At 43.3% G+C, this 144,179-nt stretch overlaps 5 protein-coding genes, 1 long non-coding RNA gene and 1 other non-coding gene across 16 annotated transcripts in view; 1 reads left to right on the forward strand and 6 right to left on the reverse strand.

Moving 5' to 3' along the window:
- ahnak (AHNAK nucleoprotein) overlaps positions 1-26,634 on the reverse strand; it is a 57,433-nt gene extending 30,799 nt beyond the window's left edge. Inside the window, exons 1-2 of the mRNA XM_029772041.1 lie at positions 26,304-26,634; positions 7,874-7,927 (exon numbers count right to left, since the gene is read on the reverse strand). The gene's annotated coding sequence lies outside the window, so the exon portion shown is untranslated. The remainder of the gene's footprint in view (positions 1-7,873; positions 7,928-26,303) is intronic.
- Positions 26,635-59,184: 32,550 nt separating this feature from the next.
- Positions 59,185-78,186, reverse strand: eef1g (eukaryotic translation elongation factor 1 gamma). Of its 3 annotated transcripts, none has more exons than XM_029772062.1 (11): positions 78,160-78,186; positions 76,872-76,949; positions 76,492-76,572; positions 75,693-75,756; positions 70,400-70,542; positions 69,129-69,272; positions 65,283-65,412; positions 64,578-64,791; positions 60,943-61,115; positions 60,450-60,574; positions 59,185-59,944 (listed from the first exon to the last, which is right to left on the reverse strand). In XM_029772062.1, exons 1-11 carry the CDS (start codon positions 78,169-78,171, stop codon positions 59,786-59,788), a joined length of 1,323 nt encoding a protein of 440 aa, XP_029627922.1. In that variant the 5' UTR covers positions 78,172-78,186; the 3' UTR covers positions 59,185-59,785. The 3 variants fall into 3 exon arrangements, with proteins under 3 accessions (XP_029627922.1, XP_029627921.1, XP_029627923.1); XM_029772061.1 differs by lacking the exon at positions 78,160-78,186 and adding an exon at positions 77,847-77,909; XM_029772063.1 differs by lacking the exon at positions 78,160-78,186 and adding an exon at positions 77,308-77,328.
- On the reverse strand, positions 76,046-76,118 carry LOC115206886 (small nucleolar RNA SNORD36). The gene has a single exon (XR_003880865.1). It is a non-coding gene; the product is annotated as a small nucleolar RNA SNORD36 (small nucleolar RNA).
- A 309-nt stretch (positions 78,187-78,495) lies between the features above and the next one.
- Positions 78,496-81,591, reverse strand: LOC115205758 (DNA-directed RNA polymerase II subunit RPB7). Its single transcript, XM_029772066.1, has 8 exons — positions 81,432-81,591; positions 80,980-81,089; positions 80,490-80,649; positions 79,441-79,491; positions 79,289-79,354; positions 79,093-79,164; positions 78,926-78,959; positions 78,496-78,839 (listed from the first exon to the last, which is right to left on the reverse strand). The coding sequence occupies exons 1-8, from the start codon at positions 81,441-81,443 to the stop codon at positions 78,826-78,828; spliced, it is 519 nt and encodes a 172-aa protein (XP_029627926.1). The 5' UTR covers positions 81,444-81,591; the 3' UTR covers positions 78,496-78,825.
- Positions 81,592-81,726: 135 nt separating this feature from the next.
- pld7 (phospholipase D family, member 7) lies at positions 81,727-97,298 on the reverse strand. Of its 2 annotated transcripts, none has more exons than XM_029772047.1 (12): positions 96,893-97,298; positions 95,350-95,472; positions 93,850-94,842; positions 93,251-93,438; positions 86,421-86,604; positions 85,758-85,872; positions 84,255-84,382; positions 83,727-83,930; positions 83,393-83,532; positions 82,999-83,164; positions 82,725-82,824; positions 81,727-82,518 (listed from the first exon to the last, which is right to left on the reverse strand). In XM_029772047.1, exons 1-12 carry the CDS (start codon positions 96,989-96,991, stop codon positions 82,325-82,327), a joined length of 2,634 nt encoding a protein of 877 aa, XP_029627907.1. In that variant the 5' UTR covers positions 96,992-97,298; the 3' UTR covers positions 81,727-82,324. The 2 variants fall into 2 exon arrangements, with proteins under 2 accessions (XP_029627907.1, XP_029627909.1); XM_029772049.1 differs by lacking the exon at positions 96,893-97,298 and adding an exon at positions 96,717-96,843.
- Positions 97,299-97,396: 98 nt separating this feature from the next.
- On the forward strand, positions 97,397-112,717 carry LOC115205754 (dynactin subunit 4). 7 transcript variants are annotated; one of them, XM_029772053.1, is made up of 15 exons: positions 97,397-97,595; positions 98,391-98,461; positions 98,615-98,650; positions 99,639-99,817; positions 100,236-100,279; positions 100,951-101,058; positions 102,577-102,597; positions 103,088-103,161; positions 103,847-103,959; positions 107,479-107,588; positions 107,720-107,793; positions 107,909-107,963; positions 110,779-110,886; positions 111,651-111,748; positions 112,465-112,717. In XM_029772053.1, exons 1-15 carry the CDS (start codon positions 97,461-97,463, stop codon positions 112,679-112,681), a joined length of 1,443 nt encoding a protein of 480 aa, XP_029627913.1. In that variant the 5' UTR covers positions 97,397-97,460; the 3' UTR covers positions 112,682-112,717. The 7 variants fall into 7 exon arrangements, with proteins under 7 accessions (XP_029627913.1, XP_029627914.1, XP_029627915.1 ...); XM_029772056.1 differs by lacking the exon at positions 97,397-97,595 and adding an exon at positions 97,629-97,816; XM_029772060.1 differs by lacking the exon at positions 97,397-97,595 and adding an exon at positions 97,854-98,079.
- Positions 112,718-128,938: 16,221 nt separating this feature from the next.
- On the reverse strand, positions 128,939-137,321 carry LOC115205762 (uncharacterized). The gene is made up of 2 exons (XR_003880673.1): positions 137,198-137,321; positions 128,939-129,973 (listed from the first exon to the last, which is right to left on the reverse strand). It is a non-coding gene; the product is annotated as an uncharacterized LOC115205762 (long non-coding RNA).
- Positions 137,322-144,179: the final 6,858 nt, after the last annotated feature.

The raw sequence follows: 144,179 nt of genomic DNA on the forward strand, positions 1-144,179 counted from the left end.
CACACTCCTTCGCTCCAAGCCCACACCCACTGTCAGATTCCTGTGGTGCTCAGATTAGACACACTAATTAAAATGTCTGTCGTCTGTCTAAGTTTCTCTAAGAAAGGAGAGGGATGGAATCCAGAACATCTCTCTGAGACTGTGTCATTGTTAACTTATTGCCGTGGGCATCATGCTTGTTGTTACCGGTCACATCTGATCTACATCTAGATATAGATAGAGTATGCTGCATTTAGTATGCTGTATTTATTATGCTGCATTTAGTATGCTGTATTTATTATGCTGCATTTAGTAGTGTGCATATAGCCTAACAGCTAGGCTATATGCACCATGAATGGTGCATAAATAGGCTAAATCCAGAATGGCACCCTATTCATTATATAGTGCACTACATTTAGCCCTATGGGCCCTGGTCAAAAGTAGTGCACTATATAGGAAATAGGGTGCTATTTGGGATGCACACACAGTCTCTTATTAAGTACCCTCCAGCTTGTTTTCTCTTCCTTTCCTATGTGTCAGAATGGTGTAGGTAACAATCTGTAATTTTAAATACTAGCTGCTGTAGTGGCTACAGGTAACAACCTGTTATTTTAAATACTAGCTGCTGTAGTGGCTACAGGTAACAACCTGTTATTTTAAATACTAGCTGCTGTAGTGGCTACAGGTAACAATCTGTTATTTTAAATACTAGCTGCTGTAGTGGCTACAGGTAACAATCTGTTATTTTAAATACTAGCTGCTGTAGTGGCTACAGGTTACAATCTGTTATTTTAAATACTAGCTGCTGTAGTGGCTACAGGTAACAATCTGTTATTTTAAATACTAGCTGCTGTAGTGGCTACAGGTAACAATCTGTTATTTTAAATACTAGCTGCTGTAGTGGCTACAGGTAACAATCTGTTATTTTAAATACTAGCTGCTGTAGTGGCTACAGGTTACAATCTGTTATTTTAAATACTAGCTGCTGTAGTGGCTACAGGTAACAATCTGTTATTTTTAAATACTAGCTGCTGTAGTGGCTACAGGTAACAATCTGTTATTTTAAATACTAGCTGCTGTAGTGGCTACAGGTAACAATCTGTTATTTTAAATACTAGCTGCTGTAGTGGCTACAGGTTACAATCTGTTATTTTAATACTAGCTGCTGTAGTGGCTACAGGTTACAATCTGTTATTTTAAATACTAGCTGCTGTAGTGGCTACAGGTAACAATCTGTTATTTTAAATACTAGCTGCTGTAGTGGCTACAGGTAACAATCTGTTATTTTAAATACTAGCTGCTGTAGTGGCTACAGGTAACAATCTGTTATTTTAAATACTAGCTGCTGTAGTGGCTACAGGTAACAATCTGTTATTTTAAATACTAGCTGCTGTAGTGGCTACAGGTAACAATCTGTTATTTTAAATACTAGCTGCTGTAGTGGCTACAGGTAACAATCTGTTATTTTAAATACTAGCTGCTGTAGTGGCTACAGGTTACAATCTGTTATTTTAAATACTAGCTGCTGTAGTGGCTACAGGTAACAATCTGTTATTTTAAATACTAGCTGCTGTAGTGGCTACAGGTAACAATCTGTTATTTTAAATACTAGCTGCTGTAGTGGCTACAGGTAACAATCTGTTATTTTAAATACTAGCTGCTGTAGTGGCTACAGGTTACAATCTGTTATTTTAAATACTAGCTGCTGTAGTGGCTACAGGTAACAATCTGTTATTTTAAATACTAGCTGCTGTAGTGGCTACAGGTAACAATCTGTTATTTTAAATACTAGCTGCTGTAGTGGCTACAGGTAACAATCTGTTAATACTATCTGCTGTAGTGGCTTCATTTGCTATATGGCTCCATAGATCTATGAAATAAACATGCATATGTTCTCCTGTCCATAAACTTTCGTGCCTAATTCCATATTTGCATAATAGTTTCAAACTAAAAATAAATGTTTCCATACCATACTCCTTTTTTGCACCACTATAAATACAACAATTGCAAGTTAAACTGGTAAATCCATCAGTAGCATGAGCAGAGAGTGACTGAAGCCAAGATGATATATATTACTGTATACTGTACATAGTTATAATGGTACTAGACCACACTGCTCTGCAAGATAACGGCCTGCTGAGAGAAAGAACCGAGGAAGAGATAAAGAAAAAGCTGTTTGAGGATGTGTTCCAAATGATCCACTTCTCCCTATTTAATGAATAACTTTCCCTACAGGCCCCCTCGTCAAAAGTAGTGCACTATAAAGGGAATAGGGTGCCATTTGGGACACACAACACACAGAGAGTTTGAATCTGCGACATGTACCACTCTCCCTCACCACCACACTCATTCCGTTCCATCTTTTCAACTTATTTTACAGTACTGGTATCTGTACTGGTAAAGTATCTGGCTAACAACGGCAGGTCATGTCTGGTGTAGTAGGTGATAAATCACTAAACATGACAGCCAATACAACAATATATATATATATATATATATATATATATATATATATATATATATATATATATACACGTTAGAAGATAAAGAAGATCACGTTCTTCATTTCACCTGTCACATTATTTTACATTATGAAGCCAACCGGTAATACCCAGTCACATGGTGTTTGTTTACAAGCACACAACTACAGAGAGACAAGGAGCCTCGTGAGTCATGCACTATTGTGCAGCACACGCCAGGCGATCTATATATTTTTATTTGTGGAGCTAGATAGTCCTAGATTTATCTCGATCTTGTCAGCCTTTATCTCTGAAACATCAAATTCCTTATACAAAAGAGCAGAAAATGTGCAATTGATTTTCCCCTCAGTATTGTCATTCTATGGTCTAATTGAAGGTCAAGGTTTGGTTTCCTTTCCCTCTCAGTCTTTTTTTGTTTTTAACTAGGCAAGTCAGTTATGAACAAATTGTTATTTACAATGAGGGCCTAGCCAGGCCAATTGTGCACCGCCCTATGGGACTCCCAATCACAGCTGGATGTAATAAAGCCTGGATTCGAACCAGGGACTGTAGTGATGCCACTTCCACAGAGATACAGTGCCTTAGACCGCTGCACCACTCAGGAGCTACAGTACAGAATTCACAACTAAATGTTTGCCAGCTAGATATTATAACTATTAAGTTAACTGTCTAAAATACGCTAAATGCTCTGCAGTTGTGCATTTGGTTTACTAACTCAGTAGTTATCTAGTTGGTTAGCTTCTTGAAAAATTAAGCTTCTCTTTGTAACAGCAGAGAATCCCCTCCTGGATAAAGAACCTCGCTGTCTAATATTTGTTGTGTGCAGCAAACTGTGAGATGCATTTTTTATTTACTTGTATAACTTTATGGGCTGAGATGTTTGTCCTGCAAAACAGTTTAATGTCAGAGACTGTATAAAATGTCCGCAATGCACACGTTAGCATTTAGCTAGCATTTCCTATAGGTTTTGACATGTATACTTGTTAGCGTTGCTAACCTTAGGATTACAGAGACTCAGTGGGGTTTGAAAATAGTGCCCCTTGTGTTCAGTGCCAGTATTACTGAATATTCCGGTATGACAATCTGGATACCACCCAAGCCTAAATCACATCAACTACACATCTGTGCCTCCCTTTGGATATGACACAGGCTGTGTCTGAAATGGTATCCTATTGCCTATATAGTGCACTAATTTTGAAAAGATCCCTATATGTTGCCATTTCAGACACAGCCACAGAACAGGCCACAGAGCAGGCCACAGAGCGGGCCACAGAACGGGCCATAGAGCAGGCCACAGAGCAGGCCACAGAGCAGGCCACAGAGCAGGCCACAGAACAGGCCACAGAGTAGGCCACAGAATAGGCCACTCTCTTGAACAAGAATGATATTAAAATAATCTCAAATAAGATGCTTAATCTCGACGATAAAAGCAATGAATTCCATCTTAAAAATACTTCAGCTAAGTGAACAGAGGATACAAGCCCATGGTTTAAACAGACTCAACAGAATGCAGACAACTTTAAAGAGATCAACGATTCAACAATAAGCAGATAGACATGCTGGAATGGAATGTAAATATATTATTCTCCCCAGCTTCGGCCAATATCTCACTGTCGTCCAATTAAAACCGGTCAATAAATAGACCTTGGAATAGGGGGTCGTTTGGGACACAACCCTTGATCTCTTGTGATTGGAGATATTGCAGAATGCATGAAATCCGTTAAGGTCATTTGAAGACTGCTTTTTTTAAACAGCTGTTTGGTCACTTTCAAGAAAAAGGGGGGAACCTGGAATGATTATTCATATTTTTTTATATATTTCTAGAAATATTTTTTAAATATATTTTTTATATGATTTCTCTTTATTTCTCTTTTCTCTCTGCATTGTTGGGAAGGGTCGTACGTAAGAATTTCACTGTTAGTCCACACCTGTTGTTTACCACCTGTTCTTTATGATAGCCACATTTGTAGTTCTTTATGATAGCCACATTAGCAGCTAATTAGCATTTAATTTTTGAGGGGTAAATACAGGCTAATATATTGATTAAAGTCACCTTGTCCTAGAGAGATTTACACAGTTATCAAAACGTCACGCCAGAGTAAGCCAATATGAAACACAGCCCTTATTTAAATGTTTTTAAAATCCCCTATGGGAAAAAGGAATGGTGGAATGCGTTCTTACTACCCGCTATTCAAAGTGCTCTGAACAAATTAAAGGAATCGTTCACAAACATTGGCACATTCTGAAATACGATGATAGTCTTGGTAATGTGTTTTCTGATCTTCCCCTGGTCGTATTCTCGCGGGGCAGAAATCTCAGAGACCAATTGGTACACTCTGATTTACCAGCCCAAGATATTCCTGAACAACGCCTATTTGCGCCCATACTGGATGGAAATTACAAGTGTAATGGCTGTGCTCAATGCAATGGCACTTACAAATGTAGATCCTTCAAACACCCCCAAACAGGGAAATCTATCCCAATTAAAGGTGTTATTACGTGTTCCACTAAGTCAGTTATTTACCTTATAACTTGTCCCTGTGGTAAAAATTATGTGGGTAAAACAAAGCGTGAATTAAAAGTACGTATCTCAGAGCACCGTAGCACCATTAGGTGCAAAAACCTGACTTACCCAGTTGCGGCCCACTTTTTGGAGGCAGGCCATTCGATTTCGTCTCTGCGTTATATTGGCATCGAACATGTCACCCTCCCGAGGAGAGGGGGTGACCTTGATAATTTATTGTTAAAACGAGAGGCTGCCTGGATCTTTAATTTAAAGACACTTGCTCCCTTCGGTCTCAACATAGACTTTGATCTGAAGCCATTCTTGTGATTATTGTGATTTTGCCATTGTAATTGTTTGTTAGATACTTTTTAGACTACAAATGCTATGATCATATGTTATCCATTTGTTTGTCTTTTTGTATGTTCCTTGTATACCATTTTTTTAATATTTCAGTTAACCAATGATATTAGGCCATACTTGGCCATGATTACAAACACCTGTGTGTCTCTTGACACTATATAAATGACTCATCTCTCAGTGTTTGTGATGATACCCTGATGAAGACAGCTTAGCTGTCGAAACGTTGGTTATTAAAATTTTTGCATCTGAGCTCTTAGAGTGTGCGGCTTTCCTTTATTTTCTACGAAAAACTATTGGAACCATTTCCCTGTTTAACCGCTAGGTTTTTTGGGGCATTATGACTCGAACTATGGTGCCCTATGACATATAAGTCTCCTAAAAGCTTTCAACTCCTCCAGTAACACAACAACACAGCCAGTCCAGCTAAAGGGAGTTACTTTAACAAGGCAACGATGCAGACCTACTGAATCTGCAATGTCAAAGGGATGCATCCCAAATGACACCCTATTCTTGACATAGTGCAATACTTTTGACCAGGACCCATCAAAAGTAGTACACTACATAGGGAATAGGGTGTTATTCAACAAAGACACGTGATCTAATTAACTCATGAAGATCAAATTGCACTCAGGTCAACTGACACTGCATGCTAGCTAATAACACAATCTAAAACGGATCCTAGCTAGTAACAGGGCCCTTAGTATCGCGACCAAAATACATTCTAAGTAAATAAGAAAAACAGAGTGTGTGTGCGCGTGTGTGTGTGTCTGTGTGTGTGTGAGTTTCTCAAAGTCAACGCGCCATGTGAGAGCCCGAACACTCCGCGCCATGTGAGAGCCCGAACACCCCGCGCCATGTGAGAGCCCAACAACCCCCGCGCCATGTGAGAGCCCGACAACCCCCGTGCAATGTGAGAGCCCGAACACCCCGCACCATGTGAGAGCCTGAACACCCAAACACCAACATATGCATTGCATTCATCCGATGAATTAGAAATCATCAATAGAGCCACACAAAAACACCCTGCATCATGTCCCATTTCATGCTTTTGCTCTGACTGTTTCCCATGCGTTTCAGAGCTTTTCTCTGTCTGCATAGAGACATTCAAGATATGAGAGACCCATGAAAACTATGCTGCCCTAACTCTCAAACAAGCCCCATTACTATTGTTGGCACTCAAGAGTTATTTACAAAAGCAGATGGAGGGAGAAACCAACAGCTCCCGGCTCGGATTATACAGCTCTCGTTATTCTTCTCTACGTCCCGCCCTCATCTCATCTCTCACATTAAAAAGTAACCTACGGCCACACCACACCCGACTCTCACTTCTATTACTCTCTATTGCTAAAATAGTCCTTGAGATTTCATAACATCAAATGTGTATTTTACTGCCCTTTCCCCTCCCCCTTTTGGAACAATGCTTTATGATCTAGAGAAGTATTTTCCTTTGACATATTCCTGGCAGGGAGTACTGGGAGGGGCAGAGAGAGAGAGAGAGAGAGAGAGAGAGAGAGAGAGAGAGAGACAGACAGAGACACACAGAGAGAGAGATAGAGAGAGACAGAGAGAGACAGAGAGAGAGACAGAGAGACAGAAAGAGAGACAGACAGGCAGAGACACAGAGAGAGAGACAGAGAGAGAGAGAGAGAGAGAGACAGAGACACAGAGAGAGAGAGAGACAGAGAGAGACAGAGAGAGACACAGAGAGAGAGACAGAGAGAGAGACAGAGAGACAGACAGAGACACAGAGAGAGAGACAGAGAGAGAGACAGAGAGAGACAAATGGAGTTCAGGAGGGAAACTATCATTTGAATAATTGCTGTAATGTAAAGTCAAAGGACCAGCTGGTTGAGGGGTAAAGCAAACTGTGAACAAGACTTGTTGTGTTCATGGAATCATTTGACAGACAAGCAGTGATAGAAAGCAAAAAAAACAACAGTCAAACAACTTTCTTCCATTTCTGTCTCTCTGTGCCTTGACTGCAAAACATCTTCTAATCAAATTATGAGCTCATCAAAATGTGCTCAATGGAGACATGAAAGTAAAAATGTGGCCACAAAAGGATCAAAGAAGAAAATTGGGGCAGAATTGGAGGGAAGGAATGGGAAGGGGATGAGCGTTATACATCATTGTAGTTTGCTATGTAACTGTGCTATGAGAGAAAGCCTGCAGGGATCACGAGGATAGACCACCCGACCAGACCATCTGACAATGGCAGTTCCTAAACAGTTAGCTAACCCGCCTTTTTCTGACCACAGAACATTTCTGTGTACGCCTCTTTCCTATCTCCCTTGTTGGCTACATTGTCTGCGTACGGTTTGGCGGTTTGTTATTCCTTAGACTTACGACACTGACTCCCCAGTTTAAAAAATGATCCTGCAACAGCTGCTACTACCAACAGCTAAACAGTGTGATCTGGCAGGGCTTGCCTGGCCATTTCATATTAACGGGGTTTACAGTAACTGATGTGTTTCGTGTTGTGTTTAGCCTGTGTCTTGTCGTCAACATCTTGGAGGACTATATCTTTGAATGAAGGACACTTACGTACTTTGGATTGCTCAAGCAAGGCCAAGGGCTGTGTCTTTTTTTGCTTCCTGTTTGTCTGTTAACAGAGGGGACACACGAAGAGAGAAGAGGAATAGGAGTTAATCACATTGATTGATCGACTAGTTAAGTTCATTCTCACGTCCACACATCTCTTTTGTATATGTTACTCACACAAGAGAGCAACCAACGTCAACACACATTCATTCATGTCTTTCAGACAGACGTAGAAACAAATTCATAAACTATGCCCGTACTAATATTCTACTGCTCCAGGGATATCTACCTGACTAGGTCACACATCTTCAGTGTGTTCTGATTGTGTCTTCATAACAATGCAATGGACCTTTGCCTCAGAGATAATGGACTTTCGCCTCAGAGGGAATGGACCTTCACCTCAGAGGGAATGGACCTTCACCTCAGAGGGAATGGACCTTCACCTCAGAGGGAATGGACCTTCACCTCAGACAGAATGGACCTTCACCTCAGACAGAATGGACCTTCACCTCAGAGATAATGGACCTTCACCTCAGAGTTAATGGACTTTCACCCCAGACAGAATGGACCTTCACCTCAGAGATAATGGACCTTCACCTCAGAGATAATGGACCTTCACCTCAGAGATAATGGACCTTTACCTCAGAGATAGTGGACCTTCACCTCAGAGATAATGAACCTTCACCTCAGAGTTAATGGACCTTCACCCCAGACAGAATGGACCTTCACCTTAGAGATAATGGATCTTCACCTCAGAGATAATGGATATTCACCTCGGAGATAATGGACCTTCACCTGAGAGATAATGGACCTTCACCTCAGAGATAATGGGCTGTGTGTTCGATTTTATACACCTGTCAGCAACGGGTGTGGCTGAAATAGACAAATTCTCTCATTTGAAGGGGTGTCCACAAACTGCTGTATATATACTGTATTAGCTCATCTGTAAAGAGTCAAGTGTGTTTTCAACACATGTAAATACTGAAAGTGGTACTGGTGGAGCACTGGGCAAAAACTGGTTGAATCAACATTATTAATTTTCTCAGTGCCGAAAGAAATTAGAGGGAACATTGGTGATGACGTTGAATCAATGTCGAAAACTGATTGGATTTGCAAAAAGTCATCAAAGTAAGGGCATTTCATCTTTTTTTCACCTAACTTTTAACCTAAATCCAAAGACATGGTGAAATGTTTTGTTGATTTCACATTAAATTCACGTTGGTGGACAACTCAACAAAATATAAATCAAAACTAGACATTGAACTGACGTCTTGGTGTGGCTGCCTGCTATGGTATGGTCTGCCACATAATGTGAATTATGTGGCAGACCATACCATAGCAGGCAGCCACACCATTTTAAATATGTACCACAGATCACTCAAAACAACAAGAAAGACGCAATGCATGACAGCTGGGTCATTTCAGTTTCCCAACGCAACACTAGTATGTTCAAACCACAACTTGAACACATCGCTGGACTATCAAATGTCACCAAAACAGTCTCAAACAAAAACAGTCACGAGGTATTGGCCCTTCACTTAAGACTGTTCCACCTGAGGAGTCAACACCTTGGCTTGTACACAGACCTCACATACCCAGCTGCTGTCTGCCGTAGGCCTAGTTCTGATGTCTGCATGTGGCTGCTAATACGTTTAGCCAAGATTCACTTTCAGTTCAGGTCTATTAACATGTTAGAAACAACTAACGACTAGCCTTAGGCTAAACGTAACAGTTAGCGTCTCGCTTGAGGTTATAGTGTCTTCAGAAAGTATTCACACTCCTTGAATTTTTCCACATTTTGTTGTGTTACAACCTCAATTTAAAATGGATTTAATAGAGATTTTTTTTCGGGGGGGGGGGGTCACTGGCCTACACACAATACCCCGTAATGTCAAAGTGGAGTTATCTTTTTTCGAAATATATAAAAATTCATTCCAAATGAAAAGCTGAAATGTCTTGAGTTAATAAGTATTCCACCCCTTTGTTATGGGTATTCAACCCCAAGCTTAAATGAGTTCAGGAGTAAAGATTTGCTTAACAAGTCACATAATAAGTTACATAGATCCTGTTAAAATAATAGTGTTTAACATGATTTTTGAATGACTACCGCATCTCTGTACCCCACACATACTAACCTCCCGGTATTGTATTGGTGAGAGGTTAGCATTTTTTGGGGGGGGTCTGATATTTGTGTCTCATTCATCATTATTCACAAGTCATTCAGGATTATCCGTAACCATCCACATTAATTTAGAAGTGTTTAGAAACATTAATCAGAACAACAGTTTTCAGCTGTGCTAATATCATTGCAAAAAGGTTTTCTAATAATCAATTAGCCTTTTAAAATGATAAACTTGGATTAGCTAACACAACGTGCCATTGGAACACAGGAGTGATGGTTGCTTATAATGGGCCTCTGTACGCCTATGTAGATATTCCATTAAATATCAGCCATTTCCAGCTACAATAGTCATTTACAACATTAACAATGTCTACACTGTATTTCTGATCAATTTGATGTTATTTTAATGGACAAAAAACAAGGGAATTGTCACGCAGCATAGAAAGATTTTTTGGGGGAGGTGTTTTTTTTGGGGGGGGGGGCACGAGGGGTGGTCGGCCGAGACAAGGAGAGAGCCAGAGCCCGCCTCGGAGTCGATGGAACAGTGTGAGGAGGGATATCGGAGAATGACTTTGGCGAGGAGTATGCTGCAGTGCAGGTGTGCTGAAGAGCGTGACACCAGTCCGGTGCTATCTGTGCCAACTCCCCGCACTCGCCCTGAAGAGCCAGAGACCATCAGAGAGGCGATGGAGAAGTTGGGAGAGAGAGAGAGAGGAGAGAAATGTTATGTAGGTGTGTTCTGCACGGCATTCGACCTGAAGAGCCTGTCAGAAGTCGGGTACGTCCTGTGCCAGCTCCCCGCATCCTTCCTGAAGTGTGTGTCAACAGTCCGGTGCCACCTGTGCCGGCTCCACGCATCAGGCCTTCAGTGCGCCTCCCCAGTCCGGTACGTCCTGTGCCAGCTCCCCGCACTCGCCCTGAAGTGCGTCTGACTAGGGGGTGTTCTAGTCTTTTCATTTCCATGTTGGTGCTCTTGGTATGGTTCCCAATTAGAGGCAGCTGATGTTTGTTGTCTCTAATTGGGGATCATACTTAAGGTGTCAATGTTCCCACCTGCTTTGTGGGATATTGTTTTGTGTATGAAGCACCACTACTTTCACATTTTGTTGTTGGTTTATTGTTTTGTAGAAGTTTCTTTATTAAAAGATGTGGAACTCTAATCATGCTGCGCCTTGGTCCGTCTCTCATCACGTTCGTGACAGAAATTTGTAAGTGACCCCAAACTTTTGAACGGTAGTGTATATATTTGCGTATAAAAGCGTTTCCACCAACATTTCTTGCATAATTTATTTTACCAACACAAAAAGATCCCACCTTGTCTAGCATATTTAGTTTCGTCGACATTTTGAAAGTTTACTGAAAAAATGTTTTGTTTCCATCAGGCCTGTCATGACATTTTTCATCCGACATGTACTTTATATACATAAAAAGGTTGGATGGAAAACTTTGCCATTTGTCTCGACAGTAAAAGCTGAACCTTGGTACGTTGCATGACAAATGCTTTCCATCCGGCTTAGTTCACAATTCCTATCTACGTTTGAAGGTCTCCGCTTTGACTGGCAAAGGGTACTGTGAAACAAAGAAGAGTCTTTCCTCTTGAGCAGAAACACCAACTGGTAGATTGGATTCCTCAGACAGGCATGGACTAGTGACAAGCTGCCCCCCACACAGACAAATTCTTTAAAGACAAGTTGTGTTTTTTGAACAACTGTCATTAGTCTGCTGCCTCCTCCCCTTGTTGTGGTATACAGCTGAAATGTTCTTTACGTCCAAGAAAATTACAGCAAATAACTGTTTACAGACTCTTTCAGTGGCAGTTGAAAAACAGAACTCAAAGTAAAAGTTTTAGTAAAGGGTGAAAAGAGGAAAATCTTAACAGGATTTTGATTTATTACTTAAAACAGGATGAACTAGTTTGAGGATGAACTCCAAACACAAACCTTTGACGCATAAAACAGTTATATTTGCATTGTGTTAACAAACTGCATCTTCACTAGATTTATAGTTATGTATGACTCCGGTGTTCCCTTTTGAAGTTGCAGAAGAGCAGAAACCAATCGCGTCATAGCTACATGTTGTCTATAGCAAATAGCCACCGGTGAGTAAACAAGTAAACAACAAGGAGTAAACAAGGGTCTGGTAACGGATCCAACAAGTGTTTCTCTCTTTTCAAACCTTCATTAAAAAGGTCTTTCATCACACCACCACCAAGCTAAAAACCTCTTCCTTTCCTTGCTGCTTTATTGTTGGCGTAGCTAGCTAGTTGGTTATTTCTGCCGGGTACTGAAATAGATAGGCCAGTGGTGATAAACGCCAAACGATACGAGGTTGGATTGTCACTGTGTTTCATTAGAGAGACTCAGGGTATGACAGCTGTCTACACTAGCAGACACCAGAGGCGTTGTATTCATTTGCCTCCTGTCACAAGGGGGAGAACAACAGCGTACGTAGGTAAGACGGTCTCAAGGAATTCCATAAACGTGCACTCTGTCTGTAATCCATTCAATTAAGCATATTCAGGTAAGATTTGTTTGATCTGATTTGCATTTGGTTGTTTTTATGTCTGTTTGAAACATTTTCTGACAACATAATTGGCTCTTGCCACTGGTGCTATTAACATAGGAACATGTCAACCTTGACTTGGCATTGACTTGTTACATGGGCATCACAAATCCAAAACACTGTGTACTATTGGTCACACCCATGTGGTAAAGCTAACACCATTGGTCAAAGCGAGGCGACTGGAATAACAGTTACAGAGATACTCTGAGAAACACCAAAGTCACCGCTTCAGGTAGGTTTAAAGGAAACAGTGTAGCCCCACACTACTGTTTTAATGATCACAATCACAGCAGTGCACACAGAGGAGTGGCGCTAGCTAGCTTGCTAAAGGGAGTGTGGGGCCGGGCCGGGAATTAGCCTGACTAGAATATTGATTGTACCCATGGGTGTACTGTCAAATTTTCCTCATCTTATGGGCTTTTCCCCGTTCTAGTCAGTCAAACAAATAGATTGATTTCTATGTGCCTCCAGTCTTACCACCATCTCAGTGCTAGCTTACTTGCTAAGGGATCGGAGAAACGGGCTAGGCTACGAGTCCCACCTCAGGCAGTGCTAGCTTGCTTGCTAAGGGATCGGAGAAACGGGCTAGGCTACGGGTCCCACCTCAGGCAGTGCTAGCTTACTTGCTAAGGGAATGGAGAAATGGGCTAGGCTACGAGTCCCACCTCAGGCAGTGCTAGCTTGCTTGCTAAGGGAATGGAGAAATGGGCTAGGCTACGAGTCCCACCTCAGGCAGTGCTAGCTTACTTGCTAAGGGATCGGAGAAACGGGCTAGGCTACGGGTCCCACCTCAGGCAGTGCTAGCTTACTTGCTAAGGGATCGGAGAAACGGGCTAGGCTACGAGTCCCACCTCAGGCAGTGCTAGCTTACTTGCTAAGGAATCGGCGCAACGGGCTAGGCTACGAGTCCCACCTCAGGCAGTGCTAGCTTGCTTGCTAAGGGATCGGCGCAACGGGCTAGGCTACGAGTCCCATCTCAGGCAGTGCTAGCTTACTTGCTAAGGGATCGGAGAAACGGGCTAGGCTACGAGTCCCACCTCAGGCAGTGCTAGCTTACTTGCTAAGGGATCGGAGAAACGGGCTAGGCTACAAGTCCCACCTCAGGCAGTGCTAGATTTTTTACATTTACATCATTTATCAGACTCTCTTGTCCAGAGAGACTTACAGTAGTGAGTCATTTATCAGACGCTCTTATCCAGAGAGACTTACAGTAGAGTCATTTATCAGACTCTCTGATCCAGACAGACTTACAGTAGTGGGGGCAACAGGCTAAACGGCTGGGTGCTGGGCGGTGCAGTACTGTGCTACGAGGCTGGGCCCCACCTTGCCTCAAGTCCGGTCTCAGTGAAGGTTGTTTGCTTGCTAAGAGCTTGTAGCAACAGGCTACAGGGCTAGACACCCTAGCCTCTCAGCGCTGGCTAGGTTGCTAAGAGAGCAACCAATGGGCTAGGCAACAGGTCTGGGTGTTGTGTTGTGCTCTACAGGGCTGAGCAGGCCCCACTCTAGGGTGGGTGCTGTGCTCTACAGGGCTGAACAGGCCCCACTGAGGGCTGGGTGCTGTGCTCTACAGGGCTGAGCAGGCCCACTCTAGGGTGGGTGCTGTGCTCTACAGGGCTGAGCAGGCCCCACTCTGGGCTGGGTGTTGTGCTCTACAGGGCTGAGCAGGCCCCACTCTAGGGTGGGTGCTGTGCTCTACAGGGCTGAACAGGCCCCACTCTGGGCTGGGTGCTGTGCTCTACAGGGCTGAGCAGGCCCCACTCTGGGCTGGGTGCTGTGCTCTACAGGGCTGAACAGGCCCTACTCTGGGGTGGGTGTTGTGCTGTACAGGGCTGAGCAGGCCCCACTCTGGGCTGGGTGCTGTGCTCTACAGGGCTGAGCAGGCCCCACTCTGGGCTGGGTGCTGTACTCTACAGGGCTGAGCAGGCCCCACTCTGGGCTGGGTGCTGTGCTCTACAGGGCTGAGCAGGCCCCACTCTGGGCTGGGTGCTGTACTCTACAGGGCTGAGCAGGCCCCACTCTGGGCTGGGTGCTGTGCTCTACAGGGCTGAGCAGGCCCCACTCTGGGCTGGGTGCTGTGCTCTACAGGGCTGAGCAGGCCCCACTCTGGGCTGGGTGCTGTACTCTACAGGGCTGAGCAGGCCCCACTCTGGGCTGGGTGCTGTGCTCTACAGGGCTGAGCAGGCCCCACTCTGGGCTGGGTGCTGTGCTCTACAGGGCTGAGCAGGCCCCACTCTGGGCTGGGTGCTGTGTTCTACAGGGCTGAGCAGGCCCCACTCTGGGCTGGCTGCTGTGCTCTACAGGGCTGAGCAGGCCCCACTCTGGGCTGGGTGTTGTGCTCTACAGGGCTGAGCAGGCCCCACTCTGGGCTGGGTGCTGTGCTCTACAGGGCTGAGCAGGCCCCACTCTGGGCTGGGTGCTGTACTCTACAGGGCTGAACAGGCCCCACCCTGGGCTCCAGTCTCACACATTACTTGATAGCGCTGTCAGGCCAGCTGGAATGGAGCCCAGTCTCTCCTCTGTATCTCTCCCACAGCGACTAACTCCAAAGAAATGACCTCCACTCACTCTACCAAGCCTCTCTCTGTGTGCTGCCTGCAAACCCAGAGTATGTCAGCACAGGGTCCAGCCACAAAACAAAATCACTTTTCTTTCTTTCTTCATTTGGTTGCGTCATGTTAGGCAACTACAATCATCATCACTGAATGGATCTCTGTACCTGATTGTGCCAAGGAGCCGTATAGACTCTCCAGTTTGGTAAACACCTAGAGAGTTAGTCTTGTATCTGATAAATACCTAGAGAGTTAGTCTTGTATCTGGTAAATACCTAGAGAGTTAGTCTTGTATCTGGTAAACACCTAGAGAGTTAGTTTTGTATCTGGTAAATACCTAGAGAGTTAGTCTTGTATCTGGTAAATACCTAGAGAGTTAGTCTTGTATCTGGTAAATACCTAGAGAGTTAGTCTTGTATCTGGTAAACACCTAGAGAGTTAGTCTTGTATCTGGTAAATACCTAGAGAGTTAGTCTTGTATCTGGTAAATACCTAGAGAGTTAGTCTTGTATCTGGTAAACACCTAGAGAGTTAGTCTTGTATCTGGTAAATACCTAGAGAGTTAGTCTTGTATCTGGTAAATACCTAGAGAGTTAGTCTTGTATCTGGTAAACACCTAGAGAGTTAGTCTTGTATCTGGTAAACACCTAGAGAGTTAGTCTTGTATCTGGTAAACACCTAGAGAGTTAGTCTTGTATCTGAAAGGATCTGTCAGTGAATTAAGTTGATTGATTGAAGACAACGATCAAGAATAGATAGCAAAGTGATCGTGATAAAGAACACTAATCATCAAACAATGAAATACTGGTGAGTGGCAAGATTTGGTTAAGGATCAATGGGCTCTGGTCTAAAGTAGTGCACTATGAAGGGCATAGGGTGCCATTTGGGATGCACTCCTAAGCTAAGGAGAATAGACATACTGAATTATCCCAATGCTATAAAACAGAATTGTCTCAATGTTTTGCTCCTCCCTTTGTTGTGGGGAGTAGTTGTCAGCAATGGGGTGAGAAAGGGGTGAGAAAGGGGTGAGAAAGCAGCATTTGTTACCACTAACTGGCCTGACTGGTTTACAGACCAGAGAGAGAGAGAGAGTGCGAGATAGAGAGAGTGCGAGAGAGAGTGCGAAAGTGCGAGAGAGAGAGAGTGCGAGAGAGAGTGCGAGAGAGAGAGAGTGCGAGAGAGAGTGCGAGAGAGAGAGAGTGCGAGAGAGAGTGCGAGAGAGAGAGAGTGCGAGAGAGAGAGTGCGATAGAGATTGAGAGAGTGCGAGAGAGAGTGCGAGAGATAGAGAGAGTGAGAGAGAGAGAGAGTGCGAGAGAGAGTGCGAGAGAGAGAGAGTGCGAGAGATAGAGAGAGTGCGAGAGATAGAGAGAGTGCGAGAGAGAGTGCGAGAGAGTGCGAGAGAGAGAGAGTGCGAGAGAGAGAGAGAGTGCGAGAGAGAGAGAGAGTGCGAGAGAGAGAGAGTGAGAGAGAGAGAGTGCGAGAGATAGAGAGAGTGCGAGAGATAGAGAGAGTGCGAGAGAGTGCGAGAGAGAGTGCGAGAGAGAGTGCGAGAGAGAGAGAGTGAGAGAGAGAGTGCGAGAGAGAGTGCGAGAGAGAGAGAGTGCGAGAGAGAGTGCGAGAGAGAGAGAGTGAGAGAGAGAGAGTGCGAGAGATAGAGAGAGTGCGAGAGATAGAGAGAGTGCGAGAGATAGAGAGAGTGCGAGAGAGCAAGAGAGAGAGTGCGCGAGAGTGCGAGAGAGAGAGAGTGCGAGAGAGAGAGCGAGAGAGAGAGAGAGAGAGAGAGAGGTTTTGCGTAAGCAAACATGAAAATGTTGTAGATTGACAGAGGCAAATGTGATTCTTCTACAGCGCATGGTGTGTAAAACCTCAAATCATAGAGCATAACATTGATGAATAACTGAACTAGAAATTATTGTTTCATTGATTTGGAATAAATCCTTTTATTGAAATGATTTACATTTTGTTTCCAACGCTCATCAAAATATATCAACAGATAAGGACTGCATACAAGTATTGTGTTATTTACTAAGTAGGCTGTTGTTGTCTGTCCCAAAGTGACAGGAACACTGTTTATTGTTTGTGTGAATGTCACCAGTGGCTAATGGTAATTACACACTCCATTTAAATCTTAATGGTAATTACACACTCCATTTAAATCTTAATGGTAATTACACACTCCATTTAAATCTTAATGGTAATTACACACTTCTATTTAAATCTTAATGGTAATTACACACTTCCATTTAAATCTTAATGGTAATTACACACTTCCATTTAAATCTTAATGGTAATTACACACTTCTATTTAAATCTTAATGGTAATTACACACCTCCATTTAAATCTTAATGGTAATTACACACTTCTATTTAAATCTTAATGGTAATTACACACCCCCATTTAAATCTTAATGGTAATTGCAGGCTAATATCGCACCTCCATATAAATCTTAAAGGAGTGGTTTCCCCTGGAGCTTTGGAAATCAACATTTAAAACCTGAAACTATGAGATTCTATAGTTATTGTTGACATGAATCTTTATAATGTTTTCCAGTGACATGACATATTGATAGATAGTGTGTAACTCACCTGTAACCTTTTGACTGTTTGCAACTTTAAAACTTTCTGCACATTCCATAGGCTACTGGTTTTATTTCAGCATTGAAGAACAGCTGTGGTTGGAAAAAAATGGCTTTTAACAAGTAAAGACAAGTGCTGAGACGGAGGTAGAGAAATTACAGTTTAAAAAACACATGTGAGCCTGTATATGTTGCCAGCCAGAAAACATGGTGACAGTGCATTATGCGCACTGCCACCCGGACATTTAGGCACTCCACTCCGAGTGCATCTCAGTGCTGGAGGCGTCACTACCGACCCTGGTATACCCGGACCAATTTTGAAAACTCAATGCCCCCTTTGCTAAAAATATTTTCAGAATACTCTAAAATCTCAGGACATAAAATGGAACGTGGAGGGAAAAAAAAGAAATAATGACAATAGGAAAAAGATGAACTCATGATCTAAATCAATGCTTTAAGTGGACCACTAAAAATATCAAATACTTAGGAGGCTTATATAAATATAACTTTATGCCATTACTCAACAAAATGAAAGAAGATTTAATTAAATGGAATAATCTACCCATAAATCTTACAGGTACAATTAAACCTCTTGAGAACGGCATGGCTCCAAAAGTTTTTAGATTTATTCTCGGTAATACCAATTACCCCATCCGAAGACATTATGATAAAAAGTATACTCGGTCATAACAAACTTTATATGGGCAAATAAAACTCATGGAATAAAAAGGAAATTTTTACATCTTCCTAAGTCTGAGGTGGTTTAAACCTTCCAGACTTGAAATTGTATCTGCTCACCACCCAAGGCTTTAACTTGCGAAATATAGTTAGTTAAATGCACTAAAGAGGAAAAATGGGTACACTTGTCTATTTTTAAATGATAAAGCTAAGAACATTACCAACTTCAAATGAAACATATTCTACAATAACCAATATCACTCCCTAAAAACACAAGCGTATGGAACAATCCTTGGATAGCTTTTGTGAATTCGCCGATAAATTGGCATATAAATGGGAAATACATAGATTTCCATGACAGAATAAAATAAAACTATTTTGGACTGACCAAAATACGGAGTGTAGAAAACATTAGGAACATGACATTAGGAGGGGTATAATGGCAACGGAGGAGATGGAGGATAAAAAAAAAATGGATTTACTTCAGATACCGAACAAGGCCCAAATCCCCGTCATTCGCATGAAGGAGAGACAGAGATATAGGGGTCGTAGGTCGGGGTGCCTTGTAAGAATCCGACAGCGAGTGGGTGACCCGCCTCTACCATCCGTCCTATTAGCCAACGTGCAATCATTGGATAATAAACTGGATGATCTCTGCTCGATACTATCCTACCAACGGGACATTAAAAACAGTAATATCTTATTTTTCACAGAGTCATGGCTGAACGAGGAGGCAGCGCTCCTAGTGGCCAGGGACTTTTATGCAGAGAAACTTAAATAAGTTTTACCCTATTTCTACCAGCACGTTACATGTGCAACCAGAGGAGAAAAAAACGCTAGACCACCTTTACTCCACACACAGAGACACGTACAAAGCTCTCCCTCAACCCTCCATTTGGCAAATCTGACCATAACTCTATACTCCTGATTCCTGCTTACAAGCAAAAACTAAAGCAGGAAGTAACAGTGGCTCGCTTAATACAGAAGTGGTCAGATGACGCAGATGCTAAGCTACAGGACTGTTTGCTAGCACAGACTGGAATATTCCGGGATTCTTCCAGACGACATTGAGGAGTACACCACATCAGTCACTGGCTTCATCAATAAGCACATTGATGACGTTGCCCCCACAGTGACCATACGTACATAGCCCAACCAGAAGCCATGGATTACAGGCAAAATTCGCACTGAGCTAAAGGGTAGTGCTGCCGCTTTCAAGAAGCGGGACTCTAACCCGGATGCTTATAAGAAATCCTGCAATGCCCTCCGAAGATCCATCAAACAGGCAAAGCATCAATACAGGACTAAGATTGAATCTTACTACATCGGCTCCAACGCTCGTCGGATGTGGCAGGGCTTGGAAACTATTACGGACTACAAAGGGAAGCACAACTGCGAGCTGCCCAGTGACACAAGCCTACCAGACCAGCTAAATTACTTCTATGCACACTTCGAGGCAAGCAACACTGAAGAGTGCATGAGAGCACCAGCTGTTCCGGACAACTGTGTGATCACAGTCTCCATAGCCGAAGTGAGTAAGACATTTAAACAGGTCAACATTCACAAGGCCGCAGGGCCAGACAGATTACCAGGACGTGTACTCCGAGCACGCGCTGACAAAGCATCTTCACTGACATTTTCAACCTGTCCCTGACCTAGTCTGTAATACCAACATGTTTCATGCAGACCACCATAGTCCCTGTGACCAAGAACAACAAGGTAACCTGCCTAAATGAGCACTCACGTCTGTAGCCATGAAGTGCATTGAAAGGCTGTTCATGGCTCACATCAACACCATTATCTAAAAAAAACCTAGACCCACTCCAATTTGCATACCGCCTCAACAGATCCACAGATGATGCACTCCACACTGCCCTTTCCCACTTGGACAGGAACACAGCTCAGCATTCAACACCACCAAAACTGCCCTAAAAACCCCCCTCTGCAACTGGATGATGGGCTTCCTGATGAGCCACACCCAGGTGGTAAGGGTAGGTAACAACACATCTGCCAAGCTGATCCTCAACACGTTGGCCCCTCAGAGGTGCGTGCTCAAAGTCCCCTCCTGTACTCCCTGTTCAACCATGTCCACATGGCCAATCACAACTCCAACACCATCATTAAGTTTGCCGATGACACAACAGTGGTAGGCCTGATCACTGACAACAATGAGACAGCCTACAGGGAGGAGGTCAGAGACCTGGCAGTGTGGTGCCAGGATAACAACCTCTCCCTCAATGTGATCAAAACAAAGGAGATGATCGTGGGCCACAGGAAAAGGAAGGCCGAGCACGCCCCCAGTCTCATTGACGGGGCTGTAGTGGAGCAGGTTGAGAGCTTCAAGTTCCTTGGTGTCCACATCACCAACAAACTGTCATGGTCCAAACACACCAAGACAGTCGTGAAGAGGGCACGACAATGCCTATTCCCTCTCAGGAGACTGAGGGGAGGTAAGTGGGAAGGGGCAGGAGGGATGGGTAGGAGGGAGGGCTAGGCAGGTAGGGCTGAGGAGGGAGTGGCTCTCTGGAAATCTGTGTACAATCACTCAGTCTGAAAGAGGTATTTTTAAAGAATTATTGTCATGAACATTGCTACAGTTCATTATGGAAAAATACACTACATGACCAAAAGTATGTGTACACCTGCTCGACAAACATCTCATTCCAAAATCATGTGCATTAATATGGAGTTGGTCCCCCCTTTGCTGCTATAACAACCTCCACTCTTCTGGGAAGGCTTTCCACTAGATGTTGGAACATTGGCGCAGGGACTTGCTTCCATTCAGCCACAAGCATTAGTGAGGTCAGGCACTGATGTTGGGCGACTAGGCCTGGCTCATAGTCGGCATTCCAATTCATCCCAAAGGTGTTTGATGGGGCTGAGGTAAGGGCTCTGTGCAGGCCAGTCAAGTTGTTCCACACCGAACTTGACAAACCATTTTTTATGGACCTTGCTTTGTGCAAGGCAGCACTGTCATGCTGAAACAGGAAAAGGCCATCCCCAAACTGTTGCCACAAAGTTGGAAGTGCAGAATCATCTAGAATGTCATTGTATGCTGTACCGTTAAGATTTCCCTTCACTGGAACTAAGGGACCTAGCCTGAATCAAGAAAAACAGCCTCATACCATTATTCCTCTTCCACCAACCTTTACAGTTGGCACTATGCATTCTGGCAGGTAGCGTTCTCCTGCCATCCGTCAAAACCAGACTCATTTGTTTGACTGCCAGATGGTAAAGCGTGATTCATCGCTCCCGAGAATGTGTTTCCACTGCTCCAGAGTCCACTCCATTCTGGCCAACACTTGTGCATAGTAATCTTAGGCTTGTGTGCGGCTGCTCAGCCATGGAAACCCATTTCATGAAGCTCCAGACGAACAGTTATTGTGCTGACGTTACTTCCAGAGGCAGTTTGGAACTCGGTAGTGAGTGTTCCATCCGAGGATAGGTGATTTCTTCGCGCTGCGCGCTTCAGTACTTGCCGGTCCCGTTCTGTGAGCTTGTGTGGCCTACCACTTTGCGGCTGAGCCGTTGTTGCTCCTAGACGTTTCCACTTCACAATAACCACACTAACATTTGACCAGGGCAGCTTTAGCAGGGCATACATTTGCCGAACTGACTTGTTGGAAAGGTGGCATCCTATGACGGTGCCACATTGAAAGTCACTGAACTCTTCAGTAAGGCCATTCTACTGCCAATGTTTGTCAATGAAGATTCAGAGAAATAAGCTTTTTTGTGCATATGGAAAATTTTCTGGGATCGTTTATTTCAGCTCATGAAACATGGGACCAACACTTTACATGTTGTGTTTATATTTTTGTTCAGTGTACTCTTGTATATACAGTGTAAGTCCAAGAGATATTTTTTTAAGATGGGTTTACAGTTACACAGAGGGGGAGGAAAACCCCCACAATATTGGAGCATTAGTCAACAATTTCCCAAGTTGGGATCAATAACGTATTACTGTACTACTTCTAGTCCTTATTTCACCAATTCTGATTTATTTTATTACAGACTGCTTCAGGGCACCAGGTGTGAAATCTATGTGATAAATAAAATAAATGACTTAAATGTCTGAAATGATCTACAATTAAAACACCCAGGGAACAATCAGACACAGAGATGAATACAAGTGTCAAAATAAAATCTCTCTCTCTCACACAATTCAATTTCAATTTAAAGGGCTTTATTGGCATGGGAAACATATGTTTACATTGCCAAAGCAAGTGAAGTAGATAATAAACAAAAGTGAAATAAACAATAAAAAGTAACAGTAAACATTACACTCACAAAATAATAAAGACCTTTCAAATGTCATATCATGTCTATATACAGTGTTGTAATGGTGTGCAAATAGTTAAAGTACAAAAGAGAAAATAAATAAACATTAACATAGGTTGCATTTACAATGGCGTTGGTTATTCACTGGTTTCCCTTTTCTTGTGGCAACAGGTCACAAATCTTGCTGCTGTGATGGCACACTGCGGTATTTCACCCAGTAGATATAGGAGTTTATCAAAATTGGGTTTGTTTTCGAATTCTTTGTGGGTCTGTGTAATCTGAGGGAAATATGTGTCTCTAATGCGGTCATACATTTGGAAGGAGGTTAGGAAGTGCAGCTCAGTTTCCACCTCATTTTGTGGGCAGTGTGCACATAGCCTGTCTTCTCTTGAGATCCAGGTCTACCTACGGCGGCCTTTCTCAATAGCAAAGCTGTGCTCACTGAGTCTGTACATAGTCAAAGCTTTCCTTAAGTGTAGGTCAGTCACAGTGGTCAGGTATTCTGCAACTTTGTACTCTCTGTTTAGGGCCAAATAGCATTCTAGTTTGCTCTGTTTTTTTGTTAATTCTTTCCAATGTGTGAAGTAATTATCTTTTTGTTTTCTCTCTCTCCCTCTCCCTCTTTCCCCCCTCTCTCCCGTCTCTCTCTCTCTCTCCCTCTCTCCCCCTCTCTCGCCCTCTCTCTCCCTCTCTCTCTCTCCCTCTCCTCTCTCTCGCCCTCTCTCTGCCTCTCTCGCCCTCTCTCCCCCCTCTCCACTCTCCCTCTCTCTCTCCCCCTCTCGCCCTCTCCCCCCCTCTCTCCCCTCTCTCTCCCTCTCTCTCCCTCTCTCCCCCTCTCTCGAATGGGCCCGTGATGAGGAAATGAAAAAAAGGAAGTGTGTGAGAGTCTGGGCTTTTTCCATCTCACACTGGCACAGTGAGAATGCCACTCCTCTCCACTGCTATCAACAGTTGGCAGGGGAAAGCTGTGGTGGCAGGTTTGGTGGAATACAATGATGAGTGTTCTATGAATTCCATGTCCACTGGATTGATAGATCACATGATCACAATAACAATGTCAGGGGGTTGTCAAGAAAGGCTCTGTTCTGAATCTTACTTTATTCCAGTCCATATTTGACACTTACTATATTCTCTGTTTTGAACAAGCACTAACAAGTCAAATGAACTGTTCAAAACTCTGAATACAGACATAGGCTATACTTTTACATACCATCAAAATAATAACAAAGTTTACATTTAAAGGTCTAGTACAGTCAAAAACGTGATTTGCCTGTGTTGCCATACTATGAGGTTGGAATAATATTGTGAATTTGTGAAAATGGTGAAACAGCCCTTTTAGTGTTAGAGCTGTTTGAAAAGATTGCCTGAAATTACAGCCTATTTTGTTGGGATGGCGTTTTGGCCTGCCAGGTGACATCACCAGGCTGTAAATCAGTTAAGAGAGTTCCACATTTCTCTTGTCAATAACCGCTAGTTTTCAGTTTCCCCCTCCCCACTCAGACCACTCCCAGACAGACCTTGCAAAAGTCTTGCTTGAGAAATTGCTTGTGCTATCTAAAATCACAGTGAAATATATTTTCCATAACAAAAAATATAGTATTTTCAGCTGTTTTAAGCTCGTGTACAAAACCTAAAGACACAAAAACAAAACTTAAGAACTGGAAGCATAGAAATAGCACACATAGAACAGATCTACAGTTGTTAGACTTGCTTCCAAGTTGAATTATAAAAATTAAACAATGTTTTATTTAAGTCAGTTAAGAACAAATTATATTTTACAATGACAGCCTACCAGGGAAGAGTCTGGTTCAGTGGCAGAACAACAGATTTTTACCTTGTCAGCTGAGGGATTCGACCCAGCAACCTTTCCAGTTACTGGCACAACGCTCTAACCACTAGGCTACCTGCCGCCCCAATGACAGATCTACAGCACACATTTCTATGTGAATTTGGTAGGGTTGCCCAAAAAGTTACATATTGCCACTTTAATTAAGCATGACTTGACCGATCATTCAGCCCATTGCTAATAGCAGCTCCCACTAGCCATCACTTCGACAGGAACAATTGGAGAAGGCTAGACTTTTACAGCTTTAAGACATTCAGTGTGAGCTCGCTGGTTCTAGTGGCCGCCTAAAGCCAGTGTTCTCTGGGAGAGCGGAATTATTTTCCTTGCTGTTTCACAGAAGAACGTCGGCCAGGGTGTGGCAGAAGGGGGAAGGGAGAGCTTTAAAAATATGAATTTCCACACAACTCTACAAAGCATAATGTTAGAGGGATCAATTTCGCTATGTCTCTATCTATTTGTCTATTGTGATGAAGAAATAAACAGAATGTGTGTTTTGTTTGATCATAACTCTTCAAGGTTAATACACGCCTGAAGTTACAACAGCGTAGCTGTTCTGTTATTCAAACACATTCTGTATCTTCGTTTCTGAGCTCGATAAAAAAATAATAATAAACGATTTCTCTATGTGCTGCAGAAGTCTTGATTATTTTCCCCTCTTTTCCTCAGACCTGGTTTCAATTAGTAAGTATTTCCTAACCACTACATTCCATTACCATACCCCACCCACCCTCCTAAATTCTCTCTCTCCACCCTGACTAGAATCCCAGGATAAAACGAATTGAGTTAAAACTGCGAGCGAGGAGAATGTCCGTAAAAGTCCACCCATGTCAACACGTTAAACAGATAAAACATTTTTTTTTGCTAAATTCGAAATGTACCGTTTTTTTAATACTATATTAAACCCGTTACTATATTATACTCTGAAAACCGTTGGTTTCGTTAAGATGGGTTATAAGATGTTGTTCTAAGACTTCTGTACATGATTGTTTTCTCTCTCTCTTCCCTGGGTTCGCCTCCCTGAACCAGAAGCAGGAGGGAGGTGAAGGACTTGTAAGAGAGTAGAATCCACCCAAGTCTGTAGGCTATCTTAAAACGCTTTATGGGGACCTGCCTCTACTGATAGCCATTTCTTAGCAAATAATTACTCATACTCACACAAACACTCGACTTGATAGATTAGAGGCAAATAGAACAAATATAATTTAACTTGACAGGTTTTTCATCAATGATGATGTTTGGGCGGTTTCTTTAAACAACTTTCTTTTTTTCTATAATGCGTGCAGGGCAGGGTTGGAATAGGAGGATCAATATCCACGTTGCTGAGATGAAATCACAACCGGACTAGGCTATACATCTGCATGGGTTTTTAAAACGTGTTTATGTTATAACACATCCCCGGGAAACTTACGTTAGTCTGGCATGTAAGTCTTTCATGTGAGTGGCGTCGCTTTATATACCCCAGGCAGCTTTATTTTGTGCACCGTAACAGAGAGTGAATAAAGAAGTGAGACCCATGTCCCCGTTCATGTGGGTGGGGACACACACCCACTTCATCTCGTGTTCTAAATTACAGAACTTTGAACGAGAAAGCAAAGTAACACCATGGGCACCACCCTTCCTCTCAGTTACTGTGATGAAAGAACGTGTCATTCTTATTTTCAAAAATGTTAATGTAAATTAACCTTAAACAGCACGAGTGCCACGTCATTTAAACATATGCATTAGAACTTTTGGGAGTTTACCAGATATGATACCATCACCATTATAAACTCTTAAAATAATCAAAATTAAAATTGTGATGACAAAAGTAAATTGTTGTTTTTACCTGAGCAGTCTGAGCTGCAACAACTTCAACACAGCAACTTGAGCATCTTTGGCAGTGTTCTCTTCCCCTCCTGCTGTCCCAGCAGTCGATAAAAGCACGTCTTCTTCTTCCCAATCAAAAGTTCTTTCTCACTTCTAGAATACTTGTCTGTCTCTATCAACCCGAGTCTCCCTCCGTTTCCAGGGCGTTTTTCTCTCTCCCCTCCCTTCTCACTCTCTCCCCTTAGAGAGTGCGTGTTGCCTTTTTTTTCTAGTCTGCGTGGCTGTTACTCCGGGCGATGCAGAATGGTTGGACATGCGAAAGGGTAGGTCTACTGGTCTTGGATAAAGGGAGGAATAGAAGGCGGGAGGTAACGGGAGGTGTTGAAGGGAGTGGCCGTAGTCTCCCTTTCTGTCTCTGCCCATCCAATGCAACTTGACTCAGGGGGACATAACATAGTAAACAAAATCCGGGAAATTCAAATTATACTGAACAAAAATACAAACGCAACAATTTCACGATTTTATTGAGTTACAGTTCACATATGGAAATAAATCAATTGAAATTAATTAATTGGGTCCTAATCTATGGATTTCTTATGACTAGGCAGGGGTGAAACCATTGGTGGGCCTTGGAGGGCATAGGCCCACCCACTTGGTGTAACCGATGTGAAATGGATAGTTAGTTAGCAGTGGTGCGCGCTAATAGCAGTTCAATCGGGTGACGTCACTCGCTCTGCGACCTTAAATTGTTCCCCTTGCTCTGCAAGGGCCGTGGCTTTTGTGGCGCGATGGGTAACGATGCTTCGTGGGTGTCAGTTGTTGATGTGTGCAGAGGGTCCCTGGTTCAAGCCCAGGTTGGGGTGAGGAGAGGGACCGAAGCTATACTGTTACATTGGGAGCCAGGCCCAGCCAATCAAAATGAGTTTTTCACCACAAAAGGGCTTTATCATCAACTGTCCAGGTGGCTGGTCTCAGATGATCCCGCAGGTGAATAAGCCGGATGTGGAGGTCCCGGGCTGGCATGGTTACACGTGCTCTTTGTTTGTGAGGAAGTTTGGACATACTTCCATATTCTTGAAAACAACGTTGGAGACGGTTTATGGTGGAGAAATTAACATTCAATTCTCTGGCAACAGCTCTTGTGGACATTGCTGCAGTCGGCATGCCAATTGTGTGCTCCCTCAAAACTTGAGACATCTGTGGCATTGTGTTTTGTGACAAAACTGTACATTTTGGAGTGGCCTTTTATTGTCCTCAGCACAAGTTGGCACCTGTATAATGATCATAGTGTTTAATCAGTTTCTTGATATGCCACACCTGTCAGGTGGATGGATTATCTTGGCAAATGAGAAATGCTCACTAACAGGGATGTAAAGAATCTTGTGCACAAAATTTCAGAGAAATACGCTTTTTGTGCATATGAAACATTTCTGGGATATTTTATTTCAGCTCATGAAACATAGGAGCAACATTTTACAGTTTATATTTTGTTCAGTATAGTATGACATGTAACATTTTGTATGGAATGTATTCATTTGTGGATGTCCATAATCCTATTTGTATGATATGTTACAATTTACAATTTGTATGAAATGGTACGAATTACAATTTGTATAATATGTTCCAAATTTGCAATACGTATGATATGTTACAAATTCAAATTTGTTATTGCTAACTAGGTGACTAGATCTTTAACGCTAACGTTATCTAGGTGGCTAACATTAGTTAGGCTTGGGGTTAGGTTTACGGGTTAAGGGTGGAGTTAGGTTAAAGGATTAAGGTTAGGTTTAGCTAACACACTGTGGCTCAGTTGGTAGCGCATGGTGTTTGCAATGCCAGCATGGTGTGTGCAATGCCAGGGTTGTGGGTTCGATTCCCACGGAGGGCCAGTACAAAAAATAAATAAATAATGAAATGTATGCATTCACTACTGTAAGTCGCTCTGGATAAGAGCATCTGCTAAATGACTAAAATGTAAGTAGTTACAAAGTATCTAGAAAGTAGTAAATTGTTGCTGAAGTTGTCCATGATGAGATTTGAACACACAAGCTTTGGGTTGCAAGACATTCAATTTCTACGTCCACCCCGACCAAAAGTAATCTTCTGTCTTATGTAACCATACAAAACGTAACGTATCATAATGATTTGATTTTAGATATGTTTTTGTTTAATATGTTACGTCTAGTGTATGAGACCAGCCTGCCAAATGCAACAGTCAACTGCTTCAATAAATTGTAATAGAAAACTTTTCTACAACCAGAATATGTGGTTAAAGGGGCAGTCCTTCATGGTCCAGTTCCACAACATAATACATTTATAACAGAGTTTTAGAGAGTAAAGAAACTCAAATACATGTGTTTCAAATATACATTTTTGTCTCTTTTTCTTTGAAGAAATGCTCTCTCTTGTTTCTCTATAAACTTTTGCAATACTTTTTTGTTTGAAGCAATAGGAATTGAACAATAGTCTTTTGTGAAGGAGCTTTGGTTGAAACTGAGCAGTTACAATTGTATTGCTTTGAATAACTGTCCAACTTTGCTCTCTCAGATTCAAGAGATCCATTCAAAACTTGAAACAAACCTTTGTTATGATATATTATAACCGTCCCAAATGGGACCCTATTCATAACTGGTACCAGAGTCCTGATCAAAAGTAGAGCACTATAAAGGGAATAGGGGACAGCTCACAATAACAAGGTGGCAGGTAGCCTAGTAGTTAGAGTGTTGGACCAGTAGCCGAAAGGTTGCTGGTTCGAATACTTGAGCTGACAAAGTAAAACATCTGCTGATGTGCCCTTGAGCAAGGTACTTAACCTGAATTTGTTCCAGGTGTGCTGTACTACTATAGCTGACCATGTAAAACAGCACCTATCCAGTGTATATATAGAGGGGGCACACAGTTTCTTCATTGTAATTGGCATCAGCTCCATCATTCCAGCAGTGCTGTGTCACCCAGTACTGTTCTTCATACCATAGAAAATACTGTCCTTCATACCATAACAAATACTGTTCTTCATACCATAGCAAATACTGTTCTTCATACCATAGAAAATACTGTTCTTCATACCATAGCAAATACTGTTCTTCATACCATAGCAAATACTGTTCTTCATACCATAGCAAATACTGTTCTTCATACCATAGCAAATACTGTTCTTCATACCATAGCAAATACTGTTCTTCATACCATAGCAAATACTGTTCTTCATACCATAGCAAATACTGTTCTTCATACCATAGCAAATACTGTTCTTCATACCATAGAAAATACTGTTCTTCATACCATAGCAAATACTGTTCTTCATACCATAGCAAATACTGTTCTTCATACCATAGCAAATACTGTTCTTCATACCATAGCAAATACTGTTCTTCATACCATAGCAAATACTGTTTTTTATACCATAGCAAATACTGTTCTTCATACCATAGCAAATACTGTTTTTTATACCATAGCAAATACTGTTCTTCATACCATAGCAAATGCTGTTCTTCATACCATAGCAAATACTGTTCTTCATAGCATAGCAAATGCTGTTCTTCATAGCATAGCAAATACTGTTCTTCATAGCATAGCCGATGCTTCACTGTATAATTTCACCCTCATTGCGGTTGGCTCATTTTCAATGCTAGTCTCACGGCAGCAACTTCAATGCTAGTCTCACTGGCCGCTCTTTCAACTGCCTCCAGCCTGACTTTGTCTACACACGTCCTAAAATAGCATTATACATCTCATCTTTGTTACTAGCATTTATGTCAAATACATCCCAAATGGCACCCTATTCCCTATATAGTGCACTACTTTTGACCAGAGGCCCCAGTACATAGGGAATATGGTGACATTTGTGACGTAGACATGCAGGGCGTTGTCTAACTTGGTTCAAGGTAGGCTACTCTTTCAAAAGTTATTGTCCTGACCTGAATACACAGGATCAGTAGGCATGGACTGAAAGTTGTTTTAGCAAAAATGTTATGTTTTATTTTTTCATGTGAAGCTGAATATGTACAGTGAATAAATAGCACAGTTAGAACAACATGACGATCCAACTTGAAATAACATCTGAGAGTTGATTAAGTTCCTGTAGAGTTTTAGAGATTATGATTTCAGATGAGATATATATGTGCATTTTCCTCATTATGCCAACTCAGATATTGGCCTTTTTTTTGGTCCCTTGAACCGCCGCTAGTCACACTGAATTAAACCAGATGTCTTTCTAGTCTTTACCTTAAATGTCAATCAGCAGTGCAATTGATCACTGATGAAGCAGACAATTGATCAATTGATGAACTGTTCCCAGAAATGTTCCGCTAAAATCCATAGATTCTTTAAAAAAATTGTGTTTTCTGTGTGTGTGTGTGTGTGTGTGTGTGTGTGTGTGTGTGTGTGTGTGTGTGTGTGTGTGTGTGTGTGTGTGTGTGTGTGTGTGTGTGTATAGACATGTTTAACTATTCTTGTGACAAACCAAAAATTTGACCAACTGGGGACGTTTTGTTAATCCCCACAAGGTCAAATGCTATTTCTGGGGGGTTAAGTTTAGAATTAGTGTTAGGGTTAGAATTAGGGTTAGGGTTAGAATTAGGGTTAGGGTTAGGAGCTAAGGTTAGTTCTTAAGTTAGGAGCTAGGGTGAGGTTTAGGTTTAAGGTTAGGTTTTTGGGTTAAGGTTAAGGTTAGGTTAAGGGTACGAGTTAGGGTTAGGGGAAACAGTATTTTGAGTGGGACTGAATTGTGTGTCCCCACAAGGTTAGCTTTACAAAGCTGTGTGTGTGCATAGCATGGGTACTTGCACTTAGGTGTGTCTATGCGGGCGTGCACTTGTCGGTACGTGTGCTTGCCAATCCTCTCATATACCAGGCCATGTCAAACCCATATTGACTGAGGTCAAACAGCAAACAGTCAGATGAATAGAGAGAGAGAGGCTACTTCCCAAATGGCCTCCTATTCCCTATATAGTTCACTACTGTTGACCAGGGCCCATGGGGCTAAGTTTAAAAGTAATTAACTGTGTAGGGATTAGGGTGCCATTTGGGAAGCAGCCAAAGAGCAAACAAAGAGGAAGTGGAGACTGATCCTGTGTGTCTGTTTAAGGAACAACAGGAAGTGGAGACTGGTCCTGTGTGTCTGTTTAAGGAAGAACAGGAAGTGGAGACTGGTCCTGTGTGTCGGTTTAAGGAAGAACAGGAAGTGGAGACTGGCCCTGTGTGTCGGTTTAAAGAAGAACAGGAAGTGGAGACTGGTCCTGTGTGTCTGTTTAAGGAAGAACAGGGAGTGGCAGCACGCTACTATGAGTCAAGAATACGAACTGATTTGGCATGTCCCAAATGGTACCCTTTTCCCTATATATAGTGCGCTACTTTTGACCACACCCCTATAAACCCTATGGACCCTGGTCAAAAGTAGTGCACTTCGTAAAGAGAAGAGTGCCGTTTAGGAAACAGCCTTGGTCTCAGGATAGGGAACACACAGTGAAGTGAAGTACAGCTGTACTAAAGACGCTGGCTGTGTTCTTTAGAAGTAGCCTGACATCATAAACTGCTGTATAGGTTAAGGAGGTCCTAACGGGCTCAGAAGGAATGTCTGTTCCTCTCTAGGAATAGAGGAATCCTCAAAAATACATATATTTTATACATCAAACATACATGATGTTTGAAAGTATTGTAGACACTTTTCTGTATGGGGTGTGCATGTCATGCTCACACAGTTTGTTTAGCAAATTTAGAAATATGTTTTGTGTGAAATTACTTTAAACTTTCTCCTTTCAACTAACATTGTGTTACTTATTTTCTTTTTTTTTCTTTTCCATTTTGTTTAATTAATCACACACAATCATATTATCATAATCAAGTCAGAACTCCAACAGCAGATACAGTATACGGTTGTTCTTCACAATCCGTCACCTGCCAAATTATTCTGCACCTGTTTACCTGAGTACCTGTTTGACTCACTGCCACGTTGGACTGGTCCACTTTGAAGACCAGGTTCATGTGTTGTTATTCTCACAGTCGACTGAGTCTGACTAACACTTTGTCATGCTCATTGACTTTTAAAGGGATCGCCAGTGGCTCAGCAGTCTAAGGCACTGCATCGCAGTGCTAGAGGTGTCACTACAAACCGGGTTCACTATAAAACCCGGGTTTGATCCCAGACTGTATCACAACTAGCTGTGATCGGGAGTCCTATAGGTCGGCGCACAATTGCCCCAGCGTCTTTAGGTGAGGGTTTGGCTTGGGTAGGGCTGTCATTGTAAATAATACTTTTTTTTATTAAACTGACACAAATTAATTAAATAATAAAATGCAGCTAAACTCTACCTTCCAATCTGCGTCTTCTTTTAAATTGATCAACAGCTCTTTGTAATTTATTTTGCGAAACACAAGGAATGTGTCAGTGGTTGAATGGTAGGATATGTAGGAAGCACGGGTGTGTTTCCTGGTGAGTGTACAGTACTGTAGGTGTGTCTGCCTGCCTGTGAACCAGTGCAAATAGCTGGGGCTGCAGTCACCGTGAGTCAGAGGACGAGTCCCAAATGGCACCCTATCCCCCATAGGGCTCTGATCAAAAGTAGTGCACTATATAGGGAATAGGGTGTAATTTGGAATGCTTCCAGGGCCCCACATGACTACAACACACACAGAGCCACTGGTGCATAGAAGCAGAGAGAAGGAGGGAAAATCTTTTAGGATTAGCAGAGACGGATGACTATGTTGGGTGTGTGTGTGGGGGGGGGGGTGAGTAGGTGTGTGTGTGTGTGGGGGGGGGTGAGTAGGTTATGTGTGCAGATCTACAAACACATTTTCAATCTTGAGTAGCCATCTTCATCCAGACGCTTTCCATCAGTTCAAACAAGAAGGTCCACCAGCCAATAATAAAACACTACAACCAAACTGATGATAATCAACTGGAATTCCAATCATACGATTGGACAATACAAGCAGTGTGTTTAGTAGAGAACAACCAGACTCTTGTCTGTTTCATAGTTGACGAGATCAGTTGATAGATCATGGGGCAGTATTTGTGATATGCTGTGTTGATGTCTTCAGTGTAACTTAAGATGTTGTGTTGTTTTCAGTGTAACTTAGGATGTTGTGTTGTTGTTTTCAGTGTAACTTAGGATGTTGTGTTGTCTTCAGTGTAACCTTAGTATGTTGTGTTGTCTTCAGTGTAACTTAGGATGTTGTGTTGTCTTCAGTGTAACCTTAGTATGTTGTGTTGTCTTCAGTGTAACCTTAGTATGTTGTGTTATCTTCAGTGTAACTTAGTATGTTGTGTTGTCTTCAGTGTAACCTTAGTATGTTGTGTTGTCTTCAGTGTAACCTTAGTATGTTGTGTTATCTTCAGTGTAACTTAGTATGTTGTGTTATCTTCAGTGTAACTTAGTATGTTGTGTTGTCTTCAGTGTAACCTTAGTATGTTGTTGTCTTCAGTGTAACTTAGTATGTTGTGTTGTTGTCTTCAGTGTAACCTTAGTATGTTGTGTTATCTTCAGTGTAACCTTAGTATGTTGTTGTCTTCAGTGTAACCTTAGTATGTTGCGTTGTTGTCTTCAGTGTAACCTTAGTATGTTGTGTTGTTGTCTCCAGTGTAACCTTAGTATGTTGTGTTGTCTTCAGTGTAACCTTAGTATGTTGTTGTCTTCAGTGTAACTTAGTATGTTGTGTTGTCTTCAGTGTAACCTTAGTATGTTGTTGTCTTCAGTGTAACTTAGTATGTTGTGTTGTTGTCTTCAGTGTAACCTTAGTATGTTGTGTTATCTTCAGTGTAACCTTAGTATATTGTGTTGTCTTCAGTGTAACCTTAGTATGTTGTCTTCAGTGTAACCTTAGTATGTTGTGTTATCTTCAGTGTAACCTTAGTATGCTGTGTTGTCTTCAGTGTAACCTTAGTATGTTGTGTTGTTGTCTTCAGTGTAACCTTAGTATGTTGTGTTGTTGTCTTCAGTGTAACCTTATGATTTTGTGTTGGTATGTGTCCTCCAGATATGGAATGAACTCCGAGGTAGACTTTAAGTAGGAAAATGTATTCTCCTACAGTCATCTTCAGATTTGAATAGGAACATGTAGTCTCCCAGTCATCTTCAGATTTGAATAGGAACATGTAGTCTCCCAGTCATCTTCAGATTTTAATAGGAACATGGTACAACATGTATATTTATGTATCTCCTATTTTGTATATAGAGTTATTTTTGTATCCAAGGCTCACTTCTAAAAGATGCTTGGGTCTCAATGTTGATTTCCATGTCAAAATAAATGTTAAATAAAAAAATAGAAAAGTGTGGTCTCACATTTCGGAGCTTCCATAGTCTTCTTTTAAAAGCAAACTTTTGAGACATTTTGCTTTCATTTAAACTTTAGTTCTAAATGTCTGCCTCTTCTTTGGTTGCTTGGAAATGTAATTCTGACCTCTTCTGTGGTAGCTTGGAAATGTCATTCTGATCGTTTTCTGGACCTCTTCTGTGGTAGCTTGGAAATGTCATTCTGATCGTTTTCTGGACCTCTTCTGTGGTAGCTTGGAAATGTTATTCTGATAATTTTCTGGAGTACAATTGGAGGTAACTGGTAAAATAATGGAAACACTTGAGTAAATGAGAGCTACAAAGTATATTGAAAGCAAGGTGGGTCATTCTCATGAAACTGACATTTGACCCAAAAATTCTCAAGTGTCATTTTTCATGAAATGTCCTCTTAGATCACTGAAATTAGCATCTGTACTTATCTATTTCATAATTATAATTATGTTTTTTATAAGATATTATATATTTTACCACAATTTCCACAACTACCAACGCAAAACTTGTCACTATTTGCAGCAGATTTCAGAGTCCCAAAAATGTATAAACAATTCAATGTCTATTATTTTTTAACATTGCTCCCCTAATGAAAAGGCCTGAGTTTAGCCTTAGTGTAGTTGCCAACAACTGGATGATACGGTTTTCAGGGATACAGCTATTTTCGACTTTGCTTTCTTTTCCGCTGAAAACCTAATGTGGGAACTCCACTCAGGCATTTCTCGTACCTTAACCTGAGTTAAACCTAACAAAGATTTATTTCATTTATTATTAAACTATATTTCATCATATATTTTTACATTTACATTTTAGTCATTTAGCAGACGCTCTTATCCAGAGCGACTTACAGTAGTGAGTGCGTACATTTCATACATTTCTTTCTCCGTACTGGTCCCCCGTGGGAATCGAACCCACAACCCTGGCGTTGCAAACACCATGCTCTACCAACTGAGCCACACTTAACCTATTTTTTTTGTCTCTTGTGAATAGATGTTGTTAATCTTTATACGTATTTGGATAAAGAACAAAAGTCGTACTATCAGATTAAGCCAAAGTTGCTTTTATTTACCTTTACTTAACTAGGCAAATCAGTTAACACATTTACATTCTTATTCTCAATGACAGCCTACCAGGGAACAGTGGGTTAACTGCCTTTTCAGGGGCAGAACGACAGATTGTTTTACCTTGTCAGCTCAGGGGGACTCAATCTTGCAACCTTTTGGTTACTAGTCCAACGCTCTAACCAGTAGGCTACCTGCCGCCCGAACCACTAGGCTACCTGCCGCCCCAACCACTAGGTAGGCTACCTGCCGCCCCAACCACTAGGCTACCTGCCACCTCTACACTCTAACCACTAGGCTACCTGCCGCCCCAACCACTAGGCTACTTGCCACCTCTACACTCTAACCACTAGGCTACCTGCCACCTCTACACTCTAACCACTAGGCTACCTGCCGCCCCAACCACTAGGTAGGCTACCTGCCGCCCCAACCACTAGGCTACCTGCCGCCCCAACCACTAGGCTACCTGCCACCTCTACACTCTAACCACTAGGCTACCTGCCGCCCCAACCACTAGGCTACTTGCCACCTCTACACTCTAACCACTAGGCTACCTGCTGCCCCAACAACTAGGCTACCTGCCACCTCTACACTCTAACCACTAGGCTACCTGCCGCCCCAACCACTAGGCTACTTGCCACCTATACACTCTAACCACTAGGCTACCTGCCGCCTCTGCACTCTAACCACTGGGCTACCTGCCGCCCCAACCACTAGGCTACCTGCCGCCCCAACCACTAGGCTACCTGCCACCTCTACACTCTAACCACTAGGCTACCTGCTGCCCCAACCACTAGGCTACCTGCCACCTCTACACTCTAACCACTAGGCTACCTGCTGCCCCAACAACTAGCATACCTGCCGCCCCAACCACTAGGCTACTTGCCACCTCTACACTCTAACCACTAGGCTACCTGCTGCCCCAACAACTAGGCTACCTGCCACCTCTACACTCTAACCACTAGGCTACCTGCCGCCCCAACCACTAGGCTACTTGCCACCTCTACACTCTAACCACTAGGCTACCTGCCGCCTCTGCACTCTAACCACTGGGCTACCTGCCGCCCCAACCACTAGGCTACCTGCCGCCCCAACCACTAGGCTACCTGCCACCTCTACACTCTAACCACTAGGCTACCTGCTGCCCCAACAACTAGCCTACCTGCTGCCTCAACCACTAGGCTACCTGCCACCTCTACACTCTAACCACTAGGCTACCTGCCGCCCCAACCACTAGGCTACCTGATGCCCTATAAATTGTATTTGTCCTAATATTAGTGATCTTAATGCAATTTACTAAAATACCTATTATTTCAGTATAAGTATAAGTACGGAAATTACATTCATATATTTTCAAAAGTCAAAAGTGAATTTAAACGTAACAAAGTGACTTATATATATTTTTAATAATTATTGAAGGTCTCTACAGGTAATATTGGTGTATTAGGATGTGGATATTTGTGGTTATAAGGTATTTTAGATGTATCTCTGGATTGAATGGGATCTTATGGGCAAACAGAATAACACAATATGCCTATAAAGTATCTGAATATGTGATATATGGACCAAAAACTGCCTTGGGATATTAAACAACAGTATAGGTAAGTGTGAAAACAGGAACATATGTCAACATGGGGGATATCCCTCCTTTAAGTGGTGGGGTTTCTCTTTGCTGAAACACAAACTGCTGATTGTGGCTTAAAGTAAATTGGTTTAATACCCCATATTTCTTGACAAACCCTACTTAATCAAATAACTGTTGTTTTTACAAAAAACATCTATACAATAGGTTTAAAGAATACTCCTAATAAATAAATAAAGTTACTATACATAAGAACTAGCTTATTGTCATTACCGAAATTAAGGTTCTCATGATCGGACCTTTAAAAATGACGTGGTAATGAGAAATACTTACTTACTTCAATCTTCAATCTTACTTCAATCTGCAGGTAATAGGAGTCAGCCATTATGAGTCAGAAAACAAATCCCTCTCATGCCTCCATGTTGGTAAGGTAATGGTTCTCTGACTTTTACCTTATTTGAGCTTTTTAATTCAGTAATGAGAAGACCAAGTGGAGTAAAGGGACTGTTTTGAGAATAAGAACCTCATTCTGAAGGCATATAAGCAAATGCATTAATTTAACTTGTGCTCATCTAAGGACTACTTCTCTAGACTAGATGATGCATCACAGGGACTTGAAATAAATATTATAGTCTAATGTAAACTTTAACTAGTATACTATTTTTATGATTAATTGGACAAACTACAGCAACATATTTTGTGTTTTATTAAAATAAGTAACATTTGTTTATTAATGTCACGCCGTGACCATAGAGAGCCCTTGATTATCTATGGTATAGTAGGTCAGGTCGTGACTGGGGGTGTTCTATGTTGTTTATTTCTATGTTGGTGTGCTTGGTATGGTTCCCAATCAGAGGCAGCTGTTTAGCGTTGTCTCTGATTGGGGATCATATTTAGGCAGCCATTTCCCCCACTGTGTTTTGTGGGATCTTGTTTTTGTGTAGGTGCCTGTTTGCACTTCACTGTCTTCACGGGTCGTTTGATAATTTATTGTTTTTGTATTTTGCTGAAGTTTCACGTTATAATATAAAGATGTGGAACGTAACTCACGCTTCGCCTTGGTCCAATCATTACGATGAGCGTGACAGAAGATCCCACCACAACAGGACCAAGCAGCGTGCCCAGGAAGAGAGTGTACCTGGACTTGGGAGGAGATCCTGGATGGGAAGGGATCCTGGAATTGGAGGAAATCCTGGCTGGACAGGATCGCCTTCATTGGCAGGAGCGGCAGACGGAAGGTTATGATGGAGGACAGCAACAACGCCGGGGTTCGTGGCCACATAGAAAGCCCAAAAAACAGCCCGAAAATATTTTTTGGGGGGGGCACAAGGGGTGGTCAGCGGAGCCAAGGAGTGAACTAGAGCCAGTCTGGGAGAAGAGGGAGAAACTGGAGGAGAGTGAATGGAGAGAATCAGAGACCGTCAGTGACTTGAGGGAGAATTTGGAGGAGAGAGAAATGAGAGTTATTGAATTGGTGGAGGATGCATGACATTTGCCCTAAGGAGCGTGTTATCGGTTTAATGCCACCTGAGTCAGCTCTCCATACTCGTCCTGAGGAGCATACTATCAGTCTGGTGAAAGTTGTGCCGGCTCCACGCACCAGGTCTCCAGTACGCCTTCCCAGCCCTGTACGTCCTGTGCTAGCTCTCCACACTCGCCTTGAGGAGCGTGTCATCGAACTGGTGCCATGTGTGCCGGTTCTACGCACCAGGTCCCCAGTGCGCCTCTGCAGTCCGGTACGTCCTGCGCCGGCCCCACGCATCAGGCCTCCAGTGCGCCTTCACAGTCCAGAGCTTCCTGCGACGGTTCCCAGTCCATAGCTTCCACCGACGGTTCCCAGTCTGGAGCTTCCGGCGACGGTTCCCAGTCCGGAGCTTCCGGCAACGGTTCCCAGTCCAGAGCTTCCGGATACGGTCCACAGTCCGGAACATGCTGAGACGGTCCACAGTCCGGAACCTCCTGATACGGTCCACAGTCCGGAAACGCCTGAGACGGTCCACAGTCCGGAACCGCCTGAGACGGTCCACAGTCCGGAACCGCATGTGACGGTCCACAGTCCGGAACCGCCTGTGACGGTCCACAGTCCGGAACCTCCTGAGACGGTCCACAGCCCGGAACCGCCTGTGACGGTCCACAGTCCGGAACCGCCTGAGACGGTCCACGGTCCGGAACCGCCTGTGACGGTCCACGGTCCGGAACCGCCTGAGACGGTCCACAGTCCGGAACCTCCAGCGAGGGTCAACGGTCCGGAACCTTCAGCGAGGGTCAACAGTCCGGAGCTTCCAAACACATCGTCCAGTCCAGCTCCATGGCAGGAGCTCTCGTCTGTTTAGCGTTGTCTCTGATTGGGGATCATATTTGGGCAGCCATTTCCCCACTGTGTTTTGTGTAGGTGCCTGTTTGCACGTCACTGTCTTCACGGTTCGTTTGATCACTTATTGTTTTTGTATTTTGCTGAAGTTTCACATTATAATATAAAGATGTGGAACGCTACTCACGCTGCGCCTTGGTCCAATCATTGTGACGAACGTGACAATTAAATGTAACTGTTGCTTGTCCCATATCATGATTACCATGGTTACGACCCAAATGGCACCCTATTCCCTATATAGCGCGCTAGTTTTGATCAGAGCCCTATGGTACCTGGTCAAAACTAGTGCACTTTATTGGGAATAGGGATTCAGACAGTGGTAATCATGATATGGGACAAGCAACAGATTCTGTAGGTCAGGACAGCGGAGTTATCAATATCAATATTTCCATGGTTACCACTGAATATGTAGTGTAAAAACTAAACAGACAAACCAGCGAAGACAGCAAGAAATATCTAACCATCTTGCAACACGCATATCATACAAATCATAACAACAGCCTGATTTCCGTGGTTGCCATAGTTGGGATTTCCCCACCACACTCTCACATGATTCAGAAAAGTCAGGCAAGCCTTCCCCAGAGCCTCCCCACCCCTATCCCTTTTGATAGGCTACAGAGAAGAGAAGGAAGAAAAATGAAAGCAGGGAATGAGAGACAGATTGAATTGTGGTTTACACTGCAAGTTGTGAGTCACGAACACGGGGGGGAGGGACAGAGAGGAGGCTGAAAAAAATACTATTCTGGGATGGCTGGTTGCTATAGCAACATAATAAGCAAGGGGGCAGGTTATTGCAGGGATGTTTCCATAGCAATGCCCTGTGTGTATATATAAATATTGGATGCAGAAAAGCAGTTGTAAGTGCTGTAACAAACAATGCAGAAATGAATAGCTAGTCCCCAAAAAGTTTATTTATACTATCATTGCATGGTGAATAGATAGTATGTCTATAGAACTAAGAATATGTTCCCCACTTTGGGCTTTTTCTGGGATTACCCTCTCACAGCTAACAGCTTTGGCATGTTATGTCTTGTCATAGCCGACCACAGCACTGAACAATCAAGCACTTAGGGAAATAGAGTTACCTCAGCACCTTGCTCAAGGTGCGTAAACACTCCACCTAGAATTTCAACAGCCTGCGCAAAAAAAAAAAGTTGATAAACCCTTTTTATTTTCTACTTGTAGAATAAAGATAATGATAGTTTGAATTTTATCAGGAGGTGTCATCATCAAGTACTACCTTCTATTCACAGATAACCTGCTTCTCAACGCGGATGCCCGAGCCATTGTTCTTCGAGTCAGAGGTTTTTATAACATTGACCCAGTGTGTGATAAAAAATGTAAAAAACAACAACTTTGAAACAGTTTGGTGTAGCCCTCGTCGATCCTGCATTATGTTTTTATTCAGACAGATACCTTCCTGTGAGTTACATTCCTCTAAAAGTTGGAAGCGTTCCAGAAGTCCAACACTGCAGTGTGGCAACGCATGGCAGTGAATTCTGTTAAAAGCAGGTGATGATGCAATATAATCTGTTGAGCGAGTGGGTTAAACCAGACTTAGCCGCCATTATCTAAGTGACTCAAACGTATGCCGAAGGAGTCATTTGGACACGACTCCCCCCCCTGGTAGCTAGACTCACCTTAAACAAACAAGTCCCAAATACACCAAGAAGGTAACCTGGTTTGACTTGAGTCTGTCTTGAGTGTATTTGGGTTCGATAGTGTGCTCACTACTACTCCCCTCTGCCTTCCCTCAGACCTCGCCAGAGAAACCTGTATTGAGAAGTATTTAAGTCATTCTATACCTCTGCAGAATGTAAGCTACGGCATTTATCTATATCAAAACAGACACTGAGGCTCACATGCTATTTATGCAATTTAACTGATGCTCGTTCTTTGATCTATATCAAATCAGAGATATCTTGTAGATTATCACAGAACAAGTTTTTATTTTTATTTTATTTCACCTTTATTTAACCAGGTTGAGAACAAGTTCTCATTTACAACTGCGACCTGGCCAAGATAAAACAAAGCAGTGCGACAAAAACAACAACACATAGTTACACATAAACAAACGTACAGTCAATAACACAATAGAGCCTGTGACTTTAGTGAGCATTGTAGTTGTGCTTTAGAAGACGATATGAAGTTCAATGCCACACCTCCCAACTTCGGAAACATGAGCCTCAGGAACTGTGGGGCCTCAAATCCAAAAATGCAGGGGCTGCCTGTCTGTTTCCCTACTCTGTCCCTCTCTCCTCTCCCTTTCTCTCTTCCTCTCCCTCCTCTCCCTTTAACTCGCCCCATCTCTCCTCTCCCTCTCTCTCCCTCTTTCTCTCCTTTCCCTCTCTCCTCTCCCTCTTTCTCTCTCTCTCTCCTCTCCCTCTCTCCTTTCCCTCTCTCTTCTCCCTCTCTCTCTCCTTTCCCTCTCTCCTCTCCCCCTCTCTCCTCTCCCACTCTCTCTCCCACTGTCTCGCTCTTCTCCCTCTCTCTCTTCTCCCTCTCTCTCCTCTCCCCACCGTCTCTCCTCTCCCACTGTTTCTCTCCTCTTCCTCTCTCTTCTCCCTCTCTTCTCCCTCTCTCTCCTCTCTCTCTTCTCCCTCCTCCCACGGTCTCTCTCTTCTCCCTCTCTCTCCTCTCCCACGGTCTCTCTCTTCTCCCTCTCTCTCCTCTCCCACGGTCTCTCTCTTCTCCCTCTCTGCATTCTGGTATGTAGCGATGACAAGCAGTGTTTTCGCTTCTGTTCTCTTCTTTTCTCTCTTACACAGTCCTACAGAGCAGCTAGAATGATATATGTAGGCTACCAAGAAATTAAATTAAACATTGTTTATGTACAAAATATTTTTGACTATGTTGCCGTGGCTCCCATGCCTGGTGAGTGTTGATGTCAGACAGTGTGCATCCCAAACGGCACCCTATTCCCTATATAGTGCACTACTTTTGACCAGAGCCCTTTGAACATGCTCTATTTCCATGGTCAAAAGTAGGGCACTATATAAAAACAATGTCTATGCAGACACTGTATTCTTCACCAGCCCCATTCAGCTATTTTACCCTTGCCACAGTCATAGCCCCTGACCTCTGACCCTCACCATTCCATTCGGATGCAAAATGACTCTGCTGCTGCATTTTAGTGCCACGGTAAAACACAGCCGTATGCCCCTTTAAGTGTACCAGCTGACTGGAGGCTACAGGGAGGGAGACACCCACACTCACCCACCCAGGAATTTTTTGTAAAAACAAAAGATTGCAAAATGGAATTTGAAAGGTTAAATTCATATCCCACGGTGGACTAAGTAGGTTGTTTGTTGTTGTTATAAAGCAAAATAAGAGTATTAATGTTGATCAAAATGGTATTTATTTTTTAGAAAATGTAAAACAATTATAGAAGAATGTCAATATGTTAGTATATCCTTACCACTGTCTACCATACTAAATAGTATTTTCTGTCTCCCGTACTAAATATTATCTTCTGTCTCCCGTACAAAATAGTAACATTTGTACTTTTTCAAGATGTTACCAAAGATAAATATGCAATATATTACTGGGTTGTGGTTCGCTGTCTAATTTCTAAAACTGTCTGGTATTGACAATTAAACCAGTATTTCCGGCATGAATATATCAAGATGGAGAAGATCCCAATTTAGACAAAAGGTGTCTAAACCCACTTCCTCTAAAGATTCTGATATACATTGGTTGGTCTTTCAACCAACGACACACAGCGTTGCCTGTCCCCCCCCCCCCCCCCCCAAAACTAGAGTAACGGAACTGGCACTCTACCATAGTAACGACACAAACAATAGAACAAGTATGACAGTGAAATAAAGTGCGTGAGTTGAAGTGAAAGATTTAGAGAACAGGGAAGTAGAGATTGGGGTGAGGTTGGTTTCTACTTCTGCTGTGTTTGTTCTCTCCAGGCCAAACCCAAAACCTTGACTACAATCATCCCACTCTCTCCAGATGTGTGGACAGAAACAGATGCCGAGCACATGCTTACCATGCCTAAACATTCACAAGGGATTGACAGAGAGACATAAAAAATTTTAATGAACAATACAGAGTTCTTGTTATTTTTCTATTTGCCAAAATCTCTTCTTTTACAGCTGCTTTTCAATTATTTTTTTGAACAAAATCCCATAAAGTACAGAAGAAGTTGTAAATGGGGGGGGGGGGTGTTGCTGTTGGCATAATACAGAGTATTGTCTTGGGTTTGGCTTTTTTAACTCTAAAGTTGCTGGCCAAACTCTTATTAAATGTACAGCCTGGGGAGACTAGGCTTGTCCGGGGGAGACTAGGCTTGTCCGGGGGAGACTAGGCTTGTTCTGGGGAGACTAGGCTTGTTTTGGGGAGACTAGGCTTGTTCTGGGGAGACTAGGCTTGTTCTGGGAGACTAGGCTTGTTTTGGGGAGACTAGGCTTTTTCTGGGGAGACTAGGCTTGTTCTGGGGAGACTAGGCTTGTTCTGGGAGAGACTATGCTTGTGCTGGGGAGACTAGGCTTGTTCTGGGGAGACTAGGCTTGTTCTGGGGAGACTAGGCTTGTTCTGGGGGAGATTAGGCTTGTTCTGGGGAGACTAGGCTTGTTCTGGGGAGACTAGGCTTGTTCTGGGGAGACTAGGCTTGTTTTGGGGAGACTAGGCTTTTTCTGGGGAGACTAGGCTTGTTCTGGGGAGACTAGGCTTGTTCTGGGAGAGACTAGGCTTGTTCTGGGGAGACTAGGCTTGTTCTGGGGAGACTAGGCTTGTTCTGGGGAGACTAGGCTTGTTCTGGGGGAGATTAGGCTTGTTCTGGGGAGACTAGGCTTGTTCTGGGGAAACTAGGCTTGTTCTGGGGGAGACTAGGCTTGTTCTGGGGAAACTAGGCTTGTTCTGGGAGAGACTAGGCTTGTTCTGGGGAGACTAGGCTTGTTCTGTGGTGACTAGGCTTGTTCTGGGGGAGACTAGGCTTGTTCTGGGGAGACTAGGCTTGTTCTGTGGTGACTAGGCTTGTTCTGGCTGCTGTGTGGTGTAGCTTGGTGACTGGCCCAAATAGCACCCTATTCCCTATATAGTGCACTACTATGGGTCCTGGTCTAAGGTAGTGCACTATATAGGGAATAGGATGCCATTTGGGATGCGTTCAGTGTTGGAAACTTTGCCATGTCTCAAACCTTAATAGGAAAACTGTCTGTTTGTACTCTACAATAAACTGTTTGAACCGTCCTCTTGTACGTCTTCAGTTCAAAGTTCCCTGTAGGTGAGTAGTGTATAGAGACGTTGTTCTAACTCAAAATATGTGTTTTTCTCAGAAATAGAGCGAGGGAGCGGATCAACAATGCCGGTACTTTTACTGAAGGAATTGAAGAGGTTAGGATAGTGTCTGCTTGTACTATTCTATTCAAGCCATAGTTCCCTGTAGGTCTATGGCTCTACATACCAATATGCTTTATACACAGACAGAGCAAGGGAGGAGTTCAGTTCAACAATACCAGTCCTTATTGTAGGAATGGGATCAAGGAATAGGTAAACATGTTGTCTATGTTGGGAACACCCAAATTCTTGTTGCTACGGTGACTATCATAATGAATTTGGTGTGAGTAAACAACTTCTTATGTTACTGTAGGCTTTAGCCGGGATGAGTGAGTCATTCATCCGCTGTAGGACTCAGGTCTGGCACCACTGTCATAGTGTGTGTGTGTGTGTGTGTGTGTGTGTGTGTGTGTGTGTGTGTGTGTGTGTGTGTGTGTGTGTGTGTGTGTGTGTGTGTGTGTGTGTGTGTGTGTGTGTCACAAGCCACACATCACATGGGTCTCAGCACACAAGACAAGTTGAAAAGGTTCTAGCATGTTAAACTTGCCATTGGGATATTTAACTTTTGGGATATTTTCCTTGAGTGTGCATCTACACTCCACTACGTATTTATTTGGACAGTGAAGCTAAAACTATTAATATGTCTCTATACTCCAGCATTTTTGGGGGGGGATTTTAGATCAAAATGTTTGATCTAAAAATGTCCCCTTTTATTTGAGGGTATTTTCATACATAAATCTGTTTTACTGTTTAGAAATGAAAGCACTTTATGTATCTAGTCCCTGCCCCCCTCCCCATTTGAAGGTGCCATAAGTATTTAGACAAATTCAATTATATGTGTCACGTCCTGACCAGTGAAAAGGGCCATTTGCCATAGTAGAATGGTCAGGGCGTGGCAGGGGGGTTGTTTTGGGTGTTTTGGGGTTTGTTTTGTGTGTTTTGGGGTTTGTTTGTTTCTAGGGGAATTTGTTCTAGTTTTCTATTTCTATGTTTCGTTTTCCATGTTTGGCCGAGTATGGTTTCCAATCAGAGGCAGGTGTCTTTCGTTGTCTCTGATTGGAAGCCATACTTAGGCAGCCTGTTTTCCTTTGGGTTTTGTGGGTGGTTATTTTCTGTTTAGTTTGTTAGTTACCTGACAGAACTGTTTGGCTGTCGTTTGTTTTTTCTTTGTGAAGTGCTTTCATTTAAAGTAAAAGATGAGCACTCAACACGCTGCGCCTTGGTCTCTTCAATACGGCGCCTGTGACAATATGTGAGAACAAAAATACCTTTTAATGTTCCATGAACACAACCAGTCATGTTTCGATCTGACTGTCAAACAAATCACTAAAATAATAGTCTACCTACGCATGTTCGGCCACTCCAAATGAATTCCAGCATCCAAACAGTGTGAACCCGCCATTTGATGAAGGGAAAGGGATATCCGTTATAAAACACCCTTTACTCATGAAATATCACATTTACATAATTATTCAGACTCTTTACTCAGTACTTTGTTGAAGCATCGTTGGCAGTGATTACAGCCTCGAGTCTTCTTGGGTATGACGCTACAATCTTGGCACACCTGTATTTTGGGTGAGTTTCTGACATTCTTCTCTGCAGATCCTCTCAAGCTCGGTCAGGTTGGAAGTGGAGCGTCGCTGCACAACTATTTTCAGGTGTTGTCTTGGCTGTGTGCTTAGTGATGTTGTCCTGTTGGAAGGTAAACCTTCGCCCCAGTCTGAGGTCCTGAGTGCTCTGGAGAAGGTTTTCATCAAGGATCTCTCTGTACTTTGCTCCGTTCATCTTTCCCTCGATCCTGACTAGTCTCTTAGTCCCTGCCGGTGAAAAACATCCCCACAGCATGATGCTGCCACCACCATGCTTCACCGTAGGGATGGGATTGGTCAGGTGATCATCGGTGGCTGGTTTCCTCCAGACGTGATGCTTGGCATTCAGACCAAGAAGTTCAATCTTGGTTTCGTCAGACCAGAGAATCTTGTTTCTCATTGTCTGAGAGTCCTTTAGGTGCCTTTTGGCAAACTCCAAGCGGGCTGTCATGTGCCTTTTACTGAGGAGAGGCTTCCGTCTGGCCACTCTACCATAAAGGCCTGATTGGTGGATCCTGTCTCAGAGCTCTAAGGATCATTCCTTCGAACTCATGGCTTGGTTTTTGCACTGTCAACTGTGGGATCTTATTGAGACAGGTGTGTGCCTTTCCAAATCATCTCCAATCAATTGAATTTACCACAGGTGGACACCAATCAAGTTGGAGAAACATCTCAATGATGATCAACGGAAGTCTCACCTGAGTCTCATAACAAAGGGTCTGAAAACTTATGTAAATAAGGTATTTCTATTTTTTATCTTCAATAAATTTGCAAAAATTTATAAAAACCTGTTTTCGCTTTGTCATTATGGGGTATTGTGTGTAGATTGATGAGGAAAAAAATTATTTTATCCTTTTTAGAATAAGGCTGTAACGTCACAAAATTTGGAAAAAGTAAAATGGTCTGAATACTTTCAGAATGCAGTGTAGATTCAATGGTTGTCAAGATGGGGAGATGTCAATCCATAATTAAGAGATGCTCTACTTTTTTGACACCACACTCCAAAAAGCAAGTTCTGCAGGCTCTAGTTTTGTCTTATCTCGATTATTGTCCAGGCACGTGGTCAAGTGCTGCAAAGAAAGACCTAGTTAAGCTGCAGCTGGCCCAGAACAGAGCAACACGCCTTGCTCTTCATTGTAATCAGAAGGCTGATATAAATACTATGCATGCCAGTCTCTCTTGGATAAGAGTTGAGGAGAGACTGACTGCTTCACTTCTTCTTTTTATAAGAAACATTAATGTGTTGAAAATTACAAATTGTTTGCATAGTTAACTTATACTGACACACACACTTATCCCATCAGACATGCCACCAGGGGTCTTTTCACAGTCCCCAAATCCAGAACAAATTCAAGAAAGAGTAGAGTATTATATAGAGCCATTACTGCATGGAACTCCCTTCCATCTCATATCGCTCAAATTAACAGCACACCTGGTTTAAAAAAAAACTGATAAAGCAACACCTCACAGCAAAACGCCTCTCCCATATTTGACCAAGATAGTAAGTGTGTATGTATTGATACAGTTGAAGTCAGAAGTTAACATACACCTTAGCCAAATACATTTAAACTCAGTTTTTCACAATTCCTTACATTTAATCCTAGTAAAAATTCCCTGTCTTAGGTCAGTTAGGATCAGCACTTTATTTTAAGAATGTGAAATGTCAGAATTATAGTAGAGAGAATGATTTATTTCAGTTTTTATTTCTTTCATCACATTCCCAGTGGGTCAGAAGTTTACATACACTCAATTAGTATTTGGTAGCATTGCCTTTAAATTGTTTAACTTGGGTCAAATGTTTCAGGTTGCCTTCCACAAGCTTCCCACAATAAGTTGGGTGGATTTTGGCCCATTCCTCCTGACAGAGCTGGTGTAACTGAGTCAGGTTTGTAGGCCTCCTTGCTCGCACATGCTTTTTCAGTTCTTCCCACAAATCTTCTATAGGATTGAGGTCAGGGCTTTGTGATGGCCACTCCAATACCTTGACTTTGTTGTCCTTAGGCCATTTTGCCACAACTTTGGAAGTATGCTTGGGGTCATTGTCCATTTGGAAGACCCATTTGCGACTAAGCTTTAACTTCCTGACTGATGTCTTGAGATGTTGCTTCAATATATCCACATAATTTTCCACCCTCATGATGCCATCTATTTTGTGAAGTGCACTAGTCCCTCCTTCAGCAAAGCACCCCCAAAACATGATACTGCCACCCCCGTGCTTCACGGTTGGGATGGTGTTCTTCGGCTTGCAAGCCTCCCCCTTTTTCCTCCAAAGTTAACAAATGTCATTATGGCCAAACAGTTCTATTTTTGTTTCATCAGACCAGAGGACATTTCTCCGAAAAGTACGATCTTTGTACCCATGTGCAGTTGCAAACCATAATCTGTTTTTTTTATGGCGGTTTTGGAGCAGTGGTTTCTTCCTTGCTGAGCGGCCTTTCAGGTTATGTCGATATAGGACTCGTTTTACTGTGGATATAGATACTTTTGTATCTGTTTCCTCCAGCATCTTCACAAGGTCCTTTGCTGTTGTTCTGGGATTGTTTTACACTTTTCGCACCAAAGTACGTTCATCTCTAGGAGACAGAACGCGTCTCCTTCCTGAGCGGTATGACGGCTGCGTGGTCCAATTGTGTTTATACTTGCGTACTATTGTTTGTACAGATGAACGTGGTACCTTCAGGTGTTTGGAAATTGCTCCCAAGGATGAACCAGACTTGTGGAGGTCTACAATTATTTTTCTGAGGTCTTGGCTGATTTCTTTTGATTTTCCCATGATGTCAAGCAAAGAGGCACTGAGTTTGAAGGTAGGCCTTGAAATACATCCACAGGTACACCTCAATAAGCCTTTCAGAAGCTTCTAAAGCCATGGCATCATTTTCTGGAATTTTCCAAGCTGTTTAAAGGCACAGTCAACTTAGTGTATGTAAACTTCTGACCCACTGGAATTGTGATACAGTGAATTATGAGTGAAATAATCTGTCTGTAAACAATTGTTGGAAAAATTACTTGTGTCATGCACAAAACTATAGTTTGTTAATAAGAAATTGTGGAGTGGTTGAAAAACGAGTTTTAATGACTCCAACCTAAGTGTTTGTAAACTTCTGACTTCAACTATATGTATGCTGTGTGTGTCATTTTTAAATGTATCCAGTACAGTCCTTGAGCTGTTCTTGTCTATAAATGTTCTGTATTATGTCATGTTTCATGTTTTGTGTGGACCCCAGGAAGAGTAGCTGCTGCTTTCACAACAGCTAATGGGCATCCTAATAAAATACCACCATTTGTTTTTTACATTTAATCTCAAATCCAAAATTCTGGAGTATAGGGGCAAATTTACACATTTTAGCTTCACTGTCCAAATAAATACAAAGTGTATGTTCAGCAGTATGATGTGACTGCCATAGATATACAGTATTATACTAGAGTGGTTACGTGACTGCCATAGATATACAGTATAATACTAGAGTGTTAACGTGACTGCCATAGATATACAGTATAATACTAGAGTGGTTACGTGACTGCCATAGATATACAGTATAATACTAGAGTGGATACGTGACTGCCATATATATACAGTATAATACTAAAGTGCTTATGTGCTGCCATAGATATACAGTATAATACTGGAGTGGTTACGTGACTGCCATAGATATACAGTATTATACTAGAGAGGTTACGTGACTGCCATAGCCATAGAGTATAATACTAGAGTGGTTACGTGACTGCCATAGATATACAGTATTATACTAGAGTGGTTATGTGACTGCCATAGATATACAGTATTATACTAGAGTGGTTACGTGACTGCCATAGATATACAGTATAATACTAGAGTGGGTATGTGACTGCCATAGATATACAGTATTATACTAGAGTGGTTAGGTGCAGCCATAGATATACAGTATAATACTAGAGTGGTTACGTGACTGCCATAGATATACAGTATAATACTAGAGTGGTTACGTGACTGCCATAGATATACAGTATAATACTAGAGTGGTTACGTGACTGCCATAGATATACAGTATAATACCAGAGTGGTTACGTGACTGCCATAGATATACAGTATAATACTAGAGTGGTTACGTGACTGCCATAGACATACAGTATTATACTAGAGTGGTTACGTGACTGCCATAGATATACAGTATAATACTAGAGTGGTTATGTGACTGCCGTAGATATGCAGTATACTAGAGTGGTTATATTTCTATGATGGCTGTTCCCACTTAATATCGAATAGGGGAAGATCGATATGCTATTTGCTTTAATACGCATGTAATTCCCTTTATCCAGGCACTGAACTGATAGCCTACAGTACAGTCCTGTCTTATTGACATTAATTTGTATGATTGTTAATCCTCTTCAGGGAATAAAGACATTCAATCAATTTAAATCAAAATGTATTTGTATAGCACTCTTTGCACAGCAATCAATCAATCGCCAAAAGGAACCATGCATAACCCACTGCACTGCCAAAAGGAACCAGGCATAACCCACTGCACTGCCAAACGGAACCAGACATAACGCACTGCACTGCCAAATGGAACCAGGCATAACCCACTGCACTGCCAAACGGAACCAGGCATAACCCACTGCACTGCCAAACGGAACCCGGCATAACCCACTGCACTGCCAAAAGGAACCAGGCATAACCCACTGCACTGCCAAACGGAACCAGGCATAACCCACTGCACTGTCAAACGGAACCAGGCATAACCCACTGCACTGTCAAAAGGAACCAGCCATAACCCACTGCACTGCCAAAAGGGAACCAGGCATAACCCACTGCACTGCCAAAAGGAACCAGGCATAACCCACTGCACTGCCAAACGGAACCAGGCATAAACCACAACACTGCCAAACGGAACCAGGCATAACCCACTGCACTGCCAAACGGAACCAGGCATAACGCACTGCACTGCCAAATGGAACCAGGAATAACCCACAGCACTGCCAAAAGGAACCAGGCATAACCCACTGCACTGCCAAACGGAACCAGGCATAACCCACTGCACTGCCAAACGGAACCAGGCATAACCCACTGCACTGCCAAAAGGAACCAGGCATAACCCACTGCACTGCCAAAAGGAACCAGGCATAACCCACTGCACTGTCAAACGGAACCAGGCATAGCTCACTGCACTTCATAAAGTGTCAGTCAGTTGTCCTTTGCCCAGACAGATTACCGTCCTCAATATAAACTCAGTTCATTCTTCACAGTCCCATTGGGAATACATTCATGTCAACAATGGTTTAACTCGGCTCCAAGTCACCAGCCTATTGTTATTAAAGGAGTAAAAGAACTACGGTGGGTCCATAAGGTTCTGGTCAAGAGTAGTGCACTATAAAGGGTGTAGGGAGCCATTGGAGACGCAGATTGCTTATTTGGAAGGGAACTTAATGTAGCTGAGGTTGGCACACAGGACAGAGGTTGCATCAAAGCAAAGGCAGGTTCGGGCGTGGTGGGGCTCAAAGCTTGCAGCAGGCAGATATAAGGGTCAGGTTCGGGCAGAGTTCATGTAGTCAACCTGGGTGGTATTCACTAGGCACCAAACTGAGGAAAACAGACAAATGGGGAGGGACTAAGATGAACTTGTTTTTTTGTTGCAAGACATTTGCTGTGCACTAATGTAAAAGACCCAGGTCAGGTGGAGATTTTGTGGCCTACCAGTACTACCTATTTGTTTATTTGGATCCCCATTAGCTTTTACAGAGGCAGCAACTATTCATCCTGGGGTCCACACACAAAAAAAACATAAAACATGACAAGTAACAAACCACTGGTACACAGATTTTTATGCAAATATTAAAAAATCCACATAAAAAACGATATATGTATTTTCTAAAAAGAGACATTTCCATCAAATTGACTTGTTGCAGATATAAGGCTGTGTGTGATGACATGCATGTACATACTTTTTTTGTGTGTGGGGATGGGGGGGGGGGGTAAATCCCCATGTACCGAATGAACAATACAAGTTAAATGGCTTTCCATGGTATTTTCAACTCTACTGATGGTAGAATGTTGCGTTATGTAGCGACTGTGCCCTCTGGTATTGGAACGTGCGTTCTAGCAAGCAGTTGGCTAGAGCACAGCTATAGCCTACATGATTAGATTATTTTGGATAAGAGCGAGATTATTTATGTCAGTAAAATGAATTATGTGAGAAATGGCAGTGGAAACACCTCTATGAGCAAATATTGATATAGTGACCATATCTCTAGGACCATGCCTCAGGACTACCTGGCCTGATGACTCCTTGCTGTCGCCAGTCCACCTGGCCGTGCTGCTGCTCCAGTTTCAACTGTTCTGCCTGCGGCTATGGAACCCTGACCTGTTCACCGGACATGCTACCTGTCCCAGACCTGCTGTTTTCAACTCTCTAGAGACAGCAGGAGCGGTAGAGATACTCTGAATGATCGGCTATGAAAAGCCAACTGACATTTACGCCTGAGGTGCTGACCTGTTGCACCCTCGACAACCACTGTGATTGTTATTATTTGACCATGCTGGTCATCTATGAACATTTGAACATCTTGGCCATGTTCTGTTATAATCTCCACCCGGCACGGCCAGAAGAGGACTGGCCACCCCTCATAGCCTGGTTCCTCTCTAGGTTTTGGCCTTTCTAGGGAGTTTTTCCAAGCCACCGTGCTTCTACACCTGTATTGCTTGCTGTTTGGGGTTTTAGGCTGGGTTTCTGTACAGCACTTTGAGATATCAGCTGATGTGAGGGCTTTATAAATCAATTTGATTTGATGATATTGAAGTAAACTGGAGCCACGTGATGATCTGTTGTGTGACTTGGGAAAGCATGCATTTTATTAGGCTACAGATGAAATAAATTATGATGAACTTCACAGTGTGGTGAAAGTGCACGGTGACGAGCTTGATGCTCCTACCCAATAAATATCGAGGGTCATATTCTTATTCGGGTGACATGATCATCGATGCTTGGCTGCCGTGTGACAAAATAAAGTTATATCGCTCTTATCCATAATAATCCTACACTGTACAGTCGTGACCAAAAGTTTTGAGAATGACAAATATTAATTTTCACTAAGTTTGCTGCTTCAGTGTCTTTAGATATTTTTGTCAGATGTTACTATGGAATACTTTAGTATAATTACATGCATTTCATAAGTGTCAAAAGCTTTTATTGACAATTACATGAAGCTGATGCAAAGAGTCAATATTTGCAGTGTTGACCCTTCTTTTTCAAGACCTCTGCAATCCACCCTGGCATGCTGTCAATTACCTTCTGGGCTACATCCTGACTGATGGCAGCCCATTCTTGCATAATCAATGCTTGGAGTTTGTGGGTTTTTGTTTGTCCACCTGCCTCTTGAGGATTGACCACAAGTTCTCAATGGGATTAAGGTCTGGGGAGTTTCCTGGCCATGGACCCAAAATATCGATGTTTTGTTCCCCGAGCCACTTAGTTATCACTTTGCCTTATGGCAAGGTGCTCCATCATGCTGGAAAAGGCATTGTTTGTCACCACAGTTCCTTAGGCAAAATTGTGAGTGAGCCCACTACCTTGGCTGAGATGCAACTCCACACATGAATGGTTCAGGATGCTTTACTGTTGGCATGACACAGGACTGATGGTAGCGCTCACTTTGTCTTCTCCGGACAAGCTTTTTTCCAGATGCCCCAAACAATCAGAAAGGCGATTCATCAGAGAAAATGACTTTACGCCAGTCCTCAGCAGTCCAATCCCTGTACCTTTTGCAGAATATCAGTCTGTCCCTGATATTTTTCCTGGAGAGAAGTGGCTTCTTTGCTGCCCCTCTCGACACCAGGCCATCCTCCAAAAGTCTTCACCTCACTGTGCGTGCAGACGCACTCACACCTGCCTGCTGCCATTCCTGAGCAAGCTCTGTACTGGTGGTGCCCCGATCCCACAGCTGAATCAACTTTAGGAGACGGTCCTGGTGCTTGCTGGACTTTCTTGGGCGCCCTGAAGCCTTCTTCACAACAATTGAACCACTCTCCTTGAAGTTCTTGATGATCCGATAAATGGTTGATTTAGGTGCAATCTTACTGGCAGCAATATCCTTGCCTGTGAAGCCCTTTTTGTGCAAAGCAATGATGACGGCACGTGTTTCCTTGCAGGTAACCATGGTTGACAGAGGAAGAACAATGATTCCAAGCACCACCCTGCTTTTGAAGCTTCCAGTCTGTTATTCGAACGCAATCAGCATGACAGAGTGATCTCCAGCCTTGTCCTCGTCAACACTCACACCTGTGCTAACGAGATAATCACTGACATGATGTGAGCTGGTCCTTTTGTGGCAGGGCTGAAATGCAGTGGAATTTTTTGGGGGGGGGATTCAGTTAATTTGCATGGCAAAGAGGTACTTTGCAATTAATTGCAATTCATCTGATCACTCTTCATAACATTCTGGAGTATATGCAAATTGCCATCATACAAACTGAAGCAGCATACTTTGTGAAAATTAATATTTGTGTCATTCTCAAAACTTTTTGCCACGACTGTATGTGCAAGATGTAGTTAGAGCGCATGCTCCAAGACCAGAGTGGGCACATCAAATTAAAACAAATTTTCTTAGTCACATAACACGTTTAGCAGATGTTATGGCGGGTGTTTCGAAATGCTTGTGTTTCTAGCTCAGACAGTGCAGTAATATCTAAAGTAATCTAACAATTTCACAATATATATACACCTAATACACACAAATCTAAGTAAAGGAATGGAATTAAGAATATATCAAATGTATGGACGAGCAATGTCAGAGCGGCAAAACATTTGCTATAAAATGCAACAGTTTGTCACAAAACCATCAGTAGAGTTGAAAGTGTGATGGAAACCCATTTAACTTGTATTTTCCATTCGGTACATGGGAATTTAACCGCAAAAGTTATATGCACTACGTCATCACACACAACCTTTGATTCGCAATAAATCAGTTTGATGGAAACACATCTCTGGTAGGAAAATGCGCATATTGTTTTAGAATATCCGCATAAAAATCAGTCCCAAATTAGATGGAAACCTAGCTAGCTATAGACAAGGACAGTCACATAAATGTAAAATACAATATACAAACAATAATGTGCGTCTGTCTGTGCGCGTGTTTTTGTTTTGCTTGAATAATTGGAGACAGGAGGGAGTTCCTTGCGTTCATGGCTCTGCATAATAGTGTTGCCGTGAATTCCGGAAACTGTGAAGACAAGACACCGCTGGTGGTATGTCTTGCAGGGTATGGGTGTCTGAGCTGAATGTTATTTGATTAACGCAGACTATCTGGAATTTTCATTACAGTAATTATTCTCATAAAAACTAGAAGGGCAGTTCATCTCGTCAGCTATCAAAAAGGAAAAACTGTCATGCATGTTGTGGCACTAGCAGTTCTGGGGGGGCAGTGCTCCTGTGACAACAATTTTGGACCCCCTTGTGGCCCCCCTAAATGTGGAGTACGAATTAATTTTTACATAACAAATTTTTGCTATCGTTCTGTTTTTATACATCCGTTATCAGACAGTGGCAACGATGATTATGAATATGGTCTTTTGCCTGCTAATGCCTGCAATGCAGTGAAGAAAACGATATGACAACAATAACGTCTAATGTAACTGGCCCCTCTAACAGTACAACTGGCCCCAGCTTGGCCCCCCCAGCTGAAATGGTCTAGAACCGACACTGTGTTGTTGGTCTGGTAAAAAATGCAGTGAAAAACACTCCCTGCACTGCCGGTGAAGCCTGAGGTCTTGACAATATGCAACATAAGCAAAGGATGTTTTGTGTTCCTCTTTATGACCATGTTATAGGAAGCTGGTTAACTAACCAGTGAGTGGTCTGGTTGTGAAGTGGTTATACTTGAGTGTTGACTGATAAACAAAAAGGGCCATTTTTTCCCCTTCTAGGGACAACAGATACTGTATGCTCAGATGATTGAATGACATGCCTGAGGAATTTGACTGTAGACTATGAGCAGTTAATGCAATAGAGTAGGAAAAAGGCTCCCCCCCTCCCTGTTCTCGGCTGTCTTCTCAATCTCGTTCCACCCCATGCTGGTTCTTCTGGTTGCCGCTTTCATCTCCCGTTCTTTGTCATAGTAAACAATTTACATTCAATGTTAGTGTCATGATGGCAGGTAGTCTAGTGGTTAGAGCGTTGGACTAGTAACCGAAAAGTTGCAAGATCGAATCCCCGAGCTGACAAGGTAAAAATCTGTCGTTCTGCCCCTGAACAATGCAGTTAATCCACTGTTCCCCGGTAGGCCGTCATTATAAATAAGAATTTGTTCTTAACTGACTTGCCTAGTTAAAATAAAAAATAGGTCTAGAATACATTCTGAATTATCAAAAACCTGGTTCCTTTCTTCTGGGGAGTTTTTCCTGGCCACTAGGATTTTATTGCTCTTTGGTGTTTGACAACTGCCGATTGTAAAATACATTTGAGAATTGTATTAGTTTGAGAATGTTAACCATAACCCATTTGAGAGCTGGTTTCTCAAAGATTAAGAAACACGTCACATATAAAATCTTCATTGAACATAATTTTTAGTATAGGACTAGGCTTAAACTGTACCTTGGAAACAGGCCCTGGGTGAAAACATTATCCCATTTGTTGCATGTCTTTGTTTTCTGGAGAACACAAGTCTTTTTCCATTCCACCCCCTGTTCAGAAATATTGTATCTAATCCAAGGGTTTGTACGCACCCTGGAGGACAAAGAAAATACTGCACCATCACCATATTCACCCACCCATCTACCCCACCAAAAAGTATTGCTCATTTAAATACCAAAGCTGCCATTTTGTAGGCTTTGTTTTGAAACTAGCTCCAGACATGACTTGTTCTTATGTTACTCACTAAGAAAATTATTTAACATGATGAAATCAAAATATTTCCCAATTTCATAGAGCACAAAACATATACAAATGAAATCATATGCAAATATTCTCATTCATTATGAAAAAGGCTGGTCTAGAGCCCCACAGTGGAGGTGTAATAGCCATAAAACCTAGTGGTCAAACAGGGAAATGGTTCCCATCGTTTATCCACCAGTTTTTCCCACAGGAAAGGCTTAACCAGGCGTGATGTTTCGATAACCATGTAAATCTCTCTCGGACGAGCTGATTTATCAATGTATTTGGCTCCACATTTACACTGGTTAGAAAATGCTAATTAGCATCAAAAAGAAGACACGCAAAACTAAAAATCCCTGCAAGCTCCTTGTACGTCATCTCTAGCGGACACCTTTGCTATCAGATATTGTGTCAATTTAAAACATGCACAAGACAGTTCACAGAATTGTCCATTTATAGACAATGTAACCCAATTTATTCATTACAGTTAATCCAGAAATTCTTAGCTTTGCCTCAACAGTGGCAGTCTCATCCAGATCAGGCATTTGTAGTTCATGATAGCTATGTTAGCAGATAATAGGCATTTCATGATTGGGGGGGGTGGGTGGGTAAATATATGTGAATACGATAACAGTCACCTTGTCCGAGAGAGATTTACACTGATATCAAAACGTCACGTCAGTGTAAGCCTACACGAAACACAGCCCTTATTTAAATGTTTTTAAAATCCCCTATGAGAAAAATTAATGGTGGGAAAATTATTGGAACCGCTATTATGACTCGTTCTGTGGTACTCTATTTACTGTGATTATATACAGGACACAATTTAGGCACCCTTTATAAGGAATAGGGTAGCATTTGGGACAGCGACACTGTCACTGACTCACGGGGCCGAGGGAGAGTCACGGGGCCGAGGGAGAGTCACGGGGCCGAGGGAGAGTCACGGGGCCGAGGGAGAGTCACGGGGCCGAGGGAGAGTCACGGGGCCGAGGGAGAGTCACGGGGCCGAGGGCCGGGAGAGAGTCACGGGGCCGAGGGACGGGAGAGAGTCACGGGGCCGAGGGACGGGAGAGAGTCACGGGGCCGAGGGACGGGAGAGAGTCACGGGCCGAGGGACGGGAGAGAGTCACGGGGCCGAGGGACGGGAGAGAGTCACGGGGCCGAGGGACGGGAGAGAGTCACGGGGCCGAGGGACGGGAGAGAGTCACGGGGCCGAGGGACGGGAGAGAGTCACGAGGCCGAGGGACGGGAGAGAGTCACGAGGCCGAGGGACGGGAGAGAGTCACGAGGCCGAGGGACGGGAGAGAGTCACGAGGCCGAGGGACGGGAGAGAGTCACGAGGCCGAGGGACGGGAGAGAGTCACGGGGCCGAGGGACGGGAGAGAGTCACGGGGCCGAGGGACGGGAGAGAGTCACGGGGCCGAGGGACGGGAGAGAGTCACGGGGCCGAGGGACGGGAGAGAGTCACGAGGCCGAGGGACGGGAGAGTCACGAGGCCGAGGGACGGGAGAGAGTCACGAGGCCGAGGGACGGGAGAGTCACGAGGCCGAGGGACGGGAGAGAGTCACGAGGCCGAGGGACGGGAGAGTCACGAGGCCGAGGGACGGGAGAGAGTCACGAGGCCGAGGGACGGGAGAGAGTCACGAGGCCGAGGGACGGGAGAGAGTCACGAGGCCGAGGGACGGGAGAGAGTCACGAGGCCGAGGGACGGGAGAGAGTCACGAGGCCGAGGGACGGGAGAGTCACGAGGCCGAGGGCAGGAGAGAGTCACGAGGCCGAGGGACGGGAGAGAGTCACGAGGCCGAGGGACGGGAGAGAGTCACGAGGCCGAGGGACGGGAGAGTCACAAGGCCGAGGGACGGGAGAGTCACAAGGCTGAGGGACGGGAGACTGTAGATGTAATTGTATTTATTTTTCACCACATTAAAGGCTATAATGTACACAACCAATTATTTCATGGGCAGCAATCCAATTCTTTTTTACTCCATGTCCAGATTTCAGCTCCATGATAGAAACACCAAAACAATAAAATTACTGAATATTTTAACTGAATTAGCCTGGTCCCAGATCTGTTTGTGCTCTATCCAATTCCAATGCTCATTGTTAAGCCAAACATGACAATGACTGACAAGGGAGTCAGTATGATGGCTCAAACAGACTGGCACTCTGGCTAGAACTGAGAAGAGATTCAGGCTCAAGAGGTGAGGGGATACAACTCAAGGCCACAAAACAACAAAAAGAGTCAAGAAATCTACCATTCCTTTTTTGGGGGAATTCTATCACCAAAAACGGCATTGTGGAAAACATGTTTATTTGTCAACTCAAAACAAGCACTTCTGTTGGGACCATTGAGACAGAATCCACTCCTACTGAAGATCAGTTAGAGAAGGTCCAAGTGGAGTTTAAGGTGGTTGAATGTCCTTAGGTTAAGGTGTTGATGTATAGCGGCGGACGTATAGGGGTCATGGTGCCATCATCCTCCACGCTGCTCACTTGAAGCACTTGCCCTGGTTAAACGGTTTGCCCACGTGTTTGAACTCTCCCTCCCAAGCAAAATACTCCTTGACCATGGTCTTGGTTTCGTCGCTGTCGGGGTCCAGTTTGCGCCAGGCGTAAGACTCGTAATCAATCTGCCAGTCATCAGACAACTACACAGGAGAGATGATAGGTGGTCAACTAAAGGCAAGCATACAATCATTGAATTAACAATATCCCCACTATTACGACAGAAGAATGATAAAACCTACAGGTTCAATGCTTGGTGAGACTATAACTAGATCAACCAAGTCACTCGTATGTATGTATGTATACATACACACACACATACATATGTGTGCGCGCGCACACACACACACACACACACACACACACACACACACACACGAGAGAGATCTCCAAGGGAACATTTTCAATTCAGCCCCTGGGACCAGTTTCCCAGACACATTAAGTTCAGTCCAGAACTAAAAGCTTGGTCAATGGAACATTTGAATTTTTTTTGTCCTGGACTACACTTAATCTATGTCTGGGAAACCAGTCCCCAGTGTCTCTCCAAGACTGTTCAGTTTAGTCAACTTTATTATCCCCCAGGGGGACTAACAGACAAGAATGGCCTTGTGAATGTCCTTCCACCCCAAGGGGAAAACAGAAACTCACAGTGAAAGCCAAGTCCTGTCCTCTGAAGATCCAGATTCCAGAAATGCTACTGTCGTTGTTCCCGCCAAACAGAATCACGCTGGCAAAGCCATTCTTGCGGAGTTTGTCAAGTCGCTGGAACATCCCTGAAAGACAAATCCTCTCTTAGAACACTGGCATTTTTACACCCTCAGACTCGCGACATTCAGTTTTTTGACAATGATCGATAGATGAGGAATCCTTGACTCTAAATACATGGCCGTAACGCTGCGTGCAAATTGAGATGGACTTGAAATTTACGGTTGAGTCAGTTGTTTACATAACTGTAACTTAACAGTATTGACGTACACGTGTCACTACTTTCTAAATTATTAGTCGAGCCTACGGACGGCTGTGTGGATCTGTGGGTGTCGAGCCTACGGACGGCTGTGTGGATCTGTGGGTGTCGAGCCTGCGGACGGCTGTGTGGATCTGTGGGTGTCGAGCCTACGGACGGCTGTGGTAGCTATCTCACCCATGATGAGGTTGCAGCTCATGAAGGTCATGGTAAGCTCCTCGGGGTATTTGTACTCGCCGTACCAGATGGAGTAGCCTTCCTTGTCAAAGTGTTCCCAGAAGTGGGGCACGGCTACAGTCAGTGTGTCCTCGTTAGAGTACTTCCTCTTAAACTCGTCCATGACAAACGCACTGCAGGGAGGAGGGAGGGAGGAAGCAGGACACGAGGAGACTGAGTTAATAGGTGACTATGTAGTGTACACAGGTTGATATATATTGACTTTGGACCACTATAGTGAATGAGAGGTATAGAAGACTGTGTACATGGTCAGATTGGGGTCTAATAACACAAACTATTGACCAGTAGAGAAAAGAGGAGATTGAGTTATGAGCAGATCATGTAGGATACACAGGACTAAATATACCGAACAAAAATAAATATATTTTTAAAAAACTACGTCAAAGATTTTACTGAGTTATAGTTTCTAAGGAAATCAGTCAGTCAAAGTAAATAAATGAATGAGGCCCTAATCTATGGATTTCACATGACTGGGAATAGACAGATTATATTATATATATATAAACCAGTCAGAGTCTGGTGTGACCACCTCATGCAGCATGACATCTCCTTCACATAGAGTTGATCAGGCTGTTGATTGTGGCCTGTTGAATGTTGTCCCACTCCTCTTCAATGGCTGTGCGAAGTTGCTGGAAATCGGAACACGTTGTACATGTCGATCCAGAGCATCCCAAACATACTCAATGGGTGACATGTCTGGTGAGTATACCGGCCATGGAAGAACTGGGACATTTTCAGCTTCCAGGAATTGTGTCCAGATCCTTGAGACATGGGGGCTGTGCATTATCATGCTGAAACATGAGGTGATGGAGGTGGATAAATGGTGTGACAAGTGGCCTCAGGATCTCATCACGGTATCTCTGTGCATTCAAATTGATGTTGATAAAAGGCAATTGTTTTCATTGTCCGTAGTTTATGCCTGCCCATACCATAACCCCAATCTGTTGACAACGGTGACATCAGCAAACAGCGAGCCCACACAACGCCATGCACGTGGTCTGTGGTTGTGAGGCCGGTTGGATGTACTGCCAAACTGTCAACAGCTCTGGTGGACATTCCCTGTAGTCAGCATACCAATTTCCCACTCCCTCAAAACTTGAGACATCTGTGGCATTCTGAACTCAATCTCTGCCTTTTGGGATACCTCCCAAATGGTACTGGGTTCCTTACGCAGTGCACAACTTCTGACCAGAGCCCTATGGAAATAGGGAGCCATTTGGGACAGCTTGAGTCTCTACACATACGGTCAAATAGTCAGCCAGAATCTTAAGCTCACCCTCTCCTCTGAAGCCAATATACACTGAAGAAAAATATTAAAACACAACATGTAAATGTTTTGGTCCTATGTTACATGAGCTGAAGATAAAATATCACAGGAATGTTCCATACGCACAAAAAGCATCTAAAATGTTGTGCACAAATTTGTTTACATTCCTGTTAGTGAGCATTTCTCCTTTGGCAAGATAATCCATCCACCTGACAGGCGTGGCATATCAAGAAGCTGATTAAACAGAATGACCATTACACAGGTGCACCTTGTGCTTGGGGACAATAAAAGGCCACTCTAAAATGTGCAGTTGTGTCACACAACACAATGCCACAGATGTCTCAAGTTGAGGGAGTGTGCAATTGGCATGCTGACTGCAGGAATATCCACCAGAGCTGTTGCCAGAGAATTGGATGTTTAACCTGTCAGGTGGCTGATTATCTTGGCAAAGGAGAAATGCTTACTAACAGGGAGAGAAATAAGCTTTTTGTGCATATGCAACATTTCTGTTGCTCTTTTATTTCAGCTCATGAAACCTGGGAGCAACACATTTACATGTTACGTTTATATTTTTGTTCAGTATACAGTGCATTCAGGAAAGTATTCAGACCCCTTGATTTTTCACATTTCGTTACAGCCTTATCCTAAAATTGATTTACTTAAATGTTTCCTCAATCTACACACAATACCCCATTATGACTAAGCAAAAACAGGTTTTTAATTTTGTTTTGCAAATATAAAACAGAAATACCTTATTTAAATAAGTATTCAGAACCTTTGCTATGAGACTCAAAATTGAGCTCAGATGCATCCTGTTTCCATTGATCATCATTGAGATGTTTCTACAACTTGATTGTCCACCTGTGGTAAATTCAATTGTTTGGACATGATTTGGAAAGGCACACACCTGTCTATATAAGGTCCCACAGTTGACAGTGTATGTCAGAGCAAAAACCAAGCCATGAGTTTGAAGGAATTGTCCGTAGAGCTCTGAGACAGGATTGTGTCGAGGCACAGATCTGCGGAAGGGTACCAAAAAATGTCAGCAGCATTGAAGGTCCCCAAGAACACAGTGGCCTCCATCATTGTTAAATGGAAGAAGTTTGGAACCACCAAGACTATTAGAAGAGCTGTCTGCCCAGCCAAACTGAGCAATAGGAGAAGGGCCTTGGTCAGGGAGGTGACCAAGAACCCGATGGTCACTCTGACAGAGCTCCAGAGTTCCTCTGTGGAGAACCTTCTAGAAGGACAACCATTTCTGCAGCACTCCACCAATCAGGCCTTTATGGTAGAGTGGCCAGACGGAAGCCACTCCTCAGTAGAAGGCACATGACAGGTCGATTGGAGGTTGCCAAAAGGTACCCAAAGAACTCTCTGGTCAAATGAAACCTAGACTGAAGTCTTTGCCCTGAATGCCAAGCGTCACATCAGGAGGAAATCTGGCACCATCCCTACTGTGAAGCATGGTGGTGGTAGCATCATGCGGTGGGGATGTTTATCAGCCGCAGGGACTGGGAGACTAGTCAGGATGGAGGTAAAGATGAACGGAGCAAAGTACAAAGAGTTCCTTGATGAAAACCTGCTCCATAGCACGCAGACTGGGGCGAAGGTATCCCTATGCTCACAGCCAAGACAACACAGGAGTGGCTTTGGGACAAGTCTCAATGTCCTTGAGTGGCCAAGCCAGATCCCGGAATTATACCCAATCGAATGTCTCTGGAGAGACCTGAAAATAGCGCTTGAGAAGATCTGCAGAGAACAGGAGAAACTTCCCAAATACAGGTGTGCCAAGCCTGTAGCGTCATACCCAAGAAGACTCGAGGCTGTAATCACTGCCAAAGTTGCTTCAACAAAGTACTGAGTAAAGGGTCTGAATACTTACGTCTGAAAACCTGTTTATGCTTTGTCATTACGGGGTATTGTGTGTAGATTGATGAGGGGGAAAATAAAATATTTAATACATTTTAGAATAAGGCTGCAACGTAACAATGTGGAAAAATTCAAGGGGTCTGAATACTTTCCGAAGGCACTGTATGTACACGTACATTTAGCAGGAGTAGCAATGAGGTTTACATCTCTTTTATGAGGGAGCCATGCACGTACAATTTATAAATACAATATAATACAAATATACAAGATTACAAAACACACTCAAGTGTGTGTTTTTTAAGTCAATTACACCAAGACCATGTCAAGCTCATCTTCCAAACAAATTAAAATCAATATTTAGGCAAGTTAGCTGGCTAACTCATTGATCCAGATCATTCGTGTAACCCTCAGGTCTGATGTATGTGGACATATGATGTACCTCTTTGGCAAGTGAGCGAAGGGGTCCTTTGTTTTGGGTTCTGAAGCCAGAGCTGCTTCACACTCGTCCATTTCCTCCTCAGCAGGGGCCGCTTCCTTCTCTTCCTTCTTCTTCTGAGGTTTGCCTCCCTCCTTTCCAGCTTTCTCTTTCTTGGGGGGGGTGTCTTTCTTGGAAAGGCCGTCTTTCTTGGGCTGCATGTCAGAGAACTTCTTGGCTAGAGAATAAAGACATTCAATAACCAATCCAGTGTAGTGTACTACACCGAGTGTATCCTTGTGTTTGCATCTTTTATCAAAACAAAATGCTATTACCATTTGACAACAACATTAGCATACATCAGTGCTTTAACTGGGGCGTACCTGCACCGCTCATAATATACTAACTATTGTCCCAGGTCTTCTAGTCAGATTATTGTAGATTGAGTCTACTTTAACCTGTGCCAAAGTCCTGCGTTATTCTCCCAAGGACTAGATTTCACAACGAGGTGGATGCCTTTGTCATGATAGTACGGTCTTGGGTGGGTGACAATTACTTCATGTAAACACCTTTCAATCTTCTCCATGAAAGTAAACTCCAAATACTTGTCATTTAGAAATCTATCAAAAATGTGTAAATGTGCAGAAAATACAAAACTATGCTTCATAGAAAAAATTATTTTTGGATCATGGAACTAGAACAATCCTTAACGATAAGGTTGGTCCTTACGATCAAACTGAGCCATCTTGTCGCAGAGCTTGACCTCTCCGAGCACAGTCTTGAATTGGGGCTGGTTGACGCAGGTCTGGAACCAGCGGGTCACGTTGGGGAAAGGTTGGCGGAAGGAAGGCTCAAGGACCTACAGGAGGAGAGGGTAATTTAAAACCCCCGTGGCCAGCTCTACTCCACCAAACCAACCACCGTGGCCAGCTCTACTCCACCAAACCAACCACCGTGGCCAGCTCTACTCCACCAAACCAACCACCGTGGCCAGCTCTACTCCACCAAACCAACCACCGTGGCCAGCTCTACTCCACCAAACCAACCACCGTGGCCAGCTCTACTCCACCAAACCAACCACCGTGGCCAGCTCTACTCCACCAATCCAACCACCGTGGCCAGCTCTACTCCACAAATCCAACCACCGTGGCCAGCTCTACTCCACCAATCCAACCACGTGGCCAGCTCTACTCCACCAATCCAACCACGTGGCCAGCTCTACTACACCAATCTAACCACGTGACCAGCACCTCTACACCAAACCAACCACGTGGCCAGCTCTACTACACCAATCCAACCACGTGGCCAGCTCTACTCCACCAAACCAACCACGTGGCCAGCTCTACTCCACCAAACCAACCACCGTGGCCAGCTCTACTCCACCAATCCAACCACCGTGGCCAGCTCTACTCCACCAATCCAACCACGTGGCCAGCTCTACCCCACCAAGTCATCCACGTGGCCAGCTCTACTCCACCAAGCCATCCACGTGGCCAGCACCACCACACCAATCCAACCACGTGGCCAGCTCTACTACACCAATCCAACCACGTGGCCAGCACCACTACACCAATCCAACCACGTGGCCAGCACCACTACACCAATCCAACCACGTGGCCAGCACCACTACACCAATCCAACCACGTGGCCAGCACCACTACACCAATCCAACCACCGTGGCCAGCACCACTACACCAATCCAACCACCGTGGCCAGCACCACTACACCAATCAAACCACCGTGGCCAGCTCTACTCCACCAATCCAACCACCGTGGCCAGCTCTACTCCACCAATCCAACCACCGTGGCCAGCTCTACTCCACCAATCCAACCACCGTGGCCAGCTCTACTCCCCCAATCCGGCCAGCTCTACTCCCCCAATCCGGCCAGCTCTACTCCACCAATCCAACCACGTGGCCAGCTCTACTCCACCAATCCAACCACGTGGCCAGCTCTACTCCACCAATCCAACCACGTGGCCAGCTCTACTCCACCAATCCAACCACCGTGGCCAGCTCTACTCCACCAATCCAACCACCGTGGCCAGCTCTACTCCACCAATCCAACCACCGTGGCCAGCTCTACTCCACCAATCCAACCACCGTGGCCAGCTCTACTCCACCAATCCAACCACCGTGGCCAGCTCTACTCCACCAATCCAACCACGTGGCCAGCTCTACTCCACCAATCCAACCACGTGGCCAGCTCTACTCCACCAATCCAACCACGTGGCCAGCTCTACTCCACCAATCCAACCACGTGGCCAGCTCTACTCCACCAATCCAACCACGTGGCCAGCTCTACTCCACCAATCCAACCACGTGGCCAGCTCTACTCCACCAATCCAACCACGTGGCCAGCTCTACTCCACCAATCCAACCACGTGGCCAGCTCTACTAATCTAAACCAATCACGTGGCCAGCACCACTACACCAAACCAACCACGTGGCCAGCTCTACTACACCAATCCAACCACGTGGCCAGCACCACTACACCAATCCAACCACGTGGCCAGCACCACTACACCAATCCAACCACGTGGCCAGCACCACTACACCAATCCAACCACGTGGCCAGCACCACTACACCAAACCAACCACGTGGCCAGCACCACTACACCAAACTTACCACGTGGCCAGCTCTACTACTCTAAACCAACCACGTGGCCAGCTCTACTACTCTAAACCAACCACGTGGCCAGCTCTACTACTCTAAACCAACCACGTGGCCAGCTCTACTACTCTAAACCAACCACGTGGCCAGCTCTACTACTCTAAACCAACCACGTGGCCAGCTCTACTACACCAATCCAACCACGTGGCCAGCACCACTACACCAAACCAACCACGTGGCCAGCTCTACTACACCAATCCAACCACGTGGCCAGCTCCACTACACCAAACCAACCACGTGGCCAGCTCTACTAATCTAAACCAATCACGTGGCCAGCACCACTACACCAAACCAACCACGTGGCCAGCTCTACTACACCAATCCAACCACGTGGCCAGCACCACTACACCAATCCAACCACGTGGCCAGCACCACTACACCAATCCAACCACGTGGCCAGCACCACTACACCAATCCAACCACGTGGCCAGCACCACTACACCAAACCAACCACGTGGCCAGCACCACTACACCAAACCTACCACGTGGCCAGCTCTACTACTCTAAACCAACCACGTGGCCAGCTCTACTACTCTAAACCAACCACGTGGCCAGCTCTACTACTCTAAACCAACCACGTGGCCAGCTCTACTACTCTAAACCAACCACGTGGCCAGCTCTACTACTCTAAACCAACCACGTGGCCAGCTCTACTACTCTAAACCAACCACGTGGCCAGCTCTACTACTCTAAACCAACCACGTGGCCAGCTCTACTACTCTAAACCAACCACGTGGCCAGCTCTACTACTCTAAACCAACCACGTGGCCAGCTCTACTACTCTAAAACAACCACGTGGCCAGCTCTACTACTCTAAACCAACCACGTGGCCAGCTCTACTACTCTAAACCAACCACATGGCTAGCTCTACTACTCTAAAACAACCACGTGGCTAGCTCTACTACTCTAAAACAATCACGTGGCCAGCTCTACTACTCTAAAACAACCACGTAGCTAGCTCTACTACTCTAAAACAATCACGTGGCCAGCTCTACTACTCTAAAACAACCACGTGGTCAGTGTTTCCCAATCCACCGGGCAAGTTTGTATCTAGGGTTGATATGTGCAGTCCTAGGAGGTACTCCCTCGAGGAATGGACAGAGAAATACTAACCTAGGCCAAGTCATAGGACATCAAACCCACATCATCCGGTTTCCCGGATCCAGATTAAGTCATGGATTCAAAATCCTTCAATGGACTTTTCAATCTCCATTGAAAGTGTGTTGTAGTCCATCACTATGGTTACTATCTCTGGTAAACCATCCTGAATGGAACACTAGTGTGTTCTAGTCCATCACTATGGTTACGGTCTCGTAAATCGTCCCTGTGTTGTAGTCCACCACAAGGGTTAGTGTCTCGTAAATCGTCCCTGTGTTGTAGTCCACCACAAGGGTTACTGTCTCGTAAATCGTCCCTGTGTTGTAGTCCATCACTAGGGTTACTGTCTCGTAAATCGTCCCTGTGTTGTAGTCCACCACTAGGGTTACTGTCTCGTAAATCGTCCCTGTGTTGTAGTCCACCACAAGGGTTACTGTCTCGTAAATCGTCCCTGTGTTGTAGTCCATCACTAGGGTAACTGTCTCGTAAATCGTCCCTGTGTTGTAGTCCATCACTAGGGTTACTGTCTCGTAAATCGTCCCTGTGTTGTAGTCCATCACTAGGGTTACTGTCTGGTAAATCAAAGTGCACTTAATAGGGAGCCAATTTGAGACATATCCTGTTTGTTAATAAATACAAGGGGTTGCCTGATTCAACAAACCATTGATTAGTTATCTGAAGCAAAATGTGTGCAATCCAACAGGTACTTTGAGGAACTGATAGGGGAAACACCAACCTAGACTAAGTCAGAGACATGAAAACCTAGGGTATTCGCTGTCATAACAGTAAAAGAGAATATCAAACCTGTTTATAGAGCCAGATCATGCTGCAGGCCACGCTGATATCAGCCAGGCTGACTCTCTCTCCAACCAGGAAGGTCCTGGTGTTGAGGTGATGGTTGAGGACAGACAGAACCTTCTTTACCTCCTCCTTGGCCTGCTCTGTTGCCTGGAGGGGGGGTGATGCAATGCATTACAATTACCAATGGATACATTACATTGTACATCACTGGAGGCTACAGGGCAAGAGACATGGCACCGAATTGAGCCGAGTAGCACAGTTAACTAGAACAGATAAAGTAACTCCTAAGACGCTTCATTAACAACTAGCCACCAAACCGCATTTCAATGAGTTGTTTTACTTACAGCGTGAAATGGATGGTCACGCTGCACATCTCAGATGATTCCTATAGCATGTGAATTAACATTCTCTAGGTGTTGTGAGATAATCACCAGCAATACAGACGAAATAGTTGTGTTTTCATTAACCACTTAGCTAGACAGCTAACCAGCTACTAAATTAGCCAACCAAATGCACAACTGCAGAGCATTTAACATGTTTTACACAGTTACTAGTTATAGGATATCTAACTGGTCAACATTTAGGAGTGATTAGTACATGTCCTAGAGTAATATCCCACAGGATTAATGACAGTATTATTAATGTCCTAGAGTAATATCCCACAGGACTAATGACAGTATTAATGTTTTGCAGTAATATCCCACAGGACTAATGACAGTATTATTAATGTCCTGCAGTAATATCCCACAGGACTAATGACAGTATTATTGTCCTGCAGTAATAACCCACAGGACTAATGACAGTAGATATGTATTAATGTCCTGCAGTAATAACCCACAGGACTAATGACAGTAGATAAGCATTACTGAACAAAAATAGTACTATTTCTAAGTTACTATATACAGACACACAAGGAAATCATATTTTTTGGTGTAATAATAAAAATCATATTTTTGCTGAGAAAAATCTGAGTGACTGGTAGTTTTGATTTTTTTATGTGGCTGGTGAAGAACAAAGTGAATTTCCAAGGCCTGATTGGAGTCACACTTCTTCATCAATAGCAAACAAAGCTGATTAATCAAATGTCATTCTAAACTGAAGATCATGATTAGGTGATTATTGGAGTCAGGTGTTAGCTGGGGCCCTGGGGCCAAAACTGACAACAATCAGGCCCTCGAGGACTGGAATTGCCCACCCCTGATCTACAGCATTAACTCCAATACAGAGGACCTGGAACAAACCCAGAAATAGCATCAGTGATAAACAGTACATACCTGTTTGTTGAACTGCATGATTCCCAAAGTGGGGAAGACCCACGCAGAGGCTGGAGGGATGATTTCAGCATCAGCAAAGCTCATCCACTGAAGCACCTGGGACTGGGCCTGGGGACTGCTGCCACGCAGGGCCTCATTGCTCACTGGAGGAGAAGACGGTACATACGATGAGAATGTGGGCACAGATCTTAACAAGGTAATGTCGTCCCCAAAGGGCAGTGAATCCAAGCGCTTTGGTGGACTTTTCAGACCAATGGCCTTTCTTAGAAAACAGTCCAGTCGTGACCTGTATCTCAGATCAAAACCCAGATACAGTATGCTAGCAGTAGGGCTTTTCCACTGCAGTGGTATTCCTTATAAAACACCCTGGTGTTGAACCAGAGAAATTCCACTGAAAAAGGATGGAACTAGTGAATCATCTAAACCAGGGCTGTCCACCCCTTGTTCCTGGAGAGCTACTGTCCTGTAGGTTCTCACTCCATCCCTCATCTAACACACCTCATTTTAATAATTAGCTGGTTGAAAAGCTGAACCAGGTTAATTACAACTGGGGTTGGAGTGTAAACCTACAAGAGGGAGGCTCTCCAGGAACAGGGTTGGAGTTAAAACCTACAGGAGGGTAGCTCTCCAGGAACAGGGTTGGAGTTAAAACCTACAGGAGGGTAGCTCTCCAGGAACAGGGTTGGACAGCTCTGATCTAAACTATTGTCATTGAGAAGGAAAAAGATTGTGTTCTGTTCTCTAACAGTTTTTATTTCTCCCCCTCAAATGATTTCAGCATTTACCAACATTTAAGAAGCTTAGAGGTTAACAAACAATTTCCTTTTGTCTTCTGTGGGAGGTTTACCTTTTTGTATTTATTATAGATCCCCATTAGCTGCTGACAAAGCAGCAGCTACTCTTCCTGGGGTCCAGCAAAATTAAGGCAGTTAAATTAAAAACATTACATTCAGAGATTTCACAACACACTGAGTGCCCTCAGGCCCCTACTCCACCACTACCACATATATACAGTACTAGATCCATGTGTATGTATCGTGTGTATGTTGTTATTGTGTGCGCGTGCACGTGTCGGTGCCAATCTTTGTGTTGCTTCACAGTCCCCGCTGTTCTATAACGTGTTTTTATCTGTTTTTTAAATGTACATTTTCCTGCTTGTGTCAGTTACTTGATGTGAAATAGAGTTCCATGTAGTCGTGTCTCTATGTAGTACTGTGCGCCTCCCATAGTCTGTTCTGGACTTGGGGACTGTGAAGAGACCCCTTGTGGCATGTCTTGTGGGGTATGCATATGGGGTGTCCGAGCTGTGTGCCAGTAGTTTAGACAGACAGCTCGGTGCATTTAACATGTCAATACCTCTCATGAATAAAACCTAGAACCTTGTCATGGAGAAAACACACCAGGACCTCAAACCATCTGTTCTCTAACATACGGTTTTCCTAAACACAGTCATAGGGTTCCAATAATCAAAAGTTTGATGAGTTGGTTATTTGGATCAGCTGTGTAGTGCTGGAACCAAAACAAACAAATGTGGGAACACACGCTAGCGGCAACCACAGGGGTGGGGGGGACGCTAGCGGGAACCACGGGGTGGGTGGGGGGGACGCTAGCGGGAACCACGGGGTGGGTGGGACGCTAGCGGGAACCACGGGGTGGGTGGGGGGGACGCTAGCGGGAACCACGGGCTGGGGGGGTGGGCGCTAGCGGGAGCCACGGGCTGGGCGCTAGCAGGAGCCACGGGCTGGGGGGGTGGGCGCTAGCAGGAGCCACGGGCTGGGCGCTAGCAGGAGCCACGGGCTGGGGGACGCTAGCAGGAGCCACGGGCTGGGGGGGGGGGACGCTAGCAGGAGCCACGGGCTGGGGGGGGGGACGCTAGCAGGAGCCACGGGCTGGGGGGGGGACGCTAGCAGGAGCCAGGGGCTGGGGGGACGCTAGCAGGAGCCACGGGGCTGGGGGGACGCTAGCAGGAGCCACGGGGCTGGGGGGACGCTAGCAGGAGCCACGGGGCTGGGGGGACGCTAGCAGGAGCCACGGGGCTGGGGGGACGCTAGCAGGAGCCACGGGGCGGGGGGGACGGACGCTAGCAGGAACCACGGGGCGGGGGGGACGGACGCTAGCAGGAACCACGGGGCGGGGGGGACGGACGCTAGCAGGAACCACGGGGCGGGGGGGACGGACGCTAGCAGGAACCACGGGGCGGGGGGGACGGACGCTAGCAGGAACCACGGGGGGGGGGACGGACGCTAGCAGGAACCACGGGGTGGGGGGACGCTAGCAGGAACCACGGGGTGGGGGGGGGACGCTAGCAGGAGCCACGGGCTGGGGGGACGCTAGCAGGAGCCACGGGCTGGGGGGGACGCTAGCAGGAGCCACGGGGTGGGGGGGACGGACGCTAGCAGGAACCACGGGGTGGGGGGGGACGCTAGCAGGAACCACGGGGTGGGGGGGGGGGGGGGGGTGGGCTAGCAGGAACCACGGGGGGGCGCTAGCAGGAGCCACGGGGTGGGGGGGACGCTAGGATATGGCAGCTGCACAGATCCAGAGATCTTTGACTGAAAACAAAGCAGAAAGAACCCCCGTGTCTCCTTATTAAAATCAGCCACTTCGATAACTAACAAGAAACCAAATACACAGCTGGAGACTATAGCACATCTTAAGACAGTTATAAGATATGAAACATTAAGTAGTGAATTACTTCACCTCAGGTGCACCACACAACACAGAGTCACTGATAAGACATAACACTATACTCACCAGCTCACGCTGTTCTGGTGGAACTACGGCGAGCTTCACAATGACTAATAATGTGACAGGCAAAATGAATAACGAGATCTGTCGTTAATCTCCTGTGCGTATTGCACAAGTTGACTGCAGGTATTTACTTAAGTGTCTACAAAATATTCAAATCTATTGAAAAACTCAAAATAAAATTGTTTGAACAATATTGACGGTATATGGAAACCATCCTGTGGGTATACAGCCCAAAACATCAAATGCAACCAACCAAGTTCATGATTGGCAGCTGATTGGTAGAATTAGGTGTTCAATTAGGACATTTGGAAACCAAACCCTGTATGAGGGCTGCTATGGAGGGTAACTGGCCACCCGTCTTAAAAGATCAAAACAATTCACAGGGATGTAAACTGCTGAGGGCACAAAAAAGGGCACACTTTTTTTGCATTCAAACATGCAAAAAAATTCAATATATAAAATCGCTGCTAGGGTGAAATGCAGGTTAACTAATTAAACAAAGAATGTAATCTACATGATCAGTCTCTGTGTGTAAAATAAAAAGTGGTTCATGTGAACTGAACTCACAGCTAAAAAATGTAACGAAAGCAATCTAATGTTATTTGTTGCCTAGACTTTACTGCAAATTACATATAACAGGACGCTCGTCACCACGACAGCCTTTATAACAGGACGCTCGTCACCACGACAGCCTTTATAACAGGACGCTCGTCACCACGACAGCCTTTATAACAGGACGCTCGTCGTCACGACAGCCTTTATAACAGGACGCTCGTCGTCACGACAGCCTTTATAACAGGACGCTCGTCACCACGACAGCCTTTATAACAGGACGCTCGTCACCACGACAGCCTTTATAACAGGACGCTCGTCACCACGACAGCCTTTATAACAGGACGCTCGTCACCACGACAGCCTTTATAACAGGACGCTCGTCACCACGACAGCCTTTATAACAGGACGCTCGTCACCACGACAGCCTTTATAACAGAACGCTCGTCACCACGACAGCCTTTATAATAGAACTCTTGGAGAAAAAAACATTTAAGTAGAAATAGAATGAAACAAAACAGGGATTATATTGTTGTTCTATTATAGTGGCCACTATAGTAGACATTGATCAAGTGCACAAGGCTACATGTGTGCAAAAATAACATTCACTGAGTAAAACATGTAATAATCCCCCCTCACTCACACGTGTTACACTGTCAAATTCAACACAACTAAAACAATATCTTTGGGCTACACTGCAGGTTATTACAATGTACACTTTCTGCCTGTGGACATCTCTTCTATGTTCCAGCAGAGCATGATACCCATTGTTGGCATAATTGATCTGTTTCAGGCAGAGTACACCTGGCATAGCCCTTTTTATTGAAAAGGTGAGAAAGAGGGAAAGTGTGTGGTGTTCCTTTCACCTCTATAGTGGAATCCATCTTAATAAGCCAGACCCAGCTCCAGCTACACTTGATCCCTGAATCCACCTCCACAAGCAACACCTCATTTTCAACTAATTCTCTCATTCTGAAAATTAACCACATACTTTAGAGGGGAAATATTAGTTCACAGATAGTAGTTAGTTCGTTTGCTAGTTAACATTTCACACAGATTGCCAGGGTTCAGGAAGCAACTAACGCGTTATAACTTGAGGAACGGCAAGGAGTCGTATACCAGTTAATACTATAGCAAATTGGTCAGGTTACTAACGTTAGCTCATCTGATGTTTTAATGTTAGCTAGCTAACGTTAGCTGTCTGACTTTATGAGCCAGCTAATTTTTACACCATAAACTCAATAATTTGATCAGTTAAGTTAGCTAATGTTGCTCAACATTTCTCTGGCTAGCTAACGGAGAATTCGATCCATCTAGCAAGATACTTCACAATGCTAACAATACTTGTTCCACCACACTGTCTCCCTCACCTCAAACTTCCCAAATGCCAGTTATTTTTTTGCGGTTACAGCTCATGAAGTACTGCTTCATCACCTTCTCACCCCGGTCTCCGTGGTCAGGCCTCTCACCTACCTCTTCGTTAATCTTCAGGGGACGCACTGCTGTAACTGACAAACTGCCTTTCCACTCTCCTACTCTTTCCATAGCGCGTTCTGAAACTGTAACTAGCAAATTGGTCGTCTCTTCTCTCTTCAGTCGTGTGCTGCATTCTATTATGTCAAATGATTGACTGAGCCTTGGATACAGCCAGTATTGCTCCAAACGCACATCACTTGTTCGCTTACAGCCAGTAGTGATCCACCCCCTAAAAACTTTTCTCATCGAAATCAAATCACGTAGGTCACCTATTTTGGATTCAAAACTGTACATTTTGCCAAAAGGTGACTAGTTTGCATCCCCAAATTCATCTTCAGACACTTTCAGTCCACATAAAATGCAGAAGGGCTAGAGTCCATAATGCCACCATATTCCCTATAGTGTGCACTACCCTATGGCCTCCGGTCAAAGATAGTGCACTATTGTATATAGAGGATTGGGTGCCATTTGGGACGAACCACAGAAAAAGATGGGATGTGAAACGCAGACTTACGGTAGTGAGCAATGGCATTACTCTCGAAAAGACAGAAGCCATCATCGCCCTGAAAAGCTGGAACCTGTTGAGGTGGACAGTAAAAACAAAACAAAAAAATTCAGTAATTTATTTGATTAGTTTGAATCTATTTTCAACACCTGTCCCTAGACGGGCGACAACAACCATTTTGTTTTCTTTATGGGAAAATACAGCATTGATATGAAACCCATGTTCAATCTAGCTCGGGCAGCAGTCTGTGCCATCGTGCCACACCTTGCCGTGTTTGGCATGACGAGGAATTGATATGACAGCACATATCTGGGATCAGGCCACGTTCAACCCATAAGTCTTAAAATAGTCTGTTTACATCTGATGCTCAGGGTTAAAAAGCTCAATAAAACTTCATGATTATTTCAGGTGAAGAAATTCAAATCATCATTGCATCATACAAACTATTTTAGGAATATAAGCCTACTACCACAGACAATACAAAATATTATTGTCCCAAGTTCAAGGATATGTACATGGTAAGCAGGTAGCCTAGCTGTGGGCCAGTAACCGAAAAGTCGCAGGTTCAAATCCCTGAGGTGACTAGGTGAACAATCTGTTTATGTGCCCTTGAGCAAGGCACTTAACCCCAATTGCTCCTGTAAGTTGCTCTGGATGTGCTTCTGCTAAATGACTAAAATGGAAACCATGGTAGTATGCAAAGTCACACCCTATTACCAGTATAGGGCCCTGGTAAAGTAGTGCACTGTGTAGGGAATAGGGTACCGTTTAAGACGCATCCCATTACAAAATGGATGCTGAAACTGACCTTGCCCAAGGGGAAGTTGTTGAGGAAGGCAGGGGTACGGTTCGTCTGCCCGAAGGTGAAGGCAGGGGCGCTGCTGGCCACCTTAAGAGAGACGAGATGATACTTTATTAATCCCAAGAGAAATTAGACTGCATTTACTCAGGCTTTCTAATTCTGATTTTCTTTCCTCCCAATTATGGCCAAAATAGCTTGATTGGTCAAATGACCAATTAGTGGAAAAAAATCAGAATTGGGCTGCCTGTGTAAACAGACTTAGTTTGTCATCGTTACAGCCATAGTAAAAAACAATATAAATACAACATTTAAAAACAAATCACAGGACAATGAGAATAAATACATATGATAAGGCAGGTTAAACATATAGGTTAAACCTGTAGTACCTTGAGGCGTGCACCGCTGTACTGGGCTGCAATCTGAGCCTTGAAGGCTCTCCAGTTCTCTGGATATGTGTACAGAGTCTGTGGAAGGGAGAAAAGAGAGAGAACAATCACAACTTAATTAAAAATGGGAAGGAAAATCATGTACACAGCAGTGCTTCTAGATCCAGGTGGTGGTGGTTTAGGAAGGAACTAGACGAAGCTAGAAAACTATGGGTTTCTAACAGTAGGCTATGTAGGGTGTCCAATCAAAAACACCTTTTAACCAATAGGTCAAATAATATAACAAAAGTAATTGAGTTTTTACCCTTTTAGGATTAGGGTGACTTAATAATCAAGAGGCCAGAGAGAAATAAAGTGGTCAACAACAAAAAAAATCTGGAAAATAGCATAGCGTCAGCAAGGCTGGGCTAGAGTTAAGGCTAACTGACAGGCTCACCATTTAACTCTTCATCTTTCTTCTCGAATCCCACAGACATTAAAGAGGTAAGACATACTAAACAAAATTATAAACAGACCAAAAAAATATTATCTGGCAACAGCTCTGGTGGATTCCTGTAGACAGCATGCCAATTGCAAACTCTCAAATCTTGAGACATTTGTGGTGTGTATCAAAACAGCACATTTTAGAGTGGACATTATCTTGTCCCCAGCATAAGGTCCACCTGTGTAATGATCATGCTGTTTAAATCAGCTTCTTGATATGCCACATCTGTCAGGTAAATGGATTATCTTGACAAAGGAGAAATGCTCACTAACAGGAACGTAAACAAACGTGTGCACAACATTTAAGAGAATTCCGGTTTTAGGGCGTACGGAAAATGTCTGGGAACGTTTATTTCAGCTCATGAAACATAGAACAAACACCTTACGTTTACATTATTGTTCAGTTTAACGTTAGTCACAAGTAAGCTACCAATAGACTCCGGGTGGCAATATTTGGATGCTTTGATTAGAAAATTAAAGTTGTAAATATGCCTTGACACGCAGAAGGTATACATTCGACTGCAAGGAAATATCATTCATTCGTCACGGACTCTGGAAAAAAAACAACGTGGCATAAGGCACGGAAAGAGGCGTCATTTAACCACCACCCAAGCTATTATGCTGCATCGTCAAGAAAGACTGAAAAGGGGTACAAATAAACATGGCAATATAGTTTAAATGGCATAAACATTATAGATGCACTAAAAAGTAGCGGAGACGTGGATGGATGGGGCTGATATTGTACAGATGGTTGTTAAAACGCAAGTAATAATTGTGTGACAAGGCACCTCTCCAGTTCACTCACCCCTGCCGCCATCTTTAGGACGAGAAAGAACGTGGTCGCGCACCAGTGACGTATTTACTGCCAGTTCGGGCGCGTCGCTGAAATCAAACTTTTGACTGAAAATAAATCAATTTTTTCCCAAATAAGAAAATATGGGCACGACTATACATTTAAACAATAAAATGTATTAAATTTTTCTACGTAGGTTTCAATTAATTTCCATTGATTGAACGTGATGGATAACTGTATTCTATGTGTTGTGTGTATTATCATTTGGAAAAGCACAACACATACAAAATGGAGCAGACCAAGGTAAAAGCATATTTTACAATGACAGAACACTCAATGGAGACAAGGTCCACATTATCAAAAAAAAAAAAGTTTATTTCAGTTGTCAAAATACAATATAAAACAGCAACTGAAGGGTAACTCAGACGATACAGTAGCGTTTAATACGACAACATAACCGCCTGCTTATCACCAGGCTCTGTGGTTTCAATAGTACATATTCATACTGTGTCAAAGGATCATTGATCCTTCCCCATTAACTACAGGACTTGACTATGTGCAGCAATAACACAGGATCAACCTGGAAAAATATTTGTACTGACAATACTGTATTGTAGGGGCATTTACATGAAATATAAGAGATGTATGTTGATAAACCAGCATAGCACTGCAGGGACATCAGCTGACAAGACCTGAGAAACAGAGAAAAAACTAAATTGCAGATCAATTCAATCATTTATTTGACACCTATGAAAGAAGACTAATAACGCCAACATACCCAGGTAATCGTCCATGAGGGATCCAATGGCAAACTGAAACAGAAGAAAGCAATTATTCCAAGTTACAACTCGCAGGTCTCTTTAGATAGCCAGTGGCGGCTTGCAATCTGTGAGGCCTATCAGGTAGCAGCATCCTTAGTTTATGGTGATTTGACAGTGTACTCACAATGTCGTTTTTATCCACTCTTGTTCCCACGATTTTCAACCGAATCTCATCATCCTGTTGGATTACAATGTCCTAATGGGGAGAAGACAGAATCCTTAATAAGATGATATGTGGCCAAGAGTTGTGTTTCCTAAATATTCATTTTCAAATGACAACCACAATTTTAGTGAAGAGCAGGGCTAGTTTTAGGTCTCACCTCATCAGTGGTCTTATAACAGGGAGGATTTGAGTTAGGGTCAAACTCCATCTCTGAGGGAATGGACTGCAGAAACAGTAAGTAACCATATTGACATTTTAAGAGTTTATCAATAAAAACATTCAACAACAAACATTTCCATGTGGACCTACGTGACGAGAGATGAAACAGGACATGGGACCGATCTCTGTGAAAAGGCCAACCTGAAAAGAACATAACATTTTGTATAAATTTCAACACACCATGAAAACAATATGATCTATTCTAGTCAGTCCTTATTCAGATGTTAATAAGATCAAAGAAGATTTGTCTGTGTCCCAAATGGCACCCTATTGGCTCTGGTCAAAAGTACTGCACTATAAAAAGGAAGAGGGTGTTATTTTTCAAACAGTCTTTGAAAAACTTACCCCTTCCACTCATATTTTGCATAATGCTTATAATAGTTAAATTAACTGTCCCATTCTTTCAGAGTGCTCCACACCACATACAGGTATCATCTAATGGACGCTCAGGTGTTCTATCCACCATCCTCTCTCATTTGTCCCCAGAAATATGTCCACATCTCAGTCATGTACTATCTTCCACTGTCCCAGTTCAATGAACTACTCCAGTGTCTGTCAGCATTCAATATTTTCATGCAACCTCTCTAGTTATTCTCATTAGGACATCATGTAGGTACAGTAAATGTTTTGTATTTTTTTTGTACATAGAACATTGAATTTGACCCACGGGTAATTTCACTCCCCCCAAAGTTTAATTTTATTTCACCTTTATTTAACTAGGCAGTGGGTTAACTGCCTTGTTCAGGGGCAGAACGACATATTTTTACCTTCTCAGCGCGGGGATTTGATCTTGCAACCTTTCGGTTACTGGCCCGACGCTCTAACCACTAGGCTACCTGCCACCCCTTTATTATTATTTGTTGGCCATAAGAATGTAAAAACACCAGCAAATCAAGTGATTGGAACAGATTTCCAAAATTACAAAGTATTCTCACGCATAATAGAGATATGTGGTCGTAATTGGTTGGTTTAGTCAAATATATCCGTTTCTTTTAGTCAATTTGCAGTCTTCAAACGATTTGTAAATTCATTTTTAATATATTTATTTTAAAATCTGTCCACGGCTAAATCTAGTTGAGGATCCCCGATATAGGGAATAAGTTTCAATTTGTGACATAGCCTTTGTTTAGTTTCCTTACTTTGTTGACCTGGGTGACCACGGCATCTACCACCTCGCCTTTGAATGGACGGAAGACAATAGCCTTGTACTTGACGGGGTAAAGCACGAATCCCCTGCCTGGTTGGATGACACCTGCACCAATGTTGTCAATGGTGGTCACCGCAATGACGAACCCATATCTGGAACAGAGAGTCAGTGTCATTAAGTACAACAAAAAATAAAAATAAATAAAAATGCATGAAATGAAATGTATGCATTCACTACTGTAAGTCACTCTGGATAAGAGCGTCTGCTAAATGACTAAAATGTAAAAATTATCTGAGCAAGCAAATCAACTTGTTACTGGTCAAAACAACCTACCCAGTGTTGTGAAACTGTAAACTGTTTCGTCTTTATTCTACTTTGAAATTTAGCCTGGAGTACACACTGAATATCACTACACTCAGCAATACTGATTTATCGGTTCCAGGCTAATGAAAGGAAAGCCGCCCTGATACAATGCCACTCACTTCCCTGTGCATGTTCCCTCCACTTCTGTGAAGAGCTTCTGTTTCACAGTGTTCAGGAGATTGGGACCAAAGTAGCGAGGGTGGAGTAGGATCTCATGCTCCAGGGAAATCTGTGAATTTTATACGTTAGTGTAGTTTGTTTTACAATAGTACTAAATTACTGTACCTATTGCTGAGAATGCTAGCACTTACTTTCATTGAGTTTAAGAACCATGTAGATATCTGATTCATAGCTGGTTTTAACAAATTAACATCACCAGACAGGTATAAACCCGTTAAATATGCATAACTATTATGGACGTTGATTTGTTTTCGTTTTGGCAAGAGTTCGTTAAGAGAGCAGTTAGCTAGATAGCTAGCCAACCGGTTAACAAAGCTAGCACCAGAGATAGCATAGTTAGACATGGTGGTGCTTGTTATCGTCATAATATCATACAAATCTAACTACTTACGTGATAAAACATTTTTCCCCGCTCACTCTTTCTTGATTGTAGTCTTCCGTTTAATTTATCAGAAAGGAATTAATCGTCTCTAAATGATTAAATCCAGCAGCAAATCACAGGAAGCTGATTATGTTCGACTTCTGGGGAAAAAAGTTTTTACTTCCGGAGCAGAAGATTTGTGTGACGTCGGATTTCAAAATAAAAGCCCTGTGTATCTTTCATCAGCTTAAAACAGACTGGAAGATCATTAGCTTTTTTGGTCTCAATAATGTGATCGCTGATTATGATAAAAGACAAGGATTTGTTGGCTTAAAAATGATAACAAATATTTAATTTCAAGAATAAGAATGAAGTTGAAACATCTTTGGTTAAAAAAAATGTATAAACATATGATAACACAAAAATGCACCTGGCATGACAAAGGTCATCAGTCTTTTCCCTTATAGACAACACATGCCTTGCGTCACTGACAGCATCAGTCAGTCAAAGCAAAGGAAATTCATCAAAAACAGAACTTCAAGATTCATTCAATATTGACACTTCCATTCAGAAGGGGGAAAAAAAAAAGATACAGCAAATAACTCAAGTAGAAAATATGTATACACCAAAAAAATTCAAATATATACAGTCAAATGCTGCATGTAACAACAGAATTGTCAAATGGGAGTGGTAAAAAAAAAAAGCAATGCAAGGTAAGCGCATGCTCTTATGATAGGCAGCATACTGAGCGCCGGTGAAAGTAAATGCCAAAACAATGATCTAAAACTGATATGGGTCTGTGTCCCAAAATGACACCCACCCTATTCTCTACATAGTGCACTATTTTCTCTGGTCAAAAGTAGTGCACTATATAGGGAATAGGGTGCCATTTGGGATGAAGCCCCGAGTCATCACCGTTAGCATCATCTACCACAGTGTTTGACATCGTCATTGGAAAGGATTCGGGCGTATTGAGATGTCCAGTCCCTCATGAAGACTTCCTGTAGCTGGATCTGTAAACTCCTCTGGCCCTCTCCCACCACAGAACCTGTCTGGTTCACCACCAGCCCAATACCTGCAGTGTGGGTGAAATAGTTCTCTGACCAGTTGGAGGTTCCTGTGGTCACACAATACAAGATACAAGTTAGTGTATTTATGCGGCAGGTCAAAAAAAGTTTCTGTGTACAACAGAACGCTATGTGTAATGTTTATATTGTAAAAAATAAAATAAAAAAGACAGCAGACATTGGTTTTGCAGCAGAATCAAATCCATAAAAGCAACGGACATTTTGTCCAATGATTAGTGATTGTGATGTACAGTACCGATATAGACGACTCTGTCGGTCACCATGTACTTGGCATGGTTCACTCTTGAGAAAGGGATCTTCTTCTGCTCTGTTGTCGAAGGCACCTCAAACACTTTCTGTTGGACACATCATGGAAATAGGACATGAATTTCAACAACCAAATGCAAAACTAGAAAAAAGGTACATTTCCTGAAGAAAATTGTGTGCTTGCTTCAGCTGTCTACAAGTATTTTTTTATGGTATCCCCCCCCCCCCCCCAAAAAATTGAGAAATTAAAACAGCATACGTACCACATTGATGTTGCATCCCAGGGGAGGTCTGTTGAGGACAGTCAGAGACTGTAGGAAGAGGAACATGGAGCCTGGAGAGTGTGACCAGCAGCTCACCAGTAGATTGACCTCCACACCTCTAGTACACGCTGCTGCCCGTATGGCTGAGTCAATCGCAGGCCAGAACCTAATACAGAAATGGACCTGATTGGTTAGACGTTTAAAAACATATACACAACACACATCCAATTAAATGTCTTCATGAAAAAAAATCTGATCCAAAGTTAGAGAATCATTAAGGAGTGAATCTTAACTTCCACTTAAATTGAATTTTCACTCCAGCATTGATGTCAATGGGAGAAGTGAAAATTCTACTTAAGTGGAAGTTACGATTCAGCCGAGTACGGACAGTCACCTGAGTGGCTCAGTGAACTGGGACAGCGGAAGATAGTCCATGACTGAGATGTAGACATGTTTCTGGGCATCTGCGATGACAGAGAGGATGGTGGATAGATCGTCTGAGCGTCCATAAGCTGATATCTGGGGTGGAGCGCTCTGAAACAATAGGACAGTTTGTTTATTTAACTATCAGTAGCATTATGCAAAATGAGTAGAAAGGGTTATTTAATCAAAGATTGTGTCCCAAAGGACACCATTTTCTCCTATAGAGCTCTGGTCAAAAGTAGCGTACTATGTAGAGATATACGTTGCCATTTGGAATGTAGCAAAAACTACAAGTTCCAACTCACAGAGAGATATACTCGTGCAGGGACTCCATTGAGTTTGAGATTCAAGGGGTGCTTGGAGCTAGAGAGGGCAGAGTATCGGGCAGGCCAGAAGGGGGGTAGGGAGCCATTTTTTTGAGCACCAATGTTCCAATACACCCCGAATATCCTTGATGCATCCTGTGCCAGGCAGCTGCAGTCCTCCACAGAAACTCCCACCTCCTTCACCTGAGATGATCAATCAATCGTGAAATCAATCAATCATCGATCAATGCATTGATATATGATGAGACACATCAATTGTTAAAAAATAAAAGAATATATATATTTTTTTTAAATCATTTTTATTTTATTTTTAAATACAAAAATATATATATATATATATATATAAAAAAAAAATGTTTAAAAATCGCTCATATTTTATACAGCCTGGACTCCCAACTAACATACGGTTTCATCAGTTTCCCCGTTCAACAGTTCAGATTATGTTTTCTATAAAAAACTAAGTGAACTAGAGAGGAGGGTATTTTATATCAGTACTTCAGGAAATACCTGTGTGAGGGACCGCCAGTCCATGTTGGCACTGCCCAGGTAGAGGTGTTTCTGATCCACGACCCACAGCTTGGTGTGGATGATACCTCCCGTCACTGAATGGAGATCCACCACCCGTACCTCTGCACCTGAACACAGAAACGAAGCAGGAGGTTAGACACAGTCAACTAAAGGTAGGACAGACAACCACATATCACAGTCAACTAAAGGTGGGATAGACAACCACATATCACAGTCAACTAAGGTAGGATAGACAACCACATATCACAGTCAACTAAAGGTGGGATAGACAACCACATATCACAGTCAACTAAAGGTGGGATAGACAACCACATATCAGTCAACTAAGGTAGGATAGACAACCACCTATCAGTCAACTAAAGGTGGGATAGACAACCACCTATCAGTCAACTAAGGTAGGATAGACAACCACATATCACAGTCAACTAAGGTAGGATAGACAACCACATATCACAGTCAACTAAGGTAGGATAGACAACCACATATCAGTCAACTAAGGTAGGATAGACAACCACCTATCAGTCAACTAAGGTAGGATAGACAACCACATATCACAGTCAACTAAGGTAGGATAGACAACCACATATCACAGTCAACTAAGGTAGGATAGACAACCACATATCACAGTCAACTAAGGTAGGATAGACAACCACATATCACAGTCAACTAAGGTAGGATAGACAACCACATATCACAGTCAACTAAGGTAGGATAGACAACCACATATCACAGTCAACTAAAGGTGGGATAGACAACCACATATCAGTCAACTAAGGTAGGATAGACAACCACATATCACAGTCAACTAAGGTAGGATAGACAACAGTCTAAGGTAGGATAGACAACCACATATCACAGTCAACTAAGGTAGGATAGACAACCACATATCACAGTCAACTAAGGTAGGATAGACAACCACATATCACAGTCAACTAAGGTAGGATAGACAACCACATATCACAGTCAACTAAGGTAGGATAGACAACCACATATCACAGTCAACTAAGGTAGGATAGAGAACCACATATCACAGTCAACTAAGGTAGGGATAGAGAACCACATATCACAGTCAACTAAGGTAGGATAGACAACCACATATCACAGTCAACTAAGGTAGGATAGACAACCACATATCACAGTCAACTAAGGTAGGATAGACAACCACATATCAGTCAACTAAGGTAGGATATACAACCACATATCACAGTCAACTAAGGTAGGATAGACAACCACATATCACAGTCAACTAAGGTAGGATAGACAACCACATAGCACAGTCAAGGTGGGATAGACAACCACATATCACAGTCAACTAAGGTAGGATAGACAACCACATATCAGTCAACTAAGGTAGGATAGACAACCACATACAGTCCATCTGCAAGTAATTTACAGAATACATGCATAACCTGAAGAACAAAATTCCATGCAAGCAGGGCCAGCTGTGGTAACAGTGACAGATGTGCAAGCTGCTGCATGTACCCGTTCTGGTTAAATCAGCCGTGTCTCGAGTATCAGTCTGAGGACCATTAACAGCAATCTGAAGTTCCACTCCTTTTGCTTCAAGTTCCATCAGCTGCTTGAAGACCTGTTTACCCTGTAAAAAAAAACATGCATGTCAAAGTGACGACACATAAAAAAAATGCTGTGTGTGTGTATATGTATGTATGTATGTATGTATGTATGTATGTATGTATGTATGTATGTATGTATGTATGTATGTATGTATGTATGTATGTATGTATGTATGTATGTATGTATGTATGTATGTATGTATGTATGTATGTATGTATATATATATATATATATATATATATATATATATATATATATATATACATACATACCCACACATCAAAATAGAACTGGTCGGTGAGAAAACAATGTACAAAAGAGCTCAACGGTACAGCTATCCTAAACATCCACCGGTATACTTGGAATGGGGAAGTCATTTGAGATTTGTTATGATTGTGTGATTCATTTGTATATTATCACCAAAACACAAAGGAATAGATTAACATGTTTTCCTTTAAATGTATTAAATGGTAAACCCCCCACAATGTGTTAAAAATACAAAATCAACCTTTTTCTCCTCCTACCTGTACATAACTAGGCTCTGTGAGTCCCAGGTCAGTATTCTCCTACCTGTGCAGCACTAGGCTCTGTGCGTCCCAGGTCAGTGTCTCGGAGGGTAAAGTAGAAGGCAGCTATGTCCACAGAGCTGTTGGCCCTGGTCAGTAGGTTCGTCCATGTATCAGAGATGCTTGGCAGGGACGAGGAATCCAGTGGGTAGGATAGACCTTCAGGGATGCTCTCCACCAGGCTCACACTGATTAGAGAAGAGCAATTCAATTCAAACAATGCTATTGGTCCTCTGAGAGCAATTCTATTAGGGCTACAGCAATGTACCAGACACATGTCAATTATATTAAGTCTACACACTACATATACCCACACACCTGCATACTGACGCCACACACCTGCATACTGACGCCACACACCTGCATACTGACGCCACACACCTGCATACTGACGCCACACACCGCTGCTAGTCACTTACCCCACCTATATGTACAGTACATAGCTACGCCAATTACCTGGTACCCATGCACATCTACACGGTACTGCTACTCCCTGTATACAGCCACGTTATTACCTGGTACTCCCTGTATACAGCCACATTATTACCTGGTACTCCCTGTATACAGCCACGTTATTACCTGGTACTCCCTGTATACAGCCACGTTATTACCTGGTACTCCCTGTATACAGCCACGTTATTACCTGGTACTCCCTGTATACAGCCACGTTATTACCTGGTACTCCCTGTATACAGCCACGTTATTACCTGGTACTCCCTGTATACAGCCACGTTATTACCTGGTACTCCCTGTATACAGCCACGTTATTACTGGTACTCCCTGTATACAGCCACGTTATTACCTGGTACTCCCTGTATACAGCCACGTTATTACCTGGTACTCCCTGTATACAGCCACGTTATTACCTGGTACTCCCTGTATACAGCCACGTTATTACCTGGTACTCCCTGTATACAGCCACGTTATTACCTGGTACTCCCTGTATACAGCCACGTTATTACCTGGTACTCCCTGTATACAGCCACGTTATTACCTGGTACTCCCTGTATACAGCCACGTTATTACCTGGTACTCCCTGTATACAGCCACGTTATTACCTGGTACTCCCTGTATACAGCCACGTTATTACCTGGTACTCCCTGTATACAGCCACGTTATTACCTGGTACTCCCTGTATACAGCCACGTTATTACCTGGTACTCCCTGTATACAGCCACGTTATTACCTGGTACTCCCTGTATACAGCCACGTTATTACCTGGTACTCCCTGTATACAGCCACGTTATTACCTGGTACTCCCTGTATACAGCCACGTTATTACCTGGTACTCCCTGTATACAGCCACGTTATTACCTGGTACTCCCTGTATACAGCCACGTTATTACCTGGTACTCCCTGTATACAGCCACGTTATTACCTGGTACTCCCTGTATACAGCCACGTTATTACCTGGTACTCCCTGTATACAGCCACGTTATTACCTGGTACTCCCTGTATACAGCCACGTTATTACTGTACTCCTGTAATACAGCCACGTTATTACCTGGTACTCCCTGTATACAGCCACGTTATTACCTGGTACTCCCTGTATACAGTACTCCCTGTATACAAGCCACGTTATTACCTGGTACTCCCTGTATACAGCCACGTTATACCTGGATAACTCTCCCTGTACAGCCAGCTTTATTAACCGGGTACTCCCTGTATACAGCCACTTTATTACCTGGTACTCCCTTATCATCCACTTTATTACCTGGTACTCCCTGTATCAGCCACGTTATACCTGGGACTCCCTGTATACGCCACGTTATACCTGGTACTCCCTGTATACAGCCACGTTATTACCTGGTTACTCCCTGTATACAGCCAAGTTATTACCTTGTACTCCCTGTATACGCCACGTATAACCTGTACTCTCCCTGTATACAGCCACGTTATTACCTTGTACTCCGGTATACGCCACGTTATTACCTGTACTCCCTGTAATAAAGCCACGTTATTACCTGGTAGCTCCCTGTATACAGCCACGTTATTACCTGGTACTCCCTGTATACAGCCACGTTATTACCTGGTACTCCCTGTATACAGCCACGTTATTACCTGGTACTCCCTGTGTACAGCCACGTTATTACCTGGTACTCCCTGTGTATAGCCACGTTATTACCTGGTACTCCCTGTATACAGCCACGTTATTACCTGGTACTCCCTGTATACAGCCACGTTATTACCTGGTACTCCCTGTATACAGCCACGTTATTACCCGGTACTCCCTGTGTATAGCCACGTTATTACCTGGTACTCCCTGTATACAGCCACGTTATTACCCGGTACTCCCTGTGTATAGCCACGTTATTACCCGGTACTCCCTGTGTATAGCCACGTTATTCCCTGGTACTCCCTGTATATAGCCACGTTATTCCCTGGTACTCCCTGTGTATAGCCATGTTATTACCTGGTACTCCCTGTATACAGCCACGTTATTACCTGGTACTCCCTGTATAAAGCCACGTTATTACCTGGTACTCCCTGTATACAGCCACGTTATTACCTGGTACTCCCTGTATAAAGCCACGTTATTACCTGGTACTCCCTGTATACAGCCACGTTATTACCTGGTACTCCCTGTATACAGCCACGTTATTACCTGGTACTCCCTGTATACAGCCACGTTATTACCTGGTACTCCCTGTATACAGCCACGTTATTACCTGGTACTCCCTGTATACAGCCACGTTATTACCTGGTACTCCCTGTATACAGCCACGTTATTACCTGGTACTCCCTGTGTATAGCCACGTTATTACCCGGTACTCCCTGTGTATAGCCACGTTATTACCTGGTACTCCCTGTGTATAGCCATGTTAATACCTGGTACTCCCTGTATATAGCCATGTTAATACCTGGTACTCCCTGTATATAGCCACGTTATTTTCTACTTTCTGTATGTATGTATATTCCCCCCCCCCACCTTTATTTAACCAGGTAGGCTAGTTGAGAACAAGTTCTCATTTACAACTGCGACCTGGCCAAGATAAAGCAAAGCAGTGCGACAGAAACAACACAGAGTTACACATGGAATAAAAAAGCGTACAGTCAATAACAAAATAGATAAAAATTAAGTCTATATACAGTGTGTGCAAATGGCATGAGGAGGTAAGGCAATAAATAGGCCATAGTAGCAAATTAATTACAATTTAGCAGGTTAACACTAGAGTGATAGATGTGCAGATGATGATGTGCAAGTAGAGATACTGGTGTGCAAAAGAGCAGCAAAGTAAATAAAAACAATATGGGGATGAGGTAGGTAGATTGGGTGGGTGGGCTATTTACAGATGGACTATGTACAGCTGCAGCGATCGGTTAGCTGCTCAGATAGCTGATGTTTAAAGTTAGTGAGGGAAATATAAGTCTCCAGCTTCAGCAATTTTTGCAATTCGTTCCAGTCACTGGCAGCAGAGAACTGGAAGGAAAGGCGGCCAAAGGAGGTGTTGGCTTTGGGGACGACCAGTGAGATATACCTGCTGGAGCCATATAGCCATGTTATTTTCTACTTCCTGTATATAGCCATGTTATTTTCTACTTCCTGTATATAGCCATGTTATTTTTCCTCTTTATTCACTGTCACTATTTCTATTTTTTAAATCTTTAACTCTGCATTGTTGGAAAACGACCTGTCAGTAAGCATTTCACTGCAGTCTACACCGGTTGTCAATTAAGCATATGACAAATAAAATGTGATTGGTTGATAGAACAAACAGGCAGAGACATTAAATAACACATTGAACAACAAAGTGGGTTTTTATCTTGTCAGCTCGGGGATTCAATCTTGCAACCTTTCGGTTACTTGTCCAAAGCTCTAGGCTAGTGGTTAGAGCGTTGGACTAGTAACCGAAAGGTTGCACGATCGAATCCCCGAGCTGACAAGGTAAAAATATGTTGTTCTGCCCCTGAACAAGGCAGTTAACCCACTGTTCCTTGGCCGTCATTGAAAATAAGAATTTGTTCATAACTGACTTGCCTAGTTAAATAAAAGGTCAAATAAAATAAAAACTGTGGGCTGGAGACATTGGATGTGTCCTATTTCCATGATGTGTCCTACCGAAAGTGTTAGAGATGCCTTCAACAGCAGAGCAGAAAAATATCCCTTTATCAACATTGAACCATTTAAAAAAAAAATGTTTAATTTAACTAGGCAAGTCAGTTAAGAACAATTTTTTATTTACAATGACGGCCTACTTCGGCCAAACCCGGACGATGCTGGGCCAATTGTGCGCCGCCCTATGGGACTCCCAATCACAGCCAGATCTGATACAGCTTGGATTCAAATCAGGGACTGTAGTGACGCCTCTTGAACTGAGATGCAGTGCTTTAGATCGCTGCGCCACTCGGGAGCCCATGCCAAGTACATGGGCTCAGACAGTGTCTTTTATATTGGTACTGGACATTGCTACTCACTGGACTTGGTTCACAAAAGTCCACTGACACCTTTAACTTCATTGTGCAGACTGTTAAGACATTATGACATGAGAAAGCTGTGACCTGCTAGCCTGGTCCCAGATCAGTTTGTACTGTATAGTCAAAATGACCATAGGAGTTAGCTGTACAGCACAAAGGGAAATTGAAGCAGGCTCGTGACTTGCAATTCACTGTTCTTGTGTTGGGTGAACACAGTAATCTCCAACTGCAGACGTTGGGCTGGTGGTGAACCAGACAGGTTCTGCGGTGGGAGAGGGCCAGAGGAGATAACAGGTGTTGGGCTGGTGGTGTACCAGACAGGTTCTGCGGTGGGAGAGGGCCAGAGGAGATAACAGGTGTTGGGCTGGTGGTGAACCAGACAGGTTCTGCGGTGGGAGAGGGCCAGAGGAGATAACAGGTGTTGGGCTGGTGGTGTACCAGACAGGTTCTGCGGTGGGAGAGGGCCAGAGGAGATAACAGGTGTTGGGCTGGTGGTGAACCAGACAGGTTCTGCGGTGGGAGAGGGCCAGAGGAGATAACAGGTGTTGGGCTGGTGGTGTACCAGACAGGTTCTGCGGTGGGAGAGGGCCAGAGGAGATAACAGGTGTTGGGCTGGTGGTGTACCAGACAGGTTCTGCGGTGGGAGAGGGCCAGAGGAGATAACAGGTGTTGGGCTGGTGGTGAACCAGACAGGTTCTGCGGTGGGAGAGGGCCAGAGGAGATAACAGACCCAGCTACAGGAGGTCTTCTTAAAGAGCCACTGAACACACCGATTGGCTCGTGTGTTTTTCTGTTACTCATTACAAAAAAACGTGATTTCAGTCTTGGTGGAGAAGGTGTTTCCTGACCAATTTTGCATTTGGTAAATGATTGTCCCCGATGAGACACTGTAGGAAGTCTATTTCACTTCCTATAAAATCCCCAGAATGAATCTAAGATAAAAATCGATTACAGATATCTTGAATTGACTTTTTTGTAGAATATGTTTTTTGTTGAGCAATTTTACATCCAACTAAGGTGTTTGGTGCTGAATTTCTCAAGTAAAAAAACAAACATGTGCCGTGTTGTTTTATGTCAATAGTCAGAGCTGCTGGACATGTCTGTCGCACTGTCTATGCTACTGGATAGAAAGCAATCATCACAGCTGTTCACTCTGTTATTACGGGGCTATCACTCTGTTATTACAGGGCTATCACTCTGTTATTACAGGGCTATCACTCTGTTATTACAGGGCTATCACTCTGTTATTACAGGGCTATCACTCTGTTATTACAGGGCTATCACTCTGTTATTACAGGGCTATCACTCTGTTATTACAGGGCTATCACTCTGTTATTAGTACGCCTGCGCAGCAGTCTCGTTGTTGATGAACCTGGCCTCAGTGCTAATGGCAACCATGTAGTGTGCTAATACGGTTTAGTAAACGTTGTTAAACTGGAACCTTGTCGTTGTGTCATTACGAGTTAACACACCCCACATTAGTGGGCAAATGAACATCGTCAAATCAAAACCCAACCTTCATTTACCCGTTGTGACGCATGGATGTTACGAGCTCCGTTTTAGACGAGATTGACTTTCTGACCAAAATTATCCTTTTACACTTTGTAGTCAATTGTAACACTAGAATAGCTGCTTCTGGCTCATATCAATGCCATACAGGCATTTTTTCCCAAAGGGATTTGTTGCTTTTTAAAAACAGTCGCTCTTTAAGGGGATTAAGGGATTGGACATCTCAATGACGATGTCATTGTGGTAGATGATGCCAACGGTAACAAACCCATGGCTGTGTCCCAAAATGCCACTCTATTCCCTAGAATACATTTATTTATTTTGCTCCTTTGCACCCCATTATTTCTTCTTTGCACTTTCTTCCACTACAAATCTACCATTCCAGTGTTTTACTTGCTATATTGTATTTACTTTGCCACCATGGCCTTTTTTTGCCTTTACCTCCCTTATCTCACCTCATTTGCTCACATTGTATATAGACTTATTTTTCTACTGTATTATTGACTGTATGTTTGTTTTACTCCATATGTAACTATGTGTTGTTGTATGTTGTCGAATTGCTTTGCTTTATCTTGGCCAGGTCGCAATTCTAAATGAGAACTTGTTCTCAACTTGCCTACCTGGTTAAATAAAGGTGAAATAAAAAAATAAAATAAAAAATAATGTGCTCTGCTTCTTACCAGAGCCACCCATAGGGTACATCCCAAATAACCCCAAAGGGTTCTGGTCCAAAGCAGTGCACTAAATATTTAAAAAATAAAAATCTAGATCTGTTCCCCATGCCAACATCCACCAAAAGCTGTGAAACAATTAATTACTTATAAATGACATATAAAAACATGTGAATAGATTTGTTAAGGGGCAAATAAAATACGTTACAATTTATCTTGTGTCACACTTTTTTCTTACCGACAATCTGAGTTACAAGGCTCGTGTGGCACCCACAGTCCCTCCAGCCAGTGCAGCTCCAACTGTCCCATCAACTGTGACACCGACAGAGGCATCCCATAGTGCCATACGTGTTGACCGAATCCCCCAATCACAAGCAGAGTGGACGGGAAAAGGCAGAATAGTGCAAAGCTGCAGCACCACGAAATCTACAAATTTAAGAGAGTGAGATTTAAACATGAGAAAGAGAACAGATCTTGTTAACTATTACAAGAAGGGATAGTTTATATGTCGTTAAGGTTAGGCTGCTAAGACGTCTGGATGTCGTTAAGGTTAGGCTGCTAAGACGTCTGGATGTCGTTAAGGTTAGGCTGCTAAGACGTCTGGATGTCATTAAGATTAGGCTGCTAAGACGTTTGGATGTCGTTAAGATTGGCCCAACATAAGATAATGACTATCTCCATGGGGTCATTGTGTCTGCGGCTCTGTGCATAGCCTACAATCAAAACAAAGGAAATATACAATTGCAGATAAAATAAATACAATACAGATGATGCTGATGGTGTGGCATACCAAGATGGGTAATATCAAGAGAAAGAACTGGTATCTAGAAACCTCACCTTGTTTGACTGACTGGATTTAGTTGTTCTACGAGGCACTGCTCTGTTAGAGGGGACTGCGGTATCAGCGTCGGTTGTATCCTCTAGGGTTTTTGACCATTTCCCAGAAGCCTTCTCCTTGTTGGCAGACTTGTCTTGATTCTCACGAACAACCTCCGATTTCCTGAAGCTCTCAGTCTCAACACTGGGCTTCTCAAGCTCCTTCTCCTCCAGCAACGGGGAGGAGTCCAACCCATCTCCATCCTCTTCTAACAGAAAATCAATCTCCATGGCTTCAGCCTCACAGGGAGTTTCCTCATAGCCTGTTTCTACATCATCATCATCATCATCATGCTGATTCAGACCAGTCTCATCCTCCTCACCTTCATCTGTCTCTAGGGATTCCTTTTCAGCATGACCAGAAGGGACGTCGTCACTATCCATTCTAACCTCAGCCTCAAACTCTTCCTCCATCGCCTTCTGTGCAGCTTCAGTGGTATGGAGTGGTGGTTCTCCCGGGTCATCGTAGTCTCCTGCTTCAGCCCTGAGGGCCGGTCTGGGGGTTGCTGTCATGGGATGGAGCTGCTCCTGATCCCCCTCAGGTGGAGTAATATCCAGAGAGCTGGGGCTTTGCTCTGAGGAGCTAACAGCATGAGACAGGGTCTGAGGATTGAGTTTATGTAGACGGACTGTAGGAAGAGGGAGACCTGTTTCTCTAATACTGGGCAGTTTTGATCTTGACATTTCTCCACTGTTGCTTGTTGAAGCTGCAACGGTTAAAGCTGTCTGGTTAGAAGACTCTTTGCTGGTAATAGATAGGGCAGGTGGATCTGAGCGTTGACTGCTGCTGGCGGTAGGGCGTTTTTTGGCTAATGTTTTGTGAAAAGCAGGAATTCGAGAAGCATGTTGTTGTTTCCCAGTTTTACGTGCGTCTTCTTTTTCTTCATCCTCTTTCTTCTCAGAGTCTTCCTCTTGGTCTAACCGGTTCAACATTACAGTCCAATTCTTAGCTCCCTGTTTTAAAAAAGAATTTCCCCACGGGGTCAGGAATGGAGAGAATGTCAGAAGTTAATAGTTTAAAAACAGGAAAAACACTAACCTTAGGTTGCAAGGTGTGTGTGAATAATTTGAAGAGATGGTAGATAATAAAAAGTGACAGGGGCGAGAGCAGTGTACAAGTCTTTTCATTTGAAATGAATCATTTCACAGTGTCCTATCTACAGTTTCATAAATGTAAAATAACAGAAAGGAAATGATCGATACATACTAAAAGACATTTATGATTTCATTTGATGTGAAGAGTAAATCATACGGGACAAGGCCAACGTTTAAAAAGTGTCTCCACTACAGTTAGTTTCTTTAATGCAAACAGTAAGAAACTTTAAATCAAGACACGGTCATAGAGCTGTAAATGTTTTCATTTCCTGTGAGGAGTAGGCTAAATTATACAGGGCAAGGCCACGTTGTGTATATGGCAAAAAAAACAAAAAAACAAAAAACAGATGTATAGTTAAAACCTACCATCACTTCCGGGTGGGAGTCCTCAGACCGCGTTATGGTGGCATCATCTTCTGACAGGGCTGGAGAATGATCATCATCCATCATAACTTGGTTCTGAAGCTCTTCTGTATCTTCCTCTGTATCCTAGAATGAGTCACACAATCAAGTTGGTGGTCATTTTGCACATGAATGACACTACTGCAACTCCTAGTTCCAACGGATACAACCAACGTGTTCTGAGCATTTTGTATAAATTATGTATGTAAAATCCAAGACGCTCCATTTAGTGGGATATGTTACGTTTTCATATGGAATGTGTTAATTTGTGGATGTCCTATGGGCCCATAATCAACTGGCGGACTACAGACTGGATCCAGACAGGGGTCAATATAGACCGTGGGGTCCAGAAAAATAAATATATGTATTATTTATTTTTTACTAAGCTGGGCTTCGACCACAGGTATCATATAAAGACACATAAGAATGCGTAGAATTTCAGGATAGTAGCTTTAAAAAGAGCAAAAACAATCTCTGCCACATGCAAAATATGTGTAGAATTGTGGATGATTTGTTTTAAAACTGCAAAATGTTCTCTCCACCAACAAGAGGAGTGTGAACAGTTTGGGATCACGAGGTGGGTGTTTGTTATTATGCTGATAAATTACAACATACATCTGTACTTTTGCCACCATGGATATTTTATGACTGGACCTTCTCTTCTACTTAAGTACCCTTGTTCTATGACATGTAGTTGTCCATCATCCATTTTGTATGATATGAATTGCAATTCGTATGATATGTTACGAGCTGCCAAAATATACAATATGTTTCGAATTTGCAAAACGTATGCTATGCTACAAATTTGCTAAACGTATTTGTTGTGGCTAACGTTAGCTAAGGGGCTAACGCTAACTGACGTTAGCTGGCTTAAGTTAGCTCTAGGGGTTACGGGTAGGCGTTAGCTAAATGGGTTAGGGTTAGCTAACATGCTAAGTAGTTACAAAGTAACTAAAAAAGTAATAAGTAACACCAGTTGTAAAGTTGCTAATAAGCTTAAATTGTCTGTGCTGGGATTTGAACAAGCAACCTTTGGATAGCTAAACTTCCGCGTTATACACCCACCCATCATCCTTTCGCTTTAACTTCAAGTAACCTTCCATCTTGTAACCATAACAAACATAAGATACTAATTTGAGTAGCTCGACTTTAGTTTACGATGTTACGTCTAGTCTATGAGACCAGTCTGATCCAACAGAAACGAAGTTAGAAACTCGAAGGGGAAACTATTACCTAGCTTTCAAAGCTTGAAAACCTGGCGTCTAATATAGTGATTCACCTAAAGCTTTGAATGTATATTCAAGGATTTTAGCTTGGTAGTTTAAACTTACCAGGAGTTTATCGCAGCCAGCTACAATCAAACCCGCTGAACGTGTTGTACTCTCGCACTTCTACACTACAGTGTCAACCTTGTTAGCTACGTGGCTATGAAAAGTCGGATGAGGAAGAGAGAGGAAGGCGGAAAAACTAACTCACTCAATTCCAAAAAAAAAAAAAAATCACCCACCTCAAAAAATGTGCTGGTATTTTTTCTGAGACGGGTCGACCTTCTGACTTGCATCCCAACTCGAGTAGAATTTGCATCCCAACTCCTTCGAAGCTCCATCTTTCAAGTTGCTACAGCCTCAGAGCGGGCCAAGTCACAAAAGTTAGCCTAGCTAGCTAACGTTAATGTTTTCGCGCGCAAAAAAAAATACTATTAGAAAGTCAACAAACGTTTGTAAATTAACAAAACAAATAACTAGCTTGTAAACTATCCTACTTGTGACAGCTACGCATTGCACCCGACGGTAACTTATTTTTGTTCCAACATTTAGGTTTGTTAGCTAAACTTAAAACAATAAAATTGAAGTAACCGCGATTTCCTGTCTTTGACGATGGTTGGTGGTTGCCACAACAACAAAAAAGCATTGACATATGCAGGCATGGAGATAAAGCTGTCCCCGCCCCCTGTTGGTAGAAAATAAAACTTCACCTCACCGAAAATGTCCAATATCATAACCCACCACCTGGGGGCGACGTCGAGCAAACGACAACAGTAGGTAACGGTGACGCCAGAGGATTCAGTCAAAAAGATGGCGTCCCTTTTGCAGCCTGACAGGGTTCTCTATCTTGTTCACGGAGAGAAAAAAATCCGATCGCCGTTGTCTACACTTTATTTTTGCCGGTATTGCAGTGAATTGCGTTCTTTAGAATGTGTGTCTCACGAGGTATGTCAACACTACCGTGGCTAGTTATTGCTATCGTAGTGTTAAATCTAGCTAGCTTCGTAGCGTTAGCGGTTTTAGAGCGTTTGGTTAACCCAGGTCCAGCCCCTGTACAATAACAAAATATGTATTTGTCATACCGCACGTCAATCAACATTTATTCAACAACCCTGTCGTCTGATTGGCCGTTGCCGTTTTTACTTCCGTCCTACTTTCATAATTGTGTACGTTTTATCTAACTACCTAAGCTAAAGGTTAGCAAGCAAGCGAGACAGCTAACCAAACAACATAATCATATAGTGTTTATTTGGTCGGTGTTCACTATGGGCATCTTTTCTCCAATTAACAGTGACACAAATTCCCACTGGAAATACAACTAAAACCTAACAACTGTTTGAAAAACCTCCTAGTTAGCTAGTCTACTGTTAGCTGGCTAACGTACGCTATTCATCACCACACCCAGGCAGTGACCACATGTCTTATTTAGGTATCTAACTAACCATTTCTTTGTTTGTAGCTATCTAGTTATCTATTTTGATACGTGCCACGTCAGAGAGCTTTGATTCTTAATTTACACAGCCACACAACGGACAGTGACCCTTGCCCACAGAAACTCACACTTTTATTACTGAAGCTGGACCAGTATCTGTTAGCTGTCAAACGCACAGATACTGGTATATTCTGAAACAATAATTACTTTCTGCCGTTATAACTACTAGCTAGCTACGAGGGATAGCTATGCACATGCATGTATTTCCACAAACAGATTGTTGAATGCTGCCTCTGTTTGGTTTCTAGGTGGACTCCCATTACTGTCCAAGCTGCCTGGAGAATATGCCTTCAGCGGAGGCAAAGCTGAAGAAGAACAGGTGAGAAACATTTGCAACTGAGCATCAGTCTAGACCTGTTATATACGGTCTATGGCATAGACCTATTCTTTACTGTGTAGCCATTGACAATGGTGACTGCATGACTTCTCACTGCATCCAGCCTACATTTCCCAGCTCTCTGTTTTGTTCTAGGAAGAGGATATTCAACCAGCTGAACGAAAACTTCAGGTTAGGCATAGAGGTTAAGCTTAGGGTTATCTATAATTAATGTTTATATTCTATATTAGGGATGGGAATTGCCAGGGACCTCACAATACGATATTAACACAATACTTAGGTGCCGACACGATATGTATTGCGATTCTTACAACTCTCACAATTCCATATGTATTGTTATTCAATACTGTGATTTTATTGCGGTTCGATGTTCCTAACATATTGCTGACCATATGTCTGCTGCAGAGGGACATAGAGAGCCAGGAGAAAAATAGTTTTGATCAGTCGTGGAAATGAAAACGTTAAAAACAAATTGGCTCCCTATTTAAAAAGAGGATGGAGAGCAAGATATGAAGAAAAAATACTGCAGTTTTGGTGCAGGTACAGCCAATTAGCCCAAAAAGTATACTGCAATATTGTCAAAACTATATGATATATCGTCAATTAATATCCCGATATGTAACTATAGATTTTTCCTCCATCACTATTCTATATGTAATTCGATGGGGTTGAACGTTACATTAAAGTTAGGTATAGCCTAGTTTACGTGAGGTCAGGGTGACCTGGGGCGGCAGGTAGCCTAGTGGTTAGAGTGTAGGGGCGGCAGGTAGCCTAGTGGTTAGAGTGTAGGGGCGGCAGGTAGCCTAGTGGTTAGAGTGTAGGGGCGGCAGGTAGCCTAGTGGTTAGAGTGTAGGGGCAGCAGGTAGCCTAGTGGTTAGAGCGTTGGGCCAGTAACCGAAAGGTTGCTGGATCGAATCCCCGAGCTGACAAGGTAAAAGTCTGTCGTTCTGTCCCTGAACAAGGCAGTGTTCTCCGGTAGGCCGTCATTGTAAATAAGAATTTGTTCTTAACTGATTTGCTTAGTTAAATAAAGGTTTGAAAAGAAAATGGAAAGCCATAAAAGCTAGCATTGGGTTTGAGTACTGCAATTGTTTACTCCGGTTGAAGAACAAAGGTAGTGTTTATAACTAGCTATACCTTCTTCTTCTGCGTGCCCCAGATGTGCCAACTGCTTCGACTGCCCATGCTGCATGCACACCCTGTCCACCCGGGCAACCAACATCCCAGCCCCTCTTCCTGACGACCCCAGCAAGACGGCCATGAAGAAGGCCTACTACCTGGCCTGTGGCTTCTGTCGCTGGACATCCAGAGATGTGGGCATGGCTGACAAGTCTGTGGGTGAGTGACAGGCCTACCTTACTGTTGATGATGAAAGGGAGGTATTGGGCTATTGACTATTTGCGCCAGTGTTAGGCATGGCTAGCCGTTGCTGGGTGAGTGAGAAGTAGCTTCAACCAAATCAATCGCAAACCTTGCTAGTGATCATAGTTACAAAACTATTGAATGAAGTGCCCCCTGCACTGGTGATGAGGGGGAGATGTGGGACTGACAATAGGCCATGTTAGAATGGTTCAAATGCTAAACTAATTCATATCTGATGTATGGAGCTTTGTTTGGATTTGTTACTCTGAATAGAGATGTGTCCCTTATCAAGTACATGACTAGTAGCCTTACATGTCTGTTGTGTGATTGACTTGTTGGGTGTTTTCTGGAGTACTATTTCACTTTTATTTTTTTGTGTGTGTCTTCACTTCAGCCAGTGGAGGATGGCAAGAGCCGGACAACCCTCATACTCAACGGGTATGTTGCCTTCCTTTGGTCTGATCTATTTTCTCTCTCTCAAGTGTTGCTCACATGGGGAAAGCTTCGGTTGAGCTAGACAACCCCTAGGCTGTAGAATGCTATGACACAGGGAAGTTGTCTGTTGTAATTGATTCTGTATTACAAAAAAAGCACTGTATGATCAACCACAAACAGCACACTCCTGATACAGGCTCCAGGTCTAAATGTTGGCTTTATGACTGTGCTTTCTGCTATTTATTTTCCTGCTGGTAATATACATGGTATGCTGATGATACATCTTGTATACATGGTTCTCTGGACTATAATTTCCACCTTTCTGTAAGTATAATAGCACTGCAGAATATTAGTTGGCAGTCAGACTCGTGCAGTCAGACTTTCTAAAGTTGAAATGTTATGCTTTCTATTTTCTTGATGTGAGAGGAATATGCTGTATACATGGCTCTCTGTGTAGGCCGATGCTTTCCCCTTCTATAAGAATAGTAGCACTAGTCTATGACATTCTGACTCATGTTATGTGCAATCTTCCTCCAAAATACTCATGGTATTGTTGGGTATTCTTTCTCCAGATACTCATGGTATTGTTGGGTATTCTTCCTCCAGATACTCATGGTATTGTTGGGTATTCTTCCTCCAGATACTCATGGTATTGTTGGGTATTCTTCCTCCAGATCAATAAACTGATAGAGTATTACCAGCAGCTGGCCCAGAGAGAGAAACTGGAGAGGGACCGGAAGAAGTTGTCCAGGAGACGACACTACATGCCACTGGCCTTCTCGGTACAAACACACATCTTTCACACACACACTCCGGCAGATAACATGCTAAGCCTTTGCACTTCTCTCTGGAACACGGTAACCTCTCTCAATAAGCCCGGCTCCCACCTTTTATAATGACACAAGTCGTGCTTTTCATATTTATTTGTTTGTGATGGTTATTGCTGTGTTATTAACCCTGCTGAAATTAACAAGGCAGCTATTTCTGAATAGCGTACATTTTTACATTTGTACTGTAATATTTTGTTACAGTATGTTGACATTGATTGACATGCATGTCTAGTTAATGTGTATAGACAGAAGGATTGGTTTAGATTAGAACCTGGGGCATACTGGAACATTGATTTCAGACCCTGTGATTGGTGAAGAGTCACTATAAGCTAGCTAGCTATATAGTAGCAACTGCAGCTGAATAGTCACTAAGCTAGCTGCTAGCTGTGTGCTAGCTAGCTATATAGTAGTTACTGCAGCTGAAGAGTCACTATAAGCTAGCTGCTAGCAGTGTGCTAGCTAGCTATATAGTAGTTACTGCAGCTGAAGAGTCACTATAAGCTAGCTGCTAGCTGTGTGCTAGCTAGCTATATAGTAGTTACTGCAGCTGAAGAGTCACTATAAGCTAGCTGTGTTCTAGCTAGCTATATAGTAGATACTGCAGCTGAAGAGTCACTATAAGCTAGCTGCTAGCAGTGTGCTAGCTAGCTATATAGTAGTTACTGCAGCTGAAGAGTCACTATAAGCTAGCTGCTAGCTGTGTGCTAGCTAGCTATATAGTAGTTACTGCAGCTGAAGAGTCACTATAAGCTAGCTGTGTTCTAGCTAGCTATATAGTAGCTACTGCAGCTGAAGAGTCACTATAAGCTAGCTGCTAGCAGTGTGCTAGCTAGCTATATAGTAGCTACTGCAGCTGAAGAGTCACTATAAGCTAGCTGTGTTCTAGCTAGCTATATAGTAGCTACTGCAGCTGAAGAGTCACTATAAGCTAGCTGCTAGCAGTGTGCTAGCTAGCTATATAGTAGTTACTGCAGCTGAAGAGTCACTATAAGCTAGCTGCTAGCTGTGTGCTAGCTAGCTATATAGTAGTTACTGCAGCTGAAGAGTCACTATAAGCTAGCTGTGTTCTAGCTAGCTATATAGTAGCTACTGCAGCTGAAGAGTCACTATAAGCTAGCTGCTAGCAGTGTGCTAGCTAGCTATATAGTAGTTACTGCAGCTGAAGAGTCACTATAAGCTAGCTGCTAGCTGTGTGCTAGCTAGCTATATAGTAGTTACTGCAGCTGAAGAGTCACTATAAGCTAGCTGTGTTCTAGCTAGCTATATAGTAGCTACTGCAGCTGAAGAGTCACTATAAGCTAGCTGCTAGCAGTGTGCTAGCTAGCTATATAGTAGATACTGCAGCTGAAGAGTCACTATAAGCTAGCTTCTAGCTGTTTGCTTTAACTGCTTTGGTTTTACTTGATACATTCTTCTTTTTCTTTGCTTCTGCACGCTGATATGTTGGTTTCTAACCCCTCCCTCCCCCAGCAACACACTATTCATGTGGTGGTGAGTTGTATTTTTCACAACTTTAATAGTCCAAACACTGTTCCCCCCCCTTCATCAGTTCTCCGTATCTAATCTGTAACTGAGTGACCTCCCTGATCACATGAGTGTCCCCTCAGGAGAAAGATATTACCAGGAGCACAATAGGATCCTTTATGTTGACTGGGGGGGAAGAGAAGCAATAGGATGCATTCTATGCTGTTTTAGCCTGTTGTATAGTAGAGAGTATTAAATATCCCTAGATTTGGTTTATGTCTTTGGTTTCGATCCCAATTCTATTTTTTGCCATTTATGTTAATGTTTTCCTAATTGGATTTTTTGAAAGTGTCTTATTAGGAAAAATTGCCTCTCTTTTCCCAACTAAAGGAAAAAACATAAACATTTATCAGTCATCAATAGAAATGCCAGTGTTTCCTCTCCCTTAAGTCTACCACATGGTGGTGTGTCTTGTCTGTGAGTTAGTTGACATTTGTGGTTGTGTTGCTCTGTAAAGGAGAAGTATGGTCTGGGTACCAGACTACAGAGACAGAGGCCTGGAGCTCCTATCACCAGTTTGGCTGGTCTTTCGTGAGTATTACATGAATATACAAAAACGTTACTGTTCATAAAGTATGAGTATCACATCCTCAGATAATACTATACTGTACCATTTTTTTTATTGTACATTTTACATGACAAATCATGTTGATGTTAGCACATCACAAATAGCCTATACAAGGACTGAGTCCCAAATGGCACCCATTGCCCATTGTAGTGCATTACTTTGTGTAGGCTATTTGGTCAAAAGTTGTGCACTAATTAGGGAATGGCGTGCCACTGCCTTGTGTTAGAGTTAATAAATACAGCTGTCCCTGTCTCCTATAATGGCCCTCAACTGTGTCTGTCCCCGTCTCTTATAATGGCCCTCAACTGTGTCTGTCCCCGTCTCTTATAATGGCCCTCAACTGTGTCTGTCCCCGTCTCCAATAATGGCCCTCAACTGTGTCTGTCCCCGTCTCCAATAATGGCCCTCAACTGTGTCTGTCCCCGTCTTCTATAATGGCCCTCAACTGTGTCTGTCCCCGTCTTCTATAATGGCCCTCAACTGTGTCTGTCCCCGTCTCCTATAATGGCCCTCAACTGTGTCTGTCCCCGTCTCCTATAATGGCCCTCAACTGTGTCTGTCCCCGTCTCCTATAATGGCCCTCAACTGTGTCTGTCCCTGTCTCCTATAATGGCCCTCAACTGTGTCTGTCCCTTTTTGCTATTCCAGTCTGAAGGAAGGTGAAGACCAAAAGGAGATTAACATAGAGCCAGCCCAGGCCTTAGATGAGGTGGAACCACTGCCTGAAGACTACTACACCAGACCAATCAACCTACCTGAGGGTAAGATCTATCCACCCCTAAGCCAAACACTAACACCTGACCTGGAACACTACACTAACCCCTGACCTGGAACACTACACTAACCCCTGACCTGGAACACTACACTAACCCCTGACCTGGAACACTACACTAACCCCTGACCTGGAACACTACACTATCCCCTGACCTGGAACACTACACTAACCCCTGACCTGGAACACTACACTAACCCCTGACCTGGAACACTACACTAACCCCTGACCTGGAACACTACACTATCCCCTGACCTGGAACACTACACTATCCCCTGACCTGGAACACTACACTAACCCCTGACCTGGAACACTACACTATCCCCTGACCTGGAACACTACACTAACCCTACACCAGACCCATTAACCTACCTGAGGGAAACAATGACCACTACTTTTTAAAGCTAGAATCCTTAATTGAAACGATAACAAACCATACTCCCCACCACTGTTTTACTAAAAAGCTAAGAGAAGGGGCTGGAGAAATATAACAACTCTCAAATTAATGAACAGAGCTATGGATGAAATAACTGACCATCCATGATATCAACATTGTAGTTTTAACCATGTTATGAGGCTGTTCAGTGTTTACATTTACATTGGAGTAAAACAAGGTTCTATTTTAGTTTGTGATTGGTATAGACTGATGAACGAAGCTCATGAGGCATTTACAAGTTATATTCCTCATGAATCAATGGGTATAATCACATTCATTTAAGTGATTCATGAAAAATATAACTCAAAAATATATCTCATTCATTTATAAGTTATTTTTCATGAATCACTTAACTTACAAATGAGTGAGAGACCCATTGATTCATGAAAAATATAAATGGGTTTATCTCATTAATTTATAAGTCCAACATGGATGTAGCAACTAATTATTAGCTTTATACACAACTTTTACTTAGAGTTATGTTCTAATATTGAAGTCTACAGTTATATCAGGGATATGGTAAACTTTGGTTGTTTTGCAATCTGCTGTGTTGTGTTAACTCCCTCTGTTGTCTAGTTGACCATGTTGTGTTAACTCCCTGCGTTGTGAATAGAGGTCGACCGATTATGATTTTTCAATGCCGATACCGATTATTTGAGGACCAACCGATTTAATCGGGTGATTTTTATTTATTTATTTGTAATAATGACAATTACAACAATACTGAATGAACACTTATTTTAACTTAATATAATACATCAATAAAATCAATTTAGCCTCAAATAAATAATGAAACATGTTCAATTTGGTTTAAATAATGCAAAAACAAAGTGTTGGAGAAGAAAGTAAAAGTGCAACATGTGCCATGTAAGAAAGCTAACGTTCCTTGCTCAGAACATGGGAACATATGAAAGCTGGTGGTTCCTTTTAACATGAGTCTTCAATATTCCCAGGTAAGATGTTTTAGGTTGTAGTTATTATAGGAATTATAGGACTATTTATCTCTATACGATTTGTATTTCATATGCCTTTGACTATTGGATGTTCTTATAGGCACTTTAGTATTGCCAGTGTAACAGTATAGCTTCCGTCCCTCTCCTCGCTCCTACCTGGGCTCGAACCAGGAACACATCGACAACAGCCACCCTCGAAGCAGCGTTACCCATGCAGAGCAAGGGGAACAACTACTCCAAGTCTCAGAGCGAGTGACGTTTGAAACGCTATTAGCGCGCACCTGCTAACTAGCTAGCCATTTCGCATGGGTTACACCAGCCTAATCTTGGGAGTTGATAGGCTTGAAGTCATAAACAGCGCAATGCTTAAAGCACAGCGAAGGGCTGCTGGCAAAATGCGCCGAAGTGCTGTTTGAATGAATGCTTACCAGCCTGCTGGTGCCTACCATCGCTCAGTCAGACTGCTCTATCAAATCATAGACTTAATTATAATATAATAACACAGAAATACGAGCCTTAGGTCATTAATATGGTCGAATCCGGAAACTATAATCTCGAAAACAAAACGTTTTTCCTTTCAGTGAAATACGGAACCGTCCCGTAATTTATCTAACGGGTGGCGTCCATAAGTCTAAATATTCCTTTTACATTACACAACCTTCAATGTTATGTCATAATTACGTAAAATTCTGGCAAATTAGTTCGCAACGAGCCAGGCGGCCCAAACTGTTGCATATATCATGACTCTGCGTGCAATGAACGCAAGAGAAGTGACACAATTTCACCTGGTTAATATTGCCTGCTAACCTGGATTTCTTTTAGCTAAATATGCAGGTTTAAAAATATATACTTGTATATTGATTTTAAGAAAGGCATTGATATTTATGGTTAGGTACAGTCGTGCATCGATTGTGCTTTTTTTTTCGCAAATGGGCTTTTGTTAAATCATCCCCCGTTTGGCGAAGTCGGCTGTCTTTGTTAGGAAGAAATAGTCTTCACAGTTCGCAACGAGCCAGGCGGCCCAAACTGCTGTATATACCCTGATTCTGTTTGCAAGAGAAGTGACACATTTTCCCTAGTTAAAAGAAATTCATGTTAGCAGGCAATATTAACTAAATTTGCAGGTTTAAAAATATATACTTGTGTATTGATTTTAAGAAAGGCATTGATGTTTATGGTTGGAGCAACGTGTACCTAAGCGATTATATGCAACGCAGGACAGGCTAGATAACCACACATGGTGGTTGATATTACTAGTTTAACTAGTGATTATGATTGATTGATTGTTTTTTGTAAGATAAGTTTAATGCTAGCTAGCAACTTACCTTGGCTTCTTACTGCATTCGCGTAACAGGCAGGCTCATAATTTTCATCAATTTCTGCATTTGAGATCATTTCCACACTGCCACGTAGGGCTGAATCCCCGAGCTGACAAGGTAAAAATCTGTCGTTCTGCCCCTGAACAAGGCAGTTAACCCACTGTTCCTAGGCCGTCATTGTAAATAAGAATGTGTTCTTAACTGAATTGCCTAGTTAAATAAAGGTGTAAAAAAAAAAAAATCGGCGTCTAAAAATACCGATTTCCGATTGTTAGGAAAACTTGAAATCGAAATAATTGGCCATTACGATTAATCGGTCAACCTCTAGTTGTGAACCCCCGTGTTGTCTAGTTAACTCCCTGGGTTGTGAACTCCCATGTTGTCTAGTTGACCGTGTTGTCTAGTTAACTCCCTGAGTTGTGAAGCCCCGGGTTGTCTAGTTAACTCCCTGGGTTGTCTAGTTAACTCCCTGGGTTGTCTAGTTAACTCCCTGGGTTGTCTAGTTAACTCCCTGGGTTGTCTAGTTAACTCCCTGGGTTGTTAACTCAACTCCCTGGGTTGTCTAGTTAACTCCCTGGGTTGTTAACTCAACTCCCTGGGTTGTCTAGTTAACTCCCTGGGTTGTTAACTCAACTCCCTGGGTTGTTAACTCAACTCCCTGGGTTGTTAACTCAACTCCCTGGGTTGTTAACTCAACTCCCTGGGTTGTTAACTCAACTCCCTGGGTTGTTAACTCAACTCCCTGGGTTGTCTAGTTGACCGTGTTGTGTTAACTCCCTGGTGTGTGTTATGTATTACAGTGACCACCTTGCGTCAGCGGCTGCTCCAGCCTGACTTCCAGCCTGCCGGAGCCTCTCAGCTCTACCCCAAACACAAACACCTGCTGATCAAGCGCTCTCTGCGATGCAGGGTCGGTCATGACACAGTACTTTACACCACACTACCCTTCTCAGGAAGGGCGTTTTACTACTATTTTACTGTTGTTGTTTGCTGCCTATTTCTCTTGATTTCTCATGATGAAAATGTTGCTTTTCTTCCTAGAAATGTGAGCACAATCTGAGCAAGCCAGAATTCAACCCAACCTCAATAAAGTTCAAAATCCAGCTGGTGGCTGTGTAAGCATTGCTTAGCGTCTCCTCCGTACTGAACCCATTCACCCTGTATTCTACTCTGATTATTGGTGTTGATGTATTATTTCTCAGTAAAGTGATGTTATTTTCAATCCTAAAGGAGTTACCTCCCTGAAGTCAGAATAATGTCCATTCCAAACCTGCGCTTCCAGAAGGCAAGTCAATTATTCAAGTATTGGAACAGGCCCCAAAACATGTTTGAAGACATCCTGTGTCACATTTTGTCTGTAGGGTAGCAGAATGATTTACAGTATGAGTGGTATCATGTCTGTAGGGGAGCAGAATGATTTACAGTATGAGTGGTATCATGTCTGTAGGGGAGCAGAATGATTTACAGTATGAGTGGTATCATGTCTGTAGGGGAGCAGAATGATTTACAGTATGAGTGGTATCATGTCTGTAGGGGAGCAGAATGATTTACAGTATGAGTGGTATCATGTCTGTAGGGGAGCAGAATGATTTACAGTATGAGTGGTATCGTGTCTGTAGGAGAGCAGAATGATTTACAGTATGAGTGGTATCATGTCTGTAGGGGAGCAGAATGATTTACAGTATGAGTGGTATCATGTCTGTAGGGGAGCAGAATGATTTACAGTATGAGTGGTATCGTGTCTGTAGGAGAGCAGAATGATTTACAGTATGAGTGGTATCATGTCTGTAGGGTAGCAGAATGATTTACAGTATGAGTGGTATCATGTCTGTAGGGGAGCAGAATGATTTACAGTATGAGTGGTATCATGTCTGTAGGGGAGCAGAATGATTTACAGTATGAGTGGTATCATGTTGTCTGTAGGGGAGCAGAATGATTTACAGTATGAGTGGTATCGTGTTGTCTGTAGGGGAGCAGAATGATTTACAGTATGAGTGGTATCATGTCTGTAGGGGAGCAGAATGATTTACAGTATGAGTGGTATCATGTCTGTAGGGGAGCAGAATGATTTACAGTATGAGTGGTATCATGTCTGTAGGGGAGCAGAATGATTTACAGTATGAGTGGTATCATGTCTGTAGGGGAGCAGAATGATTTACAGTATGAGTGGTATCGTGTCTGTAGGAGAGCAGAATGATTTACAGTATGAGTGGTATCATGTCTGTAGGGGAGCAGAATGATTTACAGTATGAGTGGTATCATGTCTGTAGGGGAGCAGAATGATTTACAGTATGAGTGGTATCGTGTCTGTAGGAGAGCAGAATGATTTACAGTATGAGTGGTATCATGTCTGTAGGGTAGCAGAATGATTTACAGTATGAGTGGTATCATGTCTGTAGGGGAGCAGAATGATTTACAGTATGAGTGGTATCATGTTGTCTGTAGGGGAGCAGAATGATTTACAGTATGAGTGGTATCATGTTGTCTGTAGGGGAGCAGAATGATTTACAGTATGAGTGGTATCATGTTGTCTGTAGGGGAGCAGAATGATTTACAGTATGAGTGGTATCATGTTGTCTGTAGGGGAGCAGAATGATTTACAGTATGAGTGGTATCATGTCTGTAGGGGAGCAGAATGATTTACAGTATGAGTGGTATCATGTCTGTAGGGGAGCAGAATGATTTACAGTATGAGTGGTATCATGTCTGTAGGGGAGCAGAATGATTTACAGTATGAGTGGTATCATGTTGTCTGTAGGGGAGCAGAATGATTTACAGTATGAGTGGTATCATGTTGTCTGTAGGGGAGCAGAATGATTTACAGTATGAGTGGTATCGTGTCTGTAGGGGAGCAGAATGATTTACAGTATGAGTGGTATCGTGTCTGTAGGGGAGCAGAATGATTTACAGTATGAGTGGTATCATGTCTGTAGGGGAGCAGAATGATTTACAGTATGAGTGGTATCATGTCTGTAGGGGAGCAGAATGATTTACAGTATGAGTGGTATCATGTCTGTAGGGGAGCAGAATGATTTACAGTATGAGTGGTATCATGTCTGTAGGGGAGCAGAATGATTTACAGTATGAGTGGTATCATGTCTGTAGGGGAGCAGAATGATTTACAGTATGAGTGGTATCATGTCTGTAGGGGAGCAGAATGATTTACAGTATGAGTGGTATCATGTTGTCTGTAGGGGAGCAGAATGATTTACAGTATGAGTGGTATCATGTCTGTAGGGGAGCAGAATGATTTACAGTATGAGTGGTATCATGTCTGTAGGGGAGCAGAATGACTTACAGTATGAGTGGTATCATGTCTGTAGGGGAGCAGAATGATTTACAGTATGAGTGGTATCATGTCTGTAGGGGAGCAGAATGATTTACAGTATGAGTGGTATCATGTCTGTAGGGGAGCAGAATGATTTACAGTATGAGTGGTATCGTGTCTGTAGGAGAGCAGAATGATTTACAGTATGAGTGGTATCATGTCTGTAGGGGAGCAGAATGATTTACAGTATGAGTGGTATCATGTCTGTAGGGGAGCAGAATGATTTACAGTATGAGTGGTATCATGTCTGTAGGGGAGCAGAATGATTTACAGTATGAGTGGTATCGTGTCTGTAGGAGAGCAGAATGATTTACAGTATGAGTGGTATCGTGTCTGTAGGAGAGCAGAATGATTTACAGTATGAGTGGTATCATGTCTGTAGGGGAGCAGAATGATTTACAGTATGAGTGGTATCGTGTCTGTAGGAGAGCAGAATGATTTACAGTATGAGTGGTATCGTGTCTGTAGGAGAGCAGAATGATTTACAGTATGAGTGGTATCGTGTCTGTAGGGGAGCAGAATGATTTACAGTATGAGTGGTATCGTGTCTGTAGGAGAGCAGAATGATTTACAGTATGAGTGGTATCATGTCTGTAGGGGAGCAGAATGATTTACAGTATGAGTGGTATCATGTCTGTAGGAGAGCAGAATGATTTACAGTATGAGTGGTATCATGTCTGTAGGAGAGCAGAATGATTTACAGTATGAGTGGTATCGTGTCTGTAGGAGAGCAGAATGATTTACAGTATGAGTGGTATCGTGTTGTCTGTAGGAGAGCCAGGTGCTGCTCACCCTGACCAACCCAGTGGAGAACATTACCCACGTCACCCTGGTGGGCTGTGAGGAGGGAGACCCAGAGGACATCAACAGCACTGCTAAGGTAATACTGACTCGGGTTGCAAAGCTACCGGTAATTTACCAAAGATACCGGAAATCTTCAGTCATTTTTGTAATTAACTGATTGCCATAGATTTTCTCACGCAATTTTGGTAATTTATACTTGAATAAATAATGTATTTGTGTGTGTGTGTGTGTGTGTGTGTGTGTGTGTGTGTGTGTGTGTGTGTGTGTGTGTGTGTGTGTGTGTGTGTGTTACTTTTTCATGTGTGTCCACACGTTTCTAGTAGAATGACCATATGATTCAAGAGAAAAATAGTGTAATTAATGAAAAAACATTTAATCAACAATTACATTATTTTCTCTCAGCCACTCTTCCGACTATTGACTTTTTTTCACAACTGTGACCAATTTGGCCATAAAACATTTAACAACAAATGCAAATGATCATAGTAAACAAACCCCCAAAAATGATATTTCCTGCTGAACCCCTCATATTAAACACCGACGTTATTCACTAAGTAGATGTTTTATATTTAAATGTTTGACAACTTTGTCATTGTTTTTTTTCCCTATTTTTAAAATCATCTTATTTAATTATATTGTGGTAAGGCCACACGGAGGGCCAGACAGCTACCCAAAAGTGCCACTTGATGTCTTGTTATAGATGACAGAAAATCCTTGAACGATACCAACGTTCTGGTAGTTTACTGGTACATTTAAGAAGTTTCCGGGAATATACCCTTCTTTTGTAACCCTACTGCTGACCTCTCACCCCTGACCTCTGTTGTTTATGATGTTTTATAGGTGATGGTTCCAACCAAGGAGTTGGTCCTGGCAGGGAAGGATGCTGCAGCAGAATACGACGAGTTGGCTGAGCCTCAGGACTTCCAGGACGACCCAGAGTAAGACACACACTGGTACACACACACACACTGGTACACACACACACACTGGTACACACACACACACTGGTACACACTGGTACACACTGGTACACACACACACACACACTGGTACACACACACACACACTGGTACACACACACACACTGGTACACACACACACACACTGGTACACACACACACACACACACACACACACTGGTACACACACACACACACAACACACACTACACACACACACACTGGTACACACACACACACTGGTACACACACACACACTGGTACACACACACACACACACACACACACACACACACACTGGTACACACACCGTTATAAGTGACGATATGGTCAGAACTGAGGAGAAAGGACATCAGCTCTAGGTTAAAACAAGTGTACGTCATAGGGAATATAACCTTCCCTCTCTGGCCCTCGTCTCCTATCCTTCCCTCTCTGGCCCTCGTCTCCTAACCTTCCCTCTCTGGCCCTCGTCTCCTAACCTTCCCTCTCTGGCCCTCGTCTCCTAACCTTCCCTCTCTGGCCCTCGTCTCCTAACCTTCCCTCTCTGGCCCTCGTCTCCTAACCTTCCCTCTCTGGCCCTCGTCTCCTAACCTTCCCTCTCTGGCCCTCGTCTCCTATCCTTCCCTCTCTGGCCCTCGTCTCCTAACCTTCCTTCACCTCCTAACCTTCCCTCTCTGCCCTCGTCTCCCCTCCAGCGTGGTGGCCTTCAGGAAATCCAATAAGATTGGTTTCTTCATCAAGGTGGTCCCTCAGCGCGAGGAGGACGGTGATGTCACGGTGTCCTTTAAGATTCGCCACGACTTCCGGAATTTGGCGGCTCCCATAAGGCCGAGCGAGGAGGACGATGCCCCCACCGAGGCAATATGGCTCACACACCACGTAGAGCTCAGCCTGGGGCCGCTAGTAGCGTGAAGTTACACACACACACACGTTAACAGAAACACAAAATGCATATATACACTGAGTATACAAAACATTAAGAACACCTGCCCTTTCCATGACATAGACTGACCAGGTGAATCCAGGTGAAAGTTATGATCCCTTGTTAATGTAACTTGTTAAATCCACTTCAATCAGTGTAGATGAAGGGGAGGAGACAGTTTAAAGAAGGATTTTTAAGTCTTGAGACAGTTGAGACATGGATTGTGTATCTGTGTCATTCAGAGGGTGAATGGGCAAGACTAAAGTTCTAAGTGCCTTTGAACAGGGTATGGTAGTTGGTGACAGGCGCACCGGTTTGAGTCAAGAACTGCAACGCTGCTGGGTTTTTCACGCCCAACAGTTTCCCGTATGTATCAAGAATGATCCGACACCCAATGAACATCCAGCCGACTTGACACAACTGTGGGAGTAGAGTCAACTTTGGAGTTCATGACCTGACGAATTAAGGCTGTTCTGGTGGCTAAAGGGGATGGGTGGGGAGTGCACCTCAGGTTCCTAATGTTTGGTATAGTCATATATTGTAGAGCAGTGTTGAGAGTGAACACACTAACAGATAAACACACACACCGTACATGCATTGGATCACATATCTCGTGCACACACACACACACACGTACTCGACTAGCAACACTTCTCTGTACCACCAAGCAGTTCCAGAGACCCTTTCCTGCTTCACGCTTCAACTTAGGCATTATCTTCCTTCTCCTAAGGATGAAGAATATTTACCTGCATGCTATGCCAGGCTACATCTTATCTACTAATAAATGTCTCTTAGGTGATGTCATTACTGTAACTCTTCTCTGGGTTGAAGGTAGGGTGAGACTGTCATTACTGTAACTCTTCTCTGGGTTGAAGGTAGGGTGAGACTGTCATTACTGTAACTCTTCTCTGGGTTGAAGGTAGGGTGAGACTGTCATTACTGTAACTCCTCTCTGGGTTGAAGGTAGGGTGAGACTGTCATTACTGTAACTCTTCTCTGGGTTGAAGGTAGGGTGAGACTGTCATTACTGTAACTCTTCTCTGGGTTGAAGGTAGGGTGAGACTGTCATTACTGTAACTCCTCTCTGGGTTGAAGGTAGGATGAGACTGTCATTACTGTAACTCCTCTCTGGGTTGAAGATAGGATGAGACTGTCATTACTGTAACTCCTCTCTGGGTTGAAGGTAGGGTGAGACTGTCATTACTGTAACTCTTCTCTGGGTTGAAGGTAGGATGAGACTGTCATTACTGTAACTCCTCTCTGGGTTGAAGGTAGGATGAGACTGTCATTACTGTAACTCCTCTCTGGGTTGAAGGTAGGATGAGACTGTCATTACTGTAACTCCTCTCTGGGTTGAAGGTAGGATGAGACTGTCATTACTGTAACTCCTCTCTGGGTTGAAGGTAGGATGAGACTGTCATTACTGTAACTCTTCTCTGGGTTGAAGGTAGGGTTAGACTGAGGAGTTAGGAGTTATTTTGCTGTTGTCTTCAGTACTGAAGTCAGTCAGTTGTTCTATTAGCAGTATTGAAGTAGTGAGATCTGTAAACGTGTCTGTCTGAGGTAAGATACATTACCTAAAAACACTATCGATCAATCGTACATTTTCATAAAATGTAAAGTGTGTGTGTATATATATTCATTGGATGGTTTGTACTGAAGATCTGACCAACAGTGGCTGGTTGCTGTGCATTGTGGTTCACTGGCACTCATTTTAATTTGTCTCTGTGAAGTCTGGAAGGAATTCCTCGGGTTTGTTAGACGGAGCCTTTACAACACGGTTAATCTGTACTGGCTAATAAAATAATGTCAGAAAAACACCTTGTGTTTAATGTGTTATTGGAGAGGTATCGAAGGCACCAGGGCTCAACCTCCAACGAGAGACGAGGACCAACCAACCAAAAAACCCAAGATCACAACTCTCGCTCACAATTTAAAAACTTGATACTTTTATTTCTACAATTTGAGTTAAAATCATTACTTTTCGGCAGTCCATGGCCTTTAACTGAAGCATTCTATTGTGTTTTTACCTTTTGATTCTTACATTTTATTGTTTTTCTTCAAGAAATTTGGCTGTCATTTTAGTGCATGTAGACTATGCCACCACAAGGTGGAGCTGTGGGCTTTTTTATATATATGTGTAACTACATCCTGTAGGTGGCAGCCTCGAGTCACTGTCAACAGTGTGACTGGTATATCAACTGTTTTGACAACTACATTAGAGGGACAGTTATCTAGGGTTAAAGTGGGACTCCAGTTTCCTTTTCACCTCATTTTAACTGGTGTGGGAGGGGGTCTCTATTGCTCCTCTTTTGTGTACAGTCTTCCCTGTGGCTCAGTTGGTAGAGCATGGTGTGTACAACGCCAGGGTTGTGGGTTTGATTCCCATGGGGGGCCAGTACAATTATTATTAAAAAAAATTAATCATGAAATGAAAATGAAATGTATGTATTCACTACTGTAAGTCGCTCTGGATAAGCGTCTGCTAAATTACTAAAATGTAGTAGGCTACCTGCCGACCAATATAGGTATCCTCCATGATGTAAGTATCCATTCTCTCTTGCTTCTCTATAAATAAACTGAAAATATTATGATACAAGTTTTCTTAGAAGAAAATAGTCCTCACGGACAGATTAAATATGAATTATTACCGAAAAGGATTTGAGGTCGGTGCTGTTTGTAAATGGAACACACTTTACGTTTTTGTGGGGAAAAGACACTTTGGAGGAGATGTTGCTTCACTAGAAGAAAAACATCCAACTAACACACACACACACACAGAGAGAGAGAGCTGCTGATGATAGAGGCCGTTGTATCCCTACTGTAAATAATGACCTAACGATCTCACATCTGGTAGGGTAAATGTTCTGTAAACTAATTTCGGTAAATGGAGCCAGACTGAGCCAGGAAGGCAGGCAGGTTAACATGTGGGTGGCTGAGCTGTGTGGTAGTTGCGTTTTTAAGACTCAGTAGTAAAACTACTATATTATACTACTACTGTTACTGTTCTTGTACTATAGAACTACTTAAGGCTGTGTGGAATAGTGATCTGTCAACATCAGGAAAACGTCAGTCAACAACCTCACATCAGGCAGCGTCTAGACTACAGAGAGACATGAGAAAACCCCAGAGATGACTGCTAACCCAAAACAGGAAGCTGAATGTCAACTAGACTACAGAGCGACATGAGAAAACACCCCAGAAATGACTGCTAACCCAAAACAGGAAGCTGAATGTCAACTAGACTACTGAGAGACATGAGAAAACCCCAGAGATGACTGCTAACCCAAAACAAGAAGCTGAATGTTGTGTGTGTGTGTGACCCAAATGGCACCCTATTCCCTTTACAGTGCACTACTGTTGACCAGGGCCAATAGGGACACACCTGTGGCTGAGCCTGTATCCTATCAACAGATCCTCTTGACGTGCTGCTGAAAACCACAGCTTAAGACATTCCTCTACGTGTTATTTTCCACATCATTCCTACCCTCACCCCCTTTTTTACTAAGCCAATCCCTGACACCTCTCTCCCTCTCCAACTCTTCTCCTATGTCCTTCTCTCCATCTCCCCTCCTTCCTCTCCAACTCTTCTCCTATGTCCTTCTCTCCATCTCCCCTCCTTCCTCTCCAACTCTTATCCTCTGTCCTTCTCTCCATCTCCCCTCCTTCCTCTCCAACTCTTCTCCTCTGTCCTTCTCTCCATCTCCCCTCCTTCCTCTCCAACTCTTCTCCTCTGTCCTTCTCTCCATCTCCCCTCCTTCCTCTCCAACTCTTCTCCTCTGTCCTCTCCCTCTCCCCTCCTTCCTCTCCAACTCTTCTCCTATGTCCTTCTCTCCATCTCCCCTCCTTCCTCTCCAACTCTTCTCCTATGTCCTTCTCTCCATCTCCCCTCCTTCCTCTCCAACTCTTCTCCTCTGTCCTTCTCTCCATCTCCCCTCCTTCCTCTCCAACTCTTCTCCTCTGTCCTTCTCTCCATCTCCCCTCCTTCCTCTCCAACCTTTCCACTAAGGGGCATCTAGACTCCCCAGACAGCCATACTGCAGTACAATAACAGACACTTGAGCCCTGGGGTCTCCAAAATGGCTCCCCAGTGGCGTCTCCTCTCTGAGGCACTGGCCAGAGCTGTATCTGATGTCACAGTTGTAGAGGGTAAGGGTGAGAAGGGAGTTGAGGGTGAGGGAGGAAGCGTGGGTGGGTGGGTCAGAGTTCCTTTTCACTGCAAGGTCCACAAAGTCAACAATGGAAAGAGAGGGGGAAATAGAGGGGGAAAGAGGCAGAGAAAGAAAGGATGACAGAGAAAGAGAGAAAAAAAGGTTGATTTATTCCAGAGGTTTGTCAGGTTGGGCCAGGTTCTAGTCAGAACAGGAGACCCTGAGGACTGTCTGTATCCTTCCATCTGATCCAGACATCATATATTACCTGTAATTAGCATGGTGATGGTCCGCTGAGCAGAGAACAATGGTGATTAATCAGACCCTCCTCTCAACCTGAAGGGGTTGTGTATAAAAACGTACCCTGGTATTTTGTGTAACCCCCCCCCCCCCTCCTCCTTCTCCTCCTCCTCCTCCTCTCTCTGGTTGGTTGGCCCCAGAGGTAAGGTGATGTATCCAGGCCATCACCAGAGCCCTGTGGGATATCTAGTGGCCCACCTGACAGCTAGGTTACGACCCAAATCCCACCCTATTCCTTCCGTAGTGCACTAATTGAGTATCATTTGGGCCACTACCATGGCTCTCTCTAATGATTTCTATTAGTGGAGAAAACATACCCGTGTTCGGTGTGTCTCACAGTATATGCTGCTGTACATTTGATTTGTGAGGGGGATATGACTGAATACAGCAGTCACAGTGGTACTTGTCGTCTTCCCTGTCTATGTCCAGGCTCTTCCACAGATCCTGTCTAGATCAGTTCCCTGTCTATGTCCAGGCTCTTCCACAGATACTATCTAGATTAGTTCTGTGTGTTTTACTGCCTTCAGGTGTGTTATGTCTACCTTTCCTTATTGTTGTTCTACTGTGTTGTGCAGCATAGTCTGGTGGTGAGGTATGGGAGTGAGGGTTGGGTTACGTCCCAAATGGCACCCTATACCCTGTGGGCCCTGGTCGAAAGTAGTACACTATATAGGGAATAGGATGCCATTTGAGATGCAGTCATTGTGAATGACATAATGGTGGACAGGAGAGGTCCTGGCCGGGTGCAGTCAGTCAGTCAGTCACACAGACAGACTTATATTTTGGTAAATCTATATACATATAAAGAGGTTAGAGCTCAGAAACTGCCAAGTTTCTTTTTCTTTTTACACATATTTAACCCTTTATTTTTGTTGCCACAAAACTGAGGAAGGCACAGTGATGCCGAAGCGTTGCTAAATACCCATTTTATAGGGCTAGGTGTCCCGCTAGCGGGATTTTAAACATTTACGTAAGCTTAAATTCTTGTTAATCTAACTGCACTGTCAGATTTACAGTAGCTGTTACAGCGAAAGCATGCCCTGTGATTGTTTGAGGATGGCGCCCCATATCAAAATATTTTTCCACCGGCACAGGTTTCATACATTCACGTATAACGATTATATATTCACTTACTTTTTGAAAATCCTCCTCTGATTTGTCATCCAAAGGGTCCCAGCTATAACATGTAATGTCGTTTTGTTAGATAAAATCTTTCTTTATATCCCAAAAAGTCTGTTTAGTTGGCGCCATCAATTTGAGTAATCCACTCGTTCAACTTGCAGAGAAAGGAATCCAAAAATCTACCCCTTGTTTCAACAAGTCAAAATACGTTTCTATTTACTCCTCAGATACCATAAAATGTAATCAAACTATAATATTTATTTAGGAAAGAAGTATGTTAAATAGGAAACCGATTTTAGCAGGTGCGTAATGGAAACACGTATTTCCAAGACTGTGTCCCTCTACGAAAACTGATATTTCTTATTCGTTTTTGAAGTTACAAGCCTGAAACCTTGAACATGGACTGCTGACACCCTGTGGAAGCCATAGAAATTGCATCCATGGAGCTAAATTTCAATATGACCTTTCTCTTGCATTTGTAAGAGGATGGTCTCTCAAATTTATTTTATTTCCGATAGGTTTTTCTTTGGATTTTCTCCTACCAATATCTATTGTGTTATATTCTCCTACAGTTTTTTTTTACATTTCTACAAACTTCAAAGTGTTTTGTTTCCAATGAAACTACTTATATGCATATCCTGGCTTCAGGGCCTGAACTACAGGCAGTTTACTTTGGGCACATCATTCAGCCAGGAAGTGGAGAAAAAATGGGCCTAGCCCTAATTGCTAGGAGATTATACATGAAGTGTGCGACTTTCTTTATTTTGATAGATTATAGATTATTTGCCGTTAGTCAGCACCTCCACACAAACAAATTTTTCTGGGTGTGCGCCAGCTCATGTTTTTTAAGGCACAAAACTACCTTCATACTTCCATTCGTTTGTGTTTTTTTACCTTCAGACGAATCCCCTGACAGTGGTGTTCATGAGAGTCTCCCCTTCATGGAGTGTTCATATTAGTTTTGTAGGCCAAACAGCCTGGTCTCATAGACTAAACATAACATAGTACATGTAAATCCAGGGACGTGGGTGGGTGTATAACGCAAACGTCTAGCAACCCAAAAGTTGCGAGTTTGAATCTCATCATGGACAACTTTAGCATTTTAGCAGCTTTTCAGCTACTTACTACTTTTTAAGCTACTTTGCAACTATTTAGCATGTTAGCTAACCCTTCCCCTAACCCTAACCCCTAGCCTAGCTAATGTTAGCAAGCTAGCTAACGTTACCCCCTAGCTAGAATTCGTAACATGTACGTTTTTAGCAAATTCTTAACATATTGTACGTTTGCTAATTTGTTTGCAAACATGTAGCATGTGAAATGGGCGATTGGCATCCACAAATTAATAAATGTCATACTAGTGGCGGCCATGAGGGATGAGGATACATTGTTTTATAAAACATGGCCTTATTTCTGTTACAGCATATTGGATGACTTGTCATTCATATTCCATCCACCCAGTTCAATGTAACATTGATAGGTTTAGGCTACTACATGATACTGAAATGTTCCTAAATACCCATCATGAGGTTGATACAACCTAGCCTATGAATTCAAGTTTACAACGTAGGTGCACAGATCGAGAGAAATTTGAGTAATCAAGGTGACAGACAGTGACACATTCATTACCGCCATGCACACTCTTGCCTGCATCTAGCTGATCTAGGGTGTAATCATTAGTCAGTTGCAAATGAGAATTTGATCGTTGGATTATTCCTTCTCGCATCTACGTGCTCTCCTCCTCTTACCTTTTCCCTTCCATTGTGGACTTCAGTGCACAACACATTTGCTGTATGTGACCAGGCGAAAAAACCTTTCCAAGCCAAACCTTCATATCATAACACTACACACAACCTACATCACTGTCACCATATTAGGTAACATCAAGTCAACATAATTAATGCGTTAATAAACCTGATACAATCATGCACTACAGATTACAGTTAGCAAGCAGTTTAGCAGTTACACTAACAGGTGCCGGTGGCAATAAATTAGGGTCAAACGTTTCGGGTAGCCTTCCACTAGCTTCCCACAATAAATTGGGTGAATTTTGGCCCATTCCTCATGACAGAGCTGGTGTAACTGAGTCAGGTTTGTAGGCCTCCTTGCTCGCACACACTTTTTCAGTTCTGCCCACAAATGTTCTATAGGACTGAGGTCAGGGCTTTGTGATTGCCACTCCAATACCTTGACTTTGTTGTCCTTAAGCCATTTTGCCACAACTTTGGAAGTATGCTTTGGGTCATTGTCCATTTGGAAGACCCATTTGCGACCAAGCTTTAACTTCCTGACTGATGTCTTGAGATGTTGCTTCAATATATCCACGTAATTTTCCACCCTCATGATGCAATCTATTTTGTGAAGTGCACCAGTCCCTCCTGCAGCAAAGCACCCCCACAACATGATGCTGCCACCCCCGTGAATTATAGTTGGGATGGTGTTCTTCGGCTTGCAATTTTCTCCCTTTTTCCTCCAAACATAACAATGGTCATTATGGCCAAACAGTTGTATTTTTGTTTCATCAGACCAGAGGACATTTCTCCAAAAAGTATGATCTTTGTCCCCATGTGCAGTTGCAAACCGTAGGCTGGCTTTTTTATGGCGGTTTTGGATCAGTGGCTTCTTCCTTGCTGACCGGCCTTTCAGGTTATGTTGATTTAGGACTCATTTTACTGTGGATATAGATACTTTTGTACCTGTTTTCTCCAGCATCTTCACAAGGTCCTTTGCTGTTGTTCTGGGATTGATTTGCACTTTTCGCACCAAAGTACGTTCATCTCTCGGAGACAGAACGCGTCTTCTTCCTGAGCGGTATGACGGCTGCGTGGTCCCATGGTGTTTATACTTGTGTACTATTGTTTGTACATCTGAACGTGGTACCTTCAGGCATTTGGAAATTTCTCCCAAGGAGGAACCAGACTTGTGGAGGTCTACAATTTCTTTTTTTGAGGTCTTGGCTGATTTCTTTTGATTTTCCCATGATGTCAAGCAAAGATGCACTGAGTTTGAAGGTAGGCCTTGAAATACATCCACAGGTACACCTCCAAATGACTCAAATGATGTCAATTAGCCTATCAGAAGCTTATAAAGACATGACATCATTTTCTGGAATTTTCCAAGCTGTTTAAAGGCACAATCAACTTAATGTATGTACACTTCTGACCCACTGGAATTGTGATAAAGTGAATTATAAGTGAAATTATGTGTCTAAACAATTGTTGGAAAAATTACTGAACAAAGTAGATGTCCTAACCAACTTGCCAAAACTATAGTTTGAAGAACTTTGTAGTGGTTGAAAAACGAGTTTTAATGACTCCAACCTAAATGTATGTACATTTCCGACTTCAACAGTACATGCAACAGTATCTATAGATAATCTAGCCCTACATGGAACAGTATCTATAGATAATCTAGACCTACATGGAACAGTATCTATAGATAATCTAGCCCTACATGGAACAGTATCTATAGATAATCTAGCCCTACATGGAACAGTATCTATAAATAATCTAGCACTACATGGAACACTATCTAAAGATAATCTAGACCTACATGGAACAGTATCTATAGATAATCTAGCCCTACATGGAACAGTATCTATAGATAATCTAGACCTACATGGAACAGTATCTATAGATAATCTAGCCCTACATGGAACAGTATCTATAGATAATCTAGACCTACATGGAACAGTATCTATAGATAATCTAGCCCTACATGGAACAGTATCTATAGATAATCTAGACCTACATGGAACAGTATCTATAAATAATCTAGACCTACATGGAACAGTATCTATAGATAATCTAGCCCTACATGGAACAGTATCTATAGATAATCTAGACCTACATGGAACAGTATCTATAGATAATCTAGCCCTACATGGAACAGAATCTATAGATAATCTAGACCTACATGGAACAGTATCTATAAATAATCTAACCCTACATGGAACAGTATCTATAAATAATCTAGACCTTCTTGGAACAGTATCTATAAATAATCTACATACATGGAACAGTATCTATAAATAATCTAGCCCTACATGGAACAGTATCTATAAATAATCTAGACCTACATGGAACAGTATCTATAGATAATCTAGCCCTACATGGAACAGTATCTATAGATAATCTAGACCTACATGGAACAGTATCTATAGATAATCTAGACCTACATGGAACAGTATCTATAGATAATCTAGCCCTACATGGAACAGTATCTATAGATAATCTAGACCTACATGGAACAGTATCTATAGATAATCTAGCCCTACATGGAACAGTATCTATAGATAATCTAGACCTACATGGAACAGTATCTATAGATAATCTAGCCCTACATGGAACAGTATCTATAGATAATCTAGACCTACATGGAACAGTATCTATAGATAATCTAGCCCTACATGGAACAGTATCTATAGATAATCTAGACCTACATGGAACAGTATCTATAAATAATCTAGCCCTACATGGAACAGTATCTATAGATAATCTAGCCCTACATGGAACAGTATCTATAGATACTCTAGACCTACATGGAACAGTATCTATAGATAATCTAGCCCTACATGGAACAGTATCTATAGATAATCTAGCCCTACATGGAACAGTATCTATAGATAATCTAGCCCTACATGGAACAGTATCTATAGATAATCTAGACCTACATGGAACAGTATCTATAAATAATCTAGCCCTACATGGAACAGTATCTATAGATAATCTAGACCTACATGGAACAGTATCTATAGATAATCTAGACCTACATGGAACAGTATCTATAGATAATCTAGCCCTACATGGAACAGTATCTATAGATAATCTAGCCCTACATGGAACAGTATCTATAGATAATCTAGCCCTACATGGAACAGTATCTATAGATAATCTAGACCTACATGGAACAGTATCTATAAATAATCTAGCCCTACATGGAACAGTATCTATAGATAATCTAGACCTACATGGAACAGTATCTATAAATAATCTAACCCTACATGGAACAGTATCTATAAATAATATAGACCTACATGGAACAGTATCTATAAATAATCTACATACATGGAACAGTATCTATAAATAATCTAGCCCTACATGGAACAGTATCTATAAATAATCTAGACCTACATGGAACAGTATCTATAGATAATCTAGCCCTACATGGAACAGTATCTATAGATAATCTAGACCTACATGGAACAGTATCTATAGATAATCTAGACCTACATGGAACAGTATCTATAGATAATCTAGCCCTACATGGAACAGTATCTATAGATAATCTAGACCTACATGGAACAGTATCTATAGATAATCTAGCCCTACATGGAACAGTATCTATAGATAATCTAGACCTACATGGAACAGTATCTATAGATAATCTAGCCCTACATGGAACAGTATCTATAGATAATCTAGACCTACATGGAACAGTATCTATAGATAATCTAGCCCTACATGGAACAGTATCTATAGATAATCTAGACCTACATGGAACAGTATCTATAAATAATCTAGCCCTACATGGAACAGTATCTATAGATAATCTAGCCCTACATGGAACAGTATCTATAGATACTCTAGACCTACATGGAACAGTATCTATAGATAATCTAGCCCTACATGGAACAGTATCTATAGATAATCTAGCCCTACATGGAACAGTATCTATAGATAATCTAGCCCTACATGGAACAGTATCTATAGATAATCTAGACCTACATGGAACAGTATCTATAAATAATCTAGCCCTACATGGAACAGTATCTATAGATAATCTAGACCTACATGGAACAGTATCTATAGATAATCTAGACCTACATGGAACAGTATCTATAGATAATCTAGCCCTACATGGAACAGTATCTATAGATAATCTAGCCCTACATGGAACAGTATCTATAGATAATCTAGCCCTACATGGAACAGTATCTATAGATAATCTAGACCTACATGGAACAGTATCTATAAATAATCTAGCCCTACATGGAACAGTATCTATAGATAATCTAGACCTACATGGAACAGTATCTATAAATAATCTAACCCTACATGGAACAGTATCTATAAATAATCTAGACCTACATGGAACAGTATCTATAAATAATCTACATACATGGAACAGTATCTATAAATAATCTAGCCCTACATGGAACAGTATCTATAAATAATCTAGACCTACATGGAACAGTATCTATAGATAATCTAGACCTACATGGAACAGTATCTATAGATAATCTAGCCCTACATGGAACAGTATCTATAGATAATCTAGACCTACATGGAACAGTATCTATAGATAATCTAGCCCTACATGGAACAGTATCTATAGATAATCTAGACCTACATGGAACAGTATCTATAGATAATCTAGCCCTACATGGAACAGTATCTATAGATAATCTAGACCTACATGGAACAGTATCTATAAATAATCTACATACATGGAACAGTATCTATAAATAATCTAGACCTACATAGAACAGTATCTATAAATAATCTTCTTTGCACTTTTGACAATGATTTCATGAGCACTAATTTAAACTGCATGATTTGCCCTTAATAACCACTAAGCTAATAAATAAATCACACATTTTTTTTATGTATTATTTAATTAACCTACATCATGTTATCACTGTGGAGCGCAATATCACATTGATAAAATGGACATAGTCTACATAGAGCAGGAATACATTACACCATCTGTCCTGGAGGTTGAGGGTCTCTGGTGGTACTGGGTCTGTGGTGGAGGTTTAGGGTCTGTGGTGGTACTGGGTCTGTGGTGGAGGTTTAGGGTCTGTGGTGGTACTGGGTCTGTGGTGGTACTGGGTCTGTGGTGGTACTGGATCTGTGGTGATCCTGGGTCTGTGGTGGTACTGGGTCTGTGGTGGTTCTGGGTCTGTGGTGGTACTGGGTCTGTGGTGATACTGGGTCTGTGGTGGTACTGGATCTGTGGTGATCCTGGGTCTGTGGTGGTACTGGGTCTGTGGTGGTTCTGGGTCTGTGGTGGTACTGGGTCTGTGGTGGTACTGGGTCTGTGGTGATACTGGGTCTGTGGTGGTTCTGGGTCTATGGTGGTAATGGGTCTGTGCTGGTACTGGGTCTGTGCTGGTAATGGGTCTGTGGTGTAGTTTCATCCTCCCCTGCGTGTGTTCTTTATTACATGACTCTATTACCAGTTTAATACTACTGTGATACTACAGACTCCCAGCAGACAGCCATGCTACCAGACTAAACATACATTAGTTGTTTGTTAGAGAGGTCTGTGGGTCTCCGTCTGGTTTCCTTCTCTCAGCATTCCCCAGGCCTTCATCTAAACCCCACAACACAACTTATTCTACCAGGTTTATTCTCTTGGAAACTGGTCGTCTCTTTTTTTTTGAGAGAGAGACCTGACCAAAAATAACAACAGACATTACAAGTGGTGAAAGCCACAGGGGGGGGGGTGAAGTAGACCCCATGTTTACTTTACTAAAGCATGAAACACAGAGAATCTGACTGCTGATAGACTCCCTATAGGTACAAATCAAAGTAGGAGGCCGTTCCTTCTCTTGCTAGAACAAAAAGTGGTTCCTGCTGCGTAACCGACGAACCTGCCGTTTCTACTTATAGAATCGCAATGCTCCTCTGCGGCCGACAACTTGACTATGAGCCAAGCAGAGAGCACGAACCTTCAAGTGGGGTAGCCAACGGGATTGACAACAAAAATCCAGCACCTTTTCATCAGAGAACGCAAAGAAAGATCGAGAAGAAAAACGGGAACTTTCCGGTGCGCAGTATTGAAATAGACAGAGAGAGTGCTAGATGCAATGGGTCTATGCTCTGGTTAACCTGCTGGTTAACCCCATGGGGATGGGGTTTATAGTTTACAGTGTGTGCAAGGACCACAGTCAGTAATCAGAATCACTGAGGTCAAGTTAATTAGCAGGTTAACTGGACACAGACCACTGCATCTATCACTCTCTATCTCTCCCTCTCTCTCAATTAAATTACAATTCAATACAAAGGGCTTTATTGGCATGGGAAACTTATGTTTACATTGCCAAAGCAACTGAAATAGATAATAAACAAAAGTGAAATAAACATAAAAAATTAACAGTATATATTAAACTCACAAAAGTTACAAAGGAATAAAGACATTTGAAATGTCATATTATGTCTATATACAGTGTTGTAACTATGTGCAATTAGTTAAAGTACAAAAATAAGGATTGTGTTTACAATGGTATTTGTTCTTCACTGTTTGCCGCTTATGGCAAATGGTCACAAACCTTGCTGCTGTGAGGACACACTCTAATTTTTTACCCAATAGATATGTGTTATAAAAATTGGATTTGTTTTCAAATTCTTTGTGGGTCTGTGTAATCTGAAGGAAATATGTGTCTCTAATACGGTCATACATTTGGCAGGAGGTTAGGAATTGCAGCTCAGTTTCCACCTCATTTTGAGGGCAGTGTGCACATAGCCTGTCTTCTCTTGAGAGCCAGGTCTCTCTCACTCTCTCTTTCTCTCTGATTCTCCCCCTCTCTCTGATTCTCTCTCTCTCTCGCTCTCTCTGATTCTCTCCCCCTCTCTGATTCTCTCTCTCTCTCTCTCTCTCTCTCTCTCTCTCTCTCTCTCTCTGATTCTCTCTGATTTTCTCCCTCTCTGATTCTCTCTCTGATTCTCTCCCTCTCTGATTCTCTCTCTGATTCTCTCCCCCTCTCTGATTCTCTCTCTCTCTCTCTCTCTCTCTCTGATTCTCTCTGATTTTCTCCCTCTCTGATTCTCTCTCTGATTCTCTCCCTCTCTGATTCTCTCTCTGATTCTCTCCCCCTCTCTGATTCTGTCTCTGATTATCTCTGATTCTCTCCCCCTCTCTGATTCTCTCCCCCTCTCTGATTCTCTCCCCCTCTCTGATTCTCTCCCTCTCTCTAAAACAGACAGTGGCTATCCTGTGGCGTTCACTAACCAAGCTTTAAAATCTAATCTCATGATGCTGTAGCTCCAATGGTGAGTGAATGTTAGTTAGTTATTCCACCCTTTGGCTGTGACTACTGTAAATATGTGCTGTTATATTGATGTGGATCTCAATGAGACTAAACTATGTCATAACCCTGGTTGTGGTGGGAGAGGTGAGTGGTCTTTAAGGATGGGCTTTGTAGTTTACGGCATGTGGAGGATCCACGAAGGCCAAGTTAATTAAATCAGCAGGTTAATGTGGAGTGTTGGTGGTTGTGAATTAGTCTGTGAACAGTGTGTGTGCGTGCATGCCAACAAAGCTGTAGATGCTAATTGGAGAGTCAACGCTAAAAATCAGCTGCTTGTAGCAGAGGAGACGGATGTGAGATACCACAGGATATGTGGCAGAGGAGACGGATGTGAGATACCACAGGATATGCAGCAGAGGAGACGGATGTGAGATACCACAAGATATGTGGCAGAGGAGACAGATGTGAGATACCACAGGATATGTGGCAGAGGAGACGGATGTGAGATACCACAAGATATGTGGCAGAGGAGACAGATGTGAGATACCACAGGATATGTGGCAGAGGAGACGGATGTGAGATACCACAAGATATGTGGCAGAGGAGACGGATGTGAGATACCACAGGATATGTGGCAGAGGAGACGGATGTGAGATACCACAAGATATGTGGCAGAGGAGACGGATGTGAGATACCACAGGATATGTGGCAGAGGAGACGGATGTGAGATACCACAAGATATGTGGCAGAGGAGACAGATGTGAGATACCACAAGATATGTGGCAGAGGAGACGGATGTGAGATACCACAGGATATGCGGCAGAGGAGACGGATGTGAGATACCACAGGATATGCAGCAGAGGAGATGGATGTGAGATACCACAGGATATGTAGCAGAGGAGACGGATGTGAGATACCACAGGATATGTGGCAGAGGAGACAGATGTGAGATACCACAGGATATGTGGCAGAGAGAGAATAGAAAGCATATCATAGGAAGGCGTAAGCTCATGCCCAAAGAATGCTAGAAAGATTATATGTTGCTGTAAAGTGGTCATCAGAAATATTTTGTGTGAAAAATACTTTAAATATCCAGAAAGTTAAAAAAACAACATTATTTGAAACAGGTACTATTGTATCATTATCATCGTTACCCTTCACTCCATAGATCCTTTGGATTTGGGATCTTCGAGGAGGGAGGGCTGGGAATCAAATGTACTAAATTACATCCTATTCCTCTATAGTGTGCTACTTTTGAATGGGGGCTGTGAGGCTTTATGTAGGGAACAGTGTTCCATTTGGGAACAAGACAGAGTACAGGACACACCCCTCATAAGAAGACCAGCTTTGGACAGCAGTCCTAGGTTCAAATAGTATTTGTTTCCTTTCAAATACTTTTAAGCGTTGGATTGAGACTGCATGCAGTGGCAGATGGGCAAGGTTTGAACTTTTGAGACTATCCCGGTTGGTTGTACTGCAGCCAGGCAAGCTCGATCAAGTGCAGCAAAGGCAGTTGAAAGAAAACAAATACCACCTGAACCCATGTCTGTTGGACAGACGCTTCAGCCAGCTGGGGACAAAACTCCTCGCCAGTCAACTGAAAACAAGGATCAGGATGCAGTGACAGGAGTTTCATTCCAATTCCTGCTCTGAACTGACTATCTAAGTTACTTTCTCGTGTCAGCCAAGACTCCAACAATGTCTTTTCGAATATCAGCAAGACAAAATTGATAATTTTAGCATGTTTGGCCATTTACATGTTTTCAAAAACAACATGAGATATCAATAAAGGACTGGAAGATATTGCTGAGGGGGGAAGATGGGAGACAGCATGATACAGGAGTCTAGCAGCAGGATACAATGGCCTCCATGATTCTCAATCATATATGTACTGTTGGAAGTCCTGTATAATATATATTTTTTAAATTATGTATTGTCATATACATACAGTAGTTGCAATGGAATGTTGTGCTCAAGGTCAGATCAACAGATTTTTCACCTTGTCAGCTCGGGTATTCGAATGTGCTTGTGTGTATGCGTGCAAGAACGTCCCGTGGCGGTGTTGCCAGGCTGGAACCTTAGTGGACGTTGGCTGAGAGACTCTCTGTGTTGCCAGGCTGGAACCTTAGTGGACGTTGGCTGGGAGACTCTCTGTGTTGCCAGGCTGGAACCTTAGTGGACGTTGGCTGGGAGACTCTCTGTGTTGCCAGGCTGGAACCTTAGTGGACGTTGGCTGGGAGACTCTCTGTGTTGCCAGGCTGGAACCTTAGTGGACGTTGGCTGGGAGACTCTCTGTGTTGCCAGGCTGGAACCTTAGTGGACGTTGGCTGGGAGACTCTCTGTGTTGCCAGGCTGGGCCCTTAGTGGATATTAGCTGGGAGACTCTGAGAAAAACTCTGGGAGTGGAATTCTGAGCACGGTTCTGGTTGTCCATGGGCTCCTTCTCTTCCTGCCTCCAATGGATTCTTGCCACTTTGGATTTTCTTGCATGAAAGTATGAAATTTCATTTTGGAAGATTAGAGGGGTGGGAGGGAAGGAAACAGAGAGAGAGAGATGGAGGACTCTGCCATGTGTTGGATGAGTGGAGGACTCTGCCATGTGTTGGAGGATGTGGAGGACTCTGCCATGTGTTGGAGGATGTGGAGGACTCTGCCATGTGTTGGAGGATGTGGAGGAATCTGCTGTGTGTTGGAGGATATGGGTTCTCTTCTCTGGCAGCTCCTTCCTGTAACATACCCTTTATAACAGGAGAGAGAGATGGGAAGACAGAGAGAGGAGAGAGAGGGGGAGAGTGTAGAGAGGGGGTAGAGTGAGGGGAGTCGTACAGAGATATACTTTATATTCCATTTCACTGTTCCTGTCATGACAGTAGACTAGTTTCATGACAGTAGACTAGTTTCATGACAATAGCCTGGTTTCATGACAGTAGACTGGTTTCATGACAGTAGCCTGGTTTCATGACAGTAGACTAGTTTCATGACAGTAGGCTAGTTTCATGACAGTAGACTAGTTTCATGGCAGTAGACTAGTTTCATGACAGTAGACTAGTTTCATGACAGTAGACTAGTTTCATGACAGTAGACTAGTTTCATGTGAAGTCTGCAATTTACTATTCAGCCATAAAACTGATTTAAGTTTGCCTGCATTAAAGTCCCCAGCCACTAGGAGCGCTGCTTCTGGGTGAGCTTTTTCTTCTTTGCTTATGGCCTTATAGAGTTGATTGAGTGCGGTCTTAGTGCCAGCTTCATTCTGTGGTGGTAAATAGACGGCTACGTATAATATAGATGAGAACTCTCTTGGTAGATAGTGTGGTCTACAGCTTATCATGAGGTACTCTACCTCAGGCGAGCAATACCTTGAGACTTCTTTAATATTAGACATCGCGCATCAGCTGTTATTGACAAAAAGACACACACCCCCACCCATCGTCTTACCAGACATAACTTCTCTGTTCTTCCGGTGCATTGAAAATCCCTCCAGCTCTATATTGTCCATGTCGTCGTTCAGCCACAACTCGGTGAAACATAGGATATTACAGTTCATAATGTCCCGTTGGTAGGATAATCGTAATCGTAGGTAATCCATTTTATTTGCAAGTAGAATTGATGGCAGTGGGAATTAACTCTTCTTGCCTACGGATTCTCAGAAGGCAGCCTGATCTGTGTCCTCTTTTCCTCCGTATTTTCTTTAAGCAAATGACGGGGATCTGGGTCTGTTCCTGGGAGAGCAGTATATCTTTCTTGTCAAACTTGTTAAAGTAAAAAGCTTCTTCCAGTCTGGGGTGAGTAATACCACTTCTGATGTCCAGAAATTATTTTCGGTCGTAAGAGACGGAAGCAGCAACATTATGTCAAAAATAAGTTACAGACAATGCAAAAAATGTATAAAAATAGCACAATTGATTACGGGCACGTAAAACGTCAGCCATCCTCTTCGGCGCCATTTTAACCTTCAGACCCAGATTTAATTCACCCTCATAGGGTCAAATAGTCAGACTCCCTCCTTTAGCCCCTGATATAAGACCCAGAATCCCAGCCTTCATTCCCTAATATAGGACGCAGAACCAGAACTCTGTTAATCATATATGCATAGTCACTTTAACCATATCTACATGTACATACTACCTCAGTCAGCCTGACTAACCGGTGTCTGTATATAGCCTTGCTACTCTTATTTTCAAATGTCTTTTTACTGTTGTTTTATTTCTTTACTTACCTACTCACACACCTTTTTTATTTTATTTTATTATATATATTTTTTTGCACTATTGGTTAGAGCCTGTAAGTAAGCATTTCACTGTAAGGTCTACACCTGTAGTATTCGGCGCACGTGACAAATAAACTTTGATTTGATTTAATATAGGACCCAGACCCCAGCCTTTATTCCCTAATATAGGACCCAGACCCCAGACTACAAAAGTGTCCTCTGATGGGGGAGCCCCAGACCTTCGGTCCCCAGGACCTAGCCCCAGCCCCATACGTTAGCCCCTAGAACACTAGTATCCCTCCACCCTTATGGGGTCAAATCTCCCTGCAGTCAGGCCTCAGAACCAGGCCTCCAGACACCCCTGGGACTGCAGTGCTGAATCCATTAGAGACGTCTTACTCCTGGCCAGGTTTACATCCAGTCCCATTAGAGACTTGGTCTGTCTGTTCTAACCCTCTACCATGGTTTACATCCAGTCCCATTAGAGACTTGGTCTGTCTGTTCTAACCCTCTACCATAGTTTTAGTTGGTTTGGCCCTTCTATCATGGTTTACATCCAGTCACCTATTCATTTTTCCATGTAACTTATCCAGTAACAGGAACCTGATAGAGCCAGATGGCTGAGTGTGGGTGTATGTTGGGTGTTTGTGTGAGTGCTTGCGTGCGTGTGAGTGCGTGTGAGTGCGTGCGCATGTGAGTGCGTATGTATGAGTGCATGCGTGCGAGTGCGTGCGAGCTTGTGAGCTGACTGGTTCTACAGTTGGAGTGTATTTCTGTCCGTTTATGTCTCTCTCTGTCATCATGGAAACCCAGATGTTTCAGATTACTGGTATATTAATATCTGTTGTGTTTACAAACAACTCAGCACTATGTAGTAGGATCGTATTGTTATTGGGACTCCCGAGTGGCGCAGCAGCAGTCTAAGACACTGCATCTTTGTGCAAGAGGCGTCACTACAGTCCCTGATTCGAATCCAGGCTGAATCACATCTGTCTGTGATTGGGAGTCAATACGGAAGTGGTCAGATGATGCGGATGCTACGCTACTGGACTGTTTTGCTAGCACAGACTGGAATATGTTCCGGGATTCATTACATGGCATTGAGGAGTATACCACCTCAATCACCAGCTTCGTCAATAAGTGCATCAACGATGTCATCCCCAATGTGACCATATGTACATATCCCAATCAGAAGCCATGGATTGCATAGTGGAGAAGGTACGGTGGGATTCGAAATGGCCGGTGATCTGTTTGTTAACTTGGCTTTCGAAGATTTTAGAAAGGCAGGGCAGGATGGATATAGGTCTATAAGAGTTTAGGTCTAGAGTGTCTCCCCCTTTGAAGAGGGGGATGACTGCGGCAGCTTTCCAATCTTTGGGGATCTCAGATTATACAAAAGAGAGGTTGAACAGGCTAGTAATAGGGGTTGCAACAATTTCTGCGGATAATTTTAGAAGGAGAGGGTCCAGGTTGTCTAGCCCAGCTGATTTGTAGGGATCCAGATTTTGCAGCTCTTTTAGAACATCAGCTGTCTGGATTTGGGTGAAGGAGAAGTTGGGGGTGGGGGGCTTGGGCAAGTTTCTGCAGAGGTGCAGAGCTGTTGGCCGGGGTAGGGGTAGCCAGGTGGAAAGCATGGCCAGCTGTAGAAAAAGGCTTATTGAAATTCTCGGTTATCGTAGATTTATCGGTGGTGCCAGTGTTACTTAGCCTCAGTGCAGTGGGCAGCTGGGAGGAGGTGCTCTTATTCTCCATGGACTTTACAGTGTCCCAAAACTTTTTGGAATTAGTGCTACAGGATGCAAATTTCTGTCTGATAAAGCTAGTCTTAGCTTTCCTAACTGACTGTGTATATTGGTTCCTGACTTCCCTGAAAAGTTGCATATCGCAGGGGCTATTTGATGCTAATGCAGTACGCCACAGGATGTTTTTGTGCTGGTAAAGGGCAGTCAAGTCTGGGGTAAACCAAGGGCTATATCTGTTCTTAGTTCTACATTTTTTTAAGGTGGCATGCTTATTTAAGATGGTGAGGAAAGCCCTTTTCAAGAGCCACCAGTCATCCTCTACTGATGGGATGAGGTCAATATCCTTCCAGGATACCCGGGCCAGGTCGACTAGAAAGGCCTGCTCGCTGAAGTGTTTAAGGGAGCGTTTGACAGTGATGAGAGGTGGTCGTTTGACCGCGGGCCCATTACGGACGCAGGCAATGTGGCAGTGATCGCTGAGATCCTGGTTGAAGACAGCAGAGGTGTATTTAGAGTGCAGGTTGGTCAGGATGATATCTATGAGGGTGCCCATGGTTACGGATTTAGGGTTGTACGTGGTAGGTTCCTTGATAATTTGTGTGAGATTGAGGGCATCTAGCTTAGATTGTAGGACGGCCGGGGTGTTAAGCATATCCCAGTTTAGGTCACCTAACAGTACGGACTCTGAAGATAGATGGGGGGGCAATCAATTCACATATGGTATCTAGAGCACAGCTGGGGGCTGAGGGGGGTCTATAACAAGTGGCAACGGTGAAAGACTTATTTCTGGAAAGGTGGATTTTTCAAAGTAGAAGCTCGAATTGTTTGGGCACAGACCTGAATAGTATGACAGAACTCTGCAGGCTATCTCTGCAGTAAATTGCAACTCCTCCCCCTTTGGCAGTTCTATCTTGTCGGAAAATGTTGTAGTAGGGGATGGACATTTCAGAATTTTTGGTGGCCTTCCTAAACCAGGATTCAGATACGGCTAGGACATCATGGTTGGCGGAGTGTGCTAAAGCTGTGAATAAAACAAACTTTGGGCGGAGGCTTCTGATGTTAACATGCATGAAACCAATGCTTTTACGGTTACAGAAGTCAACAAATGAGAGTGCCTGGGGAATGGGAGTGGAGCTAGGCACTGCAGGGCCTGGGTTAACCTCTACATCACCAGATGAACAGAGGAGGAGTAGGATAAGGGTACGGCCAAAGGCTATATAAACTGGTCGCCTAGTGCGTTGGGAACAGAGAATAAAAGGAGCAGATTTCTGGGTGTGGTAAAATAGATTCAGGGCATAATGTACAGACAAGGGTATGGTAGGATGTGAGTACAGTGGAGGTAAACCTAGGCATTGAGTGATGATGAGAGCGGTTGCATCTCTGGAGGCACCAGTTAAGCCAGGTGAGGTCTCCGCATGTGTGGGGGGTGGGACAAAAGAGCTATCTAAGGCATTTATGGTGGGGCTGCGGGCTCTACAGTGAAATAAAACAATAATAACTAACCTAAACAGCAGTACACAAGGCATATTGACATTAGGGAGAGGCATGTGTAGCCGAGTGATCATATGGTCCAATGAGCAGCAATAGGTGAGTCAGGGAGCCGTTCGGTAGTCGCTACTACGCTAGGCAAGCTGGAGACATGGCAATTCAGAAAGCTAGCGGGCCGGGGTTGGCAGGTGGGTCTACGGCAACGTCGCAACGGAAAAGCCTGTTGAAACCACCTCAGATGATTACGTTGGCAGACCAGTCGTAATGGATCGGCGGGGCTCCGTGTCGGCAATAAAGGATCCAGGCCAATTGGCTAAAGAGGTATTGTAGCCCAATAATTAGCTGGTAGACCTCTTCGGCTAGCTGGGAGATGGGCCTAGCTCGAGGCTAGCTCAAGGCTAACTGGTGCTTGCTTCGGGACAGAGGCGTTAGCCAGGAGTAGCCACTTGGATAGCAGCTAGCTAGCTGCGATGGTCCTGTGTAATGGTCCAGAGTTTATGGTAGGAATACGGAGATGTGGTAGAGAAAGCAGTCCGATAGGCTCTGGGTTGATATCGCGCTGTGCAGACTGGCAGGTATTGACCAAGCTGAGGCTGGCTGGTGTCTGAGTTAACAGTGAAGACCACTAGCAGTGGCTAACTGACTACTAGCTAGTTAGTAGCTAGTAGCTAGTTAGCTGGCTAGCTTCCGATGGGGGTTCCGGTTCTAAAGTATAATAATAGCAGATCCGTACCACATTGGGTGAGGCGGGTTGCAGTAGAGTATACTCAGTCCGTAGATGGAAAATTAGATTAAAATATATACAAAAATATTCGAAAAAAATGAGGAAAACTATTATTTACACGGGGACAAGACAAACACACGTCTGACTGCTACGCCATCTTGGATACATAGACCCCCCCCCCTTTGTTTTTACACTGCTGCTACTCGCTGTTTATTATCTATGCATATTCACTTTACAAATTACCTCGACTAACCTGTACCCACACACATTGACTCGGTACCGGTACCCCCTGTATATAGCCTCGTTATTGTAATTGTAATTCTCTTGTTATTGTAATTGTAATTCTTTTGTTACTTCATTTTTAATTTTTTTTATTTATTGAATATTTTCTTAACATTATTTCTTGAACTGCATTGTTGTTTGAGGGCTTGTAAGTAAGCGTTTCATGGTGAGGTCTACACTTGTTGTATTCGGCGCAGGTGACAAATAAAGTTTGGTTTGATTTGAAATATTCAGACCCTTTGCTATGAGACTCGAAATTAAGCTCAGGTGCATCCTGTTTCCATTGATCATCCTTAAGATTTTTCTACAACTGGATTGGAGCCCATCTGTGGTAAATTCAATTGATTGGACATCGTTTGGAAAGGCACAGTTGACAGCGCATGTCAGGGCAAAAACCAAGCCATGAGGTCGAAGGTATTGTCCGTAGAGATCTGAGACAGGATTGTGTCGAGGCACAGACCTGGGGAAGGGTACCAAAACATTTCTGCAGTATTGAAGGTCCCCAAGAATGCAGTGGCCTCCATTGTTCTTAAATGGAAGAAGTTTGGAACCACCAAGACTTTTCCTTGTGCTGGCCGCCTGGCCAAACTGAGCAATCGGGGGAGAGGGCCTTGGTCAGGGTGGTAATGTTTTGCAGCAGCAGGGACTGGGAGACTTGTCAGGATCGAGGGAAAGATGAATGGAGCAAAGTACAGAGAGATCCTCGATGAAAGCCTGCTCCATAGCGCTCAGGACCTCAAGCTGGGGCGAAGGTTCACCTTCTAAAGGACAACAACCCTAAGCACACAGAAAAGACAACACAGGAGTGGTTTCAGGACAAGTCTCTGAATGTCCTTGAGTGGCCCAGCCAGAGCCCGGACTTGAACCCGATCGAACATCTCTGGAGAGACCTGAAAATAGCTGTGCAGCGACGCTCCCCATCCAACCTGACAGAGCTTGAGAGAGGATCTGCAGAGAAGAATGGGAGAAACTCCCCAAATACAGGTGTGCCAAGCTTGTAGCATCATACCCAAGAAGGCTCGAGGCTGTAATCGCTGCAAAAGGTGCTTCAACAAAGTACTGAGTAAAGGGTATGAATACTTATGTAAATGTGATATTTAATCAATTTTAGAATTAGGCTGTAACCTCACAAAATGTGGAAAACGTCAAGGTGTCTGAATACTTTCTGAAAACGCATCTGTTGTTTTTAATGTTGGGGCTTGTCTTCCATTTCTGGAAGTGTCACACAACCCAAAGTGTTCTTTAACTTCTTTCACCTTGTAATTGCGTTCTGAGAGAATTACAACAAACATAATGTTATAGTGTCTGCATCATAATGGTTAAACCATCTGTCTCCAAATATCCATGGCCTTTGTGACTAATGTGATAAACTTCACAAAAAGGCTTCAACATTTTACTCTTTTTTCAGCATCCTTTACCTACTGTACTCAATACTGGCATTCTCTCTCCATCTGGAATGAAAAAAATCATAAGCATCAGTGGATTTGAATACATTCTAGACCCATGGTTTTCCTCTTACCTTGGATGGATGGATGTAAAAACACGTCTCTAGCGGACGGTAAATCCCGGGTTATTTCCAGTGTTGACTCAGAATGTGTTTGGCAGATTTAGGAGCGTTAGGCCACTGCTTTTCACTAATAGAGCCTGTAGCCTTGGACATGCCTGAGTGGAACAATGACTCAGAGAGAGAGGCAGGGGGGAGGGAAGGAGAGAGGGAGTGGGAGGGAAAAAGAGAGAGCGCGAGAGAGAGGGAGGGAGATAGGCACAACAGGAGGGAGAGAGGGAGTGGGATAGAGAGCAGGAGTGAGGGAGAGTGAGCAGGAGAGAGGGGGGAGAGAGGGAGAACAAGGGATTTCCCCCCAAACACAGGACAGAACAGCTCTTTGCTGCAGTATTCACACTGAAACAACATGTCTGGGAGCAGAGGGTAAAGGAAAACTCCATGTAGTGCCAAGCTCCTACACACACACAGACACACTTCTCTTCATAGTCCATCTATTCTGGGTCCTCACATCATTCCCTACCACCAAGGGACTAGAGAGTCATCTGTCCAAATCATTCATCCACCTCCACCTACTGTATCCAGCCAACTATTCTTCCTCAGTTGTATCATCCATCCACCCACTCAACCCATCCTCCCTTTATCCACCCACTCAACCACCCTTCCTGTATCCACCCACTCAACCCATCCTCCCTTTATCCACCCACTCCGACAGCTAAAGCGGTATGGAGCAGTATAGAGCAGTAGAGAGCAGCATAGAGCAGTAGAGAGCAGCATAGAGCAGTAGAGAGCAGTAGACTAGAGTATAGAGCAGTAGACTAGAGTATAGAGCAGTAGACTACAGTATGGAGCCGTAGACTACAGTATGGAGCCGTAGACTACAGTATGGAGCAGTACACTACAGTATAGAGCAGTAGAGAGCAGTATAGAGCAGTAGGGAGCAGCATAGAGCAGCATAGAGCAGTAGACTACAGTAGAGCAGTAGACTACAGTATAGAGCAGTAGAGAGCAGTAGACTACAGTATGGAGCAGTAGACTACAGTATGGAGCAGTAGAGAGCAACATAGAGCAGCATAGAGCAGTAGACTACAGTATGGAGCAGTAGACTACAGTATGGAGCAGTAGACTACAGTATGGAGCAGTAGACTACAGGATAGAGCAGTAGAGAGTAGTAGAGAGCTACAGAGAGCAGCACAGAGCAGTAGACTACAGTATAGAGCAGTAGACTACAGTATAAAGCAGTAGAGAGCAGTAGAGAGCAGTAGATCACAGTATGGAGCAGTAGAGAGCAGTACAGAGCAGTAGAATACAGTACGGAGCAGTAGACTACAGTATGGAGCAGTAGACTACAGTATGGAGCAGAAGACTACAGTATGGAGCAGTATAGAGCGGTAGAGAGCAGCACAGAGTAGTAGACTACAGTATAGAGCAGTAACTACAGCATGGAGCAGTAGACTACAGTATGGAGCAGTAGAGAGCAGCACAGAGCAGTAGACTACAGTATAGAGCAGTAGACTACAGTACAGAGCAGTATAGAGCGGTAGACTACAGTATAGAGCAGTAGACTACAGTATAGAGCAGTAGACTACAGTACAGAGCAGTATAGAGCGGTAGACTACAGTATAGAGCAGTAGACTACAGTATAGAGCAGTAGACTACAGTATGGAGCAGTAGAGAGCAGCACAGAGCAGTAGACTACAGTATAGAGCAGTAGACTACAGTATAGAGCAGTATAGAGCGGTAGACTACAGTATAGAGCAGTAGACTACAGTATAGAGCAGTAGACTACAGTATGGAGCAGTATAGAGCGGTAGAGAGCAACAGAGCAGTAAAGAGCAGTGGACTACAGTATGGAGCAGTAGACTACAGTATAGAGCAGTAGACTACAGTATAGAGCAGTAGACTACAGTATGGAGCAGCAGAGAGCAGTAGAGAGCAGTAGACTACAGTATAGAGCAGTACAGAGCAGTAGACTACAGTATGGAGCAGTAGACTACAGTATGGAGCAGTAGAGAGCAGTAGACTACAGTAGAGAGCAGTAGACTACAGTATGGAGCAGTAGAGACCAGTAGAGAGCAGTAGAGAGCAGTAGACTACAGTATAGAGCAGCAGAGAGCAGTAGAGAGCAGTACAGAGCATAGAATACAATATAGAGCAGTAGACTACAGTATGGAGCAGTAAACTACAGTATGGAGCAGAAGACTACAGTATGGAGCAGAAGACTACAGTATCGGGTAGTAGACTACAGTATAGAGCAGTAGACTATAGTATAGATAAGTAGACTACAGTATAGGGCAGTAGACTACAGTAGAGAGCAGTAGACTACAGTATCGGGCAGTAGACTACAGTATAGAGCAGTAGACTATAGAATAGATAAGTAGACTAAAGTATAGGGCAGTAGACTACAGTAGAGAGCAGTAGACTACAGTATCGGGCAGTAGACTACAGTATAGAGCAGTAGACTATAGAATAGATAAGTAGACTACAGTATAGGGCAGTAGACTACAGTAGACAGCAGTAGACTACAGTACAGAGCAGTATAGAGCAGTAGAGTACAATATACAGCAGTCTAGAGCAGTAGACTACAGTACAGAGCAGTAGACTACAGTATAGAGCAGCATAGAGCAGTATACTACGGTAAAGAGCAGTAGAGAGCAGTAGACTTTAGCATAGAGCAGTAGACTACAGCAGAGAGCAGTAGACTGCAGCATAGAGTAGTAGACTGCAGTATAGAGCAGTAGACTGCAGTATAGAGCAGTAGACTACAGTATAGAGCAGTAGACTGCAGCATAGAGCAGTAGACTACAGTATGGAGCAGTGGACTACAGTATAGAGCAGCATAGAGCAGTAGACTACAGTATAGAGCAGCATAGAGCAGTATACTACAGTAAGTCGCTCTGGATAAGAGCGTCTGCTAAATGACTTAAATGTAAATGTAAAGAGCAGCAGAGAGCAGTAGATTTTAGCATAGAGCAGCAGAGAGCAGTAGACTACAGCAGAGAGCGGTAGACTGCAGCATAGAGCAGTAGACTACAGTATAGAGCAGTAGACTACAGTATAGAGCAGTAGAGAGCAGTAGACTGCAGTATAGAGCAGTAGACTACAGTATGGAGTAGTGGACTACAGCATAGAGCAGTAGACTACAGTATAGAGCAACATAGAGCAGTAGACTACAGTATGGAGCAGCATGGAGCAGTAGACTACAGTATGGAACAGTATATTACAGTATAGAGCAGTAGACTACAATATGGAGCAGTGGACTACAATATAGAGCAGTAGACTACAGTATAGAACAGCATAGAGCAGTAGACTACAGTATAGAGCATTATAGAGCAGTAGACTACAGTATAGAGCAGCATAGAGCAGTAGACTACAGTATGGAGCAGTATAGAGCAGTAGACTACAGTATAGAGCAGTATATTGCAGTATAGAGCAGTATATTGCAGTATAGAGCAGTATATTACAGTATAGAGCAGTAGACTACAGTATAGAGCAGTAGACTACAGTATAGAGCAGTAGACTGCAAGTTACAGAGAATGTTGTCTGGTATGTCCCAAATGGCACCTTATTCCATATTTAGTGCACTGCTTTTTCCATAGCGCTCTGGTCTAAAGTAGTGCACTATATAGGGAATAGAGTGCCACAGGGCCCTGTTCAACAGTAGTGCACTATATATAGGTAATAGTGTGCCACGGGGCTCTGGTCAAAGTAGTGCACTATAGGCCTCCCGGGTGGCGCAGTGGTCTAAGGCACTGCATCGCAGTGCAAGCTGTGCCACCAAAGACTCTGGGTTTGAGCCCAGGCTGTCGCAGCGGGCCGCGACCGGGAGGCCCATGGGGTGGCGCACAATTGGCCTAGCGTCGTCCGGGTTAGGGAGGGTTTGGCCTGCAGGGATATCCTTGTCTCATCGCGCACTAGCGACTCCTGTGGCGGGCCGGGCGCAGTGCACGCTAGCCAGGTGTACGGTGTTTCCTCCGACACATTGGTGCGGCTGGCTTCCGGGTTAAGTGGGCATTGTGTCAAGAAGCAGTGCGGCTTGGTTGGGTTGTGTTTCGGAGGATGCAGGGCTCTCGACCTTCGCCTCTCCCGAGTCCGTGCGGGAGTTGTAGCGATGAGACAAGACAGTAATTACTAACAACTGGATACCACAAAATTAGGGAGAAAAAGGGGGTGCACTATATAGGGAATAGGGTGCCACAGGGCTCTGGTCAACAGTAATGCACTATATAGGGAATAGGGTGCCATTTGGAACACAAGGGTCTGACATCATGTCCAGATTCAGTCTAATGCGTTCACTCGGCGATGGTTCTTTTCATGTTCCTCCTCTAGCCTTGATCCCAGATGCAGAGAATCAAATCAAAGCGTGTCTGGTGTTTGATGAGAGGCAGGGACGTGGGCCAAACCCCAGTCACAGCCCCGCGGGGAGAAATGGACACAACGATGACGATGAATGGATTGTTGGTGTTTTCGCAACCATGAAGAAAACTCCCCATGGCAACAGCATACTCCTGCTGACATTTTGTTTTCATATCACTCACACACGCAGTCACCCACCCACCCACCCACCCACCCACACACACACGTCACTCATCAAAAAGCTTGTGGTCTCGTCTCTGGCCCCCAATTACATAATCTAACAGCATTGTAAGCCCCTCCTTGCCACCATCAAATGTTTTAAACGATTATACTCCACTTCCCATAATTGACTGTCATGACTAGTTTGTCATTGAGAGAGAGAGTTGATCAGAGTGGTTCGTCTTCTTCTCTTTCCACGTATTTATAGTGGCTTGTTTGAAGATGTTGGCCGATCTCATCGGTCACGGGACAAAGAAATGTCAGTCAAAAGAAGCTATAATTCATAACCTTCATTCAGTTGTTGAGATCTATATTACTTCCCAGATGGCCCCCTATTCCCTATATATAGTGCACTACTTTTGACCAGAGCCCTATTCCCTATATATAGTGCACTACTTTTGACCAGAGCCCTATTCCCTATATAGTGCACTACTTTTGACCAGAGCCCTATTCCCTATATAGTGCACTACTTTTCACCAGAGCCCTATGGGCCTTGTTCAAAATAAATGCATATGGAATAGAGTGCCATTTAGGAAGCCTTGATTCTACAGAAAAGAGAGAAGAGAGGAATCAGGAAGTCAACATCGGGAAGATAGAGAGGACTCAGGAAGTCAACATCAGGAAGATAGAGAGGAATCAGGAAGTCAACATCGGGAAGATAGAGAGGACTCAGGAAGTCAACATCAGGAAGATAGAGAGGATTCAGGAAGTCAACATCAGGAAGATAGAGAGGAATCAGGAAGTCAACATCTGGAAGATAGAGAGGACTCAGGAAGTCAACATCAGGAAGATAGAGAGGAATCAGGAAGTCAACATCTGGAAGATAGAGAGGACTCAGGAAGTCAACATCAGGACTCAGGAAGTCAAAACTTGGCTGACTGCATGATACACAACAACTACAGTTCTTATATTTCATTACATCCAGATTACAGTCTTATAACACTTTGTCATTAACTTCAGGACTTTAGCAGGACTTCATGGAGATGTATCTGTATGTGTCTGGGGACCTGCTCTGTTGTTGATTACTGCAGCATCATTTGATAATCAACTGTGGCATTCACAATAACCCAGCAGGCCTCAATGATCACAATGAGTTGTCTCTGTTGGTTAGCTGTAGCATCTATGCTAGCTCGACTGGGAGAGTGATTTTATTTTACAGCCAGGAGGGGTGGGTGGGTGTAAACCAAGATGTTGAAAGTGTTAAGATTTAGTAACCTGCATCCAGTAAGTCACCCTCCCATACCAACACTCTCTACCCCTCCCATTGTCTCCCTCACTGCTTTCTCTATCTCTCTCTCACTCTCTCCTCCGCTTCTCCCTCCCCTCTCTCTCCCTGCCTATTCTTCACCTCATACATCTGTAACAGCTCAGGGTCCAGTGGGTTGGATCTGAACACTATGACAAGAAAAGAAAGAGCTGGACTGAGCCATAGACTGTTAGAGTGTAGCAGACCAGAGTAGGACAAAGTGCACCTCTCTAACCCACAGCTCTGTCAGGGCAGCAGGTGGTCTGGCTAGTGGGACACTCTTAGTAAAAAAAGGTTACACAAGTGTTCTTCGGCTGTCCCTATATGAGACCTCTTTTTGGCTCCAATTAGAACCCTTTTGTGTAGCATGTAGAACCCTCTGTGGAAAGGGTTCTACATGGAACTCAAAAGGGTTCTACCTGGAACAAAATAGGGTTATTCAAAGGGTTCTCGTACGGGCACAGCAAAAGAACCCTTTCAGGTTCTAGATCGCAAAAATGTTTATAAGAGTGTTCTGTAGGATTGTTGGCTGGTTCTGTTCACTTCAGAAGGCCTGAATGTGTGATTTATCTGTGTGCGCTGACGAGTAGAATCAACAGCATTGTTCAGCATCAACAACAATGCCACTCAAATCCTAAATCAAATCACATTTTATTGGTCACATACACGTGTTTAGCAGATGTTATTGCGGGTGTAGCGAAATGCTTGTGCTTCTAGCTCTGACAGTGCAGTAATATCTAACAAATTACACAACATTTACCCAATACACACAAATCTAAGTAGGAATGAATTAGGACTATATACATATATGGACAAGCGGTGTCAGAGCAGAACGGACTAAGATACAGTACAATAGTATAGAATACAGTATATACATATGAGATGAGTAATACATAGACTAAGATACAGTAGAATAGGATAGAATACAGTATATACATATGAGATGAGTAATACATAGACTAAGATACAGTACAATAGTATAGAATACAGTACCGTAATTTCCGGACTTTAAGCCGCAACTTTTTCCCACGCTTTGAACCTCGCGGCTTAAACAATGACGCGGCTAATATATGGATTTTTCCCGTTTTCACATTTAAAAAAAAAAAAAAACACATTCTGTGACGTGCTCAGTTTTTTGCCGGCATGAAGCTTTCATTAGACCAATGAAATTGCCGAACG

The sequence above is a fragment of the Salmo trutta genome, chromosome 13 (genome assembly GCF_901001165.1).
Source record: "Salmo trutta chromosome 13, fSalTru1.1, whole genome shotgun sequence".
Lineage (NCBI taxonomy): Eukaryota > Metazoa > Chordata > Actinopteri > Salmoniformes > Salmonidae > Salmo > Salmo trutta.

Coding starts and splice junctions, on each gene's coding strand:
- eef1g (XM_029772061.1), bottom strand. CDS start 77,894: ATGAATGATATTTCCTTGCAGTCGAATGTATACCTTCTGCGTGTCAAG. Junction 76,950..77,846: donor TATACCTTCTGCGTGTCAAG/GCATATTTACAA, acceptor TCCCTTCCACAG/ACTCTGTACACATATCCAGA. Junction 76,573..76,871: donor ACAGCGGTGCACGCCTCAAG/GTACTACAGGTT, acceptor GTCTCTCTTAAG/GTGGCCAGCAGCGCCCCTGC.
- LOC115205758 (XM_029772066.1), bottom strand. Junction 80,650..80,979: donor GAGGGAACATGCACAGGGAA/GTGAGTGGCATT, acceptor TCTCTGTTCCAG/ATATGGGTTCGTCATTGCGG. Junction 79,355..79,440: donor CCTGTTTCATCTCTCGTCAC/GTAGGTCCACAT, acceptor CTGTTTCTGCAG/TCCATTCCCTCAGAGATGGA.
- pld7 (XM_029772047.1), bottom strand. CDS start 96,991: ATGGAGCTTCGAAGGAGTTGGGATGCAAATTCTACTCGAGTTGGGATG. Junction 83,533..83,726: donor CTGCACGAGTATATCTCTCT/GTGAGTTGGAAC, acceptor CTATTGTTTCAG/AGCGCTCCACCCCAGATATC. Junction 82,825..82,998: donor TGGGATGCAACATCAATGTG/GTACGTATGCTG, acceptor TGTGTCCAACAG/AAAGTGTTTGAGGTGCCTTC.
- LOC115205754 (XM_029772053.1), top strand. CDS start 97,461: ATGGCGTCCCTTTTGCAGCCTGACAGGGTTCTCTATCTTGTTCACGGA. Junction 99,818..100,235: donor CATGGCTGACAAGTCTGTGG/GTGAGTGACAGG, acceptor TCTTCACTTCAG/CCAGTGGAGGATGGCAAGAG. Junction 107,589..107,719: donor AGCGCTCTCTGCGATGCAGG/GTCGGTCATGAC, acceptor TTTTCTTCCTAG/AAATGTGAGCACAATCTGAG.